Source organism: Platalea leucorodia (genome assembly GCF_965183815.1).
Source record: "Platalea leucorodia genome assembly, chromosome: 11".
NCBI classification, from domain to species: domain Eukaryota; kingdom Metazoa; phylum Chordata; class Aves; order Pelecaniformes; family Threskiornithidae; genus Platalea; species Platalea leucorodia.
The window spans coordinates 2,203,336-2,347,024 of NC_138833.1; the positions used below are offsets into that span (position 1 = coordinate 2,203,336).

At 40.6% G+C, this 143,689-nt stretch overlaps 4 protein-coding genes across 9 annotated transcripts; 3 read left to right on the forward strand and 1 right to left on the reverse strand.

The window, feature by feature from the left end:
• The first annotated feature begins 24,350 nt into the window (after positions 1–24,350).
• CCNG1 (cyclin G1) lies at positions 24,351–29,984 on the forward strand. Of its 5 annotated transcripts, XR_014229491.1 has the most exons (9): positions 24,351–24,487; positions 25,171–25,434; positions 26,177–26,430; positions 27,020–27,098; positions 27,187–27,285; positions 27,528–27,722; positions 28,386–28,575; positions 29,236–29,334; positions 29,695–29,981. XR_014229491.1 is itself a non-coding variant. In XM_082324362.1 (7 exons), exons 2-6 carry the CDS (start codon positions 25,171–25,173, stop codon positions 27,717–27,719), a joined length of 888 nt encoding a protein of 295 aa, XP_082180488.1. In that variant the 5' UTR covers positions 24,351–24,487; the 3' UTR covers positions 27,720–27,722; positions 28,386–29,984. The 5 variants fall into 5 exon arrangements, 2 of the variants coding, with proteins under 2 accessions (XP_082180488.1, XP_082180489.1); XR_014229489.1 differs by having other exon boundaries at positions 28,386–29,334; positions 29,695–29,983; XR_014229490.1 differs by having other exon boundaries at positions 29,236–29,983.
• A 21-nt stretch (positions 29,985–30,005) lies between these two features.
• NUDCD2 (NudC domain containing 2) lies at positions 30,006–36,193 on the reverse strand. The gene is made up of 4 exons (XM_082324364.1): positions 35,926–36,193; positions 35,180–35,228; positions 33,777–33,928; positions 30,006–32,780 (listed from the first exon to the last, which is right to left on the reverse strand). The coding sequence occupies exons 1-4, from the start codon at positions 36,112–36,114 to the stop codon at positions 32,697–32,699; spliced, it is 474 nt and encodes a 157-aa protein (XP_082180490.1). The 5' UTR covers positions 36,115–36,193; the 3' UTR covers positions 30,006–32,696.
• Positions 36,194–36,319: 126 nt separating this feature from the next.
• On the forward strand, positions 36,320–50,931 carry HMMR (hyaluronan mediated motility receptor). Of its 2 annotated transcripts, XM_082323792.1 has the most exons (18): positions 36,320–36,421; positions 37,481–37,579; positions 38,194–38,270; positions 39,071–39,151; positions 39,893–40,081; positions 40,431–40,517; positions 41,065–41,165; positions 41,733–41,807; positions 42,853–43,031; positions 43,863–44,011; positions 44,327–44,541; positions 45,159–45,275; positions 46,102–46,260; positions 47,927–48,079; positions 48,189–48,288; positions 48,525–48,701; positions 49,246–49,408; positions 50,165–50,931. In XM_082323792.1, the coding sequence occupies exons 1-18, from the start codon at positions 36,376–36,378 to the stop codon at positions 50,182–50,184; spliced, it is 2,187 nt and encodes a 728-aa protein (XP_082179918.1). In that variant the 5' UTR covers positions 36,320–36,375; the 3' UTR covers positions 50,185–50,931. The 2 variants fall into 2 exon arrangements, with proteins under 2 accessions (XP_082179918.1, XP_082179919.1); XM_082323793.1 differs by lacking the exons at positions 36,320–36,421; positions 37,481–37,579 and having other exon boundaries at positions 39,075–39,151.
• A 3,663-nt stretch (positions 50,932–54,594) lies between these two features.
• MAT2B (methionine adenosyltransferase 2 non-catalytic beta subunit) lies at positions 54,595–67,089 on the forward strand. Its single transcript, XM_082324147.1, has 7 exons — positions 54,595–54,743; positions 58,607–58,801; positions 59,702–59,816; positions 60,116–60,268; positions 63,071–63,264; positions 64,236–64,349; positions 65,411–67,089. The coding sequence occupies exons 1-7, from the start codon at positions 54,681–54,683 to the stop codon at positions 65,579–65,581; spliced, it is 1,005 nt and encodes a 334-aa protein (XP_082180273.1). The 5' UTR covers positions 54,595–54,680; the 3' UTR covers positions 65,582–67,089.
• Positions 67,090–143,689: the final 76,600 nt, after the last annotated feature.

Below are 143,689 nucleotides of genomic sequence, written 5' to 3' on the forward strand. Positions count from 1 at the left end.
ATCACCTTTAACCTATGCTGGCATATAAATTGGTTCAAAAGTATTCAAATGAGAAAAAACTATTTGGATAGGAAGCACCAACATTAAATCATTTTATATACCACGCTGGTGTTTCTGTAGATGTCTTCCACCTGATGGGAAATGACACATAAAATTAATTTAAAGACAAATAATGGTAGAGGGCAAACATGTATGAAAGAGAAAGAAAGGGGAATTCATAGTGAGGTGGCTTAACTTTGTAGTTCACCTGGCCTTGCGTCAGACGCAATGTGATGATGTAATCCTTCTGAAGGGCTTGAACTGTTTATGTTATGCCTCTGTCCTCAATTTTCTTTTCTAATGGTGCATCAATCACTATTAGAACTGCAAAAAGGCACTAGTGCTTTTCTTTTGATTGTTGCAAAAAGAAGCCTACAAGAGTGAATTTGTCATGGCCTTTGTGTCTTAAACTGCATCCACCTTAATACAAGTTAGTCCAAATTTGGCCACTTATCTGTCCACATTCCTCTAATGTTGTCTTCCTACTTCCTCATACTTTTACACTTTCAAGAAAAAAAAAAATCCTCTGTCAATCTTTACTGTCTACCCTTTACAGCCACTTCTAAGCATTCAATAATTCATTACCTGATAGTATTAGCATAAAATACTTGGAATTCAAGGCAAAATCACGAAAAAACTGGCATCAAAAAAATCACTTAAAGATCTTTTTTCCCCCTGCCCTTCCACAATTTGATGTGTAATGTGGTTGGTTTATGTCTTAAGCACACTTATGACAAATGCTTTCTAAACATAATTAGTAACTGTTTTTCAAACCTATTTTACTGATAGGAAAAGCTGAAAATTTTAACAGTAATGCTTCACTGCTCAGGAATTGCATTTCAACCTTCGCATAAAATAAGCATGCAAAACCATTCACCATTGCAATTTCTCTTCTGAATGCCTAAGATTACCAGTATGCCCAACATTCATCTCGAAGAGCTTAACTTCACATACAGTACCTCCTTTCAGAGCAATGGACTTCACCTAAATTGTAGGTTAGAAGAATAACTCTGGACTGACAAAATCTAATTTAATTTTTAGTGCTGGTTCAGTGTAGGATTAAGTTAAGCCTTCAGTGAAATTACTGCAAATTCACACTTAATTGTCAGATCAAAATTTCATCCATATCTTATGCTGAAGTCAAATGCAAGCTTTTGTTTCCAAAGACAAGTAACCACACTTACACTCTACAGATTTATTAAGGCAGCACCTCTCCTACTCTTTCTGGTACTGTTTTCGTTACAAGACCTTTTCACTAAATACGTATATGGCCACACAAATCATGTATTCAGTTCCTAAGTTGGTAAGCAACCAACTTTTGCTCCCTCAGCTATCTTCTGTATATGATATACATAAGCCCACAAAAAGATGCGCTTGCTGATATAGTGTCAGGTATTAACTTTTACAGGTAAATCAGATTTATCTCCTAGTGCACTTACCAGCAAAGTTTCAGTGATGTACCTTCTAACCACATTCTAATATGCAGAATCTTCTCATAGCTTCTGAGTATGCACAGGTCCCAAGGAGTCGTCTTATTTCTATGAATTCCTTCCCAAATCCCTTTTAATATTTTAAGTTACTTATTTCTGTAGCTATTAGGCATTGATTTGTACACTTGCCTTACCACCAAGCCTTCAGAGCTCTAGAAAGCAAATATAGAATTTTTATTGCACATCCTACTACTTTTACTGCTGAAATAATGAAACCTTCTATAAGTTATTAATTTCATTGTAAAAGTTTATTACACTACATCTTCCAGAAAAGCCATTCAAAACAAAACTATCCAGTCAATTACCCAACAGAATGAAGCATTAATGCTAATTAGCAAGTTAATGTTCAATTAGATTGAACAAAAATACTGCTGGGAACTTGAGAAGAGCCATAATACTGATCGCCCTTTATTATTAGAATGATACCATACAACAATGCAAGTCCTGCTACCAACAAGGCCTCAGACTATACAAGAGTCCCAAGAACAGATGACTTTTCCTGAGATTTGAGCTTCCTACAATCCCTACAGCTCCTTGGGGAGCCATGTCAATTATACCATCATCAATGCAAATGGCATTTTAAAGAGTCTCTGCAACAGGCGGAGAATGTTAATGCTGATCAGAGGTGCCAGCGTACAGCACGTTTCTCCCAAAAGCTCTTTAACCTGTTCTGTGTCTGTTCAGTTGCTTCTAATCCTATCATTTTTGTGACAGGCCACTGGTGCCCTCTCTGCCTTTGCCAGTCAAAAATCAACCATTAAAAACAATCCATTTTCTAACATCAGAGCAGTGTGGAATGCAGTAGCAGCAGCAAAAAGATAAACTCCTACATAGAGAGTGTGATAATGTGAAGTCTGCTGGCTTTCTTGCTTGATAGGTTATTCTTATTAAGATAAAATGTTTTCCAAAAAACCTACTCTAAATAGAAAGTTAATAAAAAAGGAGTGATGGAGCATGAAAACACTTAATACTGTTACGTGGCATGAGCAGGAAATGAAACTTTCCCTGAAATTTAATTATCACTATTCTGAAAAAAAAAAAAAAAAAAAGCCACCACAACGAAAAACCCACATGCTCATTTTCCAATGGCATTTAAACTATATACTCCTGATACTCCACTCATCACATAATAGGGCTCTTTTGGGAATAGATGGAAAGAGTACAAATTAAGTAGCCATACAAATCAAAAGGAAAATGCAGTATTACAGAAGCAACTGACATATCAATTTGAAAACAAATAAGAAAACAACAAGCCAATCTCACTGCAAAAACATTCATATATGCGATATATCCACTTCACATTTACATATCGAGGAAAGCCAAAGAAATTCTAAGTTTCCTATGATTGTAAGTGTTGAGAAATTGTCATGTCTACCCCAAATGTTAAAGCAATTCCTTTTGCCTTCATCAAAATTTTGTATTGACTGGCAAACTAATAAAGTTCTTGAATAATGTAGTTCAGTTAACCAGCATTAGAAGTTATTTTCCAGATTACTTGTACATAATACCTACAATTTTTTTTTCTAAAGGTCGTTTCTAATACCGGTTCACAGACAGACAAAGGTGAAGTCATTTGGTAAACCATACAGATCTGCACAAGAGAAGTAAGAACAAAAATAGAAATCTAGAAAGAAGAAATCAAGGGCACAGGTGGAATAAGCATTTAAACCTTCAGTTTTAAGAAAAGCAGAGAGAGGCTTTTGAACTGTGCAGTGTTAGGAGGTGTTCAGAGAAACCAAATACCCAACGTCAGCTTTTTATTAAATGGCTACTCCCTTTTCACCTGAGCTTTAGCCACACTTTTGGGCATCTGTAGACTGTTTAGGCTAGAAGGCGACGGGAGAGAGGGGGGAAGAGAAAAAAGAACTTAAATCCAAACGTACTCATGGAACAAGCGTCATGTTCAAGATGTGAGGTCCCCCCAGTGCCCACATCTTGCTTGGGATTATCTTTCTCTTAATTGTGAAAAACATTAAGAAACGAGTTCTATTCCAAGGACTGCAAAACCTTTATGGTGACACTGAAGTTCAACAAAAATAGAAGATACCACAGGTAGGTCAACAGGGGATGTTTTACCTTCCAAAAGGTCTTCCCTCTGTGCACGCTCTTCTGAATACATTTCCCCATGCACACCCTTTCACAATAAAGAGGTGCTAATATGCTCCTTCTCCACTTAACACAACCATAAGCATAAGTTTATGTAATTTTCTGGGAACAAATTGTAAGCTATTTTTATTTTTTTATTTTCTAGCAAACAGAGCTAGTCAATGAAGTAGATTACTTTTAAAATTCTCATGTCTTTTAAGAACTCAATAGCTCTACGTTAGTTTCATAGCTTTTAAAAAGACATAGTCTCCTTCTGCAAGGAATTCTGTCCTTCTGGAAAATACCACATTTTCCTAACATGAGCTGAACCGAACACCATTTTTGGCTTCGGTAGGAGCTCCTCTGTTTTCAACACTGAAGTCTGATAACTCCATATGTCAGTACCAGAGACACTCCACTGATGGAACGGCGCAAGCATCACGTGTTGTTCTTCCCACACGGCAGAAGAAAACTTTCAATTAACATGAAGTTAGCATGGCATTCTGCCCCTGCCCCCCCAAAGGTAAACTCTCCAACTCTTTCAGCACCGCTCAACTGACCAATTTATATATCAAAATAAGACATCGGTCTCTTACGGACAGCATGACCGCAATGGTTACTGCTGGTAGTATTACATACCTCCCAATTTTCACTCCGATGCTCAGTTGGAGAGAGATGCTGGGGTGGCCTCAGCTGGACCCTGCCGTCCCACAGCTCCTCTCTGTGCCTGTGCAGACGGAGCCAGGAGAGCCCTACAGGCAGCACATGTCAGCAGTAGTGATCCCACCCACGCACAACTGCATAAAACAAAAGCTGTTCTGTCAGACACATGGCAGCATCCACCATTCTTCCTAGCTGAAAGTTCTCACACATTCAAGAGCACACTGTGGCAACTCTGGGCACACGGATCCCTTCCCTGCAATTAGGTTCACTGGTTTAGAGATTTCTATACCTTAGAGAAATATTTTTCTTCCCACACAAAGGATTTCATCAGAATATGACACCATTCATTAAATAATCAGTTTTATGTATATGCACCAACAGAATATTTGATGCTACCAAAAGCAACTTAAATTGGGGAGGTTTTAGAGTATCTACATAGTGTTTCTAAAGGAGTTTAATCTGTTCACCTGGATTTAGCTGTAAAGAAAGAAAACAGGCTGCATTTGTACCCAGCTCTCCAGTCTGTACTATTGTATTTATAAACACGGAAGAGTATTCCACAATCATACCCATTTTTGAAAAACCAAAGCACAAAAACTTCACCAGAAACCATGTGAACTGAACTTTTCAAGTCCACTATGGAACAGGAATCCCTACTGCAAATAGTTTATTTTAAATTATCTTTTAAATGAGTGAGATAATCCCTATTTTTATTTTGATATTTTGGTAAAGGTTTCCATTGAGCTCAGTTTTCCATGTACACTTGAAACCTTCGAAGTAACAGCGGTAGGCTGATTTTTAATTTTGCTTTCACACCACTTGAGTGGATTCAGATTCTATGAGGCAATGATATTTGGCAGCAAATGACACAAGATGCCATTTGGCATCATATTCTGATTTTTAAGCAGAAGCTGTTGGAAGGCTTAAAATAATTTCTTTGTCTTACTCTACGGTATCTGAAATACAGGTCTAATTTATTAACAACTCCAATACTAGAGAGAGGAAGCCAGCACATTAAAACCTCCTTTTTCTGTAGATTAGAAGGACATTAATTACATGAACTTGGGGACAGTTCAAAATATTGCAGAGTAGTATGCCTGAGCATTAAGATCTACTACATGGTCAAGAACAGCTACAGACAAGTAGACATCTACATTTCAGTGACTTATGATGGTCAGTTTAGTACTTACATGCATATTTATAGTCTACTATAAACTGAAAGCAGAATTTGATCAACCTATAGTTATATCATGAACACCATTTAAATCAGTGTATTTGACGTTGTTTTGTCTAGCCCACATAAACACTTATCCTATCTCAGCTGAGCTGCAGTACCACTGAGTACTATGAATATTATTTTCATGCTTCCCCCACCCACAGCCCACCTTCCACTATGCTTTGTTATCCTTGCTTTCACCTCAGTGACTTTGTCATTTGTATGGCAATTTCTTCTAATAGCTTTACTCATGTTTTCAGGCTGTGCAAAATGCTGAACGAAGCAGAACAAGTAATTCAGGCACTTGGAATACCTTTAGGAGGACTATACAGTCCTTTAACAAGCATTAGCTAAGCTCCTGAACAAACAGCATTTATTTTGCAGGTACATTATCCCTATGGTCACTGAATTCCACAAGATCCAGCAGCAAAACCAGTAATGAAGCATCCACAAGGAACAGCTTTTCTGTTGGGGGATCCCTCATCTAGTTGGCCAGTACACAACCAGACTTAAAGAGATGAATGGGATTTTATGCTTTAAAGCAGCACTAGTTCTTACTTACATTTGCTTCTGGTAGCCAAGAAGCTTATCAGGAAGAGAAGAAAAGAACGGAGCAATGTTAACATGCCTCCCAGTCTTCCTCTGGTACTCCAGAGCAGGATCCACCATCCGGCGCTGAAGTGCCAGGAGGCAGTACTGCTTAGCATCTCTTGATATTCACCCATAACACAGTGGTCAAGGGATAGAGTTTCTCACATCTATATCTGGCCAACATAGACTTCATATCATTAAAGTTGAGACATTTAAAAAACAGTAATGGAATTTGGTTCTGAAGATCTAGAAGGACCCAGTATTCCTATATTCTTCTGACTTCTCACCAGGGATGTAGAAACAACCCATTCAAACCTCTACTTCAGAAGTGTCCAAATAGCCTAGGGTTCAACCCAAGTTCCCCATAACTATAAGTACAGAAGTAGAGCATATCAGCTGCTAATGGTAGGCGTCTCTCCTTTGAGTTCTGACCAGAAGCAACATCTTGACCTTTTCAAATCAAGCTTTTGTTGAAACTGGCCTATCCTAAGAAGAACTATTTTGTCAAAAATTTCTTAACCAGCTCTCACCAGTCATATAGTTTCATAAAGGCAGAATTTTTCTTTGCTCTTGCTACTCCATACAGCTTCAGTAAGAATATCCTTATTTCACTCAAGTAGTTCAAGACTCACTTATTAGCATGCCTTCACACAACTGCCCAGTAATTCAGCATGCACATTTGAACATAATGCATTTTCACATTAAAGAGTGAGAAATAAGAGCCTGGCAGTTGCAGTTTGTATATACAAAAAAACAAGATTTATTTTTGATAGCTGACAAAAACACAGAGAAGCATAGATTTAAAAGTTTAAACATCACTAAATAAGCAGAAGGAATTGAAAATGACAATTGGTTCAGACTGGCCAAATATCCCTTCGTTTGTGGTTCAAAGTTATACAGTTGTTATGGTTTGGGGCTCCAGAAGTGTGCGGATAAGATATTGTACTAAAATATTGGCCCCTAAAAACAAAGCGAAACACATAACAGAAACACCCTTGTGCCTACAAGTGACTGGGGTCCCATTGGAACTCAGCTCCCCAGGGAACAAAACAGGAGCTGTTTTCTGTTTAAAAGAACCCCAAAGTTACCCTGGAACGTTTACTGCCTGCATCGAAAACCCCTGCCCTGCTGCTTTGCATTCAGAAGAGGCATAAGAGTATTCATCTACTCAAAGGTCTGTCCAAGAGTACTGAGGAGAAGTCGCTCAGGTTCATCTCCTGTAATTACTCCTTTTGAACACTGACCAGAAAGCCTGGCTCAGCCACGGTGTGCTGAACAGGACACCGAAGAGAGACCTGGAATAACTGCAGAGGGGAACAAGTGCAAAACAGTCTCCATGCAATTATATATTCACTCACTTTATAGCAAAAGCCTGTCTGCTTCTGTCCTCAGAGAAAATCCTATGAGGTCCATAGTTTTTAAACAAACAAACAGCATACTTAAGTTTTATCATTTTTCACAGAACAACATTAAAAAGACACAAACAAAACATTGCCACACATGCACTTTACAGAGCTTGTGCCAGAGGGAGCTCTCAAATGTTACATTTGGAAGTGCTAAAATGATTGTTCAAGGAAACAAAGCAAAGCAACAGAGGCACGGAGGGCAGGTGGGCAGGCAAGCAGTGACTAACTCTGGACAACAGCCAGCACTGGAGCTGGGCAGGAACCCAGGATTTCATGACATTCTTACTCTGACTTCTGCCTCAAAAGACTTTTTGTCCTCAGTCCGGCTCCCACTGCTGCCAGCCTTTTCACTCATTTCAGCAAAAGGTTGATTGGGCCTCAGGGCTTAAATTTCAGACATGCTGGATGTGTGTTGACTTCAGCTGTCATTGTGAATGCTCAGCAACACACATCTGGAAGAGCAAGCCCTTAGCATGCAAAAAAATTCTGTACTGGTCACATCATCGCCTTACAGAAGCCACAGAAGCAGAAAACTAATACTTTAACATGAAAGACAATCCTGAGAAGCACGGTGACCAAGAAAACTAACAGAACGCTCAAGAAAACTAAGTGCAGACGGTAGGCTTGCAGGACAGCCTACATTTACTGGTTTCTATCAGAGGCTTCCAAAAATAATTATGCATCCAATAAAGTTCTTCTCTATAAACTGAAGCACATTATGAATGAGGAGATGGGAATTTCAACATACTGGCCTTCAATGTAGTTCTAAATGGCTTGCTGCAAAACCTTTTCTTTTTTTCCTGGCTTATGGCTAAAGTCAGTCATGACTTAAATTTTCTTCCCCATTCAAAGATGGCTGCCTTCTGTTGAAATCCTCGTTACCATTAAAACACACAAAAGGCACTTTGGTACTGAAAAGGTACTTCTGCAGTATTTGGTTTGCATATATCCACAATACAGTGACCACCATGTCAGTTGTTTCCTTAAAATATTATTACATGAGAATTTACATAAAAGCACGTAGGATACCATCTACAACACGGCAGGCACTGCATAAAGTGCCTTTTAAAAAAAAAAAAAAAAAAAAAAAGTGTTAAAGTATCCCAAAGCCTCAAGTAACAATTTCTAAGGAGTGGAGGGACAAGCAAGGAGTTCAGTTCTCTGGACCTATTAGGAAAAATAGTTCTAATAACTACACGTTGTAAATATGTGGTTTCTATGACATGGGGAAACCACTTCAGATTTTTTCCACATATCACTCGTTTTCTGTTCAAAGAGTTTTATTTTAAAAGCAAAAAAAGGAAAGCCAAATACCCATCTACATCTTCCTTTTTAAATCTTTTTGTCCTGCCCATCAAGAATAGCCTTTTTCATTACAAACTAAATGCTGCAATGAGTTATAGCGTAGGAGCTCTCTGGAGTACTTGATGACACCTATTGGTTTTCAGTGCTGTCTCAGGGATGTACCAAGTAAGAGTGACTCATTTCTTCATTAATTATGAAAATCCGTAAACTAGGATACAGGTCCAAGGATTGCTAAGAAACAACACTAGGTTTTTAAAAAAAAAAAATGCAAAGCATGTTTCTGATGAAACATTCTGAACAAGGATTTAAGGATTCCAAAAAAAAGCTGCCATTTTACTTCACCCATAGTTAAGTTTTGACTAGTTACCGGCTAGAAAAGATGGGAATCCTTGCATTATGTCTAGTCAATGCCTGGTACAGTGATGACTACAGGTACTATGAGAAGGATGGGACTACAGACATAACTACCATAGTTCCTGGCTGGACCCTGGGATGTTCATAACTTTCCATGCACAGGGAAGAATTGAAAACCAGTGTCCAAAATGGTTTTCCCTTCCGTAAACTCTCCATTATCCATGGCCAATTTACCTGGCTACAAACTGCGTGCGATCGACTCACCGACATGCTGCTGCTGCTCAGCAGACAAGCAGCAATAGTGACTTTGAATAAAGCTCTGGTGAAAGGAAATAAGAAGAGCTGAAAATCTTTGGCAAAGCAGAAATCCTTGTCACGTTCCCAGTAGCAGGGTGGGCCTGCACTGCCATGCGAAGTGGCTCTTGATTGAGGCACATGGGTCCGTGCAGATTTATTAACATAACAAGCACTGGAAATCACCAGTATAGGCGAGAGGTTGAAAAGAAGCCTTGGACCAGGAGAGGCAAAGGTGGCCGATAGTACACCAGCGTGGCTACTTAGTCCTGCCAGAAACAGGGAAACAAACAGCACCACAGGACCCAAGAAATGACAGGTTAGGTTGTCTGTGGATCACATTAATTAAAATCCCTTAGATTATTTCTATTAGCCAGTTTTTCACCTTATTCCTTTCCTAGATAAATTTTGAAACATTAGTTGCTACCAAGGTTATGGAAATAGCTGTTGATCTTGCCTGCCTTTCTGTTCAAAGTTTCAAAATACTTCCCAACAAAATTAAGCCTTTCTTCTACAAGACAAGCTGGAAACACATTTTATCTGTTTATCTAGTGGGATAAAGAAAACAGTTATTGGTAATTCATCTCTTCCTTAAATGATCTTTTTTTCCTCCATAGTAATTGGGACGCTCAATGGGCGAGCACAGAAAGGCAGAAAAGCAAAACCTCCTTCCAACATGCTGCAGGCCTTTATCTCATGGCAATGATTATGAAGACAGCCTCTACAGGTCTCTTTCTGTCAATTTGAAAAAAGTTCCATGCTACAATTAAATTAAATCAGATGTAACAAAAGCAGAAGCTACAGACACAGAAGCTTAACGATGCTCATTACTCTGAAAGAAAAATTAAATTGCATACAGAGTAACTGAGTAAACCATACATTCTCATGTCACCAGCCAATACAAGAGGCTTTATTGATATATGGTTTTTAATCTGACATTAGCTTGAAATAACATTTTCAAACAATGGTTCTTTCCTATTGATTTTCTGTGCAATCCATTACAGTGAATGCTATCACCTTTGAGCCAGCTACAGGGTTTTAACCTTCCAAGATGCCTGGGAACACAATTATGACAGTTTTCCTGAGCAGCATTGATTGCCATGTATTTTAAGTTATTCTGAATGGGAACACCAGGAAAATAGCTTCTAGATGCATAATGTATAAGCTCATTTACAGGAAGCAAGGAACAAATCTAAAAGGGAGAAGTGACACAGAAGCAGCTGATAGAAGCAACAGTAATTTTGTCGAGATAGATAACACCAAGGAAATTTAACCTTATCGAAAACTCTCTTTATTTAGAGCAAGCATTTGATAAACAGCCTTTTAATTTGCAAATTATGCTTTCCAGAGATAATGAAGAGCAACCAAAATGACAAGAAGGGGTACTGCCCCTTGTTTCTGAGCCCACAGCACACAGATAACCTGTCAAAGCTCCAAAACGCAGGCTTCCCTCCCACCAACCCCGACCGCACATGGAACACGGTACAAGGCTTACTGGCCATTACACACATTCACAAACCTCATGACAAATGTTAAACAGAAGATTTGCAACCTTAATCACGGTAATGCACAAGCGAGATCTAGCCAAACCTCCAGTAAACCGACCAACCACTTCTCACCCCAATTCAAGGAAGAGCAACTCAAGCACGCACAAGAGTTTAGCTTTCCTAGTTTCTCTGTGTTTGCTGCAGTTCCTTGACCTATACTTGCGCTAGATTCGGATCAGCTGCTAGTTTGGTGTAAATGCCTACTAGGAATGCCTTCCCAAGCAAAAGATACGGATAAATTCTATTTCACAGTTTTAACCTGAAAACCACACTATGTTATAATGTACATCCACTCAGGAGTCCACAAATATTTAACGAATCAGTTTAGGTTCTCTGTTTCAGCTGGTTGACAGTTCATAGCTGGTGTGCCTGAGGAAGCATAGATTCTCCAGGCAGCCACGAAGCCCAGTAAAACAGGGGAGGAGTGTTTTCCCTGTCTACTTTCTAAGAAAAGATTCCCACCGCTGACCACTCTGCCCTAACCGCGCACGTAGATACCGGCCTCGGAGGAACGAGCAGCCCCTCCTGGCTGCAGCGCACACGTGGCAGACAGCGCCTCACATGCTACTTCAGGCACAAGCTTACAGCATCCTTGCTGGTCCCTTCTACACATTCCTCACAAAGAGAAGGTCTACAGTGTCTGCAGGCATACAGGCACCAAAACGGCAGCTTCAGAACACAAGGTATATTTGTACTAGGAATAAATTCCCACACAAGAGTGCAAAGTTCAACTAAAGAGTACCACTTTCTCCTTTTACACCTTGTGAAGGCAGCAGCCATACATTACAGTGCAACATGTAGCCTAGTTACCCCTTTGACAGCCTACAGACACCCCCCCCCCAACGTTTTCGTCATCCCATCAAAAGTTTGCTGCCTATATACACTTGAAAAAATGATATTATATTTGCCAGTTTGGTTTTATGCAGATTTAGTTTAGATTCCTAACTCCAAGGTCCATCCATTCCATTGCTTAGAAAGCAGGAAGCATTATTCTATGGTATGCTAAGACTCCACTGGCATACTGGAAGATAAATCCAACAAAGGAAAATTTAGCTGGATAAACTTCTTAAATTATAGTTAAAAATATGCACAAGCAAAGCTATTACACTTGTTTCTCTTCAGCCTAAAATAAAAGCTGTGCCTAACAGCTAACTCGGACCACAACTGTGGTTTGTGCTCCCCGGCATGCCAAGGCCGGTAACTCTACCACTTTCCGTCATCCAGGGATTAGACATACACCTTTCACATTGCTTCAGCACAGCCTTCACGAAACCCTCATAACCTGCAGTGCTGTTAGCAGGCATGTAAATACAAACACCCCACCACTGACAAGTCAGCAGCAGTTGGGCTTGCACAGAGCTACTCTTTCCACTTCATTTAATAGATCTACAGAGCCTTCTGCAGAGAGACCTCAATTCACCGTTCTGCATGATTATTGGCTTGCAATTGCAGAGTTTCTAGACTCAGTGGAGCGCAAGCACAACGGGCTTATGTAAAGCTGAGCAGACACAGAGAACAAACAAAAGCAGATTGGATATCATATCAGCAGTTTCTTAAAACCATAATACCCAATTACATAATTAATTCTATTATTCAGTCCACTAGGCCAGTCCTTGTGCCACCTCAGCAAGATAACTGTCCAGTTATAATTTTATTTTCACTGCTATGTTAATTATCCCCCAAATCATGTCACTAGGTGCTGTATCAAAAAGTCCTCAATTGGTAGAGAAGTCATGCTTCAGAAGACGACACTTATTAAGACACCTACAACATACACTGTCCTCTCACAGATCTACTAACGCTGCTCCATACTGAAAGCCAATTAAGAAAACATGACAGGTCTCATGTTAAGGCAGAGGGAGGGGTAATTATTCATCTAATACTTCCATAACTGCTGTTGCAAAGCAGCCACATGAAGATGTAACAATTAGAGGTATATGATTTAAGTACATGTAAATAGACTTGGTGGGTATTGAACTAAACAATAAAATTAAACATTATGTATGGAAAAGAACCCTTCAGTAAAAATTTTCATTCCTGTAAAATTTGACCATCTCCTGAAAACCTAGAAAACTTCAAATGCAGATTTGCCAACTTTACTTGTCAAGTGGTAGCATTTTCTTCCCTTCAGCAAGTTGTCTTGCTTTTCTTTGGAACTCGAAAATCATTCTAGTGGGAGGTTAAGTTGAAAGTCCTCTTTATAAAAATATCTCCCTTCACAGTCTTTTCTGGTATTTCTCAGCTCTGAATTTATAAAAGTAATTCCACAACACATTCACTGAAACACCTAATATAAATATACCAAAGCTCACAGTCTTTAATGAGTGTTACATTAAACATGAATCAGGACTATACAAATCATGTGCCGCTACTGCCCTCATTCGGGAGAAGTCTGAATCTCACATTCTTCTTTCTCTATAGTTTTCCACACAATTATTTTTATTATTAGTTTTGATCGTATAGATCTGAGCATATGTACAGTCATTTATATTTTCTTTCAATTTGCAGTGTCCTCTCCTAACAAGAGGGGTTTCTATTAGATCCCTGAGCAAGACAGGGAGGAAAACCTCCTAGTACACTAGAACAAAAACAAACCAAGAAACCCACAGCATATGCTTAGACACAAGTCATCACAAGCGATTTCAGTGCTGAATCGATCTACATACAAATGCAAGTACCAAATATACAATTAAAAAAAAATTCAAAAGCTGAAAACAACTCGGATTCAGATCACATAAAGAGGTATTAGAACAAAAAATGATGGCAATGGGAATAGTTTAAATATGCTCCACTGTTGTTCATAAAGGCATAATTACTCAAAGGTGGATGAAAAACAAACCTGAAGGGGGCAGGGGGATAACCATTGGTATTGAACAGACATGATTGTAAAAAAAAAAAAAAAAAAAAAAAAAAAGTCAGAAAAGGCAGAGAAATGGAGGCATAAGTGACAGGAAAAAATTGGTTAACCATAATTTTAAAGAAATTTAAATGTCACAATGTCACAATGTCACAAACAATAAGGAGCCAGATCAGTTTAAAGGAGCAGAAGGAATCCGATAGCCTTGGCCCACTATGACACAGAAACAGTAGAACGATCAACAGAAGAAATACTGGTCAAAAATTGTTCTGCTCTCCTCTTAAGTAAATCACAGCCCTACCAAAATAATTCTGCATTTCAAACAATACATTTCCACTATTAACATATGATTTATAGAAAAAAAAACCCTTGAAATGGCTGTATTCCACAAAATGCACATTCATAAAGAGCATTCTGTGCTATTAAAGTTGATTTCTAAACACGCCTGAACAAGCTGGAGTCACGATAACATTTTAAAGGAAATACAGGGTGTTTAGTCTAAATCAGTCCCTAGTAATATCATTAAATATTTGCCATTTATTCCTTCAATGCACTACTCATTTGGTCCTCTTCACACAAAACCTGACTAAATCATCCCTTTCCAGACTGGTAGCCCAGCCTCCAAAACTGGCAGCAGATTCTAAAATGCACAAATTAAATTTTAACTGTTCAGTAATCAATGCTGGTTTCTACAGAAAATACTTCTCTCAGCTTTGTTTCGGAACTTGTAAGGGGGAGGGAGACTCAAAGAGAGAAGTCAGTGAGATGGCTCACGCACATTTTATTTATTTAACCAAGGAAGAATGCTTGCTGTGTTTTTATCAAGCACAGCCAGGAGCTTTGGCCAGCGGTGAGCAAGTTGCAGGGCACTTACCCCACTACATAATTACCCAGGACTTCTGTGGTTATTTGAGCCTGCACAAAGTGGTATCAAAGAGACCAGTGACCAAAACACTTTGAACTCCAAATGCCATAATTTAAGAAAACTGTGCCAAAAATAAGTAGGGACACGTATGGGTTGGAGGGCAAGGTAAGGGTGGCACTAAGGGGACAGCAGCAAGCTCTTTCAAGTACCAATTTTGAGAGCACCTCTGTAACCTATTTATTAAAAAATGAAACTAAAAAACAGTCTACCTTTGCCCTCCTCTGGAACCTGCTTTCCAACTGTGCAGCACCAGACGAGCAGCACAACAGGGCTCATGTTTACCTCAGAGACAACACTGTCACTCCAGCTACATTTGTCTGACATTTTACATTCACACATTAGGAAATGATGACTATTTCTGGACTGCAGAATACTATCTGAAGGACAGACAGATTATATACTATGCATTCTAAAGTGGCAGGTTGCTATGGTTTCCCACTGCAAGAACAAAATTCGCTTCATTATGTTATCTGAAGATCTCCTCTACTAATCCAAAAGGGTCCATCAGGGAAGCAGACTGTCCTTTAATCACAGCTCTGCTTTTGTGAAAACCAGTCCATTTTTCTCCTAAAACAGTTTTTGAAAAGAAGGATGTAGCTCTGCCCACAAACTGAAATATCCTAATGCTTCATGATCGGAGCTGTGTACTAACCACCAAGTTCCCACAATAGCATGGACACTAACTGACTTGCAAGGTGCTGCACTCTAAATCTATAGTTTGGAAAAAGATATTTGACTCTTGATGGTTTAAACTACTACCTGAACTACTTAACTCATTCATTTGATAAAGCACATTAGCTATTACAATCCATTAGTAGACCCTCTTTTCTTGAAAATCCAATACAGATAACAGGAATCAAACTATTTCCTCTCAAAAAAAGATATATCACTCTTCACTGAGGCATTGGGAGAATAAGTTATTCCAATCTGACATGAAGCAATCTTCTGTATACTCAGATTATTTATGGGACACTTTGCCGAGTGTGACAGAGCTCCACTTTTGAGAAAACCAGCAGCAAGATTTATTGGAGGACAGTCTTGAGCAAGGTACAGGTATGGGCCTGGCTTGAGAGGCTTCCTCCTTTCCATCAAGCTAAGTAGGACATTCACAGCATCCAACCCTTAAAGATACTGTTCTACTGTCGCTTCAATCCAATGAATTAGAAAAAGAATAGGTTTCAACTGAATCGCTCTCCAGTCTAACGTGCCACGTAAGTGCTAAAGCTAGGCCAAGAGAGGCCATTCATGTGCAACCAGGGACAACAGCCAACACATCAGTGTGGAAACACACTCTCAATCCCATAATTTTAAAGGTAATAAAAAGGAATTTGCATTAGAATCGTGAGACAGTTACATTTCTCAATCAAAAATCTTAAAATAATTTCACCATAGAGTTCATTTATTTGCAAATACATCTGAGTTAATAGCTCTTGAGGTTGGATGGAACTAGAGTCAGAGGAAAAAGCATAAACTGCAAAAATTACTCTCTAGTGAAATCAAGGCACCAATTACTTAAAAAAAAATTGGCCATGAGATCAGATCCTGGGGGTGGGAGAAGGATCAGCTCAGAACTGAGAAGATGAGTGAATGGTGGGAAACCTAACCCCACATATCAATGCATTCAGTTCCAGTGCCTCAGAAGGCACCTCATCTTTGCGACACAAAACCAATAAATGTGAGTTCCCCTAAACAGTACTGCCAGGGCGCTACCTTGCTTTTGGAGGGTGTGGCAGGGAGAATGCCTTCAACCTTTTTTTTTTCCCCCAATTTTTTCTGTGCATTTTGGCTTATTTCCAAGTACTACATGATCCATCAGCGATCTGCCACTCAAAAACCAAAAATAGTGGTTTAGTCCATCTCTTTGGGTTCACCATCCAAGCATGGGACAAAAGATCTCCATGTATTGCTTTAGCAAACTATTTTCAACCATTTTTAAGCCCCTGAGCTCTCAACTAGTCTTTCAAATTGCATTCATTTGGGATTTATTGAAAAGTAGATTTTATGTAAAAAGCTTCCAAATTCAATTACCTCGCTCCCTAATATTTTTTCTTAACAAAAATGACAAACCACATATTTCCATGATATCAAGATGCAGCCAACAGGGTTCACAAACTGGTGTTCCGGGGTAGTCAGGCACAATCAGTTCATTATCAGTAAGCCTAGAGCAACTGTGCAGCACCCACACAACCATTGGAAACATTGAGTCTGCAAGCAAGGAAAAAAAACAACACATGAAACATGACTTTGTACTGCCTTGTCATTACTGAAGTATTTCAAACAGTTCCCTCTGAAGCAAACTGGCACTGTCCCCAGACTGCCCCTCACAGGGCGATTAACAAAAACACACACACCTTTGCAGGCTCATTAGTAATCACAAGTCCCTGGTCTCAGCTTTCCCTCTCTGTTCAGGAAATCACTCTGTGTTCTGAATCCAGCTGACACTACTCTTCCTGGAAAAGCAGGCCTGAATCTTCTCAAAGTGGGAGGAAATACCTAGCTGAAAATTAAGGGCAGAAAAGATGTAATCACAAAGAGCTCAGGACTACTGCAATTTTTTAAGTGTCCACCACAGCATCAAAGATTTCATACCCCATGCCCTTTTCTTCTAGGACAGCTAACTACACACTAGTCCTCTTTATGATGCTTGTTGACTGTTTTAACAAAGGCTGGAGGAAGGGGGTATGAAACAGCAGAGAATTTTCCTGAATGACTTTCAACTTAAATACCTCTGGGGTAAAAGGAGATTATTTTTAAAATCAATGCATCGCAAAAACAACTCAAAGAGATCACAATAAACATAAGCAAGCATACAAATCAGATACCAGGTACATACAAGAGACGGGGGCATTTAGATGACATGTTATTCCAATACGCTAATAAAAAAAGCTAATGGACTGCCATTGTCCCTATACAAAACAGGGTTTTGTGAATTATCATTGCAATCAAGGTGGAGAAACACACAATAGTCTGCTTAGCTCAGCAATTTCACATAAGTATGCAGTAATAAGTTTTCCAGTTTGAAAAAGCAGATATCCGGTTATTACCTTTTAAATTTTCTTTATTAAGAAAATAAGGGGAGAAGAAAGCATGGAACGGATGTTTGACTAAGATCAATGTAAGAACATCAAGTAAGAGTTAATTACAACTTCTAGATCCAGTCCAGGTCTTGGTATTTATGGAAAGGGTTACAATCTCCATATTCAGTCTGACAGTGTCCTCCTCCCAGCTGATTTATAGAAAGGAAATGCAGAGCTCATTGCCTGTCTTTTTGGCCTGTAGAGTTCTTTCTGTCTAAAAGCTGAAGAATGCAATGGAAAATCGCAAAGTAAAAGTCACAAGAAACTTTTGAAATCACTTAATCTAAGTTCCAGTCAAATCACTCAATGTATCGATGTCAGGGCTAACGGATGCCCCGTCTGATCTCAATGACCCTTCTTCTCCAATAAAGCTTAGGCATCTAAATCCTTTACATTAGGGACAGTGGGAGTTAAGATGCATAAACACCTTGGAGAACTTGGATCTCTGTGAGCTTAAATGAGGCCTTTGAAATTAAAATCCCACAGTTCTCCCGTGCCTATGCTGAACTTTAAATTATGAACAGACTTTCTCTAAAGCAGGTCCAAATGGCTTAGAGACTTGCCTCCTTCGCCTCCCAGGCTGTATTCGCAAGCGCTTGTACTTACATCCATCCAAGAGATCTCTACTCTCTCCTCTGACATATTTGATACAACGAGCTTCAGTAACAAGTGACACCAGACAAAGCAAATCTCTTACAGGGCCTCACATTTACTTGGGAAGCTTCACCTCTTTCCTTTTATTTCCCTTTCTTTCTCAAGTGCCCTTCTTAACAATTATGTTAATGAACTAAAGACAATTATTACAATAAGGGAACAAGGACAACATAACTACTGACAACTGTAATCAAAACCCTGATTCTCCTTGTGTGCGTGGGTCTGAGAGTTGTATACGAAACACAAGAGAAGGGGCAGGGGAGAAACCTTTCCGGCTCTTACAGTAATCTTTTTTTTACTGAAATCCCAGCAAAAATAGTTTCAAGAAGCTATATCTTAATTCACCATATAATGTTTTATGACCATAGCATCGGAAGTACGAAAAGCCAGCATTATCTTCAGTAGTTGTCTTGAGAACAGTGATATTAGATACAAAGGTCTCTTTCCACAGCGGGAGGAAGGCATCTCCCACTCCCAAGGACTGCATACACACATTTCCCCAGTTAAGACAACCATGTTGCAGTGCTTCCTGATGTTGTTCAGGCAAGTTAATATCTGTTTGTAACCCATCACAAAATAATCGTATTTCTGCTACAGCGGAAACTCCTCTAACTGATAACAGGTTTATCACCTCCAAAGGACTTAACTGTAGGATCCGTCCTCTGCCTATTAACCATAAACTCTTGATTTTGCCCAGAACAGCTCACAGAAAAGGAAGCCCTATTCATTTCAGCAAATATCCTTACAGAGGCATTTTTAAAAATCTTATATAAACATGCAATGGAAACTGTGAACATTACTTAAAATAAGTACAGTAGGATAATGAGAAAACTATATACTAAAAAGCCTTAAGACTTCCCCATGAAAACCTGCTTTAGATTAAAGCTCTTTTGTTTATAATGATACTATTTACAGCAAGACATATAGGATTTTTACCTTTAATACAAGGCATTTCTAGACGAAGTGAAGTGGAAAGGACACAGGATTTTCTATACAATCAGACAAAAGTTTTGAGGACCAATTTGTAAGGATGAAAGAGCCAGGGAGCAGCACTGCTCCACGGGGGAAGACCAGCAGAAGCGGAGGACAGCCCTGGCAAAGGCAGGGCAGGACCTCCCCAACAGACAGGACACCACCGCACAGCAGAGCCGGTCTGGTGACAGTCCCGTGATTACCAGACAAATGAGGCGACAAGGCAAGTCCGAGGTCAGTCTGGGAAGTCCAGTGAACAAGTCTGGATGAGCAGGGGAGAGAGTGGACCACAGCCCTTCCTAGATCATAGCTCTGAGCTTAAGTGAGGCCCCTGGGCAGGGAGTCCCTGTGGGTGGAAGTCCCAGGTGAGGCTGGTCCAGGTAATTAAGGCCTACTGGTGCTCTCTGACTCTGGCAGTAGGGATTAAACAGACATTTACACAGACTTCTGAAAGACATACAGACATAGATTAAATAGAAGAGAGGTCACTCTTTAAATAGAAAAGATGTCACTCCCACAACTATCCACTCTGCTTCCATGGCAAGATCACCACCCGTCCCTGCAGCAGTCCCAGGACTAGCACACTCCTCAGCTTGGCAGAGCTGAATACACTGGGATCAACCGGCCTTCAGCCACCAGACCGATTCACAAGAAAATTGGATGCTCTCGCCTCAGGAACAACCACCACCAAAGAGGCAGCACAGCCATCTAGAAAAAAAGACGCAACACCTTTAGCTATCCAGTCTTAATCCTCCATCTCATATCTGCCAGAGCTACTAGAGAACAGCTGCAGCATTTAAGAAGCTACTGGTGCCTTTGCTGTTTGCTGCCACCCTCTTGAGGAGTCTTCTACCCACACACAGCAGGCTGCAGAGCAGATGGAGTACGTGCACTCGCCTCAGCCACTTCAGCGCAAAGCCTGGCACCTTAGAGCAAGCGACTGCTCACAGCTGCTGCCCGCGTGGCTAACAGCAGCCCAGACTCTGCACCAGGGATGTTAACAACACACGCTGATGAAGGTGTGTTGGGCTTTCACTTGCTAAGTGTCTAAGCCCTAGAAATGTTTTTAAATCAAAACCTGTACATTACATTTAATTGACATGAATTGGCTTTCCTTAGTAGCGCCTCAGTCCAGGACCCTTATTGCAAGAGCACAAAATAGGCCAGTGGCTTTGGCTGCTGTCAGTGGCTCCCAACCAGCTCCATAGCCCACTGCTTTTTAGAGTTCTCAGTCTATTTTTAACAGCAATTTAAGAAATAAAAGCTATTTAAAACCAGTAGTATAAAAAGAAGTATCATTTGCCTCACATGATTATTATGTGCATAGTAATGACAGGAAGACTACTGCAAATGTTTTCCAACTCTTAAAAAAAAAAAAAAAGAAGAACGCTTCCTTTGCAATATATAATTTTGAATTTTAATTTAGATAATTCAGATTATTTACGGGCAACAAAAATATGCATATTCATGAGTTCTGATTTACTATAATCTTTATTTCTGATATTCTGCACCTGTGAATACTTGAAGTACTTGAGTTTGCATTCATGGGCAATTATACAGGAATCTCGTAGAGTAGCAACAGATTGATTTATAGTTAAGAGTTTGTAGCACAGAAAACTAATTCATTTTCTTTCAGAAGGGCTGTGGCATGAGATATGGGATTGATGCTTCCACCCTCAGTTTTGAACAAATTCCTTTTTGTTCTCTAATAGACATACAAATCAAGGTCATTATGATGAGGGTCAAAACAGTGATTGTTAGATACATTCACTCTACCAATAGTTAGCAAAGGTCGGAGGAAGAAAGTTAAATAGACAGCAAGTGGAAACCTGGAAGTTAGATTCTGTGCAAGTGAACGGCGCTTTAGAAGGGAAAAATAGACACACTATTTGGTCATTCCACCTTCACACCCAAGGACTCCCTCAAGTTCCCTTATGCTGACTTCCACTAAACCTTCTAGAAATCCAAGCACTTACTGTGCAAAGCACATTTTTCTTTAAAATCTCTGCATCTCTAACCACGCTTCTTCCTGGTCTTGCCTTTCTTGTCATTCGTTCCAGCCTTCTGAAGCACAAAGATTTTTCTAATAAAACCAACTTTAATTAATTTCCAACAGTGAGTCATAGGGAAAATGAAACAAACCCATTATAAATCAGTGAGAAGTAAAATGGGAGAAAGTAGGATGAATACAGCTTTTGATACATATACTGAGTAAATAAAATGATAAAGCTCATTGATGCACAAAACAGTCCCTCTGTTTTGCGCTCACATTCCTTCAAATGAAGGAACGCAACTGCAGAGGCTTCCCAGGAAAGCTGCTCCCTCATCTTCCTCTCCTCGTGTGACAACAGACCAATGAATACTGGTAATGACAGCCATTAACACAGAAAAGGGGAGAACGTGCAAAGTGCTTTTAAAATCGAGTCAGGATCACCGTGTTTAGAGGAACTCAGGCTAACTGTTCCTTTGGTGAGTCTCGCTCTTGGCGAAAACACACATGATGCTCCTGCCAGTATTTAGCCAATGTTTCTAAACAGTAAAAAAACCCCACACATATGAAAAAATTTTTCTGAACAAAAATCTCTTACAGCTCTTATTTCCCACACAGTCTGATTTAAGGTGAACGTAATTCCACAGCATTACTCCAAGACACAGAAAGATAACGGAAACAACTGCAGTTTCTCATAGCTGTAATGCAAAGACCTACCTCTGAGAGCAAATCCACAACGCTGTTCACTTCAGATAGAAGGGACCAGAATTTATGCACATCAGATCATAGTTCCTTGTTGGGTGCAACTGTATTAGGCATACCCCTGGCTGACAAAAGTACCCTGTTCTGAACAATTGCTGTATTATCTATCAAGTCTGTCATCTGAACTGTCTCATGTGAGCAGCTACATGCCTTTCTTCTTTTGTCTCACAAATATCATGCTAATTGTACCCCAAAGGGCTCAAAACTCAACTTGCCCTCTACTGGACGTGACAAACTCTAATGTTATCAGCATTACGAAGAAAACGCTGTGCTACAGGGGAGGGTAAAATACTGCCTGGAACAGGTGTTGGGTGTTTGCAATTTGCCACCACTTAAAGTGCAGCTCATCCTCCCTCCACTTGTAAAGAAAGGCACTTTAGAAGTAACGCTTACAGCAAATGCAAAACGAACACGTTCATAAGCAGAAAACAGAGAGACAGAAAAACGCTCTGTCTCAGAGAACACAGGATGACTTCTTTGACTCGTGCGTTCAGCTGTAGACTATCAGTAGAGCTAGCTAAAAGTGGTGCCAGAAGGCTGCCTAAAGGCTAAATAAATCATACTGCTTTCCTTTCAGGAAGATTTCTAAACAACAGACAAGCTCATAGACTTCACTGAAAAAAAAAACCAACATTCTTGTCAGGCTAGTTATCACCTAGGCTGTACTGACATCTTGGACTTCCTAAGAGAGTTTCCAAAAGCCATAAAGCCCACCTGGATTTGAACTCTTCGAGCCCTTCCGAGATTCAGAGAACTTCCTCCCATTTGCAAGGTGCGTACATCTTCAATATCTGTACACTTAATGGTAAAGAAGTTTAGGGCTGCATATCACCTCATTTATTAGTCGCATTTCAACATATATTTTCTTTGAGGAGTCAGAAGATCAAATATAGCTAAGAGGTTTGCCTTCCTAAAAACCTTGCGTTACAGAAAATGTCAGTTCACTCCCTGAGAGAGTTCTAAGGCTTTCAACCAATTCATAGTAATCATCACAAAATAGCTTTGAAGTTTTAGACTGAAGTTAAAATAACATCCCAACAGTTTTAGGAAAGCAAGTACTTAAGCTCCTTGAACCCATTTGGAAGACGCAGCATCCATTACAGATCTGCAAAATACCTCCTTCAGCCATTTCCCAGCCTTTATAAGAAACTGGTATCCACTTTTGGTAAAATAACAGATAATGGAACATTTATTAAATAAATAAATAAAGTCTTGGGCCTTGAGCATGCCCTAAACAGCTCTCTTCTCTCTCTTGCCTAAAGTCTGTTCAGAAGTGGAATATTTTCTGCTACTGAAATAGTTTTAAATGCTGTTTTAAGTGGTTTTCAATAATACCCTGTCTTTTGCAGATCTTGCAACATAACTACTTATCTCAAACGAAAAAAGAAAGGTTATATGCAACCTGACCTGGTATCTCCAACAAACTAGAATTAACTTCCACCCTAACATAACCCTGAGTAACTCCTACCAGTTTTCTGAGCAGAAATATTGGTTCCTTCACTCAGCCAAACACACACAAACAAGGAAGATGAAGGCAGGCACATTCGTAGGCTGAACCCAAACAAAGCTTGCCAACTCAGGCTGGTTTAAGCAAGAGGTTGATCGGGTCCTTCTGTTAGTCTCGACCTTCCATGAATATACAAAAATATTTCTGAGGGACCAGGAAGTGTTAAAAAAAAAATCCTTACTCCTCCATACCGAAAAGATTTCGGCCCCGCAGGAGGCGGGAGCAGTCACACAGGTAGCTCCCACCAGGGAAACGGTTCCAGCTCCCCTGACCTGAAGGCCCAGCACGCAGCCGTACGAAACGCTGAGCAGCGGCTGGTCCGCGGGCCCGGGAGCGCGGCCGGCAAGCGTCCCGCCGGCAAGCGTCCCGCCTTCAGCGGCCGGGCCGGGCCGGGCCGGGCCGGGCCGGGCCGCGCCCCCAGGGCAGCGGGCGGCAGCGCCCGCGGCTCCGCGGCCCCTCGTGCCCTGAGGCGAGGAGCGACGCCCGCCCGCGCGCGGGAATCAGGCGGGAGGCGGTGCCACCAGGGGGCGCCACGGCGCAGGCCCCGCCGGTCTCCTAGCGACGGCGCTCCGCCCCCTCCCCGCCCTCCGCCCCCGCCCCGCGATTGGCCGGCCTGGAAGCCTGTCACCGCCTCAGCCGGGCGGCGCGCGGCAGCGCTCTGGGGTGAGCCCTTGGTGCCGCCGCGGCTGCCGTGCGGGCCGCCCCGGGAGCGGGCCGCCCCGCGAGAGGAGGGAGCGGGGCGGCAGGGACAAGGTAAGGGCGTGGGGCCGGGCCGGGCCCCGCCGGCGGCGGGCTGGGGCCCCTCCGTCCCGCCGGCGGAGCCCCCGCGGCGGCGCAGGGCAGGCCCGGGCTTGTCCCGGGGAGGCGGCGCCTGCGCGGTGCGAACCCCGCCGCCGCCGGGCCCGGGCGCGGGGCTGGGGGGCTCCGGGGGCGGGGGCTGGGGGGCGCGGCGGCGGGCACCTTTCCGCGGGAGCGCCCGGGCCCCGGCTGCGGAGCCCCGCGGCCTGGTGCTGGCTCAGCCGCGGCCTCGCCCCGTGCCCGAGGCGGGCGGCGGCACTGCGAGGTTCGGGCTGAAAAGCACCGTGAGGGCGAGCGGGGGGGCGGCCGCTCCGGGCCCGGCCTGGCCCCCGGCCTGGCCCCCGGCAGGCTGCTCAGGCCCGGCCCGCTCGGCGCAGCGGCAGCCTCGCTGCCTGCCTACGCGAGGGGCTGGCGGCGCAGCGGGCCCAGCGCCGGTGCCGCCCGTGCGTGCCCGAGCCGGTCCCCTCCAAGTGTTCCACACGTTGCTAATTGGCACAAGTACTTAGACCTACACATGAGCAGTCCACGTACCTACAGGGAAGGGAAAGTTTCTATCCTTGCTTTAGAGGCAACTCTAACTTTGTAGGTTTTTTCCCCTTTTAGCTGTTTGATGCGCTTATCTTTGTTTCTCGTTACAGATGATTGAAACACTTGTCACTACTGAAGCTCAGGAGCTGCTGTACCAGCTCACAGCCCTGTTGGAGCAGGAGTTAAGATGTCAGCCAAAGGCCTCTGGCCTGAGACTAATTGAATCTGCTCATGATAATGGCCTCCGAATGACTGCAAGGCTGCGAGACTTTGAAGTGAAAGATCTCCTCAGCTTAACTCAATTCTTTGGCTTCCATACAGAGACATTTTCACTAGCTGTGAATTTCTTAGACAGATTCTTGTCGAAAATGAAGGTATGGCTTTTTAAAGCATTACAAGTTAGAGCATCTTGGTTTTAGATGGCTAAAGGTTAAGCTCCTTCCAGAGTTTCTCACTGGGCAGGAGCTAAAAAAGGGCTTTCCCTGTTCAGATTTTAGTATTGTTAAGAAAGCTGTAACAAAAGCTTGTTTTCCTTGCGTGTTAAAAGAAAAATGAGAAAGCTAGATGGACTGGGTAGGAAAACAATGATTTGAAAGACCTCTGAATCCAAAATAAGCATTAAAAATGGGGACTGTAATGCCTATGGAATAAAATGAGTGTGTGTGTATATATATACACACATGTACACATAGATGTGTGTATGTATATAGAGAGAGTAAAAAAAAAACACCAATTAGTTGGTTGTTTTTTTTTTTTTGCATAAGCCAATATGTGCAACACTTTAAATCCTAAAAGCTTCTGATAAGGCTAGTATAGAACCTCATTAAGGAACCAGTTCTACCTCAATCAAAATACATTGTTCTGCAATCTTGCTTTTTGGATAAATGAGGCAGAACTTGTAGTGTGTAACGGTCTTATTTAGTTAAATAAAGGTAAGAATGTAAGCAGGCAAAAGACTGATTTCTCAGTCTTCAAAAAACACAACAGTCTTCCCTGCCCCCCATAATTTTTTCCTAAAATACACTGGTGCCTATATAGTTTGGTACTTACATGTTGAAATGGCTGATCAAAGGCTTTGAAACTCTTTGAAAGTAACAACAATTTACTTTTCTTTAGGTACAGCCTAAACATTTGGGCTGTGTTGGGCTCAGCTGCTTCTACTTGGCTGTGAAGGCATCAGAAGAAGAGAGAAATGTTCCCTTAGCCACTGACTTAATTCGAATAAGCCAGTATAGGTTCACTGTTTCTGATATGATGCGAATGGAGAAAATCGTATTGGAGAAGCTGTCCTGGAAAGTCAAAGCTACAACAGCCTTCCAATTTCTCCAACTGTATCATTCGCTCATTCATGAGAATTTAAGCTGTGAAAGGTAAAATATCTAATACTTATTTTGCTATGACTGCATATGATCAGGAAGCCTATGCAGAAAAGTAAGCAGGGAAATGACTGGAGTAATTGGCCTTTCTATACTTAAACCCTACAAACTTTCCCCCTTTATTGGTAAATACCATAAATGTGAATATCTGTAGTTTAATATTATTTTAAATGTCGTTTGCATAAAGTGATCTAAAGAGTATTGCTCTCTGAGCCAAAAACCAAACTTGCTCAATAATGATGATATAATAAATCTCTGCTTATGCTGCCCTAAGTATTGCCTCACTGCAAAGATTTTGAAATCTGGCTTAGAAAGATTCCTTTTGCTAGTAAGCATTAAAATTCCTTGTTGGTAAGCCTGTTTTGACAACGCAACGCTCCCCAATGTAACACAAGATTTATTTTTGGCATTAGGACTGCCAAAGCCGGACACCTGTTTGACTGTAACCTTAGAACTTCTGGGACAAACGAGGCCTTTGTTTAGATAACAAATATCCTGACTGCTGCTCTGAGTTCCCAGAGCGGTGCTGCCTTGATCAAGCTTGCGTTCTTCTTCTACATTTACTCATCTTTTTTTATTATAGGAGAAAATACCTTAATTTTGAGAGACTTGAGACCCATCTTAAGGCATGTCACTGCAGAATCATGTTTTCTAAAGCCAAGGTAAATGTCTTGAAAGCTCAAAGACAACGAAACTACTGAAACTTAACAAAGCAGTGTTTAAAAACGTTTTCTCTGTCTCTCTCTCCAGCCTTCCGTCTTGGCACTGTCTATTATGGCACTAGAAATAGAAGAACAAAAACTAATGGAGTTGACAGAGGCACTGGAATTTCTGCAGTTGCATTCCAAGGTATGTATACATAAATTTTCAGGGGAGGAAGGGAAAAAAATGCATGCAAGGGCCTACACAGTGGGGAAGGGGGAGGTCCATTGGCATACTTGTTTCTTTTGTGGCTTGGTTGTTTTGTTTGTTTGTTTGTTTTTTCCAATTGGCTTGCGATCTTTGGTTTCCTGTCTTACATGAAGAAGCTGAAAGTATAAAACAAGTGTTTAATGAGCTGTTAACATATGAGATTCTGTCTTGCTATTTAGATAAACAGCAGAGATTTGACCTTCTGGAAGGAACTGGTGTTAAAGTGCCTTACGGAATATTCCTCGAGCAAGTGTTCCAAACCAAATGTCCAGAAATTAAAATGGATTGTGTCTGGACGTACAGCCCGGCAGCTTAAACACAGCTACTACAGAATAACACACCTTCCTACAATTCCAGAGACCAGCTCATAATAGGTAACTCCTTGTAAAATCAGCTTCTGATAATGTAGAAGTAATTAGCTGTCAGTTACCTCAAAGGTTCTTATTCCATATAGGTAACCTCTACGACATGTAACATAAACGCAGTAGGCCTGTCATAGAGGCTGCTCTGTTCTCGTGTTCATGCTTGAGCCAGTGCTGTGCCTAAAGAAGTGGCAACCTAATATATGAACACTGGAAAAAGAACTGATCCTCTGGTGTGCTGTGGGAGCAGAAATGGGTTCTACAGGCATTGGGACCTCATTCAAACTAAAATGTGGAGTAAAACTGGTAAAAAGGCAGAGAAAAAACTTGGCTTGCTCCTGTCCTATGAAGAATCGGTTAAGAGGAAACAGTTGCCTATTAGAACAAGTTTCTTGTAATTGTTCACTTAAACCACGTAAAAGGAAGACAGTTGTATACAGCTTTACTTGTATAACTGTCTGTTTAGTAAAGTCTACAAACTAATTCAGCTATTCATATTACTGGTTTTTTACCCTCTAGAAATTTGGAACTACTTCCTTATCTAGACTTTAATTCCAATGGCTACATGTTTTCTGTAACAGCTATCCTACTGTTGTCTCGCTATGTTAAAGTCTGATGCTTTGTTTGGCTCTTATAGAAAGCCCTTCAGTTGACTGGTATTTTTTTTTTTTACAGGAATACAATAAGATGAGGGGAGAACCATCCTGTGACCTTGTCAACAGACACATGAATATTTGAGAAACAAAGTCTGAAACCTGATCTTAATAATGAAGAACTCAACTCATGGAAAGAATATGTAATGCTTCAGACTAAAGATTCTTCCAGCAAATATGTTCGTTTCGTGATGATTACAACAATATTCGGTGTCAGTTTTCAGTCTTATTTGTTAGACTGTTTACTGTTCAGTGAAATACCACAATACCGATACAAGGCATTTTAACACCTTATAGTTTGTAGAGCAGCTTGTGTAGTCTAACCTTGGTTTACTCTAACTGCAGGTGCTGAATTATAGATTTAATTTTAAAAATCTGGTTCACGCCCCAAAGATTACGTCATGCTAGGAAAACATCTGCAGTAGCACAGTGCTGCAGCATCTCAGACGAACAAGACCAATCCTGCTCGATATTGACAACCATAGCAACTGCCTGTCAGTCCACCGGACGTGCTGTTTGGGCAGTGTCGTGTGTCCGCCTGTTCCTGCTGGGCAGGGCGCTGGCCGCCTGCCATAGACACGCATCAAAAACGAGGCTATGGGATACCCACTGGGCACGTCGGGTAGCTAGAGCAGGAGGAAGGAGAAACCTTATTTCATTGCCTTGTGAAAGGTAGTCGCTAATACAGCATCAGTAGCTTCAGTATTTCATAAGAGGTGTAGTTTACTGAGATTGAGTTACTTCATAGTGTAAAAGCCTCCTGATACCTACTGAGGGCGGAGGGGAAGTACTGGGCCTCAGCTCTGACATCAGTTTTCTAGTTTTACTGTACGAGAGGTAAATGCCGATGCTGAACAGGTGCATTTTTACAGGCACAGCAGGAGCAGGGCTCATGCCCCATCTTGGCCTGTGTGTAGGAGCAGTCTAGTTGAAAAATACTGAAGATTGCATCAACTCTGATCGCTTTAATGGTAAGCTTTGTAAAATACAACTGTTTTTTCTGAAGGCCAGGTCAGTACTTGAGGCATATCGTGCTTCTGGTGCTAACAAGGAAGTGAGTAAGAAGAATGTGTTATTGTATGTAAGATGAATAGAGGTGTTGGGGGGAACATTGCTAACGACCTCTGCAATTCTGCGTCACTGCGGAGCAGAGGCTGTTGGCGATAGGCTGTTAATGACCGATTGCTGTATGAACTGGCTTAGTGGAGAAGGAGAGATCAGAAAGTTCTGAATACAGTGTGGGCTCAGATGTTAGCCAGCCAGCCCTTTACGGTCACAGCTGAGGGGGAAGCCGTTCTTTGCGTATCTCAAACTAGTTACACCTTTCACAGAAGACTTCATACCAAAGCTCTGTACTGGACAAATCAAGCGTTCTCATGACCTCATGGGAGTGACTGCACCGCATAACATGTAATTGCGTTTTGCATCTGCCAGTGCTATCTGTGCATTGTGCCGGCCTCCAGAAAGCATACAAGTGATTCGGACAAAGGTGTGGTCAGCCTACTGGGAGAGAAGGAGAAGATGCAATGTGCAATTCTAATTGTCATGTCTCAATATCAAGATATGTACCTTTCAATTAAACATTGAAATGTGCTTAACTGGGGAACTTTTTTCCTGTTTGTTATAAAACGTCTTAGTAGGAAGCGTCTGAAGTGACATATCTGAACAGTACCTGGAAAACTTCCAGGCAGGAGGTAAGAGATTATGGACATTTTTTCAAATTTTTTTTTTTTTTTTAAGAAGTTGAGGCTGCCTGGGAAAGGCTACAGAACCAACAGGAAAAACTCAACAGTTCTTGATTAAAATTATTTCAACTTGGCCCACGATTACTCAAAATCCTTTGAGATGTGAAAGTGTCAAGATAGAAAAGACTGATGTAAGTAGCTTAGACTGTTCAAATTGGACTTCAACCCTCTTCCATTATTTATCTAATAGTACATATCACCTGTTTCTATACATTTGCTTAAGAGAATCTGGCACTCGGTTTTCTAATCCCAAGATTTGAGTTTCTGCACTGATCTGAGCATCCCAGTTTGAGTAGGTATGAGTTGAGCTATGCATTTCTGTGCCTAACAATGACTCAGAGCAGCTGTGGTTCTTTCGATAAAGAGAGCAATGCTGTGGCATTACTCTGCGTCGATCTTGAACCAGATCTATGAAAAAATGCCAGTAGGCTGTCCTCCACCCATTTACATAGCAGAGTAGCACTCTGAATAAGTGCACAGGATTATTTCCTATAGCGTGGGTTGCTCTGGAGAGCGTGTGACATACCCAAACTCGGGGATCTGTCAAGTACCTGTTTCTGTTTGTCTAAGCAGCAAGGGATTGAGTCCCAGTGAGGCTGTTGTGAGATGGAACACAAACCACCGTTTGTTAAAGTGCAGACTGAGAACTGAGTAGATGCTGATTAAGGAAAGTCAAAGCATCAATACCTTTTTATTTTCATCTAGATTCTTCCAAAATTGGAAGTCTGTAGGTCTGTAACTTAGAGTAGATGACAGAAGTAGCTAACCAAGTAGTTCAAACCTTTCCTCTTAAAACAATTCAGAGCTCTGATGCCTGAATACTACTTCAGTTGTCTGCTTCCTTGTCATCACCCTTGGATTTAGCTGTGGGATAACTCTCATGCTACTTCATAAAGCAGAAAATATGGGCATAAAATTTAGCTTTGAAAGTGCATATAGTAAATGTAAGTTCACGCACTGAATTGTCAGATGCCGCTCTAAACTTCTGCTATAAGCAAAAGACGTCCAAAAGCGTCCTGTGCAAATCAACTGCTGTAACAAAAAATACTGTTTCACTGGAGAGTACTTCAGCATTTTGATGTAACATTAATTGTTTTCTATCCTCCCTCTCTTCAGTTACTTTTGCAGCAGTCTCGTTCGTGTCTTAGCTATACCATCTACCTTCTCTACTAGGATCATGCTGAAGATACAAAACTTCATAGCCTTAAATCAGCACTTGATCCCGCGCTACTTTCCTTTGTACAGTAAGGCAAATTCTCTAAAACCCAAGCAGGATGTATGGACTGATTTACATCCTGTAAAGATGGCGTGGGTAGAAGGAGCGTGCTTGATTATTTCACGAGTATTAATGCTTGCTTGCTCGTACAACAAGAAAGCATTGGATATATTGCAATGACAGCATTCTTCCTCAACTATTGCTTTATTTTTGCCATATGCCAACTGAAATAATGATGCAATTTTAGAAATGAGGCTCAGCAGTATGATGGACAGCTGCTGGCAGTTTATCTCCAGTGAGACTGCTGCTTAGGACTGCAATACAGGCAGTAGTTTCAGAGTTCAGAATACAGCAGGATTTGGCAATCGTGTTTTCTTCCTCTGTTAGTCTGTTTGACACAGCATTCGTTCTGTATAATGCTGTGGTTGGAGTGCTTTTCGGCCACATCCTTAACAAGGAGCAGAAAATTCCTGATATGTAATTGGCACATGCAAGATACTGTATCGTGCAATCGCTGAGTTTAAAATGTGGCTATTAAATTTAAACCTATCTACAAAAACCTAGACCACCTTAGATACACTATCAACAACTTGTGCTTTATGTTGGTAATGAATAGATGCAAGACACCATTTCCTACTTAGGGACTTCCCTTCAAAAGTCATTATATTCTCTTACTTTCAAAATCTTAAATATTTATACTGAAAGGCTATATAACATTAACACATAAAATTATTTATATCCAGACTTTCACCTGACCTTTCAGTTTTCTAGTATCGCTTACCTGGTAGCAAGTGTTAATCATTAGTGGTACATTTGACAGAACAGTGGACTGTAAAACCTTATTTGAGGCAAGATGCAGTAGTGTCTTTATTTAAACCACTGTTTTAGAATGACATTTATGAGTTCTCAGAGGGCTGCTACAGAGGGAATGTGTAACTGTAGCCATCCTAATGTCTTTCCTGGTGCAAGTTAAGAGAAAATACTAAATAACTTGCTTATAAGATCTATTCTTCAATGGTGAATAAGATATTCTTGCATAAAGACAAGTGGTATAGTTATAACTGATGAGTTTACTATCATGTTTCCAAAAAAAAAAAAACCAAACCCAAAACCAACATTCTGCTTAAAGATGTTACTTTTTTATGTACCTCTTTCTCTATAGTTTGTCCCTTAGTATTGGAAAGTTATTGCAGCTTACAAATGAGCTGGTAACACTTGGTCTTCATTCTGCTGGAAGAGATCTTCTTTCTCTTCACTGAAGTAATTACTTGACAACAATCTGCTGAAGAGATCACTGAAGTCTTCACCAGTTACGTGATTCCAGTCTTTAAGTGTAACGTGTCATTCCTCTCAAGGAACACAGATAAAAAGTTTACTTTTCAAGACTAGAAAAGTCTGGTCCTCCTTTGCTGTAATTTCCAGAAATTTCTGCCCCGCTGAAGTCAAATCCAGGGTTCTGATGGAGGTAAGAGAAAAGTTTAATAGATAGATTATTCTTAATAAAAAGGTTTAAAAAAAAAAAAAAACAAAAACAAACAACAAAACAACAACAACAAAACAAAAAACAAACTCCAAACAACGCACACACAGAAGTCCCCAAACTGTTTGCATTCTAACAAGGCCATACAACAATCAACTTGTCAGCTGTTCCTCATGGCACGGAAATTCTTGGAAAATGCATCAACACATAAACCTTGAATTGTCATAGTTTGGTTGCCTACTGCTGAAGTAGCTTTGTGCTGCTGTTCTCAGTTTGGCAAGCAGTTGGATCTCCTAGTAAAGAACTATTAAGGAAAGTTTAAGAAAAATTTCTGGCTTCTGGTGTCCCTTGAAATTACTACTTGAAAATACAAGTACCTGCTGTGCTGGGTAACAAGTTTCATAAAAATGATGTTCTTTGTTGCAGTCCGTAGTGTGCTGATTCAGCTGTTAAGTAATAAGTTGTAATTCTGCAACTCTGCAGACTTGCATAGGAATAGTCGCGTGCTAAAGGTGTACTAAAACAATTTAAGGAATTTCAGTAAAAGGGCAAGGAAAATATTTTCCAGCTAACTATTCTGCATCACCTGATGTTATAAACAAACATATTCAATAGAGCTTGGTGTTAGAAGTTTGTTGTAAATATAGCTATGTCATAATTCTAGATAATAACAGAAATTGTGTGTAGCTTAACTGATGTGAAAAGTTGTTAGCATTATGCAACAAACCCTAAAACAGCAATACCCGCCCCCCAAACTCAGCTTAACTTTTCACAACACCTTCATCCAGGCTACAGACTGAGTAGCCTCTTGAAAGTACACCAATAAAGCTTCGTGAGCATTCCATATATGCTGAACTATACAGCACATGTTTCCACGGCACTGGACAGCAGAACAGTTTTGCTCAGCTTTCATGGCCGTAACCTCTGTGTGCACACACAAAATATAAGGAGTAATTGCGGTGTTTCACTTGCCTCTCTCTGGAATCGCTCCAGGGTAAGCTTCCTTTGCATCTGGTCCTGTACCCAGGGATCAGCAGCATACTCATTTTCTAACAGAGACGTCCAGCAATTTCCAGCATCTCGATTTGTCTTCATCAGAACGATTCGTATCAGCTTCCTGTCTTCTGTTGAATGAAAACAGGCGCACAAAACAACCATTAAACGCGGTCCTATGTGCTAGTCTTTTTTGCTGTTTTGGTGAATTCACCATTAACAAGCGCAGGATTTTTTTGGTGAAGTCATTTACATTCTTAATGCCAATGCCAACAGGGTTATTGATAAATAAATAGACGTTAACAAGAACCAGAAAGGCTGAAGCAAAGATAGCCTATACAGCCACCTCTGTAAAATGCTGACGTTGTTTTAAAGGATGGAAACACAGTTCATAAGTACTTCTGTTACAAACATAAACTAACCTTTCAGAGAGGTTCACAACAGAGAAAATTTTTAATCTATTACTACATATACAGCTCAGCTAAAGCAATAAGGAGGGATGCGAGGTCAGGCTTTACAGAGAGTTATTACCAGCAAAAGCCAGAACTAAGTTTTAGCGACATATGGAGGTATAATCAAGTTATTTAAACACAGACAGTATGCCTATAGACAACATATTGGGAGTACATTTCAAAGTTAACAGGTAGGATGTTTAGTTCTACTTAATTGAATAAATACAGCATTATAAAGTGTATTTTGAAGATTATCTGCATACTGGAAAAGAGTAGACTTCACAATGTTTGTTTACACTTTAATTTTCTTGTTTAAGTTACTAAATTATTCATCAATTTAGAATAAATATTGAATGGAAAACAAAATCCACCATAGCAAACCATTAAGTGAGAGGCACAGTCCACAAATATGATTGCCAAAACCCAAAATATTCTGAACGCTTTACAATATTTATGATCTAATGGTCAGAGAAGCTTTCTTTGCTCATTATCTGTAGGTACCTTAGTGTGACTTTTAGATCGCTTTTTGATTCTCTTGGACTGTAGGTTTTGTCACCCATCCCAAAAACATAATGCATAAGAGAAGGAGAAAAAACAAGAAAAGTAACACCGATGGAGAGGCACAGACCACATAACGGTACCAAAACTGTCTACCTTTAGCGAGGGTTTGCAAAAAGCTTCTCACTACAGGGAAGTGTCTGTAATCCACCGACTACCGCCTTCTCAAATACAGCATTTTCCCCTTAACCTTGATCTCTAGGGCTTTTGTACTGCCTCGGTTCCTTGGTCTGGCAATGATAACTGTCTTTTTTACAAAGCTATGTCCAGGGAAGTAATCTTTCCCATTAAAAAAGGGGGGTGAACTCTTCTGCAGTGCGATTTGAGAAGCTCCACTGCCCTCATCATGTCATTTCAGAGGTAGGTTATTACCTAACGTCCACGTTCCTTCATCAGTTACTGTAGAGTCAAAAAGTTTACCCTGCAAAAGACACGCACAACATTACAAAGGAGGAAAACGCGATCAGTGTCCAGCTCATAGTGAACTGTGAAGTTCTACTCCCAACCTACCTTCTTGTTTTCTAGTGAAAATGAATAGGAGGACCTGGCCCTATAAGTATAGACTTGCACAGAGACGATCAAAGAATTATTTTTTGTTACACAATGTTTTTTTTTTTTTAATGAGGCATTTAACACGATGAAAAGGCCCGTCGCTGTTCCGGTGTCACTGAACGGGGCTGTTTCCCAGGCGGGAATGCCGTTTCTAACAGACTTGCCAGGGAAACGCCAGCGTTTCTGCGCGGGTCGCGCGGGGCTACGGGGCGGCGTGAGACCCAGAGCTGTTCATCGCCGACGCGACAGCCAGCCTGCTCTGGATCTGCCGCCGGCTGTCGGCAGCCGCCGAGGCCGGGCACTCAAGCGCCGCCCAAGTCACTAGGACAGGGGGCCGCGACGCCACGGCGATTTGCGCTCTTTATTTTCCCGACCGCCTGCAAAAGACGGCGCGGCTCGCGAACCCGTTTCTGGCGGGTGTCACCGCGAATCCACCCCGGTCCAGGGACCCCAGGAGGGAGCCGGGCGGCGCACGGCGGCAGCCGGCCCTGCCGCTCCCCGCGGAGCTCCCCGCGGCCACCGGACCCCGCGGCCCTCGCCGCCCGCCCCGCCGCGGCCCCCGGTACCTGCAGCACCTCCTGGCCGCGCACGGCGAGCGCGATGTGCCGGCTCTGCAGGCTGCAGCGCACGTCCCGGGCCCGCGTGCCCGGCGGCACCCGCACCTCGATGAACACCTCCTCCAGCGTCTGGTACCAGCGGCCCCAGGGCGTCCCGCAGGGCACCACCCCGCTCCGCTCCTCGAAAGGCGCCGACATGAGCGGCAGCGGCGACGGCGGCCCCGCGCCGCGCCGCGCCGCGCCGGACGGGACGGGACGGGAGCGGCCTGGCCGCCACTTCCCGCCCACCCCCAATCACGTCACCGGAACGGCGGCGCGCGTGCTCCGTGGCAGGGGCGCTGATTGGCTGAGCCAGCCCCGAACGCCAGGAGGTGATTGGCTGGCCGGGGCGCGCGGCGGTGGCCGTTGGTCCCTTTGAATGCTGAGGGGGCTGCGCGCTGCTGGGCCCCGTCCGCCGCCATGGCCTTCAGCAGGGCGCCGCTCCGCCGCTTCAACGACAGCTCCGGTACGTGCGCGGCGGGGAGGGAGCGCGGGGGGGAACGGCCGCCGGCCTGCCGCTGCCTCAGCGCTCCCCCGGCCCTCTGCCGGCGCTCCCCCCGTGAGGGGAGTTGCCTGTAGGCCCTCTCGTCCGAGCGCTCGTACGGCTCTCCTGAGGGAAAAAGTTCCGACTTCAGGTCGGATCCTGGTCGCAGCTAAACGGCTACTAAACGTAGCACTGAACGTATATATGCGTAGTAAATAAAACAGCGACAATCCGGGATTTGGGAGCCTTCTGATGTCGTGATACAAAACTACGAGAGAAACGCACAGAACTAGTCACGACTGAAGCTCCCGAGAGCGCTTTCTGGTGTAGAAGTTTCTCACCGAGAGTTTTTGCCTGTCGCTGAATGTCGCTCTGCTGCCGTCGCCTGCTCTCGTACTAAATGAAGTTGCTCTCGTTTGCAGAAAGCTGAAGCAAATAGATAAGCACTTAGTGGGCTTGAGACCCTCTGACTATAGCGATAATTGTACGGAGAGTTTGTAGCCGTCTTGGTGTTGTCTGCGGTTTCCCTTAAAATGTTTAATTTAAAAAAAAAAAAAAATTAAAAAAAGTTTTAGTAACTTAGTTCTTTGGAGGAAAAGTTTGGCATTCAATAACATCTAAGTAGTCTCTTCTAAACTGGAAGAAGAGGTTTGAAAACAAACAGTTAAGTTTGCTTTTTAGCCTTTTATTACTTTAGACTGGCTTTTCACCAATTAGCACTAAGATCCTCTAACCATTTGGGGGGGTATGGAAGTTCATGCACTGCTGTCACTAATAAGATGTCTTGCAATATTGTATATGTAAATCACAGTTTCTAATTTTGTTAGCGGTGTAATAATCGAAGCGGGTGTGCTGTACAGAGTCTTCTCGTTTATGTGGAGGGTGAGGAGAACTGAGACTCCAGTTGTTGTTGGTTGTTTGGTTTTGGTTTTTTTTTAAGTAGATTTAACTTAGATGTGTTACCAGCCTCAACTTGTTGAAGTTGAAAACCTGATCGTTTACCTTAATAGTTCTCTGCTGTTCTGAAAATCTAATTTCTAGTATGTACCCCACTGCAACGATCCCGTGATGTTAAATCTTCAGATGCACTGAAAAGTTTTCTCTCTTCTGAAACGTGTGAACGGGTTAGGAAACAGAAGAGTAAGTAGTCCTAAAAGTTGCACAGAACACGATGGCATAATATCTTTGAATGCTACAATTATTAGTGCTTACATGCTGTTACTGCTTCGTTCTTGTTTAGAAATCGTTTTCTGTTGCAGGGGCTCATTGCCTGCCCTCCAGCTCAAGGGAATAGCAGCTGTAAAAACATGTCTAACTGAATCTTCCAAAAATAGCTTTATATGTGACTTCTGCTAATCAGGGGGACCTCTGGAGATCAAATAAATGATTTAACTACTTTGTTAACCTTGTTTTAGTGATATTTCCATGGCTTTTTCAGATATAAAGCATCCCTCAGTTCAAAACTGACAGCATGGATCTGGATGGGGGGGCGGGAAACTTGGCAGAAGCTGAATTCTGAAAACGGACTGTGATCTGGTAGTCTCTCTCTAAGCTCTGTCAAGTGCCCAGATGACTCGTATTGAGCTGCCTGATTGTAATAAGAAAACAGCTGTGAAGGGGATAGTCTAATAATCAGGTGGCATTCTGTCTTTTGTAGAAAAAGCCAATTAACCTTGTCTAGTTTGGTTAAATTTTCCTCGCCGTGTGCATGCACACCCTCTTCCTTCACCATTCTTTTCTACAACCTTCTGCAGGTGAGACAAATCTGAACAGTGAGAAGAGTGCACCTACCCCTGTAACAGGAAGGAGACTCACATCTCTCGGATCAACAGTAAGACTCTCCTGTGGTGTCTGTAACACTCTTAAATTGCAGTTAAGGCTCACTGTGACTAGTTAAGTCATGTAGCCCCTTTGTACAATTACTATTAACCTCCCTGAGTAAACTATGAAGCGCGTTACTGTGCCTGTATTCCTTAGTAACTAAGAAGGAAAAATGAAATTGCAGCATCCGTGGGAACCACGTGGTAATGACTACAGAGTGGCTTGTGGTCTTTGGTGTTACAATGCTGGGGTTTTTTGCCTCTTGCTCACCATGTAATTATGGTGTGGCTGCTACTTTTTAAGAAGGGCGTGTTTCTGATTTCATATGAGCAGAAACAAAGAGGGGGCGATACTGTATATGCAGCTTCTCAGTGCAACGTGTGAGGATGTGGACTTGAAGATGCATAGCTTAACAAGTCAAAAAATGATAACCCTGACCTACTAATTTACTGTACTGATACTCATGATGTAGGATGAAATTCTGCAAACAAACCTGTGGTTAAGAGATTAAAGTGGTTTTTATTCAGTTTAGGGGATGCTAATGTCTCTTAATCTCCTTCCCATCACAATGGTTATGAGTTGTCCATTCAGAGTAATGCTTCTGAGAAAGTACAGTGGTAAAACCCATCCTCGCCTGATACTTGTCTGCCCTGTGTGTGGGAGAGAGATGTTTGCTTTTTATTTTCTGTGTGTGTATCTTCAATAGTATTGTCTGTATGAAGGCATCCACTCTTATATTTAACTGCATTGTTAAACTAGCATGCAGCTAGAGATCAGCTCAAATATTTCTAATACATCTGTTTTCAAAAGCCAGCTAATGGGACTCTGAAGCCTAAAAAAGATCTTATCCTTATGAAAGAGAAAAAGAAGCAGAAGACGCTGGAGAAGGAGGTATGAATACATTATATGAGTGCAATCCTGTGACATGTTTCCCACTTACCATAACAAAAAATACAAGCTGGTAAAATTAGCCTCTTTTGCATAACGTAGCATACAGGTAGTTTGCAGACAGCTCTGTGTAGAGCAGATGTTATCAAACGTTATGGTATGGAGAAAACACTGGGCCTGTTAATGGAATTACATAAATTCCCACCGAGTGTGAACAGCTATGCAGGTAATATCTAATACCAAGTCCGATGTTCTCTGCCCCAAAAAGGTTCTGTTTTATTTAACAACTGTTTGCTGAGATTTTTCCTTAATAATTCACATAATTTTAAAGATTAAGAGGCAGCTAGCTTGTCTTTACCAGTACACTTGTGTGTACTAACCTATGCCTCACGTGTCTCAAATGTCACATTCCGTCTTTCTGTTCCACAGCCAAAGAGGAGAGTTGGCTTCTACTGCAAGTTGAAGCTAAGACTGTTCTAACTGTGATGTGTAGTACTGGCTCAGTAGCATAAAATAAGTCAGCTGAAGTGCTAGGACTGCAAATCCGTGGTGTGTAATAACAGGGGATTGTTGTGATTCTGTTATCTCCTTTCCTGTGAATGACAAGAGTTGAAGATATATATTCCGAATGAAAATCGATACAGTTTGGATACTTGGCCTCTGCAAGAAAACAATAGGCATAGACTAATGATGTTATTTAAGAAGAATAATAGTAGGAAATAAAAAATACCTTTTTCGTTTTAGATTCGTGCATTAGTGAGAGAGCGTGGCGAGCAGGATAAAAAACTTCAGGCTCTGGATGAGGATTTTGTTAAGATTGAAGCAAAGCTGAGTGCTGCAGTTCAGGAGAAAACATCTCTTTTGGCAAACGTTGCGTGCCTAAAAAAACAGCTTCTGGAACTAACAAGAACCAATGAACTACTAAAGTCAAAGGTATTCAGACAAATAAGTGCTTTGACTTTGCTGTTATTCAGACAAAGAAGCAAAAGTTTGGTTTGACTTTGCTGTTATTAAGCTCCCTGGGCAAGAGGAAACTTTAGTTGCTGATCAGCATTTGTTTTCGAGTTCCCCGTGCCCCTTCATTGCCACAGGGATAGAGCGCGTCTGGTTTGGCATCTTGTGCGCCTCTGTCTAAAGGCAGAGTGAGCCTTGCTAACATCTGTCTCAAGGACGGGTGGAGATCAGTGTTGTGGTTGGGAGGGGGACGCTTTTAAAAGATTGTGTGAAGGGTAATTCATACGGAGGAGTGATGCTTACTGGTTTTACGTTCATCCCTAATAAGCTGTCTGAAGATGGTGTGCAGAAGAAAATGAGCAGCCTGTGCATGGAGTTAATGAAGCTCAGAAACAAGCGGGATGCTAAGGAAAAGGTATGACCATTTGGACTGCACAGGATAGTAATTCTGAGCTGTTCAGGAACAGACAATGAGGGGCTTAGAACTGTAGATCACGTTTTGTTTCTGTCCTCAACTAGGTAGATTCTTCTGTTTTCTGTAGAGTGAAAGCAGAGAAAGAAAGAAAGAAAGATCAAACAACGAATGTTCTTGATTTTTGCTGTTGATGTGCAGAGTAAATCTGAGTTCAAGTAAGGAAGCCTAGAAATACCTCTGTTACAATACCAATCTGTTGGTCAGACTATTAATGTCTTTGAAAGCCAGCGGTCCTAGGTATAGTTTGAAGCTCTTGTGCTTGTTTGTGTTTTTTGGGGCGTGGTGGTGGTGGTTGTTTTAACAAATGGCTAATATCTTACAGAGGGATACTTTGAATCACTTTTAGCATAGTAGCAAGCACTATCATTAAATTGTAGTTATTAATTAATTTGTTTACCACTGTCTCTTAGACAATGGATTTTTTTTTTTTTTTTACTAAATCTCTTTTTGGTGGTAATATTTGTCTTTTTTTTTTTTTTTTTTTAAGACGGCACTTGCAAAGCAGGAAGATATGGAAATGAAGCTGCAGGAAGTGCAAAGGAATCTAGAGCATTCAAAAGGAAAAGTAGCACAGTTAGAAGAAAAACTGTAAGTAGTAAGGAAAGGAATTGACTTAGATGACGTTATATCATCTAGCTGTGCTTACAGGCTTATGCCTTACAGTAAGCATGTAGTTTGGGGAAAAACACAGGCCTTCTCCCTGCTGAGAAGGAACAGAAATTATTGGTATTTGTGACCTGGAATGAATTTGATGGAATGAAGTTTTAGGAACTTCTGTATTCTTACAAAATGAACATACACTAGAGGAACAGTATTGTGTTACCTAACCTTTTTCCAGTAGTGCAATTCACAAAGGGAGGAAATGATGATTTGTCTAGCTAATGCAGCTGTTCTAGCATTCTCGTGTGTGGCAGAATATGGCTCAGCATCTTTACTACAGATGAGACGAACATATGGCACAAGCATCAAAAGAGGGTAGAATCACCTCTTAGAGCCAGTACCAGTTTGTCAGCCAAACTGGATCATGAAAAGTATGTATTACTGCTAAGTCACGAGTCAGTGGTTTATTTCTATTTGCTTATCTGTAAACAAATAGCTTACAAATAGCTCTGAATTTGTTTAAATACATCCACTATGAAAACTTTCTGGTTTTAGGTCTGCTACTGAGAGAGAGAAAGTTGAAGAAAAGTCTGACACTGAAAAACTCTTGGAATATATCACAGAACTCAGGTAACAACAAATTGTTCTTGAGTTGGACTGGGTAAGTTAACAGGCAGTAAAACTAAGCCTCATTTATGACTGGTGAAGTAGAACCTTGGCAACAATTCTGTTTAACAGTAATAAAATAGGGGGGGAAAAGAAATCCAAATTTTTTTCACACAATGGAAAGGAGTTGTAAGATATTATTTTAATTGTCTTTCTAAATGTTTTTGTGCTTTTCTGGGCTAAGCAATACTGTGGGAAGGTTTTGTATCAGGGTCCTGAAATCATGTATTTAGCCTGAGTTATTCGTACGTGAATCAAGCTAAATCCTTTTCCTCTAATGTACTGGCAGTAATGTCTTCTAGCCCTTGCTTGTAAAACAGTGTACAGTGGGGCAAAAAAATCCCTCAATCTTGGCTTCCGGTGAACTTGACAATACTCCAATTTGCATTTAAGAGTTGTGATGAATTATGTACGTTTGAGTGTCAGTCAGATTCTAAAAACTACTAATCCAGTGCTTTGTAACCACTTGAAAATCTAACCAGGCTTCACAGTAATGCGTCCCTAGCTCAGAGCATGGTGAAAATACAGAAGTATTTAAATTTAACTAGTTCACTCTTCATGCCCCCTGCCACTGTCAATTTACTCATTAAGAGAGTCCTCATTAACTGGCTATATAATCTTAAGAGTCTGCTTATTCTTGTAAAATTTGATTTATTGATGCGTACGCTTTTCTGTCAAGTCAACTTTGTAAAAAAAAAAAATAAATAAATAAATGGATGTAGCAGTCATCTGTGAATCAATTATAGCAACTAATTCTGTTTTAATCGAACCTTTATATTTTATTTGTGTGAGTGTATAAGTTTATTTTAAAACAGAACATCAGTGTTGAAATAAATTGCTTTTAATTTTACTTAACCTGTCTTAATGTGCAAAAGCTTGTGTCTGGGAAAGTAGGTGAAGGCAGTTTTCCTGTTGGAAACCAACAATCCTAAGCATTTTGCCTTTGTGCTGAAGTGTAAGCTTACAAACAAAACTCAGTGGTAACAAATACTTGAATTTTCTCCTACAGCAGCGTTGCAGAAACAGTTGAGAAATACAAACTAGACGTTGCCCAGATGGAGGAGATGCTGATTAAGAAAGACCAAGATATTGGGATCCTGAGGGATACCCTCAAAACAAAAGAGGAAGAATCATTTAAACTGATAAAAGAACTTAACGAAAGGTGTCAGTTGCTTCAACAAGAAAAAGGTAATTGTTAGTGCTTGTATGCTGCTGACATATGTGGGATCACTGACATGGATGAAAGCATCTCCAATAGGTTTGCTCTGAAATGGCAATTCAGACTGGTTTGTTCCAAATGAAAAGTCCTGTCTCTGAGCTCCAGTTGAAAACAGCTAGGCATATTTCTAACAATATGGAAACTACCTTGAATCTGACATCTGGTAAGTCTAAATTTGTGTTTCCACGGAGGGTTACGAAGGTAGATGCCATAGAAATGAAAATTGTAGGAATGGCTTTAGTCTGAAAGCTGAACACAAATGTTCAGCTTCCTTACTCTTCATTGAGAAGCTGTACGGTATTGTCTCAATCCACTGTTAGCAGCTTGTGCACAAGTTCATTGAGGTCTTGGGAATGTGTCCAGGAATCCTCCTTCCCCTCTTTGCCCCACTCTCCCCAAATCCAGCCGCTCTGCAGGCTGAGACTGGTGCTCGGTTCTCTGTGTACCAGTTGGCTTGTATGTGTCAGTATTATGTGGGAGAAGCTTTGGGGAAATCATAAGTTGTTTTTCCCCAGCAATACTGCTGTTTTGGTGAAGGCTAATTGCTTGATCCAAAGATTCCTGCTGTTAAAATTATTTTTGAAGTGGCGTACTTTCAGCCAATTTTGAGGAGCTTCCAGGTGGGTTAAAGATGTGGCTTGTGGTTTGGTTTTGGGTGTGGTGTTTTTTTCCTCCTCCCTTTTCCCCCCCTTGCCTAACTAACTTTAAAGCTGGAATGGAAGTACTATGAAGGATAGATGTTGTAGTTCTTTGAAGACAGAAAAGGAACTTTGTGTTATATTGACAATTCCTCTGTGCAGAGAAAGAGCTGTCTGAGAGCAGAGGAGAATTCCTGAGTATGAATGCTGAGATAGAAGACCTGAAAAAAAAACTTGGTTTAGGAGAACAAGAACACCAAAAACTGCTTCAGAAACATGAGGAGATGGTGTCTCAGCTGCAGCAAGAGAAGGTAAATACAGACTATAAATTGGTCTAAAAGCAGACTCTAATCCCAATGCCTGGCACTAAAGGTTCTGATTTTGGTTACACATGAGATTAGACCATTAATAACACCGCAATCTGTGGAACATACAAGTGGGTGCTGGCAAGCAGAAACTGTGTGTGGTCCGATATCTGTAAGAATCATAGCTGCTATGACGGGTGCTTTGGTTCTTCCTGTAGATTTGACCTTATCCTTGTGCTTTAAAGTCTGAACACTGCAAATTAGTCTTAATATCCAGAAAAGTACTGGTAGCTTTAAAATCTGTGATACTCTGGCATGCAGGAGTCATCCGCATCAATGCAGCAGAAGTTACTGGAGTTGCAAGCTGAGGTAACAAGTGAGAGACACCTTCTTCAAGAAGAGCTGAATGATACAATGAAGGAGCTGAATAAATTACATGCTAAGGAGAAGAAAGCTGGGAAGTTGGTGAAGCGCTTGGAACAAGAAATAGAATCTAAAGCTCTTGAACTTGCACAGATGGAAGTAAAGCTGAAAGGGTTTGTGAAATAAACTTTCTGTTTCTAAAGCTTTGAAAGGAAAAGTGTTAAATCAGTAGCATAAACAAAGCTTCTGAGCCTAATTCGGGTTTTAAAGAGATCTGAGCAGATCTCAATTTATTTCTTGCTGGTTGTTGATAATTGATAGTGATTAGACCTAATCCAGCTGAGTGACTTGAATCAGTTTTTATGTTGTCTTAAAACTCTTTAATTAGCGTGCTGAGCCTTGCTTGAAATGCCAGTACTGTAGTAATAAGACATTGCTGTGAAGGGGAAGCTACCTGCATGTCGTATTGGATGTTCCTGCCCTGGAGAGGGCAGTGACTAGGAAAGATTTTTCAAGCAAGTTGTTTCTTCCTTTCACGTATTGGAAGTTTACTATTAGGTGTTCAATCTATTCTATAGCGATCTTGGAAAATAAGGGGAGGGGGAAATGCTTAGTTAAATCTGCTGTGAGGATTGTGCTTTAATACGTGAGAAGTTGTGGCAGAGAAGTTACTGGTTTGGCACAATTAATTTATTGCTGCCACTGCAAGCCTTCTGTAACTGATACCAGCGTTTGGTAATGTGTTCAGACATACTTATGTCCAGCGTGGAACGCTTAATTTTTATTTCAGGAAGAATGCTGAGTTGGAGCAAATCACTGAAATGCACAGCAATGCTGTCTTGCAAATCCAAGAGGAGCATAGCAATACGTTGTGTAAGCTTGGAAAGACTGTTGCTGAGTTTGAAAGGTATCTAAGTTTCATTAAGATCTATGACTGGGATTATCTCTCAGATTACAACAAAATATGCTGTTTATTCATGTGCCTTGGTACTTAAGGCTGTGCGTGAGCGTTGGTACAGTGTTAGAGCAGAGGATTTTGTGGTGGAGTTTTTGATGGCATGAAGAGATCCATTTATTCCTTTTGAGTACTAGCCAAGTGTAATGATGACGTACTCGGCATCCAGTTCAGGAAACTGGATGTTTCTTCTTCCAAAGTGTAACCAATTAGAATACTCAAGTGCTCTTGAACCTCAATGAGAGTTGTAACTAGTGACGGTGTTCTCTTTGCACTAAAATCTCTTGCAAAAAGACTTCTGGTTTAGGCTCAAAACTTGCTCTGAATCGAGATCATTTTCCTACAGTTCTTGCAGATCTTTCCTCTCAAAATATTCAGGTTGTGGAAGTATGTAAAAACTGATGCTGTTGTTGCTAAGTATGGAGGCGCCCATGAAGGAGCTAGTGGGATACTTGCCAACACAAGCTGCAGATCGTGGGTCTTTTGGTGTTTAAAATAACCTTCAGATATAGTAGGTCTTTTGTTTTAAAATATCTACCAGAATGTGAAAATATCTGTATCGCAGAATTACTCATAGCGTTACTGCTTATGGCTTTATAGAATTTTTTTTTTCTTTTAACTTTGGATTTATCAGTGCCAGAACACTGCCATATCCCCAGATTATAAAGTCTCGTATACTTGTTAGCGTGAGCTTGTATTGCTTTTGTAAGGCCTGAACATGTCAATCTGTATTTTGTTTAAAGTAACAAGATTTTTCTTATTTGCATTGGAATACCAGCTACAAGAAGACAATAGCTGAAGAAATACGCAGTCTTAAACTGGAGAACACCTCTCTGCAAGAAGAAGTTGCCAACCTAAAAAAAATAGGCCAAGATAATCTACAGCTGCTTCAGGAAGCAGAATACACTAAAAACAAAGAAAAAGAAGAATGTGCAAGGTACGAGACAGACAAACTTTTCCTTAAGCTAAAGAATGCCAACTAAAGCTTGCCTTCTTAACTAGAACTTAACATGGTGCTCTACCAAATAAAATCAGTATTTGGTGTAAGCTTAAGTTTCTTCCTTTTCCCAGTACAGAGAGTTGGAAATACTGACACACAAAATTCATTAAGTTTATATGCATTAGAAAATCGGTCTGTTCAGTCAGTTGCTTTGACTTTTCCCTTTATGTGGAACATACAGGAAAAGGAAAATACTTAAGTGAAATATATTGGGATATTGTGTTTATCAGAAATACCAGTTACAGTGACTGCTCCACAGATAAGATCTGCAGGGGCAGACAGACAAATACTTAATGCAGAGCTCACCCTTTGCCACTCTGAATAATGTGCCACCTCAAATTCTGCTCACAGGCAGGTGCCAGTTAACCATCCGTGAATTACCCCACTGCAGTGAGGTAAACAAAGGTCCTCTCTCTGCCTAGCACGAAGCTCCACAGTGCAGCTGATGAGTAGGAACACCCAAGAAGTTGTCTTGGGCCACCAGCTGAGGACATGTTTCTCTGTCTAACAGCAGCTTAGTGGTGTATGTTCTCCTTCCAGCTCACTGTGCAGAGCGTGAGAAGGTCCCTTGCTCTGGGCAAGTACCTGACTGTTCGGGGAAGTGGGGGAGTTGGGTCTTAAAAGGTCCCAGTGAACAATCGCCTGCGTTGGGCAGCTGTGGTAGCTGCTGGTACGTGAGCCGCGTTACGGAACATATTGTGTATGTGCTGGAGGATTTCCTTCCCCACTTTGAGTGTAGTTCCTAGCTAGCTTCTGAAGTTGAAGCTGGATTTAAGTCAACAACAACGCTCTAATCTTTTTAACTCTTGCATGTGGATAAATTACTTAACTGCATTAAAATGCTGTTTTGGCCAAACTGAACTGGGCATTTCTGATCTGCCCAACTTTATCTCTTTGATTTATAAAATACCTCTGTAAAGTTTTGTAATGCTTCTGCTCTCTTGTTCACCCATAGGCAGTATATTAAGATTGTCCAAAGGACAACCCCAGCTTATTTTAACCTGCACTGCTTTGGTGTTGGCAACCAATGTTGCCCTTTCTTTCCTTCCCACCTCCTTAATATTGCCTCTAGTTGCCACTGGAGCTGGTAAAAGAAAGGCAGCTGAAGAGTCGTGTCCTGTTTGACTTGCTGGCCGAGTGTGGCGGGGAAGGGCTTCTTGGTCTGCACCTAGCTGATGCCTCAACTGGCTGAGGCTGGAGAGGGAAGGCGGTGCTTTAGGGGTAGGGTGTCTGAACCCTGGAGTACACCCACACTGAACACTCTTGACTGGTTTCTGCTTGAGCAAACCTCTGCCTGTGAAGCCTAACTACTAAAGTATCTTCCACTAAAAGCTGCTGGCATTCAACAGTCATAAATAAAAAGCATATGATCTCGCCTTGCTTCCAAAGCTCTGCTTGCTTCCTCGTGGGAGACATCAAAAATATTGTACATCTTGAACTTGATTGCTTTCTGTATTGTTCTTCTCCTGTAGCACTGTTTGTGCAAACCTTTGTTTCAGTTCTTCTACTAACAGCTTTGTCTATCATGGTTACTTTTGTTTTCAGATTTAGAGTAAAAAAAAAAAATTAAGGGCTAATTAATAATGGATTATATCTTCCTCAGGTTGCTTTTACAAGTCCAGACAAAGCTTGCACTAAAAGAAGCAGAAACAGAGAGAACAAAAGAGTCTTGCCTTGCACAAATGACTGAACTTCAGGAGAAACTGAAAGAGCAAACTGAAGATCTGAAAAGAAAACTCGAAGTGGAAAGATCAAGGTGACTTTTCTCAGAGTAAACCTGCACGTTAACCGCATCGGCGTTTTAGTGTGAAGAAGTGCTGAGAGCTAACAGTGAACACAATGAAACACTGCTTCTTGCTTTTTAGGAAAACCGTGAATGAAGATGTGACCTCCAGCTTAAAAGAAGAGATAAAGACCTGGCGTAATCTATATGAAGATTTACATAACAAAACTAAGCCTTTTCAGGTGCGTTTTGAACTAGATATTTATTAGCATCTGTTGGCTTAAGACGTGTGCAGTTGACTCAAGTTCTGCTCTTTAGAAGTAAACGTGCTATTTCCCATTCTAAGGCATTTATCCTGCGATGGTTTCCTAAGCTGCAGCTATTGCCCTTCCCAAACCAATCTGTCTTTGCAGATTTCAGTTCAGTAAAAAGCTATGTTTAATTTAAGCATTGCTAAAAGATTCAGTATGTATTTCAGCAACAACTAGATGCGTTTGAAGCAGAGAAGAACGCGCTCTTAAATGAGCACGGTGCAGCCCAAGAAGAACTGAATAAACTGAGTGATGCGTATGCTAAACTACTTGGCCACCAGAACCAGAAGCAAAAAATCAAGCATGTTATGAAGTTGAAGGAAGAGAATAGTCACCTGAAGCAGGTTTGTAAAATGAAAAGTTAGAAATCTGTAAGTTGTTCATTTGCACGATTCCTTTATTTGTTGCTCTACGTATTTATGGACTAATCCTGCAAACTTCTTGCAGAGCATTCAAGAACCATAGAAAGCAAGAGCTAGATTAGAATGAACCACTGGCCTCCAGAAGCACCAAGAGTCTGTTTTAGTTTCGACTGAATATACGATGTACAGAGGGATCACCAGTGCCAATAACTACCCCTGCTCTCAGCTTGGTTGTTTTTTGTTACCTCTTTTGGAGGTTCTAGGCTTACTAAACTATCTGCTGAAAGCAACACCTGAACGTTTCAGGCTATCGTACTGCTTAGTGGTGTTAGACAGCAATTATACAGCGGTGCTGGCTCCTCTACAGCTTTATGTTTGGTTTTGGTTTGGTTTGGTTTTTAATGCCACCAGTAATTGTGTATGTGTGTTTGCACTTAGCAGTAGTCAAAAGGGCTGCTTCGGTAAATGATGAAGCAGGCTTTTCTCCTGTTCTTAATCTAACTTCCAAGTATTATGTCGTCTTTAGGATGTCTCAAAACTGCGTGCGTTGCTAGCAAAAGAAAAGCAAACCAACAGAGATCTTCAGGAGCAACTACATGCAATTCAGGGCATTAGGCGTTTTGATCCTTCCAAAGCTTTCCAACATGACAGCAAGGAAAACATTCCTCCAAAAACTCCTTTTAAAGAAGGTAAGCTTAGATATTGATGTAACCATGTCCTTGTACCTCTTAAACTTAACCGAAGAAGGCATGACGGTCTTGCATGGTCTGCTGCATTTGGGGAAGGAAGGAGAGCGGCATCGCTTGTGCTTCACAGCAGATGCTGGAAGGCTGCATCAACGGGGCACTTCCAGCGTACGGTTCGTTGCTGTGCTTTCCAGCCCGGTTTCCTACAACCTGACCCGAGCGGGTGGCCTGCCAGGCGCCTTTGGGGGGGAAGAAGGAGGAGTGGGTTACAGAGGATCAGCTGCCTCACGTGATCCCATAAGCCGTGAACTTGGCTTTGCTACCGCGCATCGCCTACGATTTCCCTTCCGTCACAGCTTGCGCCTTACAGCTGGTGAGGTGGCGGTGGCTGCTGCGCGGGTGGTAGGGGTAACGGTGGCGCAGCCAGAGGTCCGAGCCCGCATTCTTTCGCTGCTCCCTGGCGGGACCTTACGCTGCTGTGGGCGTGAAGGTAGGATGCAAAAGGCCTGCAGATGAACGTGGAGCAGAGCGAAAGGTGGCAAGAGCAGAGGGGTGTGCGAAGGGAGCAGCGTAGGAGAGCGCGTGGGAGGGTGTCGATCTCCACCAGACCTTCCTTTTACAGCGTGTTCCGGGGTCGGAAACTCTGGCTTGCCTGGTTTGGGGAGAGTAGCGTCTGCCTTCCCCTGGCAGACAAATAATTACTCGATGTGGTGGGAGTATAGTGAAAAACCCAAACTTAGTAATGTTTTTCCTTTGCAGGTAATAAAAACAAAATTTAGTCTCTTCTTGGTATTAAGAAAAATATCATAAATCGCCAATAAAGTCATGTACAACAGAAGACTTCAACAGACTACTCGTTCAAGGTGAACTTAGATGCTGTATATAATACACATTAGAGTACTAGAGAAAGGGCCTAAATGCTGTATTTTTTGAAAACCTGTGCCTGGTCATGCTCTTACTGAGAAGCCATAGGTGAGGGTGTGTTCCAGACTCCTGGTAACATCGTTGCACCTTGAACTCCACAAGTGTTCACTGTTTCACTTTGTTTGTACCCTGAAGCTGCTTAGTTTGTTTTCGACAGAGCAGCTTGAATTGAGAAACAGTGAATAAGCACTGGAGAATAAGGATGACAAATGAAATCTGATTTCATGAAAGATGGCTTTTTGCATCTATCTCATGTTTAAAATTTTATGTTAAATTCCTTCTGCTATTTATGGTCGTTTCAGCACCAATGGCAGGAATGCTGCCAGGAGACCTTTTTTCCTCTGTGGCCTACATAATATAGAACCAAAGTAGAAAACTGGACTGTACAGTTAGTTTTTATATTCTTAATGGGGTCTGTATTCAGGACATGCTAATTTAAACCCTGGGGCTGGGTATTGCAGCTGTTGATCCTTCAGAAGAGGATTTTCAGGTCAAACTCAAATTGACTGCACTTCCCTGCACGTTTGCATGCTGGCTAAGATTAGTGTCTGACGAGAAGTGTCCGTTTTGCGAACGCTGTGCTTGCTGGCCTCTGGAACTGTTCTCACATCTTGGTGGGCAGCCGTTGTAACTGATCAGCGCTGGGTGGAGGGGAAGAACGCCAGCGCTTGCCTGCGCTGGGCGGGAGGATAGCCGCTGTGCATGCACGCATTGTGCAGACTTGAATTTTGGCAAGGTGGGAAGAATCTGTTTAACTGCATCTAAAATGAAGAAGGTTTTAGCACAATAAACATTTTAAATTAAATAGTTTGTTTATTTCCTTTACAAACCAGGGATAGAAACCAAAATCAAATCACCTGGGTGGAACTGACATAGTGTTCTTTGCTCTACTCTAAAAGCTTCATAACGAAGCCCAGTGTCGGTCTTGCCTCAAAGACGACGTTTTCTCTAGCCTTACAGAAGAAATTATTTAAGCCGAACTGTACAATAGATACAGCCTGCAATTCCCTTATCCTCTCATTTCCTGTGAATTTCTCTTAATGCAAAAGCAAATACTGGAACCGAAGTGAAAGGTGGAACTCTGTGTTCTTGTTATGGGACCTGCTAATAGCCTGCATGTGGGTGCTGGAGGCAGACAGCGCGCACAGCGGAGCGTGTTGAATATATTGCTATTGTACTGACGTTACAAGCTTACAAAGACTTGATAGTGTGTAGGAAATGTGATACCGAAAATGCACGTTAAGTCCAAGGAAAGAAATTGCTACGTCTTGTCTGTTAACGTCATCTTTGTGTATTTGCTGGATTACTTGAACTTCTGACAATGTAGGATGAGGATTAACTTCAGGTTTAATGTGTTTATAAACTGTAAATGAGCCTGTTATTCCAAGAGAGATGAGGGCAAGTGAATGTTAACAGAGGGTTCCACAAAACTCAAAGGTGGAGGTGGGCACACTGAGCTAAGGTACGCTTTTAACTGAACCTCACTTTTGGTGTTCGACACGTCCTGCATCACATTACCAAGAGTTTGTTGAAGGGTGACAGTAGACAAAATGAAGCAAAATACTGCAGATATTGGGACTCTGCTTTTATGATGGCTACGTGCTTTTTTCATACAGCCTTAATTCTTAAAACTTTCTAGGTTTATTGGCAGTTTTACCTAGGTGTCATTTTAAATCCTTTTTACGCTATCAGGGCATGCGTATATTGACAAAAAGGATAGGGCAACTCTTGCAAATAACTATACTAGCCTTACCGCAACGGTGATTTTTGGTTTAGCTTTAAAATATAGATAAATAATGTAGAGCAGACTGAGGAGAGAAGTAAACAGTGGAACCAAAGGGGAGAGTTTGAGTGCTTTGTGTCAACTTCAATCTAAGTGGCTTTGTAGTTCCATGCACATAGGAAATGCGTATTAAAAACTGAAACCTTGACACTAGCAGCTCGACTGACTTAAGTGTTCGCTGCAGGAATCAATTACTTTGACGTTTTGGAACATACCTTTTTTTATTGAAAAAATAGATAATAATTTCTTACTTCTCCGATGGTCCGTCTCACTGTGTTGTCACAAGATCTCAGTTGTACGTAGTTGAAAGTGAAATGAAGAGCTGGTAGCATCCTCAACCTGGCTGACCAAATTAGAGCCCTCCTCCCGTTGCCTATAAAAGGAAAACGGCCCAAGAGTCGGTGCCAGTGCTTTGAATAGGTTTTATACGCACAATGGCTGCGCTTGCTCGCGCTGCTCTTGGGAAGCAAGAATTTAAGTTTGTACTGAGCTGCTTACATGGTACCACTGGGAGTGAAGCAAAAGCTTACCGGGACTCAGAGCCACACGTGATACAGGGCTTGGATTAGCGTTTCGGTTTCAAAGGTCAGCGGAGCTATTGCTTCTTCCAGTCCATGTGCTCCCTGCAGGCAGAAGCAGACAAAGGGACAAATGCGCAGCTGAACTGCATTAATTTCCTAGGCTGAAAATTCCTTCTGTAGCTTGAGGCAATGCCTAAAATGCTGGGGGAAACGGAGCAGGTAAGGCTCTGGATATTTGTGTTAATAAATTGCTGCCATGCTTTGATTACAGAATCTGGGGAAAAGGAGACAGGAGGAGAGAGACTTAATCACGCTTTAGTCTATGCGAATTACAGTCTGAAATGTTAATTTAATGGGTGGTGCATTTAGTCACCCAGTGAGGCATTGTGCCTAAATGACTGTGATATGGACTGTAATAAAATTTTTGTTTATTCTATGAAATCATAGTGTTTCACAAAGTGAACGTAATGATGATAAAGGAATTAAAAACAAGCTAGAATGCTACTGAATTCAATGTAAACAGTTAAGGAAAGAATAGGCTATATTCTGTTATGAAGACAACAACTTACACGTAATGTTTGTAACTTATACTGGTGACAAAACTGTGACGATCTTGTACGGGCCAGTTTGTGGTTCTGGCGTGAGCCTCCAGCGTTGCTGCTCTCCCTGCTCGCCGCGGGAGGCTGGGAGGGAGGCAGGGCTCCCCTTCCCACGGCGTGGCTTCTGCGGCGCCGCACGCGGCACGGGGGGCTCTGGCAGCAGCTCTGCCTGGAGCCGCTGAACAGCTCAGCCTGCCTTCGCAGATTTTTCTTCTGAATTTCAAGTTAAAATTACTGATATTTTAATGATTTCTAAGACTAATGAAAGGCAATTAAATGTCCATAGCTTATTACAAGGGAAAACAGGGCATCTGCCTCCCAAGAAGGCAGAAACTGGCTAAAGTGGTTTGTGTGTGTTTACTTTTTTGTCCTGTAAATGTCAGGTTTTTGTCATAAGTAAAGGTCATTTATGGTATGTTTCCATTCAAGTTGTAGTAGGTTTTCTGATTGCTCTTTAACTGTGTGTTAATTCCTATAGGATCAGGTGCTTTTCTCCCTTGACTACCAATTAGATACTGTTTTAATCAAGTCAAGCTGAAACAAATTTATCAGGCGAAGGCATAAGTGTGGGCGTAGCCAAAATAAGTCTTGGTTACTATTTAACTTGAGTCCTGTTGTTAAAAGTGTCAGGTGCATGGCCTTTGCCTTTGTGTGGGTCAGAAGGCCCATGGTAAAAGCGTTGTGTACGGATTCACGTCGCTTCCAAGACTTGCATTTAAAAGAATAAACTTTGTCATCAGGTAAGCATAGAATTATGCCCGTAGGCTGAGTCCTGTGAGCAGTGATTGCTTTCTCAAAGGCAACCCCCCTCCTCCGAGGGATTTACCAGGCGCTTCTATGTACAGCTCTGGAAAAAGGCAACTTGAAAAGGGGCGATGAAATAATTTCTCTTGCTCTATGCGTGGTGTCTCGTAGCAGCCCACTGAGGTAGTTTGGTCTGACCCTTCGCGCTATACAGACGGCTGTGCTGTACCCAGTGTGAGCATGCACGTTTGCTAACATCGGAACTCCGAGAGCAGCTTTGGCTGCAGGAGCGCCTGGGCCGGGGCGGCGGAGGGGAGCGGGGCTGCGGCGGGCTGCCGGGACGGCCACTTCCAGTCCCTCCGCGGGGCCCGAGGGCGCTGCCCGCTCCGCCCGGGCCCGGGCCCGGCGCCCGAGTCGCGCCTGTGGCCCCGGAGGCGTTCAGGTGCGCGGGTCCTTCGCAGCTGCCGCCAGCGGCGGGGGCCTCTCCCTGCCGAAACCGCCCGGGGCCTCGCCCCCGCCCCGGGGCCCCGCTCCCGCCGGCCCGCGCCGCCCGCCGCCGCCGCCCCTTTAAAGCCCGGCCGGGCCCCGCCCCTCCCGCGCCCTCCGCCCGCCAGCGCCTGCGCCCGCCCGCCGCGGCAGCGCAGCCCCGGGGGCGGCGGAGCAGGAGGAGGCCCCGGCCCAGGCCCCGGCCCTGCGCCGCCGCCATGGTGGGCCGGGAGAAGGAGCTCAAGATCCGCTTCGTGCCGGGGCGCTGCGAGCTGGTGGAGGTGAGCGGCGGCGCCGGGGGCCGCGCCGAGGCGCTTTCCTCCGGCTGCGCAACGGCGGCTCCCCGCGGCGGCCTCGGCCCTCCCGCAGCCCGCGCCGCGCCGCGCCGGGCCGGGCCGGGCCGGGCCGCCCGGGTGGTGCCGCGGAGCGGGGCCCTGTGCCGGGCGCGGCGCCGCCGCGGCGGGAGGAGGCGCCGCGGCCCCCCCGGTCCCGTCCCGTCCCGTCCGGTGCCGCGGGGCGCAGTGCGGCGGGGCGGCTGCGGCGGCGCTGCCCGCTCTGCCCGCCCGCGGGGCGCGGCCCGGCGCAGCGGAGCACGGCCCGGCCCAGCCCGGCCGCTGCCGCTCGGCCCTCGGAGTCTCGGCGTGGGCGAAGGTCTCGCCTTTCCCCGGCTGGGGCGGCCCGCGGGAGCGGGGATAACTCTGTATCTCCTTGCGTCGTCTTTACGTGAATCGCCGTGGCGGCGTTCTGCTTTCGGGGCAGGAGTCCCGCCCGCTAAGGCCGCCGCGTTGTTAAACGGCGGAATCTCGGGGCCCCGCCGCACGGAGCGGCCTGACCGGTGCAGGGCGGCTGCGGGCGCCGCAGGGGCGGGCCGGGGCCGGGGCCGGGGCCGGCGGCGCCTCGCCGCTCCGCCCGGGCGTTGCTGCTGCCTGGCCTTTCGCTCTCCGGCGCTGTCAGCGATGCCGAAGCGGCACGAAGGGCTTCGTCTTGCAGTGGCTTCCCCGTAGCGGCTTTTTGTCATCGTACTGCGCTGCAAATCTCTGCTGCCCCAGGAGCTGCCGCTTCTCGGGGGCGTTCCGCAGAAGTGACATCTCGAGTTCGTTGTGATTTTGTCAAGTTCGGTTTTTATATAAAGCTGAAAAAGTACTTGCGTCTTGGTTTTCACCTTGAAATGCATCGCACTTTACTGTTTTCATAAACTATACTCTTATTTTGTATTTTGGTAGTGTCTACAAAGTAACCTCAGGTCTCATGCTATTTTTTAATCTTCCGCTGTTGTTGCTTGTATATTTTTATGTGAATGAGACTGCTGAGTACAATTCTTTTTTATTACGTTAATTCTTGGTGAATATTGAACATCAGTTAAAGCAAAATGAAATTGGATGCTCTATTATAAAGCTCAAAATTGTGCGTTCAAGTAGTAGTATTCAAAATCAGTTGTGAAGAGGACTTTTTGCACATTTGACGACTCTGAATGCGATTGCTTGTTAGTTGAGAAGCACGCATAAAAGATTTGTTAGCAGATAGGCTAATCTGAACGAGAACTTGCATTTAAGCCTGTAAAACTTGGAGGCAAAAGGATAGCATTTGAATTCTAGAATGTCTTTTATTCTTTACATACAGTAACTGTCTATAAAATCACTGCAAATTCTAAGTGCTCATTAGGATAACAGCTAGGAGCAGCCTTATCTTTTAGTTGCATTGCATTATTAATGCTCCAGCCACGTTTAGCAAAAAATACGTGCATTAACAAAAGTCAAAAAGAAGATGCTATGCTATATGTGGTTTCAGTTCCGTACTGATACTGCTAGAGAGTAGATACAGATTTTTGCCACCTCCTCTTCTAGAGGACCATGATTAATTCCTTGCAAGGCAAAGCAAGTAACAGCAATTAAGTTTTTAGCTTTGCTGACTGTTGGAGACGACCTGGTTGCTGCGCTGAGGTACGTGGTGCTGTCCGTACGAATTCACTTGCCTGTGTGTGGGCAGCTGCGAGGCCGCAGCAGGGGCTTCAGCAGCTCTGAGAGCATCTGCAGACGGCAGCGGTGCGAGCATTAAACCTCGGCCGACTTGGGACTCGGGAGTTGCACTGGCTGTGGTTTCTGAGACAGAAATGCTGTTGCAGCTGGGTGACATTCTGCAAAGCAGCAAGGCAGCACATAGGGAAGGAGTTAATCTGTGCAGGTTTTGTATTACCAGACTGTTTAATTTCCGGCAAGGTGAAACATGTCTGAACCGGTAGCCGCTTTGTGTTGGATTTGTGGGAAACATCTATTGCTTACCTTGGTTTCTCTGAAACAAGTGACTAAAATCAGCTAGTCCTGCAGACAGGAGCAGCGGGATGCCAGCTGTGCTGTGCTTGGTACAAGTTGTGATTGTGTTCCGTTCAAGCCATGTGCTGCCGGTGTAACACCCTCTGTACGAGGGGTAGCACCAACAAGCTTGGATGAATCATGCTTAAAAACCTCAGATTTTACAAACGACAAATGTGTTTGTCTTGGTCACTTCCTACTTATTAAAGATATTCTGTAACCATTTTAGAGAACCTTTCAGCTCTTTCCTGCAGCAAGTCTTTGATGTTTATTAGCGGGTACCCTCTGGCTAGGGCAGCACTGATCATCTGTCCTACGGCACTCTATCCAGACCTTGCTAAGATAAAAAGTACATAACAAAAAAAAGAAAACAGTACTTGCATGTTCTCGCTTGTGCTTTTCAGAGAAACGCGGGCAGCCTTTAAAAAATTGTTAATCAACTTGTGTTTTGAGGTCAAATTGACTGTAAAGATAAAGGTAACTTTTTAAAACATCACTTGCTGTAGTTTGTCATTTTCAGGAAATTGTCCCGATATAAATTACTAATTTTCATCCAGTACCGATGGGAGTAAGTCATGCTGTGCCTGAAGATTTAGAGTTGAGGAAAATGCATGCGGTGTGCTGGGAAGTTTCAGCGCTTGTTTTGGGGTAGGCCGTTTCCACACCGCACCTCTGCACAGACCCTTCTGGAACAACAGCTCTTTAACTTGAAGGGTGAAAGACAATCAGTAATTTGGAAGTGATTTCTCTTGCTGCCTGGGCTGCAATCAAAAAGTAGCAGTCTGTTAGAATGCTGAAAATGTCAGAGTGCTCAGAAGTGACTGGGCTATTTGAATTGCATAGTAGAGAGCATTTACAAAATTAGAATAAGTTATCACAAATTGTCCTTGTGTACAAAGTGGTCAGGAAATCCAAGATTTACAGATTCTGCACACCTGAAGTTTTGTTGGGTACTGGCGTGTAAGCATATGCTTTTATTTTTGTTTTTAGCAGGCTGTTGTTCCATGATAGGTGCAGAAGGGAAGCACGAAAGGAAAATACAGATTGCACAGACAGGCATGAGTCTTATGTTTGCTGTCTGGAAAACTCGATGGTCTAGCGAGCGGGGGAGAGGAAGGAACTAACTGTGTGTGAACTGATGTGCACAGCTGTCTCAAGTACTGAAATGTGCGGTAGCCGAAGCAAAGCTTTAGTGTGTTGTATAGATTGAGAGTTTAAATTACCAAATCGCTTTCAGATGCATTTTGTAAAACTGAGAAGAGCGTGCCGTGTCTTGGTTTTACTTATTATTAGGCTGTTGTGTTGAATAATGATGAATTGCTGTTCTATTTAACAATCAAATTCAAGCCTTCAGTTCTCACCATCACTGTAGCTAGGCCCGCAGTGAGGTGTATTGTATTGCTGCAGCCTCTGACAGGCATAGTCTATCCAAAATTATTTGTTGCCGGATGGGGACCCTAAACCTTAAATATTTTGGGTCCGTTTTCAAAATAAGTGATTTCCCTCATTTCAACTTGCACAAAGTTAGCAGATTTTGAATGAACTTAAAATTCTCTCTTTATTAGTGGTTTGGTTTGATTTCTCCTCATGTTGTAGAAGTAAATGAGTTTCTCATTTCAGTTTTGGTTTTTTTTTCAGTATCTTCAAAAGTATGTGTAAATACTTGACTAGGTAAAGTATTGGTGCTCCCAGGTGTTTGTCAGGCACTCCAAAACACTCATGGGGCAAGGAAAGCTATCTGATACAGTAGCACTGACTGTAGCCTTGCATACTTTTTAAGAAAAAACAGCAATAAATAAAAGTTGAAAAAACTTTTCCTCTTCTCATTTCCCTAGGAAGATGTTGATATTCCCAGTAGGCGAGTTCTGATTACTGGTGCTACGGGACTTCTTGGCAGAGCTGTGTTTAAAGAATTCAATGAAAATAATTGGAACGCAGTTGGCTGTGGATACAGGAGAGCTCAGCCCAGATTTGAACAGATTAATCTTCTGGACTCTATTGCCGTCCATGACATTATCCATGATTTTCAGGTAAGTTTCTGGAGCATGGAGTAGATGGATAGGGTACTTCATACGTGTAGTAATCAGCTGACAGCGCTGTGCTGGTGCTGAGGTCAGGCGGCTGTAGTGGGGCTAAGGCTTTGGTGCAGCTCTGAAAAATTCTGTGGCTGCCTTTTCTGCCACATCTGGGGCGTGGGTTTGCTCCGTAGATGGAGAGAGTCTGACCTTTGCTGCCATCACCATAGACAGACTGCAGGCGGCAGATGTACGTGCCAGCACGCTTGCATTGATAGTTGAAAAAGATAAATGTGAGTTATTGACATAGTAATATGAAGCAGTTCTTTCGAAGTTGAAGAATACTCGAATACGACAGCAATAACTGCATGTCTAGTGTGCAGTGCAGTAAGAAGTTCACTGTTTTTTCAGTCTGATTTGTAAGGGGAATATATAAAACCTGAGATGATTTATGCAGGATGCCATTTTATAAAATGGCTTTAAATATCTTGTTAATAGTCTGCATATGTCTAATAAGCCATGTGTAAACAGCTTATCTAAAAATAGTTTGGCTAATGTTTTTTCTGAGTACCGTATGTGTGCGAGATATATATTACTCTTATATTTTATATTATTATACTGAGTTAAAAAGAAAAAAACCCAACAACTTGGATCTTGTTGTAAAACCAAAGCTACTGAAGATCATAATTGCAAAATTAATGATCAGTGTTTTTGGTATTGTCATATGAAATCTTGAAGCAGCATGGTTCTATTTTACTTCCTAAGGAATGTTCCTCAGAACGCTATGATTAAAATACTACTACTACTTTTATTACTTCTCACAATTTCTTTTTGCCTGAGGGAGTTCATCGCTAGAGTTAGGGTGCAACTGCAATCTCTTGACAATGTTGTTTAAAATCAGTCTTTAATTTCCAGCCTCATGTTATAGTGCACTGTGCTGCTGAGAGAAGGCCAGATGTTGTAGAAAGTCAACCAGATGCTGCTTCTCAGCTCAATGTGGCTGCTTCAGGGAACTTAGCAAAAGAGGCAGGTAAGGAGACCATCTCTTGGATTTGGTTTCTTGTTAAAATACTTCATTTATTTATAAAGGAAGATAAATACGAATAAGTTACTCAAAGTGCCAAATGTCATTTCTGCCATCAGTGCGTAGTTGATCCGTTTTCTGTAAGGGTAGCATGCATGCCTGTGTGAAGGATCAGTGAACAGACAAAGCAGCAGGAATAAATGGGGCTAGAAGATGAGGTGTTTTGGAGATTTGTTTAAAGGTTTATTGGGATTTCAAACAAGGCGTGAATTCAAATAGACTATGTATAAACACTTTCTTCCTAGCTGGAGTTGGAGCGTTTCTGATCTACATTAGTACAGACTACGTATTTGATGGAACAAGCCCTCCTTATAAAGAGACCGATGTACCAAATCCCCTGAATTTATATGGTAAAACCAAACTGGAGGGTGAAAAGGCGGTCCTGGAAAATAATGAAGGTAAGAATACACTCACACATTTTTTAATAGAGGCTTTCTATTTTTACCTAATTGTATATTAGCTTAATAGACTCTTAAGTCAGTGGTAAAGTTGCAAAACCATGGAAACGAGATTTAGAAAAGAATGTGATTAGGAGTCACTCTCCTTGCTCATAAATGATTCCTATTGCTTATAGGTTGACTAAAGCTTTATTTCTTACCTGTTCCGATCTTCATTTGTGTTACCGGTCTCTGCTGATGGACATTCACAAGCCTTTGTGAATCAACTGTTCCTAAGGAAAGATAAAATATGTCATCAATATATTGTAATGGCATGAGCTTTACCACGCTTTATATATAGCTGCTGTTGTTTAAGGAGATGCATTGCAGTTGTTCTAAATGTATGTTTACTTAAAGGGAAAAACAGACTTGTGATTCAATAATAACGCAGATAAAATCAACATAGGCTTTTGTTGTTACTCTTCTGGTTTTTTTGCCGATCTCCTGTTTTGCTCTCGTTACAAAAGCCACCAGGCCGTCCATTTTATTTTTACCCACCTGGCTTACCACACACATCAGATTCCTGCTTTATAACACTTCCTAAAGGGTTAGTAGCACAGTTCTGTTTTTAAGCAACTGATTTAAATAAAAAAATCTTTTCTTAATGAAAATTGGCATTCAAAATATACAAACATAATTTAAAAAATTCTGCTTAATAAAGGAAAGAAGCTTGGGACTGAACATGTTCCCTTGCATTTAAAACTTATTTCTTGTACAAAAGAGAGGTTTGGTTGTTTCTAGTTAGTACGCTGACAGTTTCCATTCACAGATTATAAGGAAAGAAGCACTTCTGTTTTCTCAAAGAAATTTGAAGAAAATAACCTCAGTGCACTTGCAGAAGAGGCTTCTGATATGTCGATATGATACCTGCACTGCGGTTCTGCTCTGCCTCACCAGGGAATTGAACAATTGATAAATTAGTGTGATGGTCTCTTAGTAAGTAAATAGATACTATATTTGAAAATGATAGGCCTTAATATAGGTTTGTCATTACTAGTAAGAAATAGACTTTCTAAAAAATACTTTGATAGGAAAAGTCTTATTTAAGTAAAAATCAATTTAAATAAAAAGTTATTCACTCCACCTCTTACTTAAATATCATCTCGGAATTTGACTGCGATGCTGTTTGCTCCCTCTTCTACATTGGCAATGAAGGTAAGACTGCACCAAATTCAAGTGCGTGTAGGCATCTCGCTAGATCCTTTCCCCCAGCTCAGCGCCTCGGTTTTGTTTCAGAACCTTTTTGAGCGTGATCTCAGGCAGTGGTGGGTTGCAGCAGTGGTATTATTAGCAGAAGGAATTTTGAGATGCTGCTGAGTAGGGTGCTTGAAAATGTTGATTCTATTCTTTCATACAAATATAAATATTTTACATGTATTAGTCTTCCAACCACTAATTTGCTAATATTGTTTAGGTAGAATTCAGCCTATCAGATGTCTGTAGTTGCGTGAAGAACTTCCCTGTCCGTTTCTGTTGTATAATGCAAGAATCTCCACTAGTAATTTGGGGGTTTTGCGTATTTTTTTAGAACTTACTTTACTTTTGTTAGGAGAGGATACAAGTTATATTTAATACTCATGCTTATAAAACAAAAAAGTTTGAGCAGGTCTTCAGGACCATTGGCAATGAAGGTAATGCTCTCCAAGTCTCAGCTCTCTGAGAGCAGAAGGCAGGCAGGCTTTTTCTCAAATAATGAATACTTCTAAAGATAATTTTAAAAGAGATATTTCAAGCAGTATTTAAAGAGAGGAAGAACATATTTGCTGAGTGACGGAATAACTTTTTAGAGGAGCAAGAAATCAGTGTTCTGTTGGGTTTTTTTATTGTATTTATTTTTCTTGTGTAAATACTTCTTTCGCTTTATTTTTCTGTGAGAATAATTTGCGTTTTAGCCTTTTCTTTTTGTTTTTCTAATACCTATAGGATTTTCCTACAAATCTTTAAGAATTGCAATGAGTTGGTGACTTCCACTTCTAATTTCAGGACTGACTTGATTTTTTTTTTTCTTTAAGTAAAAATATCTGTATTACTTTTAATGAATTTGTCATAGCTGCCTTGGATTTCCCCTCAAAGAGGCCTTTTGAGTCTTCATGACTGAGATAGGCTAGTATGATATATTCCATCATAAAATATCCTTCTCTTTGCACTTGTTTACTGTTAATTTCTCAAGTTGCAGCCTTGAAATCTAATATTGTTTACTACTGTATTCTGTGAGCCTATTCCTTATTTGTCAAGCTTTTTATTCATTCCAAGGTTCATGTCTGTCTTCTGGTAAATAATATCCTCCTTTATGCAGGAGGCTGCTGCGTGCTGGGCGAAAAGTCCTTGGAATTGATGCCTGAATATGGTGATTCGTGATCGGTGGGAATTTTTGTTCTTGCTCTTACCCCGGGAGGATGGGGAGTGCTGGAGTAACTGCATAGTGCAGTTGGGTGTCTTAATTTTTCAATTTTTGTTCTAACCCAAACAGGCCTTCTTTTTTCTCTTGCAGTGTTAATGAAAGCTTGTTAATTTTATAGAGATCAACAGCATAAATGAAAATAAGTGTATATAAACTTAGTGTTTATAAACTGTTTTAATGGATATAAATTAAAATGCTATTCTGAGGGCAAACATATTAATTGTATTTTCTTTGTGATTTGTAGATGCTTAATATCACCAACGTATTTCTTAACGTTTCCAAAACACTTTTCAGGTTATGCTACAGGATTCGTACCTATTCATTAACAATGTTAACGCTTGTTGAAATATTCTTTCTTTTAGATGCTGCAGTACTTAGGATTCCTGTCTTGTATGGAGAGGTGGAAAGACTGGAGGAAAGTGCTGTGACTGTTATGTTTGATAAAGTTCAGTTCAGTAATAAATCTGCCAACATGGACCACTGGCAACAAAGATTTCCTACTAACGTCAAGGATGTAGCAACTGTTTGCAGACAACTAGCAGAGAAGAGAATGCTGGTAAGAATTTAAAGAAACAAGCTTCTTCAAGGTAAAACCAGTTCGAGTTCTTGGCTTTGTTTCTGAGCAACTGAGAACTGCATATAACCTGCATTATTTTTTGTGTTTCTGGAACACTGGGAGGGAGGAAAGAACTAGCTGTAATGCTGCAGTATCTTTATGTGACAGTGTGTGGATATTCTGATATTTGAAACAAAAGTGAGCGAAGTGATAGGACGGATCCTTCTGAAAATTGTCCTACGTCTTCTGGTATACAGGACAGAAATGCAAATACCTAACTTATTCTAATATGCCTTTTACAAATTGCCATTTTGGACTAAAAAAACCCATGGTGGTTGAATGTAGTTCTCAAGGATGCCCTTGTTTATTGTATTAAGAACACTGACGTGGCAAAAAAAGCCACTGGACTTAACTACTTTATTGTGTTTATTCACCACAGCACCTTCAGATTACCACCTTTGCAAGGTAACAAAACCAACCAACCACCTTTATTTTTCATATATATAACTTTGGAAGAAAATGGACCACACACACATGGTGGACGTGGTGCAATCAATTTGTTTGACAGGACTCGTACATGGTTTGCAGTTTAACATTCAGAATGTGTGTGGTGCCCTTTGGATTTTTTTCCAAGTAAGTGAATAGCATAGAACAGCGAGTTCCTCCTCCCCAGCTATTTGACCTTGGTTGGTTGGTCGGCTTGCTCCTTCCCCTCCTGTTTATTCTACAGAATATAAGCTGTTTGTAAAAAGTCAGGTCAGATATATGTAACACCAGTTTTCAGTCTCAATCCCTAGTCAGGCGTTTTCTGAAAACGCACGAGACGTTTCCAGAACATCGGTGAGGTGCTGTAACATGCCTTTCAGGGTAGGATCTTGCTGGAAGATGATTCTGCGCAGTTCTCGCACAGGCATTAGTCTGAGGGCTCGCCAGCTGCTTTTTTTCACCTGTGGTTCCTGTTTCTTCTGTAGGACCCATCAGTAAAAGGAACGTTTCACTGGTCTGGCAATGAACAGATGACGAAGTATGAAATGGCATGTGCAATTGCAGATGCTTTCAACCTTCCCAGCAGCCACTTGAGGCCAGTAAGTCATGTGTTGTTCGACCTCTAGAAAGATGGACATGCTTTATCGTTTCAAGCAGTAGGTCTCATGCGAGCTATGCAAGTAAGCTTCCTCTTCAGGACGCGCCGTGTGAGTATGTCTAGCGCAGCAGATGTTTTGCCGAGGATGCTGTCTGGTATCTAACTCAGAATAACAACAGCTGCTTTGACATGCTGAGTTATGAAAGTTACCCAGTCAGTCAGTAACCAGTTTCGCAGTCTGCCATGTAATGGCATTTCTGCAGAACGGTTCCCCTTAGTCATGAGTAAGTCCACATTTTTTATTGCATTTTGGTCCTTAAAGAAGCCTACAGATTGACAGAACATTAACTTGAAGGTAGGAATCTGTAAGAACTTTTCAATGTCCAGATTTATTTCTGAATCCGTGCACTTAAGAACTTCGAATCATTTTTGCTTTGCTTATAACACCTGTTCTGCAGTTTTATTGACACTTAAAAGTAAGACTACTCTTAAAGACATGCTGATAATGTTGTGAGAATATAACATGTAAATAAGATTTTATGTATATCCAAAATAAATTCCAGTGATTCTGAATTAGTAAAGGCTGGAACTGAAATGTGGCATGGAAGATGGAGAGAAAAAGAATGGAGAACATGAAGTCTGTTCCCCCCCCCCCCCCGCTCAAATCTGTTTCTCTTCAAGTATATCGACCAAGACATGGTTCTGTCAACATTTTAGAGCATTTTTACCTTGTGATTATAGTCATAGGGTGAAAACAGGAATAAAATGTAGAAAAGCCAAAATGGTGAGCAGTAATTGAGTGAGGAAAATTTAACTTAGGACACTTCAGGTTGCTCTGCCTGACATCTCTTATGTTGAAATGAAGTCAACCATAAAACAAACAAACCCTAACTCAAAACTCCACAAAACAGTTGGGGGGGGGGGGGGGGGAGCAGCAGGGAAATGTACCTACATAGAAAGCTATGAAGGAAAACTTCTAGATGAGCATATATAAGAATAAGTATTTTTCTGTCATTTCTGAGTACTTGTTGGTGTGTTGGGTTTTTTTTGTTTACTTTTTAGATTACTGATTGTCCAGTTGTGGGTGCTCTTCGTCCAAGGAATGCTCAGCTAGACTGCTCCAAGTTGGAGATGCTGGGGATAGGTCAGAGAACGCCATTTCGAGCTGGGATCAAAGAATCACTTTGGCCTTTCCTCGTTGACAAGAGATGGAGGCAGACAGTCTTCCATTAGTTTGTAATTTTTTTAGTAAAAGTATGGTATGTGGCACTTTTTTAAAAGAAAAAAATAGTTTTGTATGAGTGTTCTTAAATTGTGACATTTATGAGTTTTCATTTAATCAGGTAAACATGTGGTCTTGCACTAGTGAAATTGTTAGCCTAAAAAACGTTCAGTGACAAAAACTGAGCCTATTTGATGTCATGGATCTTTCCTTCCATTCGTACCGGTCTAACTTAATGTCTGTTCCTAGCGGATTATGGTTCTTAGTAGTCAGTTCCATTTGATGCTAAGAATGACTCAGATCACTTGTAGACTTACTTTTGGCTGAAATACGTTGTTCATGCTTAAGGTCTGTGCCATTGTTGTATATACCATTTCTCTTCATTAAAAGACACAGTCAGTTACTTTATCACCAAAAATCTGAGTTTTTTTGTTTTTAACTTCTGACGGTGGTGTTCTTATGAAGTTAAACTGAAATAGGAATCGTTAAATGTTTGTTTCGCTTGAGCTCTGATCAAAATGTTTTTTAAAAAAAGTGAAACTTTATTTTTGCAATTCTCAAGTGTACTTTTTATGCTTGAAATATTTTCAGAATGTTCTGTAACTTGAATGCTTGCAGCTTCATATTTGTACAGTAAGTTGTATGCATTTGTTTTAATGGTGACACATAAAAGCTAGAAGAGGGTGGGGAGCAAATAGTTTTAACCTGGGTTTTTTTGGGTGGGGAGACTGGAGTAGGAGGATATTTTTTTTTTTTTGAGGGGAGGGGTGTTTGTTTTTTTGTATAAAAGCATGAAATATCTTCATCTTTCTTTTGGGTAGTATTTGGGATTGGTGAAATTAGTGGGAGGAAGATGCTTGTTAGTCAATATACGTGAGACTGAGAGGAAAGGTATTTCAAGAATTTGTAGCACTCCGGCTTCTTTTGCACAGACTCTCAGATCTTGCACTGACATAGCTTGTTCTGGAACAGCAAAGTGCACGTGTTAAAGGTTTGCACCGTAATAATGTAATCGCAATAGTCTAATATAAGCAAATCTTTAATCTGCTTTAGTCCAGTCCTTGAACTTGGGCACAGTAGCCAGGTAAAGTGGAGGAAGAACATGGTTTGTAAAGATTAGCTTCCTTCTGAAGTTGTAGAATCAACAATATAAATGTTCTGAGATTGCCAGCAGATGATTAGTAAAACTAGGAAAAGCTGCATTTGGATGATCTTTTATTTTTCTGAGGTTGAAATGAAGGGGGAGGGGAAGATGTTAATCTTCTAATTTAAAAAAAAAAAAAAAAAGGGGGTGTGGACATGCCACAAAAATAGACCCACTGAAGATCTTATAAAGGTCAGCTTTACATTCAGTCATTTAATTTCCAACTGGCATATGCTAAGAGTTCACAATCCCAATTTGTTTTTAGTCTGAAGTCCTGATATACACATGGTAACCAAAATGACAATAAATACGTATTGCCAGCATGAGAAACAGTTGTTGATTCTTTCTTTACCACCAGGATTAATCTGAATCATAAATATTTGCAATTCTCCTTGAAATCTGTGTGCCCTTTCAGTGATCCCCCCCCCCCCCCCCCCCCCCCCCCCCTTAATTCAATGAACTATTCCCAGAGTTAGATTAGGTTGGGTCAGTGTTTCTGTGTCAACATGCCACTGCCTCAGGAATGTGATAAATGTACAGACAAAAAAAAAAGGTACAGGAGGTTTTGAACATATGAGCCTGAAACATCCTGTGTCTCAGTGCTTGATCAGGAAGATTCTGAGTACATCCCTTCCACTTCCAGGCAGCTAAGTTTTTATTAAATTTACCACCGTGTTTGGTTTTTTTTTTTTTTTAAATCACAGTAAATTTAAAACTGATATGAAAAATCAGGGATGGGGATAATAAAAGCCACAAGAAGAAAAATTTTAAGGAACAGAGGTGGACAGTAGACTTGCCATTGTGTGGCTTGTGTGGCTTTTTTATTGTTTCCCCCCTTGGCATACATAATCAGAAGTGACAGTATTTTATTAAAATCAAGTAGCTAAATAATTCTCTCAGTGGTTCTCTTTTTAGTTCATTTCCATTTTAAAAATGTGGGAAATTTGGAAGGCAGTATATGCCATTCTGGATTTGTTGCTGATTTTTGTTAAATGGTTCTCAAATTGCTTATTGCTAGATGCAAAAAAAAAAAAAAAAAAAAAAAAAAGTGGATGTTACAATATCTAATTCTATACTTTTTTTTTTAATGAAAGGGGCTTTTCTTTTTTTTTCCCCTCGGGATGATGCAAAACTGTCTCTTCTACGTACAGGAAAGGGCTTTAACCATCTGTTCTCTTCAACTGGTATAAATTAATTGGCACTGCATCCATTATTGTAAATGGAGCAGTTTGACCAGGAAGGAAAAAAGAACTTCTCTCCCAAACATAAAGCACCTAATCGGGGTGAGTTGGCCATTTTACTGGGAGGAAAGAATTGGAATTTTGAATTTTTCTCACACTGAGCAGTTTCTTAAGTTCTCTACATTTGCAGAATCATTTTTGTGTTTAGTAAAATCTACAATTGTTCAAACAGGAAGGGCTGGTTTGAGGAACTCTTGCTTCCTAACCAGCATCCCAGACAACATTTTTGTATAAGGTGTTGGCAATGTGACTTAATTCATGTATGTGTTGCACCTTGTATACGTTGTTACCCAGCCCAATACTTAATTTTCCCACTCAAAAAGAGGGACAATATATTCATTTGAAAAAGAAGGGTCTAGACCTAGTTACACTAAACTGTTGTAACTCTGGAGTAGGTTTCAAAGGATGACAGTATGACTAGAAGATACAAAGACGACAAGAGATGTACCAAAAAATTGTGATTCTCAGTTGCACTCTTGAATAGTTGGATGACCAAAGATACAGAAAAATCAAATGTTAAGGCAATACGAGTTTTCCCACCTCCTACTGCAGCCCTTCCACAAAAAGCTGTTTAGGTATATTCAAAGGCTATGATCAAGGAAAACTATATTCCCAGCTAGACTGCAGTCCAAGGGTCTTGTTACTAGTGCTTTTAAAAAATGTCCTAGGTGCAGTTTTGACAATGCAAAATTTTTTTTGAAGTGTAAGCAAAATCAACCTAAAAGGTTTTGAAGTCACACTGACTATAACTGGGGTAAATGGGTGGCTCCTTTCATTCATTAATTTTACAGCATGGCTCAAAAGTATAACCTAGATTGAAGCTTCCCTATGTTAATCCTTTTGACCAGGAGTTTTGGGCTAATTCTGCCTAAATTCTGATAAGGTGATCATGAACATCAAGCTGTCATAATTAAATATGTGGGAAATCCCAAGCTGAGATATTCAATCCTTTTGTATAAATGTGTGTTAAGATCTGGATTCTGTTCAGATAAATATACATGTTATTTCAGTATGTTAATGATAAAATTTAGCAATCTATATTTATTTAGCAATATATTTTCCATTTTGCTCCATATGTAGTCCCTAAAAAATAAATACCAAACTCCATCCGGCTATCATTTCTTTATTTTATTACCATAATCTGAAGGCTGTGACAGATTACAAATGCAAAAGGCATGTATGTTCTTAAATGTCATGTCTGTTTGCTACATAGTTTTCCTGCCAAGAAAAATTGTTCTTAATGCTTAAAAGGTGAAAATCATAGCTTTTACATATGAAGTTGCAAAATCAGTAACAGCCTATCATCTTTGACATAAATGTTTAAACCAAAATACAGAAACAACAGTTACCTCCTACCTTTTTTGTACCAAGTCAAGAATAAGGAATCATTGTTTCCAGGGTTCCAGAAGGAACTGAAAAATCCGTTAACTCCGTCACTTCTGTGAAGCAAAGACTACTGTTCATTGTATCTTGTCAGAGGGGATCTGCACCCTCAGCATCTCCACACCATAAAGCATAGCACGAGCTGCCCTGGAGAAGGTAGTCTCCAAGACACTTTATCACTAGATGGACACCTTTTATGACATTTCCCTCCTTTGGCTATAGGTACCTAAAAAAGCACTATAGATATTGCAAGAGACAGTAAAACTAGTACTGTAATTTTCCAGTCACTTTTAAGCTATGTCGTTGTTGAAAGAATTGGTCATACCCTTCCCTTTTCTTCTCTGGCTTTGTGTTTCTGGCTCCATGGCTCTGTAGGTATTTGTGTTGGTCAACAAGAGCCCAGGAACTGTTTGGGGTCAAAATCACCGTGATTGCATGAGACACAATCTTTGTGTGCAGAGGAAAGAATGGCTTCTTTTTACAGAAGCAGTGCCAATTTCTGCCAGCTTAGTGACTGTGAAAGTATGGCATTATAGAATCAGTCCTGCTTGAATCCTCATTCTAGGGTTATCTGATGTTTCTATTCATTTATTCATTGCTCTCTGTCAGCTAAGGGGATAAAGAAAGAAAACGTACTGGTTTTAAAGTCTCATTTTCTGTTTAGACTGCGAAGATGCACTTCACTTTTTATCTTCCAGGCCTTCTAAACCCAAAGGACAGATTTTCATGAATGAAATGAAGTTTCTTGTATCATCTGGTCTCTTCTGATTTATTTCTACAGAAAGATGAGATAAAGACCATACAGATTTGTCCCTAAACAAAATGAAAGTAAACCAAAGCTGAAGTTAGCATTTTATAAATGTTTCAGTTATTTTCTAGGTCTCCACTATTGTTCTAGGGAAATACAATATTGGAATTAAAAAAAATTAATACAACTTATTTACTCCATTTCAAGAGAAATGTAACTTGTTGACTTAGTGTTGTGCCCTTTCTCTACTTCTAAAGCTAATTTTATTAGTGTGGCTTCATAGCAGTGATATCTGTTAATATCTGTGCACAGAGGAGAGTTTCATGTTCTTCAAACAGTGATAGAACTCTGGTTTTAAACTCAGTACTTTCTGGTTTATTGCTGGGCTGAGGCACTGCAAAAAGGCTGTCACTGCAAACCTTCACAAAGTTGTCATTCTCTTTGCTTGACTCCATTTTGCTGTTAAAGTTTGTTGTAAGTAACTAAAGTATGGATCAGTTCCAAAAATTGCATGCTTCTCTGCTCGTAACTGATAAACTGAAAAGCCATCAGGGAAAGGTAGAGAATTCTTATTAAACCAGTGGTCTTGAAGCCATGAAGCAATATCTACTACCAATTTCCCAGATAGCTGGGCTCCTGCGAGTTCAACAGAAACCTGACATTTTTCAGGAGTGACTCATTTGAGGAAATTTCTTGGCTGTTTTGGGAAGCACTAAGGTACAAGAAGTGTTTGCTTTCCAGTAGAAGCTCTGCAGCAGAGGTGCCAGTGATGTACTCTCCAAGGGCGTTTGTGCACAGCTGGACTTTCATGCCCATCAGATTTATAAAACAGGTTGTTGCCAAGTTTGGTTTTTTTTTTTTTTTTTCCAAAAAGAAGCTTTAAATTGCCTCTTTGCATTCCAAATTTCCAATTTGCTAACAGACAAATTCCCAATTTGCTAAGGCTTTTGCAAACAAATTCCAAAAATAAAAAGTAAATGTATGAACTGAACGTGCTGGATTCTGGAGCGCTAGATTGTCTTAAATTCTAAAATTTAATATTTTCTCTGCTAAACACTAAAAGAAAAGTAAAACTGATGTCATAGCTCTACATAGCCACTCTGCTTTGGTACTCTGGCATTCATACTTTATGGGGTGAAAGTGAAACAGGAAAATCAGATGATGGATGCATGAAATCCTTTTGGTTATTAAGAAGAACCACATTTTTGCAAACGTGAAAATCTCTAGGAAAACATAATTTCAGTTCAAAACAATATTTTGGCTTCTCTCATTTCCTACTGTATGTTACAAAGTAGATTTCAAACAAAACCAAGTTGTCAGAAGTTGGTGACATTTCTCATCACACAAAAAGAAATGTAAGTTACAAAATGGCAGATGGGCATTTTTCCCATCTTCTGTCTGCTGTCTGGAAGAGGATCTGGCCAAGAGATCAATGCACCTGTCGGTTCCACATTAAATTACTATAGCTGAAGGAAGGCAGAAGCGATTTGCACCAAATGCTGCATCCCTGAGCAAAGCAGAGATGACATTCTGATATCCAGATCACTCTGCTAGGCTACAGTTGGTCTGTAGTCCACTCGAAACTGATATACTGACTTGTCAAGTTACAACTGGCTTAGGATGCGACAACATCGGTAGCTTTCCCCTCCCATATCCATTACGGGCCTTTGAGAAGAGGTATTTAAAAGGCTGTTGTGAAACATGGGCACTACAATTGAAGGAGTGGGGTTGGGGATTTTCATGTGTGTATTTTATAATGAGAAGGATACCGCTCAGAGAACATCTCAAATTCCGTGAAATACAGTGAGCAGACTACTTCATAAAATCCAGTCATCTTGCTGTCCAGGCTTTCTTTGCTTCAGTATTTGTGTAATGTGTTAGTTCTTAATACAGATTCACAGAAAAACTGCATTATAAAATAATTCCTATGGATGAAGTTGTTCTTCTGTGTGCTCAAGCTCTTAAGAAACGGCTGAAATAATTCACTCCGCTTTGCCTGACACCACCCACCTATAACAACATCACACACATAAGGATGTATCTGAGCTCACTGCATTCGAGTCTTTTCTGCTGCAGGGGTGACTGTGGGTGTCTGAATGGTGACAGGGCTAGAAGCTGCAGGGCATGAGGACTGAGGTGTTCTCTGTGTAGGCTGGGGGCAGGAGCCAAAGTTTCAAAACAGTGTTTCATTTTGCTTTAGAATTTTTCTCTCTTTCTTTGATTTTTCACTGCAATAACGTGCCAAAACAGACAATCCAAATTTAAATCTAATTTACTTCCTAAATTAAAAGAGAAAACACATTAGTGAACTGTGACAGACCTGTGCATACCTGTCAGATAACTTAATTTCAAATGATATCAGTGATTTCTGACCTAATTTACGTAAAGTCGATTTACACTAACTCACTAATGTCATAAATTACCTAAGTTTTTAACCATTATGTTCTCACATGCTCTATAATTAAATCAAAACTGTATATTCTTTTTAAGTGGGACATCTTTATTTAAGCTGTTGGTTTAATGTGTTAACTTTTAAACCAGTCGCTCACATTTGAAAATGCTTGAGCATCTAGGGATTACAGTGTAACAGGAGCTTAGATGAACTGTATAATAAGATAAACGTACATAGCCTCCTATAATATACACTGCTTTTGATGAGATTTTGGAGTTCAGAGATAAATTGAATGGTAAGCTTAGCACTGTCTTGAGGGACCTTGAGTTGTAGCTTTGAGCTCAGGGAACTTGTGGTTTTGCAGTGTTGTTTGTTTACTTTACAACTCTTATTTGCCTGAATTTGTATTTAATTAAAACCTTAGAGAAATGAGACTTCTGTCTGAAATGGCTTCTTTATAACCTGAGACAGGGCTCTCGAGGAGGATTGGCTGTTTTGTGACACTAGCTTCCAAAATAATGACTGCTGTGTAATGTTATAGGGCATTTGCCAGCATGAAAAATTGTCCTTAATAGTTACGGAAAAAAAAAAAAGTGTGTAGACAGCAGGGATTAGGAATTACATTAAGAAAACTATTACAGAAAAGATTTCTGTCTGTGCTTAATGTTCCAGTGATTCCAGTAGGGTTCCTTACTATGCTTACATTTAAGCACAGGCATAAAACTTGGAAGCATCAATGCTTTGGAGTATCTTGATGAGAGGCGAATAAGGATACAGATTGTCCCCTTACATGTATTTTTAAGTTTTGATAGTACTCTGTTGGGGTTACTGTAATTCATATCAGTATCAGAGTGGAGCAGTTAAGTTTCAAATCTTTTTATTGCAGTTTAGGAACTGCTAGTGATGGCAGTGAGTGCAATCACAGGGGGATGGACCTGACCAGATCCCCCAAGCCACTGCTCCTACCCCAGCCCCAGGGACAATTCTGTACTAGTAAGAATATGTGCAGATAGGGCTTGCACTGCATTTTATGGGATTGTTGTGTTGGTAAAAGGCAAAGGAGGGGCTAAACAGCTTGTAGATTTTACTTTAAAGAAATCTGGGAAAGCTAATTGCTCACACAGTTAGTAGTAGTAGAGCAGAGAAATTAGAGAAACATTTTATGGGAAAAGGTCCTCTTGTACCAATGCACACGCTTCTACCATTTGAGCTAAGGGAACAGCTTACGCGGTTAGCAGTTGTGGTAACAGGCTCTAGGCCTTCAGGGGGGCCCACTGCCAGAAGACAGAAACGACACGTTTCGCCCATATGTCCAGGAAAAGCTGCTTCTGAACCTTCAGGGCTGAGGTACTTTTAACCTCTGGTTGTACATAAAAACATTTTCTGACCTTCTGCTATCCTCTTCCTCCCTCTATCAGCACTCCAGCACATAAATCTTTTTAGTCTTCAGTAGGAACTTTAATTGCTTGGAGTTTCTGATCCTCATTTTATATATACATACTTTAATTGCCTAATATGTTTGATGCACAGCTTGTTGTGCTTGTTGCTGCTGCCTGTGTGGGAAGTTTCCAAAACAGCCCTGTCCTTTACAATTTCAAATACCAGGTTCTGTTCTTTGTCTGTTGATTCAACCAGTGTATTTTTATTTTTATCTCAACAAGCGAATGGTCTAATTTTCAGAATTACTGATCATCATCTAATAGTGAGTGGCTGGGAAATTCTGAGTCATGAGAATATACGAAAATCAGGACAGTAGTTTTGGAAAGTCCTGAATGATGGACGGGCAAATAAGGTATGGAAAAAAAGCTTAACAGGAGTCAAGGGAAAAGAATCAATAAAAAAGAAGCAGCTTGGATTTGTATAGCAGTGCTAGCCGCTTAGTTCTGTTGACTCAGGAGACATAAAGAGGTAGCACAAATATCTCATATAAGTTCAATTAGTTCAACAATAACCCTGAAAAACTCATCTCTGAGGCAAATGCCAGCCCTGAGACAAATATTGGAAGGACAATGCCAACTGCACCATCTCTACTGTGAAGAAAATGGTGCCCTTCTCTGTAACAGCTGGAAGAAACAAATGGGATGAATCTATGACCTGGGAGGGGTGATGGAGTGCATGCTCAACAAGTCTGCAGATGGCACCAAATTGCGAGGAGCAGTTGGTATGCTCAAGGGCAAGGCTGCCATTCAGATGGATGTAAACAGGCTACAGGAATGGACAACTGCGGCCTTATGAAATTCATCAAGAACAAATGCCAAGTGCTGTACCTGGGAAGGAAGAGCCTTTTGCAGCTGATCCAGGCGGGAAAGCAGCTCTGCAGGAAAGGCCCTGGGATTCCGGCAGACAGGGAGCTGTTCAAGAGCTGTTGAACAAGGGACAATGGACATAAACTGAAACATGAGTGGTTCAGACTGGAGGTAAGGAAAGCCTTTCACACCATGAGAACAGTTGGGCACTGGAACAGGTTGCCAGAGAGGCTGTGCAGTCTCTGTCCTTGGACATTTTCAAGACCAGATGGAATAAAGCCACCTCTTCTTACCACAGAGCTGACCCTACTTAAAGCAGGAGGTGAGATTAGAGACTTCCTGTGGTCCCTTCTGACCTGAATTATTCTATGATCCTATGACAGAAAAAGGTCAAGAGAATTAAGAAAATGTAGAAATAAGTGAAACACTGTTTTATATTTATAAGCAGCAAATAGCCAGGGGGAAACCCAGTCAGAAAAGATGAAGATGAATGATGCTGGCACTGCCAGTAGTCTAAATGAATTTATTTGGCCCATCATTCACGAGAAAGGCTGAAGAAGGTCAAATTCTGGAAACCGGAGTAAGTGAGATGTTAAAAGGTTTTATGATTATGCTGGAGCAGACAGGCAATTAGAAGTATTAAAAACTGACAAGGCACAAGGTCAAGATGAATTATGTATTTCAGTATTCTAGCAGGAGTGAGAAGAGAAATATTTTGAGCAGCACATGCTTTGCAACAGTGGAGCTTCAAAAGACGAGTGTAGGTCTGAAGAACCGAAAATGAACAAACATGCCCTTGTATACAAGGGGGCTTTATTTTGCCCAAGTTCAGTTTCCACAGGAAGACAGCAGGAAGAGTTTGTGAAAAGGAGAAGGGTCCAAATGAAAGCAAAACATTTTCCTCTGTGTGATGTTCTGTATATTTTCTCAAAATAATTAATCTAAACTGTCTTGCAAGTTTTACAGTTCCTTGCAAGAACAAGCAATACAGGCACACACAGCCCAGTGGGTGACAGCAGCAGGTATGTTTGTATCCCCTCCCAGGTGTGTGAACATCAAAGAGGCATTATGAAGAGCTGCTTGACTCACATAGGTGAAACAGTACCTTCAGATTTTCTCCCTGAGGACCTAGAGCACCATACTTCCTGGACTATGGGGGACTAGACTTTCTCTGATTAGCGAAAGGAAAAATAAACAGTAACCAAATCTGTGCATGACTGTTTCAAGTCTTTAGTGGATAGTTACCTCCAATATAAATGCAACTGCATACACTGATAACACTGATACACAAAAGCAACAGATAGTAAGAAGAAAAAAAGCATAAAGAGACACAGTGAAAGTACAAGATAATCTGTATCCATAAACAAAAAGTCCTCTATCTGAAAACAAGTTAAATAACATTAGTGTAAATGAAGATACACTTAGTAACTAAAATATTAACATGCATAATATTCATCTTATCTTTTCATCGCTAGCCCTTGTTCTTGTGGGGGACTTCAACTTACCAGATGCCTGCTGGGAATACAATACGTCAGAGAAGAAACAGTCTAGGAGGTTCCTGGTGTGTGCGGAAGAGAACTGCCGGACACAGCTGGTGAGGGAGCCAACCACGGAAGGCTCCCGCTGGACCTGGTGGCTGTGAACAGAGAAAGCCTGGTGGGTGATGTGATGGCTGGAGGCTGTCTTGGGCATAATGATCATGAAATGATAGAGTTTTCGGTCCTTGGAGAAGTAAGGATGGGGGTGAGCAGAACTGCTGCCTTGGAAGGCAGACTTTGGCCTGTTGAGGAGCCTAGCTGACTGAGTCCCTTGGGAGGCAGTCCTGAAGGGCAAAGTAGTCCAGGAAGGCTGGACACTCTTCAAGAAGGAAATCTTCAAGGCACAGGAGCAGGCCGTCCCCATGTGCTGAAAGACAAGCCAGCAGGGAAGACCACCTGCCTGGCTGAACAGAGAGCTTTGGCTGGAACTCAGGAATAAAAGGAGAGTTTATCACCTTCGGAAGAAGGGGCAGGCGACTCAGGAGGACTACAAGGATGTCGTGAGGTTATGCAGGGAGAAAGAAGGGCCAAAGCCCAGCTGGAACTTAAACTGGCTACTGCTGTAAAAGACAACAAAAAATGTTTCTATAAATACATTAGCAACAAAAGGAGGGCTAAGGAGAATCTCCCTCCTTTATTGGATGCAGGGGGAAACATGGTGACACAGGATGAAGAAAAGGCTGAGGTACTTAATGCCTTCTTTGCCTCAGCCTTTAATAGTCAGACCAGTTGTCCTTCGGGTACCCAGTCTCCTGAGCTGGAAGACAGGGACGGGGAGCAGAGTGAAACCCCCATAATCCAAGGGGAAATGGTCAGCGACCTGCTACACCACGCAGACACACACAAGCCTATGGGGCCAGATAGGATCCACCCAAGGGCACTGAGGGAGCTGGCGGAGGTGCCCACCAAGCCACTCTCCGTCATCTATCGGCAGTCCTGGCTCACCGGGGAGGTCCCGGTTGAGTGGAGGTTAGCAAATGTGACGCCCATCTACAGGAAGGGCCAGAAGGAGGATCCGGGGAACTACAGGCCTGTCAGCCTGTCCTTGGTGCCAGTAAAGATCATGGAGCAGATCATCCTGAGTGCCATCATGTGGCACGCATGGGACAACCAGGGGATCGGGCCCAGTCAGCATGGGTTTATGAAAGGCAGGTCCTGCCTGACTAACCTGATCTCCTTTTATGACAAGGTGACCCAACCACGGCTGTTGGGGAGCCAGGCACTGAGTGGAACATGCAGATACCTATCATACACACTAAGCCTGTAACCACCCTGCAGCAGGCAGGGCTTGTCTCAATTCACACACGGGCTGCATACTTCATACGGCTACTGCTCATTTCAACCTGACTTTTAAAAGCACAAAAGGAATATTAGGTATCCAGTCAATGTGAATTGAATATTTGAACCTTTACTTGTACTTTTGACATCCCCTCTTTCTGTTATCTACTCATCGCAATTAAGTAGGGAGCTTTGCACAATATCCTCCTCCCTCTTGCTGAGAACTGTTCTAGTTAATTCTATCAGGAGAAAAGTACAGCTTCTTCAGCTTCTAGAAACCTGATTCATCGAACTGTGACCATGGGGGCATTCCTGGTAAGTGCCTGCATATCCCACAGATCTACAGGCTTCACTTCTGGAGGTCACTGTTAAACTAATGAAGAGGAAGGGAAGAGAGTGAGTTAGAAACAAGAAGTCAAGACAAAAGGAGGGGAACTCTAGAAATACTGGCTCTGGGCCACTCACAGTACAGAGCAAAGGATTCTTACTTCCTTCTCTCTCCAGGGCAATACATGTGGAGTCGGATGGAAGTTCAGCAAAATATTACCCTCTGTATTCAGTCTGTCTTTTATTTTTACTTGAGTTTCAGATCTCAGGTTACGATTGGTCTCTCTTTTGTTTGATTTTTGAAGAGGACTTCCAGTAGGGAAAGAAGAGATATAACAGAGAAGGCTAAGAGTAGGACAATAACTACAATATACAGGAAGCAGAAAGAATACTCGACAGATGATACAAAAAACGCAAGGGAATGTATTTAACAGTGGAGTGACAGGCTCGGAGATACAGATTTAGAACATCAGGGTATCCCGCAGTTAGATGTCAGGGCCCTGAGGGTGCCACTGGCCCTGCAGCCCCTGGCTGGGTTTGGCCGCAGCGTGGGGTCGGCCCTGACACACTGCAGCAGGCTGCAGGATCAGGCTGCGGGGAGAGGCACTGCGGTTACCCCACCACCCCCTCTCCCTGTCAGGTGCAGAGGGGTTGTGGCCAGCAGATGAGGAGCTTGGCCTGCTCGGCTCTTCCGTGGGCAGCCCCTCCCGCTTCTCTCTGACCAGGGAAGTGTTAAGAAAGGCACTTTCAACGTGCCCTTTCCAAATTCTCAGGCCTGTATGAAAGGAAAAGCCTCTAGGCTGGGTGAGATTAGAGACACATAGCTAAGAAAGCTTCCCTTCTTGAGTCTTAGTTGTGGCCATTTTGACTTTCTATTCCAAAAGTATGTATTTTACTGATAATTTATTAAAGGACAAAGCATGGCATTAGGCACCAGTGAGCATCTAATAGAAGCAGAATGACTAGAGGAAGATTGAGAACACTGCGGGCTTGTAAATCTGATCTCAGTGGCAGAAAATACATGGAGAGCAATTATGCACACAGAACATTTAGATATATGTAATTGCTTAAGGGGTAGTCAGCATGGATCCTGGAAAAGAAGATTAGGCAAGATAAATGTGCTTGGTGGCTCTGAGTAGGCAGGACAGAGAGAGTGGATATCATTTATCTGGATTATGGGGAGGGAGGGGGAAATTTCTTAATCCTACATAAACTGAAAGATGACTCATTTTCAAAGTCCATAAACATAGCTTGAGAAAAGATAGCTAGTGGACTGGATTATGGCAGGTAGAGACAACCGGCATAAATATCATGTAACACTTTTATGACAAAAATTCTCCGTCTGAGTTTCAGAGACTGCTTAGTGGACCCCTGAGGCTTTGTGTTTCTCTCTACTGCATGTAAGTAACCCCTACTGACTTTAGTACTGTCCTAAGGTAACCCAAGTCACTGCAGCAGTTTCTACAGCGGAGGCTTGATCCTGTATCCACTTATGAATATCTACTTTGACAAAAGTTAGGAATAGAGGAAGGGCTCCAACCTGGCATCAAGGACCCTGGTAGTTATTAAGTCAGCCATTTTAGGATGTAGTGGAACATGTGTTAAGACCACGTGTTGCATTAACTCAGGGATGTAAACCACTGGAGCCAGGACAACTCTCTGGGCCTCCATCTTCATTTTCATTTCCATCTCCAGCAGCCACTTATGACTTCGCTTTTATTCTACATGAAAAATGTCAGAACTGAGAGCACAGTGCTGCATAAGGGCTCTCCTGTTTAAGGCCTCACTGCTGGCAGTGCCACCCTTCTCCAGCGAGGCATCCACCACGCCTGCGGGAGAGTGTCCTACAACTACAGCGGCTGGAACTGTAAAACTGAAATAGCTTCAAAAGCTCATTTTAATTCTGCACTGAAGGCTTCACCCAGTTTACATAGGGAAATTAAATTGGTCAGAGTAACTTTCAGAGTTGACAGTCTCATTTTCTAGTTCTCAAGCACAAAGTGAACTGTTTCATGGGGGCTTCTAGCATTATGAGAAAATGTCTGAATAAACACACCGCCTGCTTCTTGCTGGCCAGACTTTACTGTTGTAAGCACTTCTCTTCAAGTTGTGCTTTACAATTACTTCCCCAGATGAAGCTGCTTTTTTGTACAAACCAATCCTCGCGTCTGAGGCCTAAGTCACCTTTACCCCTTAAACTGCATAGGAACAATTAGTTAAAAAACATGAACTCCACATGATTTTTTTTTTTTTCCCGTTTTTTTCTTCTGAGAATGAAACCCCATAATGTGCGCCACAACTATGGGCACAGGAGAAACGTGAAAGCAGAAAGTAAAAACTGGGACGCTCACCTCACACTGGCAGGTGGTCGCCCTCCTCGTCCTTGTCATCGTTGTCGTCGCCGTCATCGTCCTTGCCGTTGTCTTCTTTGTCGTCGTCGTCGCCGTCCTTGTCGTCGTCGTCGCCGTCCTTGTCGTCGTCGTCGCCGTCGCCTCCCCGCCGCGCCCGGCGTGGCGGCTGCAGCGCCCCCTGCCGCGGCGGGCGATGGTTCTGGCATTTAAAATGGCGCCGCCCGGCTGAGGGGTGAGGGCTTTTGGCGGGATTTCGGCAGCGGAGGCTTGAGGGAGTGGCTGCAGGTTTGTTTTTATTAATTTTTTTGCTTTATTCTTTTAGCATTATGTTTGGGACTACTGTCTTCTTGTTCTTTTCTTTGCAGTAAGTTACCCTATTTTGAGAAAATTTCAGGAGAAATTGCTCTGATTGTTTAGATACTATGGGCTTTTTTTTTTTTTTTAAGTATAGTGGTTTAAGCTGCTTACTTAAAAGGGGTTTTGAGGAATCTTTTTTTCCTGATCTTTTAATACTTCTGACTTCTCCAAGTCGTAAAATGAGTTGGCTGTTGAGGTGTGAAGCTTTATGTTTTTGCTATGCACTTGCTACTGTGCTGCTGTAGCCGCAGTGATACTGAGGCTCTGAGAGCTTCTGTGGAGACTTTGTTGTGCCTTTAAGTGCCTAATGTGCCATTTTTGCTATAAAAAGTGTAGCTTTTATAGGCGTTCTAGGTAATGTATGTGCTATTCTGAGTTAGTGTGTTTTATGGCTACAAATGTGTCTTTATCATGGTTTCTATTTGGAGCATTTATTTTTGTAGGTGGTGGGTTACTGTAATACTGCTCACAGGTATTTTGTGTTAGCATATTGTCATACTCTGCTTGCTCCCTGTGTTTCCCTTTACTTAGATCATTTGAATAGAAAAAATAAGATTCCTTAAGACTTTAACTGAGGTTCAGGGTCATCATCTGTATCTGCATGGCAGTACTCAAACACAGCCTGTAGCAGGTATGAAGGCTCTTAGTGCTACAGGTGACGTGCGTGAAAACTGCGGATGAAGTTTCTAGGTGGTAATTACGCTCCTTTTCCTAGATTAAGGGCAAGTCTTCAGAATACTTTTTTGTTTTGGTTTTGTGCTGGGAAGAGGTTACAGAATGGAGAGTTATGAACATCTCCGCCTTCAGGTGGGGAAAAAGCCACCTCTTTTCCTTGGCCTTGCTCCCTAAGGTAAGTGCAGCTAGCAATCATCTCAGTGCTTTCACAACCAACAGCTGTTGTTTGAGCATGCTCTTTTTCCCTGCAAAAGGAAGAAGCAATGCAGGATAGATGCTAATTGCTTCTAGTAATGCATTAAGTAGTGCAGCTTAACACGCGATAATGATGTGAACAGCCTGTCACCTGCAGCAGGGTGGAATTTGTGTGAAGCCAGTGTTTCTCAGGACAAGTGAGCTACAGGTGCTGGCCTGGGAAGAAGCCTCCTCGAGCGCCTAGCCCCAGTGCAAGAGCAAGCACGCTATTCCTGGAGGAGTTCACCAAGCCTGTTCTGGAGACCAGCCCTTTCTGGAAAGTGTACCATCTTGTTAAATGATCTGTTCTCATCTTAACCATTCCGTTATGAGAAAGGTGGTTTTGTGTGTGTTGTGGTGGGTTTTTTGGTTTGCTTGGGTTTTTGTTTTTGTTTTGGTTGGGTTTTTTGGGGGAGTTGTCCTCTTGCTTAATTTAAATCTCTGTGTGCAAGGCCAAAGAGAAGAGATGTAATCGACTTAAACTGAAGCAAGGCAGCAAAGATGATTTGCAACAGCCTTTCCTCTCTGAGTGTTGCTAACTTGTTCAGTCTGTCCTTGGGAGCTGTGGTGTTGGCTTTGACTTTGACGTGTGCGCCTGAGGCTGAGCGCCCCTGCCTGTGACTGGGGCTCATCCTGGTGCCGCGACAGCGGCGGTAAATGGCGAGGGCAAGAGGCAGGGGAAGTTCCCGCCTTTTCCGAAGCGAGCCGCTTGCTTCTGGAGTTGTTTCTCTGCGAAGCTGCCACAGGAGGTCAGTGTTGTCCCAGGTAACTTGCTCAGGTTGATCAGCTTTCTCGGAACAGCTGGCACATTGGTTAGACTTCATTGAGTATATTTTTTCGTTTATTGAAGCGTGAGGGAATTTCATGTTTGCCGGTAGAAGCAGATAGGTAGTTAAAAATTTATAATGTTTATTATTTCTTTATGTATTTATATTGATGGAAGCAGCAAAGTAGCTGATTTATTTTCATTTGTCAATTTGATGGACACATGCTAATAGTGTGAGTAGGACGTTCATTTCCCCTCTGATGTAACGCTTGTAGAATAGATGATATTTAGTTGGTGGTGTGTATGCATCGCTTGCTGGATGCTACCTGCCAAGCCTTAAGGTTTCAGGTGTGGTTTTTGACAGGGAGGTTAGAATGGCCGGCGGCAATAGGATCATTTTGGGTGGGGGCTGTGTGGAAATGTGTCTGCTTGTTTCTTTTGTGCAGGATAGTGATAACAATGGCCCAAAGTCTGAAAATTTGTGTGACTTCAAGCAAGTTGTTATATTGTACTTTTCTCAACTGGTAATAGGAAAATCATTATCATAATTGGCTTGGGATTTTTCTTGTAAAACATACTGAGATCTTGGGGTGGAAAACACCATAAAGGATTTAATTTTGTTTATCTAATTAAAATATAAACAATCTAATTTTAGTAATGTGTGAAATAACTCTCTGTTTTAAATGGAATGTTCATGTGCTTCATTTGGAAGTGTCAGTTACTCATACATGATGACAGAGGTGCATCAATAAAGAAGCCAGGAACAAAATACCAGAGCCTTCTCATTCTGCCTCTTGACACCCTGGAAATCCTAGTGTTTAATTTTCACTTCCTACAGAAGATTGCATAAGCATTGAGAAGAAATGGGCCTGTTCCTGAAATGCACTTTTGACACCTTGTCTTTGACCCTGACACACATGTTGGCATTGGAAATAAAATCCTGGCAGTTTTGCTTGGTTCAGTAAAAGGCAAGTTTGCAGAGACAGGCCGGAAATCCATTCCTACTCTGTAGATTTATCACAAAAATGTCTAAAGCAAACAGCAAAGTAAGTTTGCTTTACTGGAGACAAACTCGCACCTTTGCTATTTCAAAGACCCTGTTTACACGTTAAAGCCATGGCTCAGTCTGTCTTTCTTCTTAAACTACCAATCTATAGGTGCTGCCTGAAGGCACTTGCAAAGAAAAAAATTGGGAGATATCCTGCTGCTATCATGGTCTAACAGAAGCGCTTGATGTTCTGAATATAGAATGATTGTGTTTCAGTAGTCTGAAAGCCTGGAGAGCTGAAGCTGAAATGATGGCACATGTGTGCTGTCACCAGCAAAATCTGATTGCTCTGCATAGGAAAAGCCCAATTGAAGTTATCCAGACCAATATGAATCTTTCTGGTGCAAAATGCATTCCCAATAAGCCTATTAATGGGCTATATCATAAAAAGATTTCAAAAAGGTCAGTTGAAATGACTCTTTATGTTATCTTCCTCAAAGGCTCTGCCTACGCTGGGAATAGAGTTGTGTTTGAAAGTGGTGTTGAGGCACAGTTTGAGTTCAGCCCTTGCTGTTCCATTACGACAATGATTTGGCAGCCTGGCAAGAGCTTGGATGAGATGTTAGAAGCTATGTTTTCCTCTTGGAGGAGGAGGGGAAGGGGTTTACTTTTGTTATATTTAAACAAAGTGCCATCTGGCACAGGTACTGTGAATTTTTTATTTTTTTTCCTTAATATGGCTGCGTTTGTGCCAAACATTTTTTTGTGTTACGCGTCATGGATAAAATGGAATTCATCATGAATTGCTTTTGAGACTGTCTTCAGCGTGGCTTTCCTTCTTAGAATAGACCCAATCTGTATTTGCAAGGAGTTAATGAAATTATTATAGATTATGAAACAGATCTAGCAATACAAACGTGTTATAAGCACATAACAAGAAATTGCTGCTGTCACATGGTGGTTGTGAAAGTAAATGAGCAGAAGGAAGAAGGTGATGGAGGAATAAAGGTGCAGATTTGTTACACTGGCTAGAAAGTGAATGCAACAAGCTTGTAGTACAATCGAGAAGAAAATTCAAGTATTTTGATAGTCAATTCTGTGCTCTGTTTGCTGGAAATGATGGATTTGTATTTAGGCACTCCAAGGAAACGTAAGTGGTGGTTATATGTTAGGAACACAGGTAACTTGTCAGTTTTCCACTGGGCACTGTTGTTGGCACAGTTTCTGTTATGAAACTCCATTTTAAATATAGAAACAGATAAGTAAAAAAGATACAAAAATTCCTCATTTCCCTTTCTGCTTAGGAAAATGCTGTTAATGTTTTTCTCAAACCACTCCCTCTTTCTAGAAGGTGTTATTACAGTTAATAAAGCAGGCACCATGGTGTGGTGAGGACTACCCAAAAAGAAGAAAAGCTTCAAAATTCTTATCCATGGAAGCTACTGATGGCTGCTTCTTTCTTTGTATTACCTCTTTATGGCTGGTTCTGCATCATCACTTGCTTGTGTGTTTATTACATTCTCAGTTATGTCACGGAATTTTTCTTTGTGTTGAAAGATTGTTACAAATGTAAAGGAAATGGAAGAGTATTGTTGCAATGCCAAATCTAAACGTTTGCTTGTGAATGGGTGCCCTATCTTCAAAATCCTCTTGATGGCACTGGAGCCTTAGATTTATATGCTCAGAGGCCCTTTCTTTTGGGTACCAAATCCTATTATCTAGGTTAGCTCATCTGTATTCAAAAGATCAATGTTGCGTTATTACAAAGATCCTTTCAAGTGTAAAAAGGATGGCACTTCATTACAGAAAGTAAAAGAAACTAATCAAACTTTCTTGGTGAAATCATTGACTTTTTTAAGTAAAGGGCAAATTTAAGAATTTGAAAGTCCGAAATGTAAGAAGATCTTACAGTTGAGGCTCCGTGCTGCTCTAACTGAAAGTTCCTGTAACACAGTTCTTGGATTTTCATATAATCTGAACAAGAAAGTGGTGTGATGCAGCTCTCCTGAAGGCTTCAGGTTAAGCCAAGTTGCCGTTTGCCCTCCTGAAATCTGATGTACTATATAGCTTTAGAGAACTGTCCAGTGTGCAAAGACTGTTTTTATATGAGAGAACAGATGAGATCATCTCTTCGTTTAGGACAGTTAGGCTGTGCCTTAGCACTGTGCAGATTTTCAGTAAACCTGAAATCATCGTGGACATAATTTGAGTCCTTGTCTAGGTTGTCATGTAGGGTTGTGCAAGCTGTCATAACAAATAATCAGCTATTTTCTCTCCTTTTTTTTTTTTTTTTTTCCTTTCGTTTGTGAAAGGACAGCACACAGTTGTACAGTTCCCTGGTTTATTACTGATAGCTAGCTCTCCTATCTCATGCCTCTTACTTCTAGCTTTCCAAATGCTTTGTTACAGAAATGGTTATTACCACTTTACATTGCCTACAGATAGATACAGGGCAGAACCCAGACCACTGAGCTTCCACTCCTCAATGAATTGGTACTGATTAGCAGCTCATCTGTGAACACCTCACTATGAATATTTGTAATTTGTGCTAGATTTACATATATTACTTTTTTCTTCTTTCTCTCTTTTTTTTTTTTTTTTTTTTTGCTTATTTCCCTTGTCTGATTAGGTGACTTGTGTAGCTCACCAGCACTGGCAGACCTTGCCATTGAACATGCTGCTCAGAATTCCCTTTTGGTGACTGAGTGCTCAGTTCATTTTCATGAATAAATCTCTAGCATCTGATCATCCACAGAAATGAACATAAATGGGTTATGAATGCAGCCAAATCAAAATTCAGCTTTAGTTTGCATGCATATTCATGAATGTTTCTTCCCACCACTTCCTTTCTCACTGACAACTTGCACAAGTGTAACTGAATTGCCAAAGTTCAGTGCAATTCCAGATCTTGCAGGCACTTAAAGCAGATCAGTCTGGCCAACTTGTACCAGTTTTTACGTTGAACTTGAAGGAAGCTGGTTTGAATTTGGGATGTAACTGGGGGCTTAATGGAGTCATTTGGAAGAGATAGAAAATACACCTTAAAAATCTGAATGAAGAAAGCAAAATCACTGAATTGCTTCAGTGATATCCTGGGAATGAAGCAGACTAGCTTCATTGGCTTCCAGTCCCCTTGTTGTGATTAATACTTAATAGTGTCACAGTACCAACCCTCTCTATACTTCAGGGATTTGTTTTTTTCTTTTTCTTTTCTCTGAGTTTCAGGTTCTCTAAAATGACCTGCGATGCACATGCTAGGAGAAAGCTAAAGAGAGTTGGTTTAAAACAAGAATCTTAAAAATTAATCTTGTGACATATCTAGGAAGAGTTTGCAGGAAGGTATGGCTGTAAGATGTAGTCTTGCGTGCTGACATATCCACACTGAGCTAAAATAATTCTTCCAGTTTGTTCTTATCTGCTACTTAGTATTGAAATTAGTTTTTGCAGCTAGTATTTGCAAGATGCATTGTCTTGATGTCTGAGCACGCGTTTCCTCAAAATACATGGTTAGAGTCCCATTCTTCACTTTGGGGACATAGGATAGTGTCATGTTGTATTTACACCTCATCTGGACTTAAGCCAGGGCATCTTTCTTTGTTTATGAACTGTTTCGTAAGTATTGTGCTCTGCCTTCTAACATTGCAACACTGGAGTGGATTCTCTTATTTCATTGTTTTGTGGATTCTCTTTTTTCTTTGTTTCTGAGAAAGCTGCATATCCTCCTTGCATGCGAAGGAAGCTGAGACTTGTTTATATGAGGAGAGAAAAATTCTCTCTATAAAATTGGCTTCTATAACTGTGGTTAGTTCCAGTTGAATTTCTCAAAATTAGCTTCTGTGAGAGAAGTAAATATTCCTTCCCAGCCAATTTAGTTTACAGGTAACTGTAAAAGGCTTCTCCAGGTAATCTGATTAAGATGAAATGAAAAGCCAAGGTAGGTTGTAGTAAGAAAAAATATATTTGACAATAAACTGGGATTCAGTGACTGATAACTTGCTTTACATACAAGGTCTATGTATCACTCAAAACACTGAAAAGGTATAGACGTGGGTGAGACTTAAGTAGTGTGGAGGGCTCAAATTGGTTTTCTGCACAGTAGTATACTTTACCCTAAATGAAGGGTAAAATTGTTCAAATCGTGTTTTTTACACTATGCAAAACTCGGTGCTAAGTAATTTTCAGCAGTGTGGATATCTTAAGCTAGTGCTGAATGACTTGGTTTTCAGGTTGATGTTACTGAATTCTGTAAGAGATAAAAATTTTCATGTTGTGGTCAAGGCTTTGGTGCTGCCTTGCTGTCCCGTCATTGTATATAGGATTTAACACGTGAAATGACAGACCAGTTTTACATGGAGCACTACTGCTATTTATTTTCTCTCAGTTTCACAGAACTTAATTCAAAAAAACAATGATGATACAATCTGATGTGTAGTAGTGATATTTCTTTAAATTCTTCAATTACTGTACAGACACTGACAACATAAGCCACTCTAGATAGCTCTCCCTGTGGTGACTCCAACTATAGACTTTTTTTCTGGGGGCTGGCATATTCACACAACCACACCAGTCCAGCCCTTGTCCCCTTGCTAGTATGTCCAATAAAGTGAGCCTGACCTGTGCTAACATCCATAGGGTTATGTATTGTGTATAACTGTCAAAGTTTTGCACTTGATTGGGAGGGTCTTCTGTGACACATCTCTTAGTACTAATGAACCAGAAAATATCCGAATAAGGGTGCTGCTTCTAATGATGGACTGCTGTTGCCATTTAACTGTCAGTGACAAAGACTTTATGAATAGGAATACTCTGATGTACTAAAAAAATAAATAAATCTCTAAGGTTGCTTGTGTGAACAGAATTGCTTCAGAGTATTACATGCGACTTCTACCTCATCATGTTTAAAACTCTTATTAAGTATATGTACCAGTTTTCTAGAGCTCAAGAGTGTAACACTTTGTCTGGTGTCAGGAAGAGACTCCCATGATACACTTAGTTTATGTTCTTTAAGAGATTACTTTTACAAAACAACCTTGGCTTTCTGGTTGTTTGATAACTATTTAAAACTGGTTAAAAGGATAGGGTGTATGAGTAACTGCAGGATGAGGAAGTAATTCCATCAAATTGTATTTATTCAGTTGGTTTCAGACCCCTGAATGGGCATTGCTTGTGGTTTCAGCATGCAACGTACCATTCACATCACCTGTAAAAATCAGTCTGGACTTCTCTATTTGTGGAAAGAGACCTTTTTATACTTTTGATGATATTATTTAAGCCAACCTATTACTGAACATTCAAAGAGGTGAGAACATGCGTCTCAGTGCTATAAGTGCTTCTCAAATCGGAGAAGCTTTCCTCATGTGGATGGTGCCATTTTTTGGAGTCATAATTTGCTCATTCAGCCATAGTACATGGTGGCACAAACAACCAGTTATGAAAGAAATTAATCATCCCATTAAAAAGTGCATCATAACCCTCACCTTGGGAGGTGTGGTATGGATTTGTTAATGTCAGTGTGTTCTCCATTATGTATCCAATAAATTGGAGTATAATGTGTTTTTGCTCTTCAGTTTGTTTAAAAAATAATTTTTAATTGGAAAGACAAAATTAACCAAACATCTCTGTGCTGGTCTTCATGCTCTCTGCTCCACTTGCATCGGCTGGACATTAAAGTCAGTATGTACGGAGGGTGGCAGAAGTTTACAAGTGGGGAATCCAGGTAATAAACATATAGAGGTCACAGCGTGCTCTAGAGCTGGGCAGGTAACATTTTACTGCCAACACCACAGTACTGTGATTTTTTTTTTTTTTTTTTTTTTTTGTAGTTCTGTGAGGTTTTTAACTTTTTGACTTTGTCTAAGGATCAGAAAATAGTGAAATTTCACAAGGAGTGATACTGGATGTAAAATTTTTATAAAGCAGAACCAGTGTTTGGCAGCATTTGATAGCTAATTGTTCAAACATGCTTGTAAGCATGCCGCTTATGAGCACGCAGCTCCTCGTCCTCCTTGTCCTGTCTTCCTTGTTTAAGCTGCTGAAGAAAACCCTAGACCTAACCTGGATGTAGCCGAGTATCTTACAGTCGTTACATAACAGAAGTGGGTGCTAGACCAAGGCCGTGTATTTTAAAATGTCAGCAGCTGCACCTATTATCTGGCAAGGCTGAACTGTCCTTGGCATCTGCCACTACAAAGTTCTGTCCCTCCTGACAATTTTTTAAATCCTGTGTTTTCTTTTTTTTTTTTTTTTTGTTTTTGTTACCTTCCAGATTGCACTGGGTAAGACCTTCCACTTTGAATAGTAAGCTTCCCTGCTTCAGACCCATGTATCTTGATAGGCTGCTTTTTCATGTTTCTCCAGTGTTTGTCGTTACCCTCTGTAATACTCATCAGGTGACTGAGGAACAGGACTGGCTGAAGATTCCTTTTTAAAGATGAAGATTTGGGCTAATATTATAGTATAATACAAGACAAAAAAGAAAAGGAAATAAAAGATGGCTCAAATAAGGTTCTAATCAGATATACTGACAGAATTTACTCCCTAATTTATGATGTGACTGTGCTCTGCTCACAAGTAGCTTGAGTTGAGAGATAACATGTCCCTTTAATATGAGCAGTAATTCTAAATAGGACTGAATTTTGCTGCTACAACTTGAACAAAAAATTGGAAAAAAGTGATCGTATTTGCTAGCTCTTACTCCTTGCACTGCCACAAATGCAGCTGACTTTCAACGTTGGCTGGGTGACTTGAAGTTTTCCACCCCTCATTCCTGCTTCCCCGTCACGTCTTGGGTAGTGTTATTTCTCCTTTGCACAGGGAATGCTAAACTGGCTGCTTTGTGCTCTAGGTGAGGCGTTGGAGACGGCAACGCTGAACTAAATTATTGCGAATATAATATTTGATAGTCCAGCTACTCTGTCCTTAGTTCTCCACTTCAAGCTAATAATGGTCATTGGAGAAAACTGAGCATAAACTAGTATTTACCTTAAGGAGATTGAAGCATCTTTCCTTATGTGTTATGATGGATTCACCCTGGGGTTTCCTTGTATTTCCTGAAACATCTGGTATTGGCTTCTGTCAGAGATGAGATGCTGGATTAGATGAGGATTGCATAGTTGTGGGTTTGGGTTGTTAGTTTGTTTGGTTTTTTTTTCCCCCCTTCTGGAAACATTAGCAACAAACGTACTACATAGGTTGTGTAACTATATTAAAGAGTAGAAATGTGTCTTGGGCTGAGGTTTTGCATTATTAACTATCCCATTAGAGAAGATTTGTAAGAACACATACAAACGTAGTTAGTAATTATTAGGTTATTGGTGGGCAATAAAGGCGGGACAGTAAAAGCTACTTTCTCTCACTTAGCCGTGATTGTATCTACAGTTGTAACATGATTTCTAAATTACCTGTTAGATGTGCTCTTATTCCCTACTTTTTTTGTGGTTATTTACATTTTATCTAGTTTGCTCAGGTCAGGTAACACTTCTGTTACAAGTGTCCTTGTCGCTCCTGCCCTAGAACAGAATGTGCTAAGGGAAGTAAATGGAAGTATCTTTTTTTTTTTTTTTTCTGTGGCTTCTGTTTGCCATTTCTGTCACTGTTATATTGCAGCCTTAGAGGATGCAGGACTGAAATCCTCTGCCATTTTATTGTGACTTATGAAGGCTAAAGTAGAGTGCACAAAGCTATCAAGCCAGATTGCAAGTTCTTTTATGGGGCTGTTTGCTTTACATTTCAACAGTTTATTTGTTTACCAACTTTTTTTGACTGATTCATCATCTTCAGGTGCTGATTTCAAGGGGAATGTTGTGCTTGATCTAAAGGAGGACACAAATAAATGTGGATTGTATCTGTAGCCTAATTTTTTTTTTTTTTTAATGCTCAAAGTAGTCTTACTATTCTTCTACAAAAGTAGCAAGAGTTGAGGGGAAAACAATTTTTTTCACTACAAATGTATGTTATTATTATTCATCCTTTGTAGAATATGACCCTATTTAAAGAGGTGTATTAAAAATACTTTTCTGTATTTTTAGACCTCTTTTTCTGTCTTAGGCAAATGAGTTGTACAAAACCTAATGAAGGCCAAGTCAGATATAACTGGCAAGTGGATTTATTCAATCTCGTAGTGAATTAAGCTACAACTTTGGTCTATTTGTATTTTAATGTGAGGAAATGAATCCACTATGTAATTTTTTACCTCTTAGACTTATTGTACATAGCTTAAAATTTGTCCGTGAACTGCCTGGCTCCTCTTCCTGTGTCTTGATTTTTCTGGTGCTGTATCCCATGGGAATTAGAGCAGCTAACTTATGCCACTGGTACATGGTACTAGGGGACTCTGTTAACAGAGGATTTTGTTTGACAAGAGCAGGATGTTTCTGTATCTCAAAACATTAATGCCTTAGTATTAGCTTTATTGAAATAAAGTGCTTCCTAACAGTAATAAAGTTCAAAACGTTCACTCCTTGGGTTCAAAAGGCATTCCTTGGAATGTCTGGGGTGTTATAAAAACTCTGTGTCTGATGAGTTTTAAAAATACTAAGAGTATGTGTATAGTTCATTTATATCAGATCTTCATTTTGTTTAGTCATGCCCTTCCCTTGGTGTGTTAGCCATGTGTCAGGGACCAGCTATCCTAGCATGCAGAAACAGCACAGGCCAAATCCCCAATAGCTTAATTTTCTATTTTGTATGCATTGGTGAGGGGGTTTAGAGTACAGTCCCAAAATAGCTTTGATTCTGGTAAAGGGCTGTGTCTGACTAAAGTTAATTTTCTTCTTCGGTATGATTTTAACTCATGTGGCCCTGACTATGTCTGGGTCTCCCGTTAATCCTTACAGAAAAAATAACATGAGATGCATCCACATATTCTATTAAGCCTGTCTTCCCATCACTTTATCTCATTAACTGCTTGATCACTGTCAAAAAAAAAAATAATCTTCCATTAGCTCTCAACTTCAAAAGACTCAGATTTTCAGATCAAACAGTCCTTCAACAGCTGTTTTAAAAATCTTTAAATCCAAGAGGTTAACTTCAAAGAACACCTTGTGGGTGTTCTGAACCCAGTTGACAGGTAAACAGTAATTTATGACCAAAGATATGCATTAATGAAATGCCTTTAAACCACAGGCAATCTCTTACTCTTTCCCTTTTGATTCTAGTGGGAGATTCCTAGATTGACAGCAATACAAGTGGATGGCTTAATTAGCCATGGAGCAAGCAGTGGCGTTCCAGGCTTCTTACAATACCATTCTACCGACATGCTTAAAATATGCTTCATTTGGAGTGGCAAGCTACTCCAAATAATAAAGGAATAGCTAGAACTTAATTTTCACTTGTTGGTAGGCCTTTTTGTTAAGGCTAGTCAAATTTAACTTTGAGGCCAGTTGGCTGATATGTAGTGCGGCAAAGCTTATCAACAGCTGGTGTTCTAGGGGATAGTGGGAAGGAGGAGGAAAACCAGATGATTTTGTGCTCTCCCATACCCATCTGAAAGAAAAACGGGTCAGACTATTATTTACTCCATGACGCGGGAGGTCTAACTGTTTCTTGTGCTATCCTGCAGAAACTCATGAAGTGGTTTTAGAGAGAACACACAGAACGAGTCGCAGTTGGGAAGAGAATGTGGGTCTTCTGGCACAATTGCCCCTTAGGCAATTCCAGCCTGTTTCCAAATGCTTGACTGAGAGTATTCAAGGAAAACTGAAGTGCTAGGCAATGTGGTCTGATTAAATGAATTTATTCCTTTCCTCTGAGATTTGAAACCCATCACTTGGTACAATGCTGGGAATTTTGGATGTTTTAAAGAAATGCAGAGTTAGTATTTGACTGTTAAAACTTTTTTTTTGTTTGTTTGTTTTTGAGAGAGAAGAGTATTAATAGCCAAAATTTAATGTGGCTGATTGCATACTGGTAAGCTACTTTGGCAGTTTCATCATCCCTGTTTCCTTCCATGGCCTGTCATCTGTGGTGGTGTGGTTTAACCAGCTCTTATGATCCCTTCTGAAAAAGCTTAAGTGAAGTGGTAGGCAGGACAGTCCCCTGATCTCTTTATGGTCACAGAGCTGTTTTGAATTTTCTTAAACTGTTTTCTAAATAGTAAATAATTAGAGACCTTTAGAGATAAAGAAAGAACTGTGCTTTTTTTTTTTTTTATTATTATCCATTACTAATTGGTATGGGTTATAAACATTATATGTTTGACAATAACTAAATCTTTCTGGGGCACCTGTTCCATTGCTTTACTCTTGAGGTTATTAATTAAAAACCAAACAAACAAAAAAACCAACCAAACAAAAAAAACCCACACAAACAAACACCTCACGGTTTTGAGCATGCTTCATATCGAAGGTTGACAGAGTATCATAAGAGAGGAGAAGACAAAAATTGTTGAGTAATGAAGACCAAGAAGGGGAGAGGCTCACTACTTAGACAGTTTAAGTGTCCAATTATTCCATACTTAGTCTCAATAGGACCTAATCTCACATTTGGTCCATTCCTTTAACTGGGATGTTTCAATTTTGAGTAAAACTGGTAGAATTTGTTAGAGAGGATGTATCATTTACGAATACTTGAAGTAACCTGTGCTGTCTGAGAGAATGAAGGGATGTATATTTGCATAGAGTATTTCGACATCAAATTGTGACCTGAGTAGGTAGGCTCTGCAGTTTGGTGGGTTCATTACCTGCTTCTGTTGTGATAATACCAGAACCCTCAAATCAAGAATTTAGACTCTTCTTTCTAAAGCATGAATGTTTTGGAATAAGCCCAAGTGATCAGCTTTGTTTCTGCTCATTCTTCACCTCCCCTAGCAGATGGCTGGGTGGCAGCGGGTCTCTCATCTTGGCAGTATGGCTGCCACTACAATTTAGCTGGTAGGGAAGAAGAGAAAATGGAGCTGTATCATTAGGTTATTAATAATCTATGAAAAAAGAAAATTAGGATCATGCTCCTGTTTCAGAAGAGGCTTGAGAGGGAGTTCTGCCAAGATGCCTGCTTGTCAGCCCTTCCCGAGCTTGGAATGGGGCAGCCTGCTCAGTGCCACACCTACAGGCACAAAAGGGAAGACAGTAGATGTGAGAGGGGCATTTTGTAAGTGAAAAATTAAAACTGGTGTGAAGAAAGTAGCAGGGAACATGAATCAAGCGAGTTGTAAGAGACAGACTGTTCGATGCTCAGCTGGATAGAGTTTCCATCAGGATTTAGGTTCTGTCATGCTATTATCATTATCCAGTCATTATGATAATAAAATGGGCTATCAAAATAGTACCCTGTCAGTTAGGATATTACTAGGTAGTCTCCCAAAGGAGAGGTAAAAATACCTTTATTTATGATACCTAAATTATTCAGTAGAACATAATCCACTAGGAATCCAGGCCTAAGGAAAGGAAAATAGTAAAGGCCATAGCAGGTCATTGCTTCTGACGTTTGTGATTGTAGGATCCTGAATGGCAATGTCTGAATTATATTCTTCTGGAAGACAGATACTAGTATGTCCCTCTATGGGGATGGGGGAAAAGAATATTCCTTTTAGTTAGCAAGAAACATTAATAGCACTGTTTTAGAGCTTTCCTCTTTGAAGTTTCTGCAAACACTTATTCTGTTGCATAAGTAGTTTTCTCAACACACTATGGGATTTTAATTCTTTGGACTTTGATGCCTTTTATATAACAGCTCAATCTTGTGTAACAGTAAAGGGGGAAAAAATTTCTTCCATGATCACTGCAAGTTCAAATGGGATTGTAAAGTGAGATACTGTCTAACATCGGCTTATCAGAACCGTAATGATGCCATTGCTGGAACGGAGTGAACAGAGAAAAGATTTAATCAAAGACAGTTCTGTTCAAGAAAACCTTAAGCAATTTCGCCCATAAGAATACTTTTGAGCTGAGGATCATGGGAAAAAACAGTTCAAAATCTTTTTTTCCTCCTCAGTCTTTCAGACTTAAAATATTTTAGATACTAGACTGAGCAGAAGTAACCCATTGTGCTCCTCGGTGTTACAGTATAAACGATTTCAGGCAGTGGTAAGTCAAATGTCCTAGTACGTGGAATGGAGATTTCCATGCACTAGGCTGCCCGTGCTCAGCAGAGAAAGGTGGTCTTGCACAAAAGATCCTGTAACCTCAGGTCCTACCCCTACAGCTGTATGCTGAAGTGGAGGCTCTTAACTGGGTTTATAACTAAATAATTAAGTAAATGGTTAAACCCATTGCTAACATAAACTGAATCCAAATGCCTCTGAGCTGAACAGTACCTCAGAGCTTATACCTTCTTCAAATTCACCCCTATAGTTACATAGTCCAAACTGTATGTACAATAAAGCTCCTGGTATGTGGCATATGACAGTAGAATAAACATCTGCTTTTTATTTACTTCATAATATTGTTTTTGCATTGAGTTGAACTGATAGCATGTGACTTATAAGTGAAAAAATTATAATTCAGTGTGAATATTTCCTGTTCTTCCAAGGGCTGGGCTCTTCCAGCTTAAAGTATTTCTGTCACTCAGTTTGAACAAGAAAGCAGCTGAGTCTTGAATAATAGACAACCCAAAGGCACAATTTAGGTAACTCAACTGGACAGTGTTTTCATAAAAATATGGGACTGTAGATTCATTTATTGATTATTTTTAGCAGTGCACATGCATGGTATAGTGTTTTTGGTTTGTTTTTTGGTTTTTTTTTTGTTTTTTTGTTTTTTTCTCTCCCTTCCCCCCCCCCCCCCCCCCCCCGAATGATACTGGGACTTAAGGATTTTCACGTGAATGTCTGCCATCTGCAAAGTGACTAGTTCCCGTTGCTTTCAGAGGTATTTACACATTGAGGTTCTTTTGACCTCGGTGAGAATTAGTTGCTAATACTTTCAGGGAATTAAGGTTAAAGATACACAGGAGCCAAACAGCTGTTAAAATTTGTTAGGAAGTAGGCTCCTGAGATGTCTTTGAAATCCAAACTTCCGTTCTGTGGATAAGTCGTTGTCTTGGAGTAGTCTGCCTGGCTCTGAGAGGAGGGCTGTAGTCAGGACATGGGCAGGAAGAAAGAAAACAAAGTGACAAAGAAGAATACTTCAAAATCAAATAATGGCACATGGATACAAACATACCACAGAATTATTGAAATGTAGCATGACGCTGCAGAATGCAAAAGCAATGAAATGTGTGTTACAAAGCCTTACTGATGAGTCTGGCTTCAAGCAGAGACATCTTTTGCTGTGTAAGAAAAAGTTTGTAGATTTTTGGGGATAGCTGAATCAGTGCATGGCCTTACAGACACTTAGGATATTTGTCAGAATGGCACATTTGTGTCTGGAGAAGGTGGAGATTAAAGTCCACCTGAGTGATAGTTTAGCTAAAGTGCAGGTCAGTGTCAAAACATGGAAGAGCCAACTTTTAGTATTATTATTTATTAGAGTGTGAAAGGGGGGAGATCCAAGAGCCTGACTTTTAGCTCTAATAACAAGAGTACAAATGTCCTAGTCTGAAGAGACTTTTTTTGATCTTAACATGGATCATGACATTTACTGAAAGAAAAATGTTACTTGTTTATCTGGTGACTATTTGGTAGCAGGGATTGTTTGGAGTACTGTATTAAGGTTTCTGTTGACTGTTGCCTGCAGCAGGAAAGGGCCTGCAAATATTTGGCTGCTTCTGGCAGTTTTTGCTTGTGGTTCAGGCATGTTTTGACAGAGTTCCAAAGTCCATTTGCCTTTACAGTGCATTTCTAAGATTGTTTTATGTTTACTCTTTAATTTATAATTTTTTTCTTTGAAATTGGCTCAGCTTCTCCTTACCAATAAGACTTTTTTCCCTGCTCTGAGGTAGAATACCAGTAGCTGTTATTTTTGTTGGAATATTATGAGCATGTGACCAAAAGAACTGTTACAGAAGCAAAGGGAGGACATATATTTAGCAGGTAAAACTTTCCATGCCACCGATAATGAGGTCACCTAGAAGGAGTTAGCAGAAGTCAAAAAGCCGTCTACAATTATCTTCTCTTGCTAGTGGTCCCATACTTGAACTCGGAAAAATGGGTCTGCCAGCAGCCGTGGTTTGGTGATAGCCTTGTCTCTCCTGACAGGCTCTGGCTTCAAAGCTGTTGACTCAGCAGCTGAAAGTTCACCAACATGGCATGCTGTCGGCCGTTCGACCCACTGAGGTTTTTCTTTTTCCTCAACTCCTGAAAGTGATTAGTAATGTTCAGGCGTATTCCTGTAGCTGTACAGAAGCAGATAGATTCTTTTCCTTACTACTAACTACATTTTCCTTCACTCACTTATCAGCAAAGACTTAGAAGTGACTGGAAAAGATTGCAGTGATAGCAACAGAATGCAGAGAATAAAGATGGCAGCTGATACAGTGTGGTAAGTAAAAATGAAGTTGTTCTAATTCATGTTTGGGTATTAAAATATGTGGCACCTGCACAGGTATTCAAACATAATTAGCTAACTGAATTGGGCAAAGCGGTATGAGGTATAATTAGCAACTCACTACAGTCCTTTCAGCCAAGCTGCCTCTTGAAAAAGAAAATAAACCCTTAAAATATCAACAGTGTATCATGCATATTCAATATTTCAGTTTCTGTTGGTTTTATGGAGCAGATTGGAGTGGGAAAAATCAAAGCCAGTTCAAAAGGAGAGTTGAAATGATATTTGTGGATACAAGATGCTTTGCTTATATGTTGTTCTTTTTTCCTTCTCTAAACTTTTTTGTCATTCTTGGTTTGCTGACATTAATTACACAGGTATTTCCACTCTGTCAACTTGATCATTGTAGTCCTGCCTCTTAGTTCACTCCCCCCCCCTTGCTTTTGCATGTAAAACTCACTGATCCGCACTTCTCAAGGTTCAGGCTCTAAGCTCACAGATTGTTCATTACCGCAGCCTTTACTGTTGTGTTTAATCTTCTTGGACAGGCTATGTTAACACATCTCTTGGTGTTCAGTATTGTAGGAAGCTAGCACATGGAACTCGAATGGAGGATCAGAGTGATGCAGATCAAGTAGCTGTTATCTCAGACCAGCAAGTAAATGTAATCATTAAGGTCCTTATGACTTTTTTGTTATGCTTAAAACCATAAGCTGTTTCTTTGGGATCTTTGGGTCTGTGTTACGTCTATGTGCTAGCAGTATAAGTTAGCGTTTTCTCTGACAACTTGGATATAGTGGAATACAACTATGCTGCCATCCCAGCCATAGTGAGATAGTGGTCTGGAGTAAGCCGTAAGCTGGCTATTTTCTTTTTGTAAATGCTTATAAGGAATGTGCATGAAAGTTATAATGTCTGAACAAGGAGAATAAAAGTTCTCTAAGATGACTTCCATCTCTTCTTGGATGTTTTCCTATACCCAAGTATGAGCCAGGGTGAAGCCCTGAATTGTAATGTTCTGCAATAAGCTTTATGCCCCGCTAGCAATGTGTTTGCAGAACAGGGCTCTAAATGTGGTTGAAATGGTTGTTATTCAAGTAGTATCCCAGAAAGCCTTTTGCTGTAATTTTCAGTTACAAATGAGTTTACTTTGGTTGGTTGGGTTTTACTGTCTTATTTGAGGTATGTGAAGTTATTCTGACTGGAAAGAGATTCTCTTTTTTTCATCAGAACTTTTTGGTGATTTGGTTCAAGGAAGTGACTTTAGCTTTCCAGAGCTTTAACTCTACACATTGACTTGCAATAATTTCTTGCTTCCAAATGTATTTATTTTCTATCGGTGATAGATACTGTAGAGTGCAGAACCCCCAGTGAAAACAGATTCCCTGATTCTACGATAACAACGAATGACTTGAGATTAAAGTTGTGAGTGAACTTACTTGTTCTATTCCTTCCATTTTTCTTTAACTTCTTTCTTTTTAAGTAAGGAATGTCTATTGAGAAATCTTACTGAATACCAAAACAGAACAGTAGTTTTTTTTTCTGAGTCCTAGAAACTGTTTTAAATAGGGGGGAAATCTTCTTTGTGGCATCATGAGAGTTGTTGCAAAAAACGTCATCTTCTGTCTTCAAAGTGTAATCGCTTTTCATGGAAATAATTCATTTTCTCACTGATTTCCGCCTGCCTGCCTCCCCCCCCCCCCCCTTCTGGATCCTGTTCTTCCACCTTCATTTTTCTGGACTTCTTACTACTTTGGTACTGTGTGACTGTTACCAACACTACTGCTGCTGATGTTTAGCTAGATGACGTATATTTTGTTTGGCCTAGGTATTTGTTGATAGAAATTAGACTGTCTGTTAAGATTAAGATTTCTAAAATACCTAGTAGTGTCAAAGAATACCCGATCTTTCAAAAATTTGCACTTCACTTTTATATGTTCGTGCAGGTGGCCATTTCAATATCTGAGTTACTTGTATCACATGGGGAAAAGCACAAATCTCTTCTACAATTTTGTTAATCTTGAAGAAGAAACATCGCTTTAGGTTTTGAAGGGTTGCTGTCAAACTATGGATGGAAAGTAAGAGCTTAATGGTCTGATTATAACAAAACTTGCCTATCTGAATCTGTTCTGCTCCTGCACACCAGTCAACTTCAGAATGGTGTTTATAGCAGTTTTAAGGCTATTAGGTCATTTGCAAATGAGAATTTAGGAGCTTTAGCTGAGAACTGAACATGCTAAATAGTGCTCTAAAAAAATCTTTGTGTTTGAAATGATGAAAAAAAAGAGCATCAACTAGATATAGTGTTAAGAAACAAAAGAATGATGTTGAGAATGATGTACTAAACCTGGAGCACCTACAGTGTTTTGCTTGTCTTTGATGTAACTATTGTATAACTTTGCTCATGTGACATCGAGCATACCAACTTAGACTTTAAGGCAACCTACTGATTTCAGTAGGATTTGGTTTAAAATTTGTGTGTCTAGCCATATGATTATACACCTGAATATTTTTGTCTTGCTGTAGAAATTTCCTTTTCCTTCCTCACTTGCAATGTTATGTGTTCCTTTAATGAATGTTAATGATACCTCAGCAGTCCCACCTGATTTTTTTTTTTTTTTCCCTTCCTTTTTGGAGGTAATTCTCCAAACTTGATACACTGTCTATGGCTTAATTATTTAGTTAACTTCTTTATTTTTTGATGCACAAAGTCTTTCCTTGCTGTCTCCTTCATTTGTATTAGCAGCATCTACCCATGCAGCTAATACTCTCTGTTCATAGTGTTATGGGTCCAGATGGAATTCTTTGTATTAAATAGATGTTTGAAAAGATGTTAAAATACTATGGGTTCCTGGTTTCAGTCCTTGAAAGCATAATCCACATGTTCATTTTTTGTCTGTTACTGTCAGTCAGTTTTGTGTCCCTGTGAAGGTTTTGGTTATATTAGAGGTAGATACCCATGGAAGCTCTTCACAATACCTTTGAAATCGGTTATGTTCAGATGAGTAAACAAATCTTTGATGGAGAAGAGCATAAAAATACAGAATTCGTATGTCCTAGCTAGCGTAGGTTGCAGAGTTTCCTACTGAACCTTGCTTCCACTGGAAGAATGCCACTTCACTTCAAGTGAAATATTTTGAAGCAGCATCTCTTTTGATTAAGGTTCAGTAGAGTGAGGTGTGTCAGAGGAAAGCAGGCTAATTTCTCTGCCCTCTTAATAGGTAGAGTGGAACCCCAGCTTAAACAAGGCTTTTACAATTCGTAGGCTTTCCAGTGGTATGGTGGAAGAGTTATTTGACAACTGATTTTTCAAGCCACTCTTATTTATCACATTTTACTTTTCCTTCCTGGACTTAGCATAACTAATGGTTCTGTTTTTTGTGAAAACGCTGCAATTACTTGGAAAAGAAAAAAATTCAATGTGATTTTTCAAGGTAAAATTGGAATTGTTTTACCATCAAATTCAGAAATACTGGAAGAAGCCTTAGCCTGTTTCTACACCCTTGTTATCAGCAGAACTACAGGTGTGCTTCTTGACTATTGGACTTGACATCCAGCATCTATTGCTATCCAATCATGGATGCCTTTGTGGTGTTAAAAAGTTGCAGACAGAAGTCCAGTGGAAAGGCAGCTTGGGTATCTCTGTCCACCCTACTGCAGATGCCATGAGGTGGCCTTTCTGGTGTGGAGTAGCTGCAGGCATCACTAACCATTTTTCTTCTGCCCTCCTTTTATAACTGGCAATGTGTGTGTTTGTGTGTCTTTCAATGACAAGCCTCTGCCAAATCCATACAGAGTGCTTGGTGTTTTAATGGCCTTATTTATATGTTATGTAAAAGAGGCAGAGGGCAGGGAAACAACACTAACAGTTAAAGCTTCTTGCTCTGTGGGTCATTAAACCTCTAGGTTGTTTTTAGTTAGCAACATTATACAACGTAAACGATGACACTGTTGAGGCAGGGAGGTGTGGGAGACAGATAAGGTGTCTGAAGTGATTAATTAGTGCTCTAGTGACAATACTAATTGTATGTGATGTTGGACTCCTGTGCATGTTGTCTTGTCTGATGGCAACAAACACAGACATCTCCTCCTCCCTCTCCCTTTCGTTTAATTATGGTCCCTACCAACTAATCCCTTTCCCTAGCCTGAGAGCATCCTCCTATGTGAAAGGTTTGTTACTCTTTCTCTCTCTCACGTAGTTTGTGAAACTGGGTGACTATTCAAGGTAAGGCATGAAGGCCACACACAGAAAAAGCGCAAACGCCTTGAGGCAGGCAATTGGAAGTACTGGTTAAGTTCTTTAAAGGTGGGTGTCAGTGTTGTTAAGACCAGAAAAAATTGTCTGTCCTACTGCTCTTCAGCTGCACAAGAAAAGTACATTTAATTCAGACCCAACACTGGATGCGTACCGCATAGTAGTATTGTTAGCAGACTTGGCAGAGAACTCTCAAACTGCCTGTGCTTGGATGCTTAAGTAGCCTCTGCTCTTCTGTAAGTGGCCCATCCATCTCGGCATCCAGGCGTGCTGATGGGGCAGTATCTGAAGGATTACACCACCCTTGCCTATGCTGTATCTATCTTTCGGATTACTGGAGAACTTTTAGTTTCTCTTGCTATCTGCTGCTTTTTTCTAACACTTAAAAACCAAAAACCTTTTAGAGTGTACTTACATTATCTCATAGCTTACAGTGATTGATCAAATTATAGTACTGAACTGCTGTTTAATGCAGATCTGATGACATTGTGGGACAGTGTTGTTCAAATGAAAGACTAGATCATGTCAGTAAACATAAGGGGAACTTAAAAAACTGTGGTACTCGCAGAAGAAGAGATGAATGTTAAAAGTAAGCCTGGGGTAAACGTTGGTAGGGCAAACAGTAAACTGCAAAAGAAAGGCAGAGCACTCAAAGGCAGTTGAGAGGGCAGAATGAATCAACAGCTGGATCACTGAAAGTTATTCAGAGGTTAATTCAACAGATAGATTTGTATGGAAGCTTGTTCATATTTTCTCGTTTTCATGGGGAGTTTTGCTTGAATAAGCAAGATTGATTTAGCCTGCAGATGTTGCATTACTATTAAAATTGTTATTTGCATTATGTGAATTGGACATTCAGATCCCTTAGGCAGCTTGGAAAATGTCAGCCCTACCCACATAATAAATACAATCCGCATTAACCTACTGCGGGACTTTGTTTCCCTTGTTCCTGGACTCCTGAAAGAGGCTGTTACTGCCTTCAAGATAACTGTCTTGGTCTCTTAATTGAGGCACAGAAACCTCTGCATTTGTGTACAAAGGTCACAGATTCAGTATGAGCGCACAACCTACTTCTGGGCATTTATACACAAAAAAAAAGTTAATCAAGTTCATTAACGACCAAGCTACGCAGACAATAGCCTGTTATAGGAAGGAATCTATTCTTGCTGCATCCAATTTATGATATGCTTATTCAAATTCAAATGTCTTTATCCTGATGCACAAGAACATCACTGAAGTTAAAAAAAAAAAAAAGAAAAGGCAGGTGATAGATGATGAGGAAGTCTGAAAAGGTTCAGTATTTAGACTGAGCTCAGGAAAATAACCAGTCTGAAACTATATCCAGAGTTTGCTCAGTGTACCTGCATTTTGTAAAGCGCAAAAGCTGAGAAGGTGTCCTGCTGTTGCCTAAGTTTTGCTTTTTAAGAGCTGAGAACTTGACATTTCAGGCTTTTTCGCTGTGTGTGTGTGCGTCTTGTGTGTCTTTCGAAAAGACGTGGACTGATTTGCATGCCTATAGTAAGAAAAAGATAAACATAGGCCACAGCTTGAGAACCACCTGTGAGTAACTTGCTCTTTTATTTTTAGCTCGTTTTGTTTTGTGATGTGGTGGTGTATATTGATTACATGGGTAGATTTTTAAGATGATGAGCTAAAGAGATTGAGCAGCACATGCAGTGAGAATAAAACAGTTTAACGAAGAATGCTGTTTTTGTCTTCAACTTGGATGCTACTTGCATTGTGCCATATTCCATCTTTACCTGTTCACTGCTTAATTGCTCTGTTGTAATCTTAAGTATAAACAAATCTGAATTTAGCATCAATCACAAAGCTACTTTTTTCTTGATTTTTTTTTTCTTTCTTTTTTCTGACTTTTTACTTTCTTATTTTGCTATTATTTTCTATTTAAACTGACTCCTACACATCTTTCATGGTTTATAATTGTTAAGTTTTATCAATACTAGCTCCAGCTGAATGATGTGGAGTGAAAGTGGTAGGGTAGTCAAACCATATTGCTTAAGGTGGGGGGGAAATTACAGGAATGCTTAATACTATAGAAATTACGACTAAATGATGGATAGAAAAATATTTTTTCTCACTGAACATCTAATGGAATAGGAGAATAACAGTACTGAAATATGTTAATTGGATACCTTGCAGAATATAGAATGTGGCTTTTCACAGGGGCATAGTGAATTTCAGGAAAGACAGGCACCAAACTAAAGATCTCTTTTACTATGTTTTAAATCTTCTCTGTCTTTTTTTTTTTTTTTTTTTTTTTTAATTCTTCCCACTTTTGGTTTTTTTTGTTGTTCTTGTTGTTGCTATTGTTCCAAAATGAATTAACTAAACCAATTCAAACTTTTGGCCATAGGATTTACAGGGAGTATACTGAAATGTGAAAGGTTGTGAAGGTTGATAATATTAAATATAATAGTCTCCACTCTGATTTGGACATGCAGGCTTGCTGTTTAATTAGCTTGATGTCTGGTGCCAGGAACCACAAATAACAAATGAGATTTTTTCCTACCATTTTTCTTTCTTGCTAAGTTTCACAGTTAGGGCCTGTGGCTCATGGGATAGGGAGCTACAATCTTTGTGGCTCCATTTGCTCTAGTGGAGATGGAATGATTTCTTGCTCATAAGGGGTTATCTGAAATAAAATGAGCAGGAGTTGGAGGAAGCCAAGGGGAAAAATACATTAAGGGCTGTGCATTGCACCCTGTATGAGAGGGTTGCAATAATTTCCTCTGCCATAGGAGTTTTAGAACCCACACCTGTGAGAGAATGTCCTGGGCTGACCAAGTGCGTGCATTTGGGAAGGTGACTTTCAGCTCCTGCTGTTGACCTCGCTCAACTTTGCATAAACTGCTGAGCATGCCCTGGAGCCGGGACTGGAGTCTGATCCTCCCAGGTACATCTTCTAATTGCCAGGGGATAGTATTGTTTTTATGCACTCTGTTTAATATTCTGTATGCAGTGCATCAGCACTTCTGGGAGCGGCTGGTGAGATGCACCTGAGAACCCATTTGAGGATGGGGAGTGGGGAGATTCTTCATCTCCCTTTGCTGTATTGCAGATAGAGTAAAAGTGAAATTGTCTCTCATTTCACAGATGATTTTTCATTCCTCTAGCTTACGTGGCATTTAAGATGATATTCCTCAAATTATTTTAATGCACTAAGCAATACATTGGATAGAGAAGTATTCTTCCGCTTGGCTCTCTGTAAGATGAGGACTTGTAGTTTCTATGGAACTTCTACCAGAGTGGAAGTCATGGCCTTGCAGTGGAGCAAACAGGACCCTTGTATCCCAAGGAAATATGCCTCACCTTGTCTGCAGGTACTCAGCAGAAGCAGCTACAGTTGGTCTGTGTACACATTTGAACTTCTGGACATAATGTACCACATCATGCTTGTCTTCCGGGCCTGGAGTTGTGCCACTGAGATTAGAAAAGCCAGCTACAAGTTAATGGAACTACAACAGTAAATCACTTTTTTTGGAAGCTGTCCTGTTCTGCTCCTGCGTACCTGCACTCTGGGAGGGAAAAAAAACCCACCATGTTTCATTAGTTTTTCATTCTCTAGAGTGGAGAAGCATCTAAAAATTGCAGATGAATGGAGTCAAAGAGGGCATACCATGACAGGCATGTTCTTGTAGTGCTATTTGTTCGTTCCTGGGGACCTTTAGCAAAAAGGTGGCAGACTGGAGTTGGCAGATTTTCTGTCTCATGCAGCGTGGCAATTTTGTGATTTCCACCCCCACCCTCCAACTTGCCTTCCACTAACTGCTCTGCCTCTGCCAGGGGTCTCTGCCAGCATTCTAGCCTCTAGAAAGTAGGAATGACTATGGTGAAACTCGTCCAGGGGCTGGGTCCGTTCTGCGTGGTGAGTCTGCCTGCTTGAGTGGTGTGTTGAAGAAAATGTTGATAACTCTGAAGATGGGTTCTGCAAAGGGTAATTAATGTAGTGTAAGCTAGTTGATGGAATTAGAATTTAAGGGAGCTTGTAGGTGCTGTGTGTGCGGGCACTTGAAGTGCTCTCCTGTGCTCTGGAACCTCTACCATCATAGGTGTTCCAGCAAAGCCCTGCACTGTGAGTCCGGCACATGCTAATAGAAGTCTCTTTCCCCAGGTAGCTGTACTGCATTGCAGACTGCCCAAGCCAGGAGAGAGCTCTGTTCTGTCAGCTTAGTTATATTTTCTCTGCTTATCTTGCCACAGTGGAGATTTTAATGAGGCGATAGAAATTTTTGAGATCCTGATTTGAAATATGAAAGGAGCAAAGCCAAAACTTGTTTGGTTTAAAAAGTAGCCTGAGCTGCTTTTTATGAAAATACTTTTAGTGTTATGGCAGTTGAGCTGTGTAGTTCAGTGTAGTAACAGGGTTCTGCTAGCCCCCCTTCAGCTCTGTGCCACGAAGACGAACCTAAAGATAATGCAGAGAATGACTGTAGGCAGAGTACTGCTTATAGTGCAGTACCACAATGTAGTATCAGTTTCTGCAGCAGGAATTCTACAGTTCTTTGCACAGTCACAACTAGATGCAGGCAAGACCACACCGAGTTCCCTTCTTTGTCTCCTGCCTTGTGATTTATTTTTTCCTCTTCTATACTTAAAATTCTTTAAAAGTATTTAGAATACTTGTGTTTTAATGCAAAGCTTAAATTTTTACTTGTAAGTTAGCCTCTATGGCAGCCCATGCCTCACTATGGAGTAATATCAAACAGGGACCATGTAGGCACTCCCCCCCGCCCAGTATCCCTTTCTTGCTGATTGCTGCAGCACTCTATAATCAAGTGCTCAACTATTGTGAGCATACTTTGGCTTGTTGTAATTGCCCTTTGTTTCAGTCAAGAGACTGGTAATTACTCCTCTGGGCCATGCCTTTTGCTTTAGCAGCATTTGATTGAAACCAGTCATTTATTGTGGTAAAATCGTAAGGTTTTTTGCAGTGTTTACAGATAAGCTTTCTGTGTGACAGTCATTTAGTCTACCCAGCCATCCATATATTAAAGATATTGCACGCTTTCCCTTTCTCTATTCAGACAAATCAACTGCTGTTTTCAGTTTGATTGCATTTCAGTTCTTAGAGATCATCCTGTGAGTCTCCTCTCCTAGCTTCTGCTTGGAGCAAGATTGCCTTTTGCTGGGCCTGTGCTAGTTTTTTGTCTGTTGGAAATTACTGACATGAAACTCGTTAACAAAGTGAACTACATATCTTTATGTATACTTTATTCCCTTTTTTCTTACCACTGTATAAAATAATATACTGCTGCTTCATGAAGCCTTTTAAACATTAGTGGTTTGGAACTTACCGAAGCTTGCTTTATCAGTTACTCACAAATTATTAACTAGAGTTCATTTACAGCGATATAAATCTTTTGCTTATTACCAAGTTTTCTTGGTAACTAAATATCTTAAGTCTGAAAGTGCTTTAGTGTTTATGAAAGAAGCCAGAAAACCTTAGAAGAAGAAAACTGGGATGGAATTCCTCTGAGCGCTCTCAAATAGCAAGATGGCTGATACGTGTCAGAGGGTTAATTGAGTTGTTTCTGGGGTAGGCAGTCTGGGTAACAGGATATTTGGGTGATTTTATGTCTTAAGAAATTGTAATGGGCATGTTTCACATTACTCATTTAAAATTGGATTAAAGCTAAGCATTGATAACCCGAATCTTGTTATAAACTAGATGTAAAAAAAAAAATGTACAAGTTGGATTCAGCGACCAGTGGGTCATTAGGAGCTCTTTCGCTCATCTTGGTGAGCTTTGTGCAAGGCAGTACCTATTATCACTCCCTCAGACATCTAGGGTTCTTGCTCCCTTTAAAAAGAGAGCATTCAAAAAACATTACACCTTTTCAAACTTTCTTCTGTAAATGACATAGGCAGCAGTTCAGGTTTTGATGTTTGAGAACTGTACCTTTTATTATGCAGAGCCTTCCAAATGATTTGTAGGAGTTAGTCTTTGTGCCTCATTGGTAGTCAGATAATGTGTGGCCCCGAGGGTTATGGGGCTGGTTATTTGGCTTGAGCAATCAAGACTTCTGCTTTTAGATCATGTGTAGCCATCTTCCAGGTTTACTCGGATTAGGATCACTTAAATCCATAGTTTAAAGTCTGTAAGGTATGAGTCTATACAGACTTTTTTTAAGTCTGTGATCTATCACATGGAGACATTGAGGCCCACAGTGTGTTAATGGTACTTTATGAGCAAGTTGTCTTTTCAGTTCAGTTTTTTTGACCTTTGCATAGCATTTTCTTTAGCAGCATTTTTGGTAGATACCTATAACATGGTGCTTTTGCTGGCAGGGCTGCTCTTGAAGGTCGTAAGTTTGTAGAATACTTCACAAATTAAAGAGTTACATTTGGTAAGTGGCTGATACAAATTGGCAGTAGTTGTCTTTGATATATCTCACCAAGACTCAAATCCTTGACTGTCTTGATACTTCAGAACGAAGTTTTGTGCAGTCAGTGGCTGATGCTTTTTGCTTTTATTGCTGGCATGCCAGCAATTACATAATGCCCTTCCGCATTTTATTATTCTGCTTGATCTTTGTGGGAGTTCTAATTGCTGCAGTTATATGTCTGAAATCTGGCTAGGGATATACAGTGACGCATGGGGAATCATTTTTGTGATGAGTTTACGGAGTTTTTAATTGGTCTTTACCATTGTCTTCGTTATAAGTAAGAACCATTCCCTCTGTCTTTTTTTACTACCTTTGCTACTATAGCAAAGGTTTGGGTTAGAACAATAACTAATCTGAAGGGGATAGCTGACAATTCATGGGCAAATTGATTACTTCTTGGATCCTAGCCTCAGTGATCTGTCTTCCTTTGCTGTGCTATGGAAAGGTGAGATCTAAGAATTAGCAGATGGATATGATGGAAGGTACAGTGAGAATTTGAACTATAGGCTGTAGCTTTTTGCCATTCTTAGGTGTGTGTATGGTGTTTTGTTGGTTGGTATGGGTTTTTTTGTTTGTTTGGGGTTTTTTTTGTGTGATTCTGTTTATGGCCTGAGCTTATTGTGTGTAATTGCAGAGGATTGAACTTAAATTCAGTAGTATCTCCTTGTTCCATTTTTCTATGGTTTTTGTTTGTTTGTTTCTTTATTGTAATACTCTTTCCAGTTTATACCTAGCACTGTCAAATTTGCACGCTGCTGAGTCCATGGGATTTGTTTTGTCACAAAGGCCCAGAGTTTCTTCCCTCTCCCTTCTTCCAGAGGTGGGTTTTTCTTTCAGGAATTTTGTAGTTCCAAGGTCTTACTCAGTTTATAGGAGACAGGAGGAGAATATAGTTAGGCAAAATGAGAAATATAAAATGTTCATGTGTACATTGTGCCCAGCAATAGTAATGATAAAGCTGATAGGAAAAGCTGTGGCTTGAAAGATGTGTTTCCATTGAAGAAATTTTCCTGCAGTGTTGCTTTTTCTGCAAGTATTTCTGATGATATCACAATATTTGATGAGTAAAATAGCTTTTCTTCGTACATCTGAAGTGGGTTGCAATGTTGTAAGTTTGTGCTTATTTGCTTGTTTGAAAATAGAAATGGAAAATTAACGTCAATATGTATACTCTTGTCTCTGACTTGTTTGCCACTCTTCCTCTGGTACAAGTATGTAATGCAAAATCTCCCAGAAGAGGCCTGACAGCAGAGTCAGTAGAAGGTGGGGGTTAACACTGAATCTCTTCCTTTTCTGCTGTTAAGTAAAAATCAGTAAGAGTCAGAGGTGAGATCAATTGCAGTGTTCCATAGATTGGTCAAGTTAGGCTTTCCCTGTACGTGAGGAGGGTGTGCAGTCTGTGGCTGATGGTGCCATTGCTACTAGGTCCTGCTCTGAATTACACTATTTAGCAGCAAAACCATCGGGAACAATGCTAGTGTTTTCCTTTGTGATGGTCTAATTAGATGTCTTTTTCCTTCAAGGCTTGCATAGCACAGACTAAGTGAATACAGCAAAATACTTGGATATTTGAGAGTGGTATTACTGGTCCTAAAACAAAACTGTTGTGACAAACTATTAAATGGCAGACTATTTCAAACAAATCAGTCCTCCTTCGCAGAAAGACAAGTCTCCAACTATTTCATGCAAAAGGAGCAAAGAGTCTGATCAACTTATCGAAGCTGCTGTATTTTTGCATACAACACACATACGGGAAACAATTACAGTGCTCAAGTAGGACACCCTTGAAAGTGCTGATGAAGGCAGACAGGTAAAAATGCCGAGAAATGCGCCAGAAATACAGTAACAGGCAGGACATGGGAGCTCAGCCATCTTGCCAACAAGTGTCCACTTGAATTATTACTCTATATATCCTCATCAGGAATATTGTTGCTTGGACAGTACAGTTATTGTCAGTAGTAGAACAACCTTTTGGTTTCCATCATGTTGCCTACCTATGTTCTCGTTAACTAATCTATTGTGTAAGAACCCATCATCTGTATTCCTGCTCCTCGATTGTCATTGTTATTGATTTGGAATTAGCAATGACATCACATTTGCATGTTTAAAAAACAAAACAAACCCAAACCTTAAACCCCATTCCCCCCCATCCCAAAACACCCCTTTCACTAGTAAGGACTCGGCCTAGAAACAAACAGCATTTAAAACACACAAACAAACAAAACTCCCCAACCCACCTATTTAGCTTAGACTTTCAGGGTTGTCTTTGTTAAAGCTGACAGGTTTGTGTGTTCTTGTGTGCACTGACCTTATATGGAGTGAAATTTGGATTTAGTAGCATAATTCTGCATCAGAGAGTGGGCTTGGAGAAGAACTGAGGCGAGAAAGGTGTTTGGAACTGAAAACCCACTACCTTGCTACTCTAGTGTTTGCAAACACAAATGGCTTGGCCAGTCATACACCAGTCTTGGCCACCTTGGATTTTAATGAGTGTATTTTACATGTATGATTAGTTTATTTTTTTAATGCTAAATTTTTTTTTTTTAGTGAAAAAATCAGTCTTTCAGTAACATGAATTTTTGAAGTGTTCAGATTAACAAGATTCTACTGGATATACTCTAAGGAATGATCAGGGCTTGGCAGAGAATGTTTATTGTAAGGTCTCTTCCAATTCTAGCTCTTAAAATGGTAATTATTAATAAATGAGACCATAAAGTGCATGATACTGCACAAACAAAAGGCTGAATGCTTATGCTTTGGCTGACACGAGTTCATACTTACAGATGTATATAAGTCCATTTACATTGACAGTGTGTTTCCCTACATGCATTAGTTTCACTTCTATAATGACATTGCAGTTCTCTATAGATGTGCCAACAGCCCCATGTAAACTAGCATGGCTGGTTTATGGGTCCTGAAAACCTTGCTTGGAGATCAAAAAGGGACTTTTTCCAGGATTCAGATATGGAAAGGAACCCATATCCTCCCATACTGGAAATAATCGCCCTGTATTTTCATGGAGGCATATGTAGTCTATATACATTTAGATGAAAAGAGAACCCCAGCTCAATATGTGGAAATTAAGGGCGTTAAAATGAGCAGCATCTGGTCTTGAGGAAAAAATGAAATAAAATTAATCAGAGACATCGTGAACCTTAAATTATTTAAGCTCCTCCAGTGGTAGTGCTCTGTAATCGCTTTCCCTTTCTGTAAATGTTTCACAGCTGTGAAGTTTCCAAGTGAAGAGCTAAAGTGCTGGCTATTGTACAAAAATTAAGGCCAATTTCTGCTTGCCTTGCTCACTTGTAAAATCTCATCAGGCCTGCTTCTCCCCATCTTGTGCTCTCTGCAGTCCATTACACCTGTGCAAAGTGGTTGTAAATTGCTACCATTTATGAGCTGATAGAGTTTTATCTTGCGTTGTGCCCTGTCTACAAGACTACAAAAAGTAGCGTGCAGTGCAGAATCAGGCCCGCTTTTCTTCCTACCAAAGGAGTTGTACTTGATAAGAAAGACCCATAGAAAAATATGTGAAAACAGCAAGAACATTGGGCAGCTGTCTAAAAGACTCAAACCCCAGAAATGCTGAAGAGAAGAAAAGACAGCAGCAGGTTGCTTTACTTTCACTGGATACTTCAGGGATGCAGTGCAGGTCAGTCTCGGTTAACGAGTTGCTTGGGCGGTCAGGCTCTGCAAGGAGCTGACCACCTTCAGTTACAACACTTGAACATAACTGAGCACCTTTCATATGTCTGTGGAGCGTTAAGTGTGGGAAGTTTTAGTTTTTGTTTTATTCTTTCTTACTAATTGGTATGGAGTAATGTCAGCAGTAGATTCCTTCTGCACTGTTCGAGAGTGGGATTTTTTTTCAGGCAGGATGCAACAGCCTAACATTACTTGTGTTGCAGTCCCTACAAAGGATGTAGGCCAATGCTGAGTAGTTGCTGGCGTGGGGGGAAACCACAAAAACCCAAACCAAAACAACAAAAAAACCCCAACCAATTTAATAAAAGTAAGGCAGTGTTTCTTGATCCTTAGAATTGGCAGAAAGGGAAAAGAAATAGGAATACTCATGTATTGGCCAACCAAACACATCCTACAGGGAGAGCGGGCTTGTTGCCTCTGCATAGCACTGTAAACCAAAGCAGAATGAAACACAGTAAGCTAATGTATGGCCATTCCCATCTAAGGTACATCATGTGAATCATTTGGTTTCGAACAAATGGCCTTGAAAATGGAGGTTTGACGTCTTGCAATGTTTACACTACAAACTTACTTTTTCTCTTAAAATTGGCACAGTCTGACCCGCTGGTCACTGGTTTTCTAGCAAGGGTTACATACACTTAGTTTTCGGTATGCTTTACCTTCCCTCTCGGATGTCAATTTCAGTGCATTTCTGTTCCTGATAGTTTTAAATTCATGTGTTAGTGTTTCCTGATAGTAGAAATTCTGTCGTACTACATGTTAGCATTTCTAAATGAATTTATTGTACTCTGATTTTTAATGCGATTACAGGGAATTTAAAATAACCCAGATAACTTAAAAAGCAATTACTTTTATTCTGATTGTGTGCGGACAGCCACCATTTTGAGAAATGAAAGAGGATTTGGAGTCCTAATAAGATTAGGAGAAATATACCATATTATCTGTCTGATTTGCCTTATGCCTCTCTGGGTTTTTCAGCATTGGTGTACAGTTCATCTAAGCATGGAAAAGTTCCAGGAGTTCTACTTCCTACTCCCTTGCAAAATGTGCACCTTCAGGCCAACATTTTAAACCACTTGGATCTAGAGCAGTGTCCAGTGTCACCTGCAGGATGGTAGCAGTGCTTCTAACATTTGCATCAGATGTGGTATGGAGTTTGCCACCGAGATGATTCATATAGATAAAAGTTCCAGATGACATGGGAGGGACTGAAAAGTACACCTCTCTGAGGAAGTAAGAGGGGAGGAAGAGACTGGCTTGCTTCCGTATGATTCCTGGGCTCAAGAACACATAATTGTGTCTGCTTTTGGGACAGGGACGTTGTAGTACTTGCATGAGCATTTTTAAAATTTTACTCTTTCAGGTAATGTAGATCTGTATTTTCCTGAGGAGGTGACTCTAGAGGGAGGATGTGTGTCACTAGGGGGCTGGTTACACTTCAACAGTAAGCAGCCTGGATACTGTTGGAATGACTCACATGTGTATGTGAAATATGTAAAATTGTGCTGATCAAAGGCGGGATCTGCCACAAAATGTAATAGCATAAAGATTGGCTTTGCATAACTCATCTACAACCACTACAGAGAGAACATGGCTTTTGGTTACTTGTCTCCTGTGTTCTTTCTACTTGTCCTCAGCATTTCTTTTTTTTTGGAAGGTGAATGATTGCTGTTCAGCCTGATTTTGAATATCTTGGAATGTTTGTCCCTTTGTTTTTTGAAAGACTGCTTTTGCTCTGGTGCCAGGTTAGACTGTGTAAGCTGTAGAAAAACCCAACGTAACAATTGTACTGAGAACTTAAAATGCTATTGAATCTTTTAAGTGCTTTAAAACAGTTCTCTCTCTTTAAGAAGTGCAGCTCATTGATGCTACAAAGAAAATTTAATTAGTTGGCATTTATCACCCCTGCCCTATGGTAGAATAAGCTAAAAAGCTTTACATAATCAAATAATCTTGAATTTAACAAACTTGGTTATTTAAACAGAGTGTATTTTTTTCGAGAAATCCATAATCTACTTTGTAAATTCTTTTCAGATCTTTTTATTTTTATTGATTTTGATTAGCCAACTAATTTGTACTTAATCAATAACTGTGATTCTGATTAGCTCATTTTGAACCCTTAGCATAGAAGGCTGAAATGAGGAAGGGATTAGCGAAGTGTTTTGCTGACATTCCAATCTATTTTAAGTGAATGCAAGCTTTCTAATAAATATTTAATGGGTAGTTGTTTGTGGTTTAATAGAATTAGATAATTCTATTAGAATCCTGTTTGGAGATTTACATGTACCATACATCACTGCCGAGGACACAGTTAATAATTTAGGCTAAGTGACTAGTAATTAGAAACACAGTCAGATTAAGTAGGGACTTTTTTTTAGGTCATCTAGGGATTTAAATGGGTATATGTTTGCTATGTAACTGCAACTCCATTCTTAGGTTCTCTCTTGCACAGAAGATGTAATTTGGTGAGTTTGGGACAAGGCTTAAATGTGATAACAAAGCATGAGGCCCCTGGGGTTTATTTAATATCTTATCCTCTGAGTTAATGAGTTGGAAAATAGTTCACTGTTTATCTACAGTAGATTGAGCAGATGTTGCCAATTCAATTTTATGGAAAGTAATCTCTGAGAGATTGTCTCCTGCCCATTACTTTTTCATGGGTTGAATCTCTGCTGTCCTCTTCTCAGCTTCAGGAGAACGTTTCCCACGCTGGTCATGGAGTTGACAAAAGATTAGTGCAGCGGAACTTGGTGAAGCTGGCTAATATGAGGAGGCTTTGCAAAGATTGTTTGAAAATACCCTGAATTTAGTGTCGTAAACTGAATGGCAAGGAAAACGATAGGCAACTGAGAAGGCACTGAGGAAAGTTAAAACTAAATAAAATATAGAGCAAATATTTCTCTATTGCTGACGCTTACATCAGCTTTGATTTCAGGTGTAGCTTTAGAAATGGTGATACAATATGCACAGAAATCTCTGTGGACACTCAATTTAGGGCTAGTACAAACAAAGCTGTGGACAGCTGCAGTAGGGTACTGGTTGTAGTCTAGACCTAATATCACTGGATCTCAGTGTGTGTGGTTTGACAAAAAGATGTTATCTCATCTACTGCAGCAGTCTCTCTTAGAATGTGAGGACAATATGAATGCATAGCTGAGTCAAAGGAGCATGTCCTGCAAGAAGCTTTGCGTCCCAGCTAGCCCCTCTGTCAGCTGAAACGAGCAGGCTGTCACTCATCTCTCGCACCACCTGGGAGGTGAGCTCCTCTTGGTCTTTCCTCTAGTTACTCGCATTGTCATACCGTCACTTTTGTGCATCTCTCATGGATTACAGAGTATTCAGTTACAATCTATCCTATCAGGGTAGGAGATGCCGACATATCTCATGAGACATTTGTTCTCGCATACATGTACGTCTCTGAACATGTGTATTTTCTATTGGAGAGCCAGAGGCTGGTGTTTTCAAGCTGAACCAGCACTTAAGTTCTGGTGCTGTTTCCTGCATTCAAGGTACCTATTTAATGGTGTAGTGCAGCAGGAGCAGCACCACAAACAGTGAGAGTTTTGTTTCTAAAGCTAGGTTGCTTTAAGATTTAAATTTGTAAGCCAGAGAGTTCAAGAGGCAATATTACTGCACAGTCTTTCTGCTGCCACGTCTCTTTTGTTCTTAGTGCTGTCTGTTCTTACCAGCTGTAAGATATAAGAGTGTGTTACCTACCTGATATATATACTTTGCAGAATTGTTCTTCAAAGAATACTCATTTTGTTAGGCTGTGTAGTTAGGTTTGTAGTAAGCGAGAGTTAGATAAAGGCTAAAAGTTCAGTCTTCCAAAATTCAGTATTTTTATTGAAGGTAAGCTGGTTGATCAGTGTGACTACTTAAGTATGCAGATTTGGGGAGTAGCATGTCATTGGCCAGTTACACAGTAGAGCCATGTAACGTACAGGAGGACAGTTTCACAAGAATCTTTAACTTTGAAATGGCTGGAGAATGATATAGGAATGTGGAAATTCAAAGTAGCCCTGACAGTATATTTTTGTTTGTTTGTTTGCATTTTTACTTTGCCCCATTATTATATTTTTTACTACTCGAAGATAACTGTGTTACTCCATAACTCTGTTAATGCTGTTGTGCAGTAATACTGGCTTGAACTGGAGATGTGTACTGCTCTGAAGACTGCCAAGCTCAGAATTAGACTTCTGTGGTTCTGAAGATGGCTTCACTTCTTGACAAGTGCAGAGTCACTTCTGTGGAATTGCTATTATTCCTTGAGTTAAATCTGCTGGAGCTGAGACCTGAACCTTGACTTGTAATGTATGTACATCTGTGTGCACGTGTATCTGTGTGCACGTGTATCTGTGTGCACGTGTATCTGTGTGCACGTGTATCTGTGTGCATATATCTTCCTAAAGCACTCTGGGCAGGTTTTGAGGCATTGCTCTTAATGCTGTACTCCCTAGGTAAAGTGAGGTTAACAGGCACTGCATTGGCACAAAAGATAGGATTAAAACTGTTCTTTTGGGATGTTCTTTCTTAAGCTTCTCTTAGAATTCTTGTAGTCCTTGCATGGAAAAAAGAAAGGCATCAACCTGGTTCCTGTGCTCATCTTGAGTTTGTCTGCTTTGTTCCAGTTTTATTTCTTATGAGGTAGTGATATGTATTGTGTTCTCTGGAGAACAGTTCCATTACTGTGAGCTGTTAGTTCCACTCAATATTCACTCCTTGGAAACAATGGTTTGATGGGCCAGGACATGGATTGTTATATTAAGCAAGAAAATAACTTGAACTGCTCCTGTAATTACTTCGCATGCAGTCAGTCTCATAGAATTTCTGGCAAGCTCACCTTTATTTCTACATATATAATGTTACAGCACTTAGCATTTCTGTAACATGGCTTTACACCTTCAAATTGTTTTATAGTTATTAACTAATTAATCTCATAACACCCTTGTAAGGTATATCTGTTTGTTTCTGCTTGGGTGACTATGTGGAGGATAATATGTGGCTTGAATATTAATAAACACTAAAGTAGTATACTGCATTTGTGGTTGGTGGTTTGTTTTGGTTTGGTTTTTTTGTTTTTTTTTTTTTTAATCAAACTTGCTTAGTTAAACTTTGTGTCTGGTTTAGCTTGAGTGATTACTGTCAAAGGCAATGCTAAAATGTAGGTTCTGGAAGATAATATGTTGTCTAAATTTTCGCTAGTGCTGATGATCGTTTGCACTGCTCCGGAAATAAGTCAGAAAAAATGCAAATGCTGCAGTTGTGGAACCTGATCATTATTATCAATTAGGGACATACTCTTTTAGAGGCTGTTGGATTTTATTTATTTATTTATTTATTTACTTATTTAGTATAAAGGTGAACTTGAAAGCACTGAAGTCTCCTCCTTGAGAATTTATGAGGGATGATGATAACCCCCCTTAGCTTTGGCTCTTCAGTATTTTTTCAGTTCTTAGAAAAATTCAGCCTATTATGCAGGCATCTTATAACCCTACATCACAATAAGTCTGTGAGTTGTAATAGTTGAAAGTGATGCTGGGCAAAGATTTTCATGTGAAAGACAAATGACGGGTAGACGAACAATGAGGGTAGGGATTTGTTACGGTTTAACTCTGGCTGGCCACTAAGCTCCACCCAGCCGCTCGCTCACTTTCACCCAGCAGGATGAAGGAGAGAATCGGAAGGGTAAAAGGGAGAAAACTCGCGGGCTGAGATAAAGACAGTTTCGTAGGCAAAGCAGAAGGCGCGCACGCAAGCAAAGGCAAGCAAGGAATTCATTCCCTCCTTCCCAGGGGCAGGCAGGCGCTCGGCCATCCCCAGGAAAGCAGGGCTCCAGCACGCGTAACGGTCCCTGGGGCAGGCCAAGGCCATCGCTCCCAACGCCCCCCCTTCCTCCTCCTCCCCAGCTCTCTCTGCCGAGCACGGCGCCCTGGGGTGTGGGGTGTCCCTTGGGGCAGGGGGGGCAGTGTGAGAAATGTAGAAGGCCTTGAGGCTGAGTGAGCACTGTTCAACAATAGCTAAAACATTCCTGTGTCAATGCTCTTTTCAGCAGAAATCCAAACCACAACACCATACCAGCTACTATGAAGAAAATTAACTCTGTCCCAGCCAAAACCAGTACAAGCTTTAAATTCAGTTCCATTACTGCATTATTATTCAACTCTTGGAAGTCAAATAGTCAACTAAGCAGTGTGAGTTGATGTTTGCTTCCCACCAGCATCTTTGCTTCTACTATGGAATATTGACTTGTCTGTCCCTAAAGGCTGAACTGAAATATGCTTTTATGCAAGTGGGTAGTCCTGCAGAAGCCAATCTGCTGCAGCTGTGCAAGGAAATATTGTTTAAGAAACCCAAACCCTCACAAAACCTCCCTCCTCTTCAAAGGGGAAAAAGCCAACCAAACAGAACACCAAAAAACCCAAACCAACAACCCCACCTTCCCAAACAACAGCATACCCAGACTTCAAACGTAGAAAGCAGTTTGTTTTGTAGGTAAAGTTCTTCTGTATGTTTGGTGGGAATCTTATCCTGGTGTTTCCCTGACCTCACTCCTCAAAACTGGCAGTAATTTGCCTGCTTTATGTTCAGTTTGGATGTCTTCAAAATCTGAATCTTTTCTGTCTCTACTGTTGTACAGTGCCATGTGCAGTGACATTATAGTTTCAGATAGACATTTGGGTTGTTTTTATAAGCAATTAACTGAAGCCAGTGATTTTTTTTTTTTTTTTTGAGTTTGTATGAAGTGGCACCATTTGTCTTCCTGTCATCCAAAGAAGAAAAGTTTGAGGTAGTCAGTAGAACTACAAAGAATTGCATATTAACTATGGAGGACAGATAAGGGAAAGCAAGAGGAAGTATTGACTTTCACGAAGTGCCTTGGCAGATGTGTTGATTACAGAAGAATCTATGTTTTGGCAGATGAGTTGCAACTAGAGTTGCTAAGGAGTAGTCTGAGTAGAGACAAGTGTCATTAGACATTGTTCTCTCAAAGGTTTTGGCTAGGTCACTGGACTAACTGTGAATTTGGGTCAAGGACCTGAGTGGATAAGGTCACCTCATTTATCATCAGCCAAGGTTGAGATAACAGTCATGAGTCCATTTGACTCTAGCTGAGTGGTGAACAACTTATTTTGTTTTAGTAATGATTTGAGAGACTCATCAATAAAATCACCAATACTCTTCGGTGCAGTAATCTGTCCATGTCTCAGTGGCCAGCGTGATTTCCTGGCAACGAAGAGAAAGGAGAGTAAAGTGGGCAAGCTGGTTAGGTTTCCTTTTGTTTCCTCTCATTTCCTCCACATGGAGACACTTAGGAATCTCAGGACTAATTCAACAAGGTCATCTAAGATGTGATTCTCTTATCCTAGAAAGCAGTTCTATCTTGTTGCATTGAAATAGTTGAAACCTATATAAGGTATAAACCATACCTCTGGTTTTATGCTGAAATTGTTCCTAGAACACTGGTATTGATTGTGCTATTGCTGCTTGTTTTGTTTAATTACGAACAAAATGTCTTCCTTGGAAATATTCCCAGTTCATGTTGACATAGGCAAGAATTTAGCTAGGCCACCTCAGCAGGACACGGTGTTTTGCTAACACAGCTGTGGAAATTCCAAACCAGGTAACCTCTGGCCAGCTTGGAGGGCAGGCAGAGCAAATCTGCATTTCTTTGCATGTAATTTGCCATTACAGCCTGACTGCATCCTTGTTGAGCTGTAACTGTAGACAGAGAAACACTTGGGTTGATTTGAGCTAATTGAGTTGATCAAGTGTTGCCGATTAGTTCAATTTGCACAAAGTCCCACTTGTCTTGTCTTCACTTGGAACAGCAGCAGTGCTAGCAAATGAATTACCACTCAGAGCTCTTGTTGCATACAGACAATAGAGGGATGCATTGTTTCTGTACTGGGAGACTGACTGACAGGCTTTTGAAAAAATGTGGTCACTTCCCAAGTTTGACTGACCCCGAAGAGTGTTTTGACGTACTGCAGAGGGTTTTCTTTTCTGTGGGCTACTAGTGCCCCAGATGCAGAATTTACATAGCGGTGGCTGAGTAGCTATTGTACACTATATTTGTTTGGCAGGTGTTTGTATTTCAATTTATGCTAATTTTATATTTTAATCTATGATAATTCTACATTTATGCATTTTTTTCATTCATGGCCCCACTTGCCACTCTCCAAAGACATCAGTAAAAATATCTTCATATTTGCAGTACAATTTATGCTCTTCTCGGCTGATACACAGTAAGGAAGTGAAAAGCACTTCACAGATGCTAATGAGATAAGCTGTACAACAGCTCAAAGCATAGAGATAGTGTACTAATATTCCTATTTTACAGATGGGGAAGCTGAGACAAAGAAGGGTTAAGTGTTGTGCTTGAAATTCTGCAGGAAGATGGAACTTGAAGATGGGACTAGAAAGAAGCTAGATACTACAGAGAGTCCTGGGGAGATGGCCTTCAAGCATTAGTTCATCATTTCCTCACTAAGACTACCTTGTTCCCATGTCTATCTTAATAAATTACAGAACTCTTGTTGAAGATTAATCGTCCTGACGTAGTTCTAGGTAACTAATAGGACAAAATATTATTTGTTTGTTTAGCACTGGAGAAAGGGAGGTCTTCTAAACTCTAGTAGGCCAAAACTATGAATGACTGTAAATGCCAGAGAAATTTTCTTCCAAAAGTCCTGCTTGTTAGCTGTGTTGCATTCATCTGAAAAGAATGCTGCAAGGGTGTTTGCCTGTACCAAGTGAAGGGCCTTGGGCTGCCTTACAGCAAGCAGGTGCTCACTGTATCCTCTTCTCCCTTGGCTAACTTGATATTAAAAGAGTTTGGGATGCAGCTGTAGGAGTGCAGATACGCATATTCTCAAGTGCTTTTGTTTTTATCTGAGTCTTTTTCATGTGGATTATTTCAGTTGATGTCAAAACAAGCTCTATGACAATACGTGGAACATGAGAGTTGTCTTGCAGTCATAGCACCAGCAGAACAAGGATTCTCCTCCTAAAGCACCTTTGAATCCCCTTCGCTGAGGATTCCTAGCACTTTCGCAGTGGAACAGTTTCATGTCATCATTAAAGTGCCTATACCCTAATGTTTGGTCTATATAAAAATGAAATGCTTTTTTAGCTTATAGCTATAAATGGAACAGACACCAAAGTAGTTAAAAAAATTTCAGTAAAATTATGTTGTCAGTGTGTGGTAATGCACACAAGGCTACATTTTTATGATTCTTACTCATGATGGAAAGTACTTACATTGATTGATCTATACTATTCCATTTAGTGGCACTTTTGGGGGAGCAGAACTTGTACATGGGAGTAAATGTTGCTTTTGCGCAGATCAGCCTCTTTTGCTGGTACAAGGTGAAATCTTTAAGGAAGAGCTCCAAAACTCAACTTAAAATCAATGAGCTAAAGTTTTAAATTTGGACTGGAAAAATTGTTTTCAGTAAAAACAATTTGTTGGAAAAGGAAAAACAATTGTAAAGTGATCTGTTTCACATATTCCTTTCTTAAAAAAAAAAAAAAAGCTTCCACTCCGTTGCCTCCAAATGCTGCTACCAAAAATAGAAATATTTTGAAGTCTCATGAGACCTGACATTTGGTTGTTTTGCATCTCCCTTCTGCTAACTGCATTTCCCATGTTAAAAAATATTTAAACACCTTGTGCATTGTGGGAGAGATAATCTGTATATTTTATTTTTTGAGATAAATATTTTAGTTCTTCTCCAGTTACCTACCCCCAAAAAGGATGAAATTGCCCAGAATATTATTTCTCCGTTGCTTATTGCTGCTTTTTGTCTTCTGTCTCCATCTCTCAACAGTTCTACTTCGATGTTTGAGTAATGCACTTCCTTAATCTTTTTTTTTTTTTTTCTTCCCCCCAAGTTCATTGCATCTGGAAAACATTTTACTACTTACTTTTTGTCACTTTTTGCATTTGACAGCTTTCAGTGCGTCGGCAGTGTTGCTATTTCTCCTTTATGTCAGTGAGCCCTCTGTGGGTTTTTTTACATATCTTTCATGTGGTGGCATGGGAGACAGAAATATTTAGAAAAAATAGAAAACAGTGATTTTGAAAACAAGGAGCCCCTGTCAGGAAGACCCAAAGGCGAATGTAGTACATAAAACTACCTCTAACTCTTCTTTAAAAAAACAAACTGATAAAGAGAAAATGCCCAGCCATCCAAACTTTGACTAAATTACAAATTGTTTCTGTCCTTTTAAAGCAAACGTAAACTCCCTCTGAAAGGAGCAGATGGCTTTGCTTTGCATGGAGATTTTTTTTTCTTCTTGCTAGTATGTACAGCTGTCTATAAAAAGATGTGCTTTCTTTTAATGAAGTCATACTTTACAGGCAGAGTGGAATGTACTGCATAGGAAAATTTGGGGGAATTATTTATTTGCAATTTATGTGCTTGTTGGGTAATTGCATCCAGATACATTTGTACAAGAAAAGTCAACCCAAAGCTGAATCACAGCTTATCAGTAACTCTGTTGTGCTCCTCTATATGTAGAGGAGATGGGACAGTCACGTTTGATCTGAGAAGATGAGGGAAGCCTAAAGGGTTGGCCTTGCCCATCTTACTGCTGCAAGAGAATCGGAGGAGTGGAGGTGTCGCCATGGTCCCTGCTTCATGCTGTAACCATGAAGTGGCAGCACTGAGAAGAACTTGTCTTCTAGGATGCTGGTTCAGGAGGCAGCAGGACTTTGGGTGTTAATGTTATTTCTGATTGTCTTTGGCCCAGGGTAGCTGCTTATTTTGCCTACTTGAACAGCCAAATGTTGCCAGTGTTACACTGCAAGAGCAATAAACGTGCTGAGAAGTTGAGAAACAGCTAAGATCTGTTCAAGGAAGTTAAGAGTACGTTGTCCAGTGGATTGAGCATTGATCACAGTGCTTTGTGCCTGCAGGGGCAAGTTAGCCAAACAGAGCGCCTGATGCTTGTGTGAGGTATGCCTGGTCACGTCTGTTCAGGACTAACTGAAGAAGACGTTAAAAACATAGGGTTTGTGCAGTGCTTTCTGCCTATGACAACAGTGTATTTCTGGGTGCCTTTTGTGGGAAATACTGTATTGCCTTCTTGTGGTCTATGTACAGCGCTCCAGATTACCCCATTCATAGAGCCATGACTGACAAAAGAAAAAAGTATTTTTTTTGTTTATGAAATAAACACTGATTATTATGAACGCTGTTTATTTTGAAATAACCACAGAATATTTCATTGAAATTTGATCTTTTTATGCCTTGGAGGTAATATCTTTTCAAAAGTTTTATGTTAAGGTGGAACAAACTTATTACTACAGAGGCTCTAACAGCATGGAACTTGTCTAACCTGGTGGGAGCAGTGTCTTGCTTATCACTGTGCCTAGTCGATACTCTATTATTGCATGTTAAGTGGTTTGCTACAGTATCCTGTGCACAGGGTATTAGAAGGGATGTTATCTAATTTCCTAAGCAATAATGGTATAAACAGTATGCATTTTTTATTATTAAAAAACCAAACTATTGCTTTCACTGACTTAATGTTTCTTTTATATACAGTTAGCACCCAGGAGATTGACTCATAAATCAACACAAAATTAAATGGAAAGTGCAAAGTTCTGGAAAACTAGAATTTATTATAGGCCCAGAGTCTTTGACTCTACCTGCAAACAAACTTTAACTTGCTTAATAGTATTTTTATTTGACTGATGTGTTCTTTATTGATTTTAGTCAATTAGAAAGAAGTCCAAACCAAAACCCCACCAACCTGTAATAAATAAGAACATTAAAATGGAGTGAGAGGAAAAGAAAATACATATTTCTATACTGGATGTTTTCTGCTGCCTTGAATATTCCTTCAATTTCCATCAACCCTATAGGTTCCTTATACTATATAGTAGAATCTTTGTTTATGGGAATAGCGTATATTACTTTGAAATTTCTATCTGTAAAGGTTTTTTACCACTCCCCCACAATGACATACAAATGAAACAATTTGTGTTCTTGAGTTTTGTTTTATTAATCCAGCTGAGGTCTGTGGTTTGTTTTGTACAACTAGTGATTCACATCATAGGAATCATGAGACATGAAAGTTAAAATGTTAATGTCAACACAGATGTGTGTTGGATTTGTTACTGGGGGCCCAGGTAAGGGAGTCCTAATCTTCAAAACTTCAGATTTTCTAAAACCTTATTTTCTAGCTTCACTAAGGTTAAATGATTTGTTTTGTTTTTTTTTTTTCTCTCCCCCTCACTCCTATCCTGCCCAAGTTCATTCAATATTGCTGTTAGAAGTAGGGAGGCACTTGAAGACCTCCTTGCAATTTTTTTTTCCTGTTACAAGTCATGGTTTAGTTTTAGGTGAATCTGAACTAAATCATGGATTTGCATTGAAAAATCACACTAGTGTTTACAATATGGAAATAATATATGCTGGTAACTTGCAGGTGAAATAATAAAAACTGGTTTTACCATGCAGTTTTTGGAACTAAGTAATTATCATTTGGAAAATGCCCTTAGTGAGCTGCTGTAAGTCACACCTTCACATTTCAGAGCAGTAATTTGACTTGAAAGGATGTGTGAGTCTGCAAGACAACTGACAGTAGGCTGCTGAGCTTTATGGGAGTTTGTTCTTCTTGGTTTGCAAGTGGGATGAACAGTTTTATCCAGCCTTTATGCTTTAATAGTAAAAGCAAATAGAAGAAAGGCTAAATATATATGGGAATCAAGGGCTTTTTGGCACCTCGAAGAAATGCCAGTAATGGCTGTAGAAATGTCATAAATCAAACCTACAAAACAAAGGTTGACCTTAGCTCAAGATATCTTAAGTTGGCATTCTTTTCCCGGAAAAATACAGAGAAGCTGCTGTTAAAAGAATACCTTCGATCACATCTACCTTTATGACAAAAAACCTTAGTCCATTGAAAACCTGGACTCGTTTTCTAATGAGTTCCTAGAGGCTAATCCTAAAGCTGGTACAGATGAAAATGTGTTGTCTTAGAAGAGATTTTCCAGGGGAAGGGCTGTCTGTGTGCAGCATCAGAATGTGCAAAGGCTTGCTGTCAGAGGCTTCCATGACTCCATATGCATTACTTTGTGATGCAGGACTGCAGTAACTTGCCAAGGGTTGCTGTTATAATTACCTCTTCCCAATGCGGCTTCTTCATCTTAATTAAAAACAAACAAACCAACCCCCAAAACCCCCAACCCAAACCAAACAAAACCCACCACCCCAGAAAATTCTGCAAAACTATGGGTAAATGTCTTGTTTTAAAACTGTACCAATCCAAAAGTTTAAAATAATTTTTAAAAGAGCCATATGGCAAGGGGAAGAACACATATACCAGAAATAGCATCAACTTAATGAACTTGGAAGCCTGATAACTGTGTACTGAGGACACCTAGAAATGGAGCTTCTGCCAGACTTACGGGACTGGAAGAACTGAGGAGACCAGTAGGGAAAAGAGGGCTGGTTTTTTTTGTTTGTTTGTTTTTTGGACTTCTTGTGAGTAGATAAGATTATACCGAATGTAGTGTACTTTTGAGTTTGTCAGAATATGGTTTCTTTTTTTCAGCTGTATTTGTGTGACAGGTTGTTATATCACTTGAGTATTAGTTTGGGAATTCTACACAAACCTTCCTGAAGAGCAGAGAGAGAGAGACAGGCTTTGCTAGGAAAGGCTCTCTTAGGCAGCCATTGACTTTCTGCTACGTCAGTGAGACTCCAGAAGTCTAGGAGATCCCCAGGAAGGTCTGTTGGAGCACCAAAGTAATAGTGGTTCCTGGCAAATACCGAAGGAAGCTTTGTTTGGGTAACATACTCTGATCTGATTTTGCTATCAGCAGTCCTGTATTCTACAGAAAGGAACAAATTCTAGCCAGATGTGTATGTGCATCAGCTGAGGGGGGTGTGTGGTTACCGTGGCCCACAGGACAGTGTATAATTCTGTGTGTTGTTCAGTTAATCACCATACAAAATGCGTTAATACTTGACCAGCTTGCGAGAAAAGGATAACAAACGGGGTCTTCAAGACGATGCGGCTGAGATTTTGAAGTTGGATAGCCAGAAGGCAAGTCATGTGCCTATAAGGACATTGCTCACTTGAGTGCACAATATGTTAACTACAGCTGGATTTAGCATAATCATCCTTGACTAATATGAAGAGAAGGGAGAGGTTTTAAGTGCTGAATAAATAAATTACTTAATTACATGTTATCAGAGAGGAACAGATGGTCAGTTTAGTGTGTTTTCTGACTGCCTGTGCTTTCAAGAGAGGGTAGATCCACACTCATTCTTGTATGGAAGATTTCCCAATGTCAATAATTCATCTGTGGGTATATCAAATGACTTTTTACTGCTATCTGTGACGTGTGCCTTGCCAGTACCTGTTTTAGGTGACTGAAGGGTCTCAATGTCATCAGGAACTAACATTTTATAACGCTTTCTTCTTTCCTCACAAAGTAACTGCGTATTTATTGTAGTGCTAGTTATTCTTAAAGGTGAGAAATGGCTCAAGATACCACACCAGAAGAGTTGGATGGCTGCATATCCCATCACATGGATATTGTACTGGATACCATTTTGCCATATCTGTGGCCAAATAATAATTTGCAATCCAAGTTCCAGTTAAAGAGAATGGATTTTTGTTCTTTGGAATTGTCCTGTAATCTGCCAGCTCCTGAGAAATGCTTTCCTTGAGCGTTTACTCAGATCCAGAGTTCAGTGCCTGCAGTACTTGTGCCAGCTGGCCTGGCCTGTTGTTGCCACAGCCCTTCATCTAGCATGGGTTGAAATCCTCGTTAGAGGTGGAGTGTTCCTTGTGAAAACTGAGATTAGGGTATGGTCTGACTCCCCCCTCCTCCCCCCCTTCTCTTTATCCTCCTTTCTTCCAGAATTGAGATATACGCTACTTTGATTTCTAGGTGGAAGAATTCTACAAGTTGTTTGTAACCCCTCCGCCTTGCATAGCTTTCCTGTAGTCTGAACTTGGTGTGGTAGAATTGGGTGCAGGGGTGGTTTTCATTACAGTTTTCACTCTTCCTTTCCCACGTTTTTCCTCACTTGAGAGATTGTATGGGGAAATTAAGTGTAGGAGTGTTTCAGCTTTAATTAATGATTGTTGCCTAAATGAAGAGAAGAGGAACAAACCTTTTGTAGTCTTGTATTAATTAAGAGAAAATAAACAGCAAAAAGGAAATTCTCCGTTCTGAAACAACAGTCATAGTAAGCAGGTTTGTCACTGTCTTCTCAAATACTGATCAATACTTCTCTATTACCTATTGTTTCTTAAAGGTAGCACATTTAGTACTTCTCTATCCCTGTGTGTATACATCAAAATAACAGAATAAATGCTTGAGCCTTATTAATAAGGCATGTTCAAACTCTGAACTTTAAATCAGGATCCACTCTTAGAATTTTGAGTTTGATTTCTAAATTTTGGTTTTCTTTTGTTAATCCTTTATTTGTCTGCTTAATCTTTGTTTTAAGAAAATAAAATCCTCTTTCTATTTTTTTTTTTTTTTTTTAAATTTGGATTTAATTCTGAGCTAAAATCTGCTATTGAGGATCAAACCAGAAGTTTAGATACCAAGGAAAGCATCGGGCAGGAATGAGGGCTAATACCAGGTCGTCACCTACTTGTCAGCATCCTTAATTTCCACATTCCTGCTCTGTGGCTTTGGTAGCATGGCACTGAAAGTCAGGGCCCTAGTATTGAGGGCTGCCGTATTCTATGGGCATACAACTGCTACAGGGGATTCCTGTTGCCTAGTGTGCCCGGTGTTTGGAGACAATAGCATAAGCAATAGAGTATCAACTTCTGTCATGTAATTGGATTAATGATTGGTTGACATGACAAGGCAGGCTCTTTATTGAATTAACTTAAAATGGGATTGCATCAATGAGGACCAGGAAGAGGAAGGCCATGCTAGCTACTATTTGCTACAAATACTGCTTCGAACTTGTGCAGTATTTTTATTCTTTATGTAAATTCAGACAATTATTAAAGTGGAGTTCATGGTAAGTTTTTAGTGTAAGATGTAGTAGGTTTATGGAGTGTATCCAAATGGAGGAAGGGGGGAATCCTGTTGTGTTGGTTGTTTGCTTTTTCCCCCTAAATCTTCTGTATAACTGGCAGCTTTCAGTCTTCTCACTTGCAAAACACTAAAACGGGGAAAAAACCTGAAACACCCAAGCTGCAACTTTGAGTCACAAGATGATGTTGAAAGGTGAAAGACAGATGGGTTGTCTATTTTTTGATGGGAACGTGTTGGAAGAAACCATACTGAACAGCTAATGCCTCAGTGAATCCACAAGGACTTGAAGTGACTGAACATGTCAGTGGAAGATGTCAAACTCTTATCAAAGGGATAGACCTCTGTGGGATTTGTATCGCTCCTTGCCTGCCTTGGTAAGGAGCCTTCATGGAGGCAGAAGGGTACATAGATGCCAAAAATATAGTTATAAAGCATTTGCAGCACTCTGAACTCTTCTAGGACTCTCTGAAACTTTTTTTTTTAAATTCCATTTTGCCTGAAAATCTGCATACAATTTGGATGAAATTGAATATGTTTCAGGGCTCAAGCAGCGTGTCTTCCATCTGAGGCAAAATGGAGATGAATTTCAATTAGATGTTCCCATTATAATCTGTCTCCACCTGTAGTTTTCATCAAAATTGCTAGGAAGTGTGATATAATGTATGATCAGAATTTGCCCACTAGCAGCAGTGTGCCCATTATCTTAGTTTAAAAAAAAGTGCGAAATAATTACCTTGATGTGTGTTTGTGTGTGTGTGTATATCAGCTTCTCACTGTGAATGACTTAATTGTGACAGGTAATTTGTATGGGATTTGAAAGTAGATGTATATGTATCTGTTTCGTGTATGTAATACATATAATGTTCTATATTCTTTTTATCTTCATGATGATACAGATTACTAATTAGGTTGATCAAGTAAGTGTTTCAAAAGATTTATTGTGATGTTGGCAGAGTAGTCAGTAGTTACTTTACAATGTCTGTTTTGTAGTGGTGTGTTGTTCTGAACTTGATGTTTATGGAAATTTTTCTATGCACCAACCCACAAAGTAAATCCTAGGCATTAGTATTAACTCAGGCTTATGGTCCACTCACGATGTCTCTGTCAGCGGCATCCCCCCACCAGTCCTCTGAAGCTCTTCTGCCTTACCACAGTTGTTGCCATGCAGGGATGTTGTGGTGCCCTGAAATGAAGTCTCCCTACTGCCACTTAATACACACCGTTTCCACAGTTGGGGGATATCTACTCTACACAGGTGACGATAAAATAGATTAAATTTCCATCCTTTCTCACAGATTCATACAACGAGATTTTGAAGATATGTCATGCACACATGGATAGTTCTTTCTCTTAAATAAGCAATAACTCAGACCTGTGTTTGAGGCAATACCAATTTCAAAACCATGTTAAAATTACTTGGTGTCTTGGGTTCCTAAGATGGCAGTTTTGTTAATTGGTTTCATGACAGTAGTATGATGTTTAAAAACTTTCATTACTACTTGGAGTGCTTGCTTGTCTGCAAGTCTTTTTCCTGAGAATGTTATTTAGAGGTGTATCTTACTGCCCTTACCCTGTCAAGCTGGTTTTGGACTGTTTAAGGATGGTATACTAATATTGTTCATCTGCTGCATCATTTTGTTTGGAGGGTTTTAGATGTGTGATTTCTTTGTATTACCTGTGACACAGCACTTGCAGGAAGGAGAAGTGAATTACTGAGTGCTGCAGTGCTGTTAAATGGGCTTGGTCTATTCAGAGTAGCTGTAATGGTAAGAAACAAAGGTGAACATAGCTGTGGTTCAGTGCTGAAAAGAGGAGGGTAAAATGTGGTGTTGAACTGTAAGTGTGGAAAGGGAGATATTTTCCCTGTTCGGAGAGACTTGACAGCTCTTGAGTTTGTTGGTGACTTCTGATTTCTGCTTAGAGGGATGGGGAGTATTGAGTGGAAGATGCAAATAGTCGTACTTCAAGAGAGACTATGGGTACTTTTGGAGTGCCATATGAAATTCGTGCATGAGACTGAATCAAATCGCTAACATGTGAATAAGTGCTTGGCTTTTAGTATGGCTTGTTTTTTACGTGCCTTATACCTGAGCAGATGGAGCTGGTCCTCTCTGCTGGTGAACAAGTTGGCATCTGCTAATTTAAATACTCTTCTGTATTTTCACTGTGGGTCTCAAGGAAATTGCACATCCTTGTATTTGATACTGCAGGATGAATAATACTTTGTTCTGTGCTGCCACTGTTAGGGCACCAATCTTTCCTTCCGTCCTTCCTCACTCTGATAAATGCAGCAGTCCCGCTGATGGGTCACTTCACTGAAAGGCAGTCTTATCTAGTGGAGGTGCGCGTTGCAGGGTGGAGCTGACTCTGGAGTCCTTCTGTATCATAGCTTTGCCAGCTGCTGACACATGCCGATAATAGATTTCTTGTTAAGCGGCAACTTTGATAGAAAAATCAGGTCAGCTTAGGTAAGCGTGTCTTACCTTATGCTGCGGTGAATAAAATTCACCTGTGGGCTTGTGGGTGAAATAAGGAGAATTCGTATTTCAGTGTATGCACGATGAACTTCGGGAGATGGCAGAAATCTCGGTACCGACAACGAAGAAGGCAGGAGCAGATAAGGCAGGCATTCCTCTGAACTCTGCCATCTAGAATATAAATGTTAGAATTGTCATCCTATTCCTGCCTTAAGGAAGAAAATGACAGTGATGTGTCTTCATTGAGACAAACGTCACAAAGAAAACCCAGCCCAAAACAAAAAATCCAAATCAATAATAAGGAAACAAGGCAGGAAGTCAAAGGCCCTGAGAGTACTGGTGGCATATAGTGACGGCTTTCAGCCTGCCTTAAGAGGTAAATGTTTTGTAAGAAAAAGTGTATAGCACAATGGTCTCACTGAAGAGGAAAATAAAGCATTGCTACAGAAGCAATGAGCAGCAAGATTTCACTGAGGCCAAAAGCTTAGCAGGATTCCAAGAAATGCTGGCTGGACAAGATCATCCAGAGTTAGCAGGGTGTATATGTAAAGAATTAAGTGGAATTTTAGAAGGCATAGTGTCCTTGGGTCAAACTTCATTAGGGTTTGGGAGGAACCTTGGTATCTTAACTGCCTTCTTCAGGAATTCTTCTACTTCACACTGGTACTGCTGTGATCAAATGAAAATATGGGAATGAGACAACTGCGCATCTAACTGGATATATCAGCTTCCTCTCTTACCACTGGGTTATCATTTTAGGCTTTGGTGTATTATACAGATGCATGCATATTTTCTTTTCCCTTGGCAAGTCAGGACAATTACAAAGGCATCCAGGGAAAGAAAAATACTCGTTCCTTCACTTTATCTGTGAAGAAATGTTACATGCAAACATCCTGAAGCAGATGCCCTTAAATCAGTAGAGGAGATGTGAAGCCGGTGGCAGCAACTAACGGGGAAAATGTCAGAAATTGAGAATTTTTTTTTTGTAGTGACTCATAAACACGAAGAATATTTAAGTAAATATGCAGTTAGACCAAAGTGCTCAAGGTAAAAAGACAGCTCTTGAGTTATTTCAAATGACCTAGTAGCCCTTAACACGAGTTATTTGTTGAACAGGTTCAGTGTCTCACACTGCTGAAAACAAATCTCTCTCAAACCACCCTTAGCTATTAATAACCTCCTGTTCAGCATAAAGGATGGCAGAGAATGCCCCAGGTTGCTGAGCAGCATCAGCTGCAAGCTTCACATGTTTGGTGCCAGCATTGTGGTCTTACCTTGGGGGTTTTTGGTTTGGTTTGGTTTTGGTAAGCATTTGGATCTTGCTTAGGTAGAAATGGTTGTGCTAGCATTTCCTAAAGATCTTACTATACCATGTGTTCACAGAATGTAAACTGTTCTGTCTGGGAGAAGTACAAAGCACTTAAAGATAAGGTCCAAAGAGTAGATTCAGATGGATAATTATAAGTACTAATATCTAATGATAACTTTGAGTTGGCATATCATCTGTCTTTCTAGAATTGCCAAAATGTTCTTAATGGAAAACCTCACTGCTACTGATACAAACAAGTTAGCGGACAAGTGTTTTGGCAGTTTCTTTCATTTTCCAAAGCTTCTGCTAGAAATGCTCGTGCTGCTCTCAAGCGCTTAGGAAGACCTTTAGTGAGGGAATAAACTATCCTCGGTAAATGAAGAGTCCTAAGTTTCTGTTGTACTAGATACCACTCTTGAAAGTTTTTTAGCAGCTGAGGAGCAACATCAGTTACTAGTTATACGCTTACATCATCCCTAATTTAAAAAAAAAAAAGTGTACTGGAATTAAGTATACTGCCACTGAAATGTTGGTACCAAGATTTTGTTTCACTTTCTTCCTTTTTATTTTGTTTCTGACAAGATAAAAACAAATGATGTAGAGGAAAAACATCAGACAATAAAAACCCCCAAACAGAAAGTAATTTTGCTTTTTTTTCTCACTATTGAAAAATAAAAGTTGCATGGGAGTTATTTCAGCGATCAAAATTTTTATTCATGGGTTCTGACTGAAAAAATGATTTTTGAGTGATTTTTGAGTAACCACAGGTTCTGGAATTAAACAGAGGTTTTTATAAAAACAAATTTCTTAATCTACAGCTTCCTCAAGCTGTATTTCAGTCCTCCTGCTGCTACTTAGTGTGTTTGCATGCAGTAAGAAAAACAAAGATTTTATTTTTTTTCTTAAGCTGTTCATGAAGGCTATTCCTTCTGTCCTGCATAACAAATGCAGGTCTATTTTGAAATTCATTATGGATCCTGGCTCTGTATTGCTTATTCATGTCCCTCAGTTGTTTTCAAATCCTTTAACCTCAGCTATTCTGAAGAGTTTATTTTGGTTTGTGGCTGTTCGGAGTTTATTTAAACTGGCCAGCTCCAACAGTTAATGCAGCATCTCTGAAACTGCCAGTGAGCCTAAATTAGGTTGTCAGAGTCAACATACTGATCTAGTGAGCCTATTAAAATCTTAATAACTTTTAAAATTGGACTCTAGGTAACAAAACGTTGTCCTTGTGCATTAGATTTTCAGTAGATAAATCCATTAAACTGTGTCTTATCACCTTCCTTCTCTCTCTGTTAGAGACTGCCCAAAGAAGAATTTTTAGAAATCCAGTGAGTACCTCTAATATTGGAACATCATAAATCAGTTATCATTGGACTACATTCAGCTCATCCAAATAAATTCTGCTGTGTTAGGAAAATTTTCTGCTTTTCGTTGGGTCATCTTACTGATGGTGTTTGGATTTCTGTGCCTGAGAGGAAGGTAGTTTGTTTTAATGAGGCAAAAGTAGGGGGAAGATAGCTATAGTGCTTGCTTGTTGCCTGTTATTTCTGAGCCTATAGTCCATCCTGATCTTAGTAAAGGAGCTGTCAGTTACATTTAAAACCAGATTTCTGTTGTCTCAGCTTCAATTCTGTGCATGAGGACATGCTTTGAGTCCAGTAAAGTTATATTGCTTTCTTCTTTTCCCTCCTTCTCTCCCTCCAATAAAGTGACAGCTGACAGGTGGCAATATCTGTAATGCGTTGCCATAAATTGGAATTTCCTCCTTCAATTTACTCTGAACAGGAAGGAAAATTCTTCTTCTGCCACAATTCTCACGTATCACTTAAGTTCTCCTTCATTAATAGATGTGAGTGGGAGGTCAAAATCGAACTTTTTAATGGGAACAAAGTTGCAGCCTTAATTACGGAGGAAATTGTAGATTACTCATAATAATCAACTGAAGTTTGAATGTTAAGTTGACTGGCAGAAAAACCTCTGTCATCATTATTGCTATGTATGAGACCAAATCCATTTGCAGACAAGTAGCAAGTGATTAGACAGAACTAGGAGAAGTAAAAGGACTTTTATGAGAAACTCCTTGTAATTCTTTTCTTTCAAGAAGGATAATTAGTGGCCTTTCAGATATTTCAGCCAGTTGTAATGCTCTCTGAAAGCAAATGAAATAAAACCAAGCACGGTCATATATGACAGCAGTGACTGAAATGAGCCCTTCTGCTCTACTATCCTATAGACTTTGCATTGCGTATCTCTGTGCAAGGTGATTCATTGCAAAGAATCTAGGTTTTTTTGCGCAGCAATTAATAACTAAAGGAGATGCAAAAGATGGGATATGTATAGCACATGTAACACAGAAGTGTAATTCTTGATAGTAAACAGTGTCTGGGAATGCAGTTGCCAATTCCTCTGTGGTGGTGTCAGAATGTGTACTCTAAACTTTGAAGAGAACCATAAAATGTGAATTGAGGAACATAGTACGAAGACAAAAATATGGGAAAATAAATATGCCTGACCTGAAAGAGAGTCATCATGGAAGACTATGAAGTATGTATCAGTCTTCATGATAATCACTGTCTTCTTGAGTCGATATTACCAGCTACAGTCAAAAATGCTGCTAAACTCACTGAGCTATTTTTCTGCCTTAGTGCAAAAGGGTGAACTTGACTTGGGGTCTCTTGAGCAAACACAAGTTTTATCTGCTAAGCAATCCAAATGCCAGCACTTTGTTATCATTAAAGCCTAATTATCAAGAAATCTGCATCAGAGGATATTAATGACACTATATTTTGATATTTAGAGAAAGCATTCTATTAGGAGCTAGAGTGAAAGAAAAAGTGATAAAGACAATTAGTTCTGCTAACTGTAGTCTGTGGTAGCTTATCTATGGATTTTCTCCTTACATGGTTAAATATTCCCTCTGCAATTTAGGTTTCATCCAACAAAGAAGATTTGATTTCAGATAATTCTTCTTTTAAGAAAGCAGTTGGTACTTTAGTCTGCCATTCATCCATATCCACTGATCCCAGGATAAACACTCATTTATGAGAGAATTCAAAATAAAGCACAACATGCAACATCTCATTTACAATAAATTGGTAGGTAATATTTTTTTTTTAATTCTCAAACACTTGCCTACCAGTGGCCGTATCTCCAAGGAGATGAGTGCTGTTGTAAAATATCATATGAGTTTCCACTTCTCCAAGGAAGCATAGCTGTCCTTGTACGGTTTATAAAATGACTGTATATTAACCTCATTGAACACTGGGAATTCTTTTTGTGTTTTTTTCCCCTCATTGTTTATAATGACCAAAATAGAAGCAACTAAGGCATCTGCGTCTTTGCAGACAACACAGTCCTATTACCTTGTTACTTTCGAAGTTCACATAATAAATAGCAATTAATAGGAAGCATGGCTCCTTAGACTGGGACCCTCTTGTGCTTGGTACAAATGCACTACATGAAGCTCATAATTTACTTCCAAATCTTTTATAATCTAGGCATAAAACTTGTCAGTAGTGAAATCGGACAAATGGCTGGAGTTGGTGGAGACAGGGAGGTGATGAAGCAATGGGCCTCAGCATAGCTGCAGTCTTCATTCTCATGCTGTTAGAAGGTTTTGAGGTTGGGCAGAGGAAGCTGTTCAGTCTGGGACAGAACCTGAAGGCAGGGGTGCCTCAGATGTGCCTGGTCTTAGTGAAGCTTGGGTTTAGGCCTGAGAGAATGAAGTGAGGTGTGAGAAATCTCACAAAGCAAACTGTGTAACACTTCATGAAATACAGCCTGTAAATATTGCACCACACTTAAAAAAACAAACCAAACCAAAAAAAACCCACACAAAACCCAAACCAAACAAAAAAACCATTCTTGGAGGATCTCCAAGCAGCTTGCAAATATCCATTAATTGCCTCTCAGTGGGAAATGATACAAAGATCTTTTAACTTTGTTTTGGAATTGGAAATCAGTTGCTGTTAATGTGTAGATCAACATTGCTACCATCTATTAAAAGTAGGAAAGAAAGTAGAGCTTATGGACAAGGCATTAAGTTACAGTCGGGACGTTCGTACACAGAATGTAACCACCTGACCTTGAATTTAAATTTAAAAAAACTATGAGACATTTAGTAGTTTTGTGTAATAAAAATCTTCATAGCTCAGATTTTGCATCATCTGACTTTTGAAGTGAAGATTGAGCCTTGATACCCAGAAGCCAAGAAAACCTGGTTAAGCTGGGACACGATCCCGCTACTAACAGCCTACGCAGCTGAGAGGGGTCAGAAGCTTCAGGGGCTCTTATGGCTGCTTGAACTGCTGAGCCTCTGTGGTTTTTTGAAATCGTTTAAGTGAAGTCTCACCCCAGCTGCTGTCTTGGGCTGTCATCTTTACAGTAGTGGTGTATTATAAACCTGCTCATCATTACCATGATGCATCGTGTACAACAAAGACCTGCTTTAATAAGGCTTCATTTTTCAGTTTCTCACTTCTCCAGAACTTCTAACCCAAACCATTCTATGATTCTATGAACTTGTTTTTCTGTAAATATTGAAATAATTTGTAAACTATGTAACTGGCCTTGTCTGTGGCTTTTTGATGATACGTACTTCCAAAGATATCTCCTATTCATCTCTTTATAAGGATCTGATCATGACAGTAATCACAGTTACTTCTTTCAGATTGTGAGGATATTCAGTCAGTTTTGGTTTTAGTTACTGTTCCTACCGACAAGGACTTTTCCGTTCTCAGCGTATCAGTTATACCAGCCAAAAGGTGAAATTGCCTTTCACTACTTGAAAAACTTGGCCAAAGTAGCCAACAAATATTTAACATCAAATACTTTGTTCCATGTGAACAAGCACTTTTGTCAGCTGCCTGGGTAAATAATAGCTCCTGTTAGGTGTTAGCCAGTACAAATGCATGATGAAAACACTCTCATTTTCTATAGAAATAACGCACTGGTGCCCTTGAAATAGCTGTAGGGTATTTTTCATTGAGAATGAAACGGAATGGGGGGGGGGGGGGGGCGTGTGTGTGTGTGTTACTAGTTGTTTTGGTTGGGTTTTTTTTAACTGTTATTCACAGATATACTCTTCTGTCTTCCTCTTCTGTTCTTCTAGGTTTGATTAGAAGCCTAGTGTATTGCGGGGAGGAGGAGTGGGATGTGTATGGTTATTATGACTAACCACAGGGGAAAATCCTTTCCCTGATATGATCTTTGAAGGTACACAGCGTTCTTGGTTTGGGGTTTGTTTTTTTTGTGGTGTTTTTTGTTTGTTTGTTATTTGTTTGGTTTTGAGCTGCTAAGAGAAGCAACAATGTGCAAGACATTTTAAGAATGGGGGTGGTGGTGCATGTCACAGATGGTAGAAAGGAGGCAAATAAATACAAAGATGTTCCTTTTAGAATGCAGCAAGAGATGTAATGGCTCCAGTGCGGAGGACTGGGTAGCCTTGAACATTATAAGTCAAACTGTCTGATAAAGATTAATTGTAGTTGTATCTGATGATGAAAATTAGGATACCTTTGTTCACTTCCTGCTCATTACTGGCATTCATATGCTCGTTGTCAACTCTAGTCATTCTGAACTTTACTCGCTTAAGAGTACTCCCTGGGAAGCTCTACCCCTTGTTAGTTTGTGCACGTGTGTGGACTAAGTAGGATTTCTAATAAACGTGGACTCCCCAGTAAAAGTGAACTGCCGAGCCATTTTATTTTAACTCATAATATGTCAAGTGTGGCTTCCAGTGCGATTGAAAAAATACACCTAATAAGACTCAAATTCAGCTGCTCACCACTTGGTGCCACTCTAGCTTTGTGAACTGCAGTCTCACCAAAATAACAGATCTTTCTTCCTCTAGGTTTGCCAGGTGCTGTCTGAAATACGACACTCTGAGTAACCATCTTTCAGCTATGTTGGTCTGAGTCAGAATAGATGGTGGCTGACGGACAGTTTTCTGATATTGCTCAGAAGGGAAAGGAGATGGTGGTATCTATGATAGGGATTTTAAACTGAGCATGTGGATATGAAAGCACTGCAGGTTTTTGTTTTCTAATGCTGCTGTCAGTTCAAACCTGAAACTGGACTAAACCGTTTCAGTGGCTGCTCTGAGACTGTTCTTTTCCTGAAGAGGAAGAGAGATAGCTGTTGAATGTACTTGCAGGTATTTGCATACAAATTACAGAGAACCGTACACTGTGTGTTTCTTATTCCATTTACTTAAGTACTTCTTGCATAGTGCATCTGTCTGCTTAGACGCTAAGATCTTGATCTGAAAAGTGTTGTGCGGCATGGGTCATTCCTCTACAGGCAACCCCATCGTCTTTGTTTTGTTTCCCAAGACGTGCAATTATACTGAAGGAGACACACAGCCTTTTTCAAAGCATAGTGAGGAGTTTGAAGCTGTGTTGATACTGAGAACGTATCCTCTCCCTGTGAAGTTCTGTAAATGATAATGGCAAAAAGTGATGATTTCTTGCAAGGTAAATGTTCTTATTTGTGTGTTGAAGGCAGGATTGCACCATCTGAATGGATGAGGAGCCAAACTGTGGGACAGTTGGTGATGAGGAACCATGAGACTGGCTGGACAAAAAATGTCTGACTTGAAACGGGAGTAGTGTAATTGGAATGAGAAAAGGGAGAAAGGCTGTGGAACTCTCTCTTTTGGACAGAGTGAGGAACTCAGTAAAGAAAATGGGACTGGGATTTGGAGTCTAGGATGGAGAAGTGACAAGATGAAGTTGAGGATAGGAACATGACCAGGAATAAGAGCTTAAAACCACTCTCGCAGCATGTCCTCTCTGCCCCTCTTCCTTCTCTCCTCTCCACTCCACTATGTTACCCTTCTCCCTGGTTGTGCAGGCACTGTTATTTTGAATGTGCTCAACATTAGAGGAGTGAATCTGGGCCAATTATTCTTCCTGTAGATCTAAGTGCTGGGATCTGATCTGTGGCTAATGGTCAGCTGAAAGCAATAAATTCTGTAAAATATCTGTAAAACAAATATATACAGGAGCTGAATAAGGTTGCAAAAATGACCCTAATTCCCATATTTTTCTAAGCAATTGACAATAATGGTAGTAGAGTTTCTTTTCTAACTTTTACTTGTTTGACTTTACGACTGTGTAGTTTCCTTCAGTACAAGGTTTCTGTGATAAACATACACAGATAACACTTCATTTTTCAGCTCCTTGCTATGACACCTTTAGTGAGGTGTTTAGCAAATATCTGTATGAGCATTACTTTCCTGTTTGTGGATTTTAAAGCAGAGAAAGCTGAATCTGGGTAATTCTGCGAGAAAAATTTAGGAATTAAAATCAAATTCCAGAACGTGGAAACTGGCTTAACACCTCTATTCCTGGAGAAGTGACAAAGGAGCTTTACTGGAGAGAGAAATCAAGTAACCAAAATTGAAGAAAATGCATCTAAAGGTGTTGTTTTGCAGTTAGCCTTTTCTGATACTTCTCAGAGTTGCTAGTTCTGTTATAGGATTAATGTGTCTCTCTCACATACCCTCCTTTCCACTAAGAGATCACTCATGGTTATTTGGGCTTGATTGTTACTGTTTATTTCAGCTGGACCTGGTATCCTATCACTTTTCTTATTACTTGTCCTGTACTTAATGTTGTATGTAATATCAACCCAAAAAGATATTTCAATTGCAGATCTCTGCGGAAGGGGAGAGAAATGTAGTGCAGAGTAGGGTGTCTTCTGCACATTAGATTTGCTTACTTTGTTGGGTAGAGTTCTCTAAGATGTTGTGCAAGTTAGTTTATACAAGTTGGCAATTGTTACTGTTACATTGGGATAGTCCACACAAAAAGGTGTAAGACTTTTAAGACTCCAGAGAAATTGTAAACCAAATGGGTGTGTCAAAAGGTCAGCTTGCACGGTGAGCCAAATAGAGGAATGAAGTATTGCATTTGTCTAGCGCTCAGGGAGAGCTCCAACTTGATGCCAGATGGGTAGACATCTGCTCTTATGGCCAATGCTCTCATCATCTTCTGGAGTCCCCAGATCCTTTGACCAATTCCTTTTGACCTTGTAACACCAGGATCTCGACCGAAGATCTCAGCGTGGCTAATCTTGTTGGCCTCAGCTGTAGCCTGGTTATTACACTGACTTATGTTGTGGCTGTGCATCTCTCATGACTACTTCTGCCTTTTTGTTTTACAATAATCGACTCTTAAAAAAGCATACAAGCTGAAGCTACCTAAAAAAGATGGTTTCTTGTCAACAATTCTCTGACCCTATGACCAAAAGTCAGACAAAACCTCTGTCTTAAACCTAAAGCTGGTATAATTTTGCCAGATTTTGGAGTAGCTGACACCATTCTGTGCTTCCCTTGAATTTCTCCTAGAGGGAATTTGAATATGCCAACACCAGAAATGGTGTTCTCTGTTTTTCCAGTAGTTCTCATTCTCCTTCTGTATGTACCCAAGTTATTTTCAAAGCCGAACGAAACTTCAGCATGCCTGAACTTTAACACATTAAAGAACAGTTAGTACTGTCTAAAAGATTGTTTCCTTCCTAATGTCCTTTAGCTAAAAGGAATGGAAATAACTGGTGTTTTTTAAAAATAAAGCTTCATTTATTCCTTTACATTTTCAAGGCTTTGAATGTTTTCCTTTTTTTCTGTGTATCTTTAACAAAAGGTGACAAAGACTTAAGGGTGAATGTTGCCATGATACTAAGGAGGCAGAAATCTTTGTCTTACAAAATCATGAATCTGTTTTCAGTGTTTAATGTTGTGTAGTTACAGGGTCATATTAACATGCTTTGCTTTTTGGGCCTTCGTTACATGACAATTCATATAACAGTCCTTTGGAATGAAAGATGTTATGGTAATGGAAAAAAATGTGCTATATATACTGCTCCCCTCTGTAAATCTCATTTTTCTCTGTAAGTTTCAGAAATAACCTACAACAGAGATACTAGCAAAATGTATATATACTAAACTGCATCCAAGCTAACTGTAAAGAGGTTAGCTGGGTACCAGAAGTAAATTAATGCAGCAGTCCAGAAGTCTTCAGCTAATTTATCCTTCATTACTGTCTTGCTACAGCTCGACTGCTTTCCTGCATGAACTGGTTAGCTTAAAACAAATGTGGATTTCTGTACACTAAACTGAAGTTGGATGTATAGACATACCAGAAAATCTGTTCCTTCCCTTCTCTTTATTTTTGTCTGTGACTTTTAGTACAAAGCAAGGTACGTGCATGAAGGAGGATGTGTCTAGGTAGGCATATGTGCAGACTAGTTTTCAAGCAAGATGAGCAGAAGGCTCAGGTTCTGAATTACCTTAATTTATCAGTGTAACTATTGCATTCATCCCACCTATTTGTATGCACAGTGCTCTATGAAATCCTTGCTGTAGTTTTAAAAATAAGACTATGATACTGTTTTGCAAGCCACTTCTGAATTTGCAGTGCTGACAATTACAAACTTTCAGGGGGAAAAATGAAAAATTCTATGCATACATATATAAAGCAGCAGGTGCTTTTGATGATAAAAGACAAACGAAGTTCCAAAGGGACTCATGAAGTCTGTCTGACTTTTTAAGGCTGTGGTGATGAGACACATGAAACAGTAGATCTTAACGATTGAAAAAGAACCTTAAAATGTTCTCACAGGGTGTAAACAAGACGACAGTTAGAAATCTACTGTTTGAAAAACTTCTGCTACTAAATAGTTGTAATAACTTGTCAGCAAAGGTGAATTTGAGGGAATGTGCCAAGACTCAAAACAAAACTGAGTGAGTTTCACTGATCTGTGAAAAAGTAGTTTAATAAGTTTTATAATCACAAAATGTACCAGCTGTTTATATTCCTGGGAACATAGTTCTGGCAAGCAGAGTGACATCAACAAGTACCTTTAGTGCAGGGCATTTGATGGTGCAGTCTTAAGTGAACTTGAGCTGATAATTTGGAGGTGGCATGTTTTTTGTCTGAAGAAACCATTGGAACAATGCAATTCTTCATGGGAGAAAACTCAAGCTGAGATAGCTGCCCCGTCAGACTCCCTCTGCCCCAGCAGCCCTGGTAGCAGTGGTCAGATGCTGCATTCTGAACTGCTGCAGCACAATGCTAACTTAAAATAAAATGAGGGCCTGTGGAGCAGGCTATGGGGGAATGCACAAAGCTCAAGACGTGCCCTGTATGTTACCTTCCTGCACTCTTGCTTGCTTTGTGATCATCTCTCTCTGGTACCGGCCTGCATTGGCTTCAGCACTTATGGGTAGGCTCTTAAACAAATAGCCAAGTATTTGGTTTCATTGTAATAGAGGCATCAATGTTTGCTCAACATCAAAAATGTATTAGTAATCCGTTGACTTATTGATTAATGGGAAATGTGTGCTTTTGAATGTTGAAACATGATGCTGCCACATTGACTTAAAGTATTGCACCGCAAAGGTCAGAAAGGGATATTATTACAGTACCATAAATGGAATAATTCCTCAGGATTTAACTGTGTATGTTCTCAGGGAAGAAAACTGATTTGATAAATGGAAACTAATCAGCAGACATTCAATTTATACCATGTGTTTTTTCAAGCAACAGTGCCTGTAGCTGTCTTAGTGTTGAGAAAGAATTGTTGGACCAGTGCCCATTTTACTGGACGGGCTGACTACTTACGAGTTTACACTGGGGATTAACAAACAACTGTGATTGCAGTTCTCAAACTGAGATTCATGCTGTTTAGCTGAATTGCTTAAGGATATGTGTGGATTTCAGGAAGACTGAAACTGCGTTTCTTTACCAGAAAGTAATTATGTAGGTTACATTGAAAGATCTGTTTTGTAACGTGATTTTTAAAGCATATTAAGCTTGTCCAAAGGGAAAGTTAAAATGGGACGTGTGGGCTCAAACAGAGCCATTGGGAGAGCAGTATTTTGAGAGAGAACAAAGCAAAGTAGTAAACAGTAATAAATAGTGTGAGTTACTAGTTTCATAGGCCAGAGCAACTCAGAAAAGTGGTAGAGTGACTAGAGAAAGGAACAGCCGGTGAAGGAAGAGACTGCAACATGAGCTGTCATGTCTGTGAGAGACAGTTGGCCCCTCAGTAGGAACTGATAAGCTTGTAGCCTTCACTGAATTATACCTTGAATAGGTAATGAATGTAATCAAATGTACAGTGGAAGAGCTGTGTGAGGAGGAGACATCTGCCAGGGAACCTTCAGAAACGCAGGGACATCTAACGCTGATTGTTGTGCGAGTACTTCAGGAAAGCTATCCTTACCTTTTCAAGTATTGTTTCCTTCCTTTAGATTTTCTGTTTCTGGCTGCTACATTTGCCTTTCAGAATTCAGATGGATAGGGAACTGTGGAGCGTTGGAGCTGGATCTCAAACTGCAGGAAATTGATGGAAGTGTGCTTCCATAGAGACTAGTTTTCAATGCAAACCCCAAATTGTTTCCTAACAGATGCCCATCACTTTCCCTCCTCATATAAATTTAAGAAAAGATTTGATGTAGTTTGTTTTCTTTAGATATACTTTGTTTATTTAATCAGTATGACCTTCTGGTAATCTGGAGTGAAACTTCACCTTAAGTGAGCCCAGGTTTTTCTGTTTTATTTGAGGAAGTGTTTCTAGGACAGTCCTGTGAACTGATCACATAGCTGCTGCAAGTTTCTGTAAGAAGTCTGCTGTTGTAAGGACATTGTTTGCTCTGTCAGTCTGAACAAGTACAGATTTATAGATTGTTATGGGTACCAATTCCACAGCTCATTTTCAAGGTTCCTCTGGAACCTCATGCTGTAATATTGAACATGATGAGCAGGCTGCATATGAACATAGTTGAGTAGAAATCTCATTTAGTTTCAACTACCCATTACCTCAAATTGACCAAGCTTTGTTTAGACTTGCACGACATTTCTTTAACTGGTTGTAATTAAGCTTATAGGAAGTAATTAATTAC

Coding starts and splice junctions, on each gene's coding strand:
- CCNG1 (XM_082324362.1), top strand. CDS start 25,171: ATGATTGAAACACTTGTCACTACTGAAGCTCAGGAGCTGCTGTACCAG. Junction 26,431..27,019: donor GAGAATTTAAGCTGTGAAAG/GTAAAATATCTA, acceptor TTTTTATTATAG/GAGAAAATACCTTAATTTTG. Junction 27,286..27,527: donor TTCTGCAGTTGCATTCCAAG/GTATGTATACAT, acceptor CTTGCTATTTAG/ATAAACAGCAGAGATTTGAC.
- NUDCD2 (XM_082324364.1), bottom strand. CDS start 36,114: ATGTCGGCGCCTTTCGAGGAGCGGAGCGGGGTGGTGCCCTGCGGGACG. Junction 35,229..35,925: donor GCGGCCAGGAGGTGCTGCAG/GTACCGGGGGCC, acceptor TGTCTTTTGCAG/GGTAAACTTTTTGACTCTAC. Junction 32,781..33,776: donor TGGAGCGATTCCAGAGAGAG/GCAAGTGAAACA, acceptor TACCTCCATCAG/AACCCTGGATTTGACTTCAG.
- HMMR (XM_082323792.1), top strand. CDS start 36,376: ATGGCCTTCAGCAGGGCGCCGCTCCGCCGCTTCAACGACAGCTCCG. Junction 41,808..42,852: donor GAATATATCACAGAACTCAG/GTAACAACAAAT, acceptor TTTCTCCTACAG/CAGCGTTGCAGAAACAGTTG. Junction 49,409..50,164: donor AAAAACTCCTTTTAAAGAAG/GTAAGCTTAGAT, acceptor TTTCCTTTGCAG/GTAATAAAAACAAAATTTAG.
- MAT2B (XM_082324147.1), top strand. CDS start 54,681: ATGGTGGGCCGGGAGAAGGAGCTCAAGATCCGCTTCGTGCCGGGGCGC. Junction 54,744..58,606: donor GGCGCTGCGAGCTGGTGGAG/GTGAGCGGCGGC, acceptor TCATTTCCCTAG/GAAGATGTTGATATTCCCAG. Junction 60,269..63,070: donor GGTCCTGGAAAATAATGAAG/GTAAGAATACAC, acceptor TCTTTCTTTTAG/ATGCTGCAGTACTTAGGATT.